This window comes from Meriones unguiculatus, chromosome 17 (assembly GCF_030254825.1).
Source record: "Meriones unguiculatus strain TT.TT164.6M chromosome 17, Bangor_MerUng_6.1, whole genome shotgun sequence".
NCBI lineage: Eukaryota > Metazoa > Chordata > Mammalia > Rodentia > Muridae > Meriones > Meriones unguiculatus.
This window is the reverse complement of record NC_083364.1, coordinates 97,492,058-97,632,516: the sequence shown is the minus strand read 5'-3', so window position 1 is coordinate 97,632,516 and position 140,459 is coordinate 97,492,058. Positions and strand designations below refer to the sequence as shown.

The following is a 140,459-nucleotide window of genomic DNA, read 5'->3' as shown; positions in this document are numbered from 1 at the left end:
TACTTTCTACTGGCAGGAGCAAACTCAAGTCCACACCTGCTCACCAGCTAAGTACAGTAGCAGTAATAGACTTTTAGAAGGGCTCAGGTTGGGCAGATTCCTCAGGCATCCATATGAAGATAACTTAAAATTGATCTTTTTATCAACTCATTGCGTGGTATCAAGCAAGAGGTTATATAGTAGGATAGTCAACATGACCCTATAACAAGGTGCTTTGCTTTGGTATGGTTTGTTTTTTTGAGACAGGGCTTTTCTTGGTGGCTCTGGCTGTCCTGTACTCGCCTTGTAGACCCGGTCGACCTTGAACTCACAGAGATCCTCGTCCTTCAGCCTCCTAGAATGTTGGGGTTAATTAAAAGCATGTGTACCACCCCCAGTTCCCCAACATAGTACATTAAGGTGATCTGTGGGGGAACATGTCTTGTCAGGACAGTGGTTGTTGTGTGGCAGTTAGGTTGCTCATGCTTAAAGCTTTGGGGAACTTGGTGGGATTACATGGCCTCACTCCGTGTAATCTCTCATGTGCTCATGAGTTGCGGAGGTGGAGAAGTGCAGCGCAGGCTTTAGGTTTAATCCCAGCTAATGGCAGGTGTTAACCTCAGCATTCTTACTGGTGTGTATGGCAAGTGGTTTGAGAACAAGGCTGTGAGGCGCTGGGATTATCTCGTGTGTGTCTGAACATCCATTGTTGCCACAGTCTGTTGACTCAACTGAATGCAAAGTTTATTAAAATATTCTCTTACTCTTGTTTTAGGATAAATCATCAGACAAAAAAGTGCAAACAAAAGGGAAGAGGGGAGCAAAGGGCAAACAGGCTGAAGTGACTGACCAGCAAGCTGCAGATCTGCCTGCAGAAAATGGAGAGACGGAGAACCAGGTCAGAAGAGCTCCCATTGCACGGATGCCTGTGCTGAGTCTGAGCAGCAGATGTTAATTGGATCTTTTATGTAGCTAATTAATTTTAGCTTTTCAGCTTTATTTTTACTATTCTATGTTTACCAGTGTTTTGCATCCGTGTGTGTCTGTGCACCGCCTGTGCTTGAGGAAGTGGTATGTCTCCATGTGGGTGCTGGGAATTGAACTCCCGTCCTTTAAATTATCAGCTTCCCTTAATCCCCGGGCCAACCAACTAGTCCCAGATTAAATTTATGATGAGCTGTTTGTACAGTCCTCCATGAGTACATGGCCTTTTTTTTTTTAGTAAATTAGGTTTTATTTGAATGTGTAAGGAAGATTTGAATATGCCAATTTCCCCACAAGGCTGTGTTGGAGCAGACAGGCTGGTTTTCTCTGTCTGGAGTTGTGTTGGCCAGCTTGCTGTAGTCACTGAGCTGCACTTGGCTGGAATCCTTTGTGCATAATCTGGGTGCATAAATTGTTAGACTCATTTCACCTGTGACAAAAGTTTCTGAAAAGTAACTGCTTTTTTAGGATTAAGGAATAACAGTTTAGAAAATGTAAGGGTGGTTTGTTTTGTTCAAGATGGTTTTGCTTTGGCTCTCTTGGAACTGGCTTTGTAGGCCAGACTGGCCTCCAACTCAGATCTGTCTGTCTCTATCTCCCGTGCACCAGGATTAAAGGTGTGCGTCACGGCCGCCCAGCTAATCTCATTCTTTTTTTATGAGCTGTGAGGAAAAGACTCAAGTGCAGTACAAGGTTGAAACAGGGCCCTGAACTGGTCAGCCTGCTCAGCCTCCAGTTGCTGGGATCCCTGGTGTGAGCCACCATGTCTGACAAGTGGCTTCTATTAAGCCTTTTTATTTTTCTAACCCTTTGTTACATTTGCTGTGCTTCAGGAAGCAGCTTAGAATGTTTTGTGTGGTGTGTGTACGCACATACATAAAGTGCTTATCCACAAATACATAGAGGCCAGAGTTTGTTGTACATGGTCTTTGGTTATTGTTCATTTTATGTACACTGGTAGGATCCCTTGCTCAATGAAGGTGGGCTGCCACATTGACCTGACAGTCAGTTCTCTTGTCTTGTGGCAGCTGACTTTACCTGCTGAGCCAGTCCTCCAGCTGAAGTAGTATTACAGTGCTGTTATTTTTCACATGGTCTTACTTTGTAGCCCTGGCTGTCCTGGAACTGGCTTTGTAGACAAAGCTGGCCTTGAACTCTTAGATCTACTTGTTGTGGATTCTTAGTTGTCATTTGCTCCTTGCCTAGAAAGTTTAGCTCTGGTTTTTTGTGTTTTTTGGTGTGTGTGTGTGTGTGTGTGTGTGAGATCGTGTTCCAGGGCTCAAACCCAGGATTGTTGTTTAAAAGAAGGAAAATCCCTCTGTCTATTTTACCAATGAAAGACTTAGGAGCCAGATGCTGGGGTAAAAACCTGCTAGCTCAGAGAGGCAGAGAAAGTACCAGCTGACCTTCCTACTCAGGTCAGGTCAAGATAGACAAAACTCAAAAGGCTCATTGCCTCAGCTGACAGCCCAGGAGCAAAAGGCCAATGAAACCAAGGCTAAAGGCTTGTGAGCTGAAAGCTCAAAAAGCCAGGGAGCTGAGGAACTGAAGCCTAAGCTAAAGCCAGAGTTTGAGCTAAAAGCTCTTTCTTCTCTAGGCTGTCTTAAATGTTCCTCAACTCAAAGTCCCTCCTGCTCTTTCATCCTTGTCAGCTGGTTTCTTGTTCCACCTCTTGACCTAGGGGTTAACTTTAGTAGATCCTGTGTGCTCTTGGATTAAAGGTGTGTGATAGGCTCAGAGTTTACAGTCAAAATTTTGTGGTTCACAGTGGGATCACATATCCTGCAGTGTGAGCTCTTGTGTGAACTAGGCAAGGCTTTTTCTAGTTTTAACTTCATATCCACTGTTGAGTCATAACAGATTGAGCCAGACACAGGGGTGCGCAGCTATAGTACCAGCAGCTGGCAGGTCTCAAGACAGAATCAGCCGTAGAGCTGAGGTCATGGACTTGCTTGGCCTGTTCCGCATAGTGTTGTTTCTCTGTAGTAGCACCTTGCCCTAGTGCATGCAGGAAGGCAATCCGTGTTTGCAGACTATTAACACTAAGCTTGTGAGCCGCTGCTCTGTTCTGTGAGGTCCATGCACCGCAGCATCACAGCTCGAGCCAGTGTGGACAGCCAGGTCACCAGAAAGAGACACAAGTATTCTGAATTGTGTGACAGTTTCTGTTCTAGGCCTGAAGCAAGACAGCTTGGCTTCAGATGGAGGTGGGAGACAACCAGGGGTTCACGCTGTGTGCAAGCGTTTGCCACCCTGATCTGGTTGCAGGTCTTACAAAAATGGGTGATTGGCAAGTGCAGCATCTGTGAGTAAAGCCAGTTGTATTAAATGTCATAGTCAGGAGGCAGAGACAGGACGATCTCTGCATTCAAGCCCAGCCTGCTCTACAGAGCAAATTCTAAGACAGCGAAGGCACAGAGAGACCCAGGCAGAAAAACCAAATAATAGGGTGGCCAGGTATCTTTAATCCCTGCACTCTGGAGACAGAAAGGTGATGCATCTCTGTGAGTTTGAGGCCAGCCTGGTCCTCTTAGTGAGGTCCGAGACAGCCAGGGCTATGTGGAGAGACCCTGTCTCAGAACGAAAGAAAGGGGCTATGTAAGTTCACCATGTTGTGACATATGGTATGCTTGATTTTGCTTTTCCTGTGGTTTGCAGAGTCCAGCCTCTGAAGGAGAAGAGAAAGAAGCCAAGTCCGACTAACCATCTATCGTGTCTGTCAGTGGTCCTTGCCTCCCTTCTTGTATAATCCAGAGGAATATTTTTATCAGCTATTTTGTAAATGCGAGTTTTTTAGTAGCTCTAGAAACATTTTTAAGAGGTGGGGGAGTCCCACCTCATCCCATTTTTTAAGTGTAAATGATTTTTTAAGAGGTTAAATCATTTGCTGGTTGTTTATTTTTTGTACAACCAGAAAATAGCAGGATACTGAATCAGGAGAGGCTGTGACTGTCTCGGGGGTCACCATAACATTCCGTAGAGGGGCTAGTTTTATATCCTACAACACAAAGCATACTAAACGGCAATTTGGAGTTTCCGTCTTGCATTTGTGTCTGGAATATTTTCAGTTATATCCGGTCTCGTTCGTGTTTCCTAAGAAAACCACTCCCTGGCCCTTGCCCTGTCAGAACGTAATGTCTTTGGTCATGGCCGTCCATTTTCCTAACAGTGGTGATAATGTGCTGTGAAAGATGAAAATGCTGTAGGTACTATATGTGGCATAAAATTGTAGGTCGGTGGAATTGAGGATTATGAATATTTGATTGTTATGTGAGGTCTTAAGGAAAACTTGTCAAATTTGAGTCCTGAACCTCACTGTAATAAGTTCAAAGAGACAATACGTGGCTCTTCATTTAGGTACGTGAACACAGTATATGGCTCTTCATTTGAGTACGTGAACACAACGTGTGACTTCAAAGTTTGGGTACTTGTGTTAAGAATTGAAGTGTCTTGTGTACTCTGCTCCTAAGCCAATAAAATCTCAGTTGTGAAAGAGTATTTAAAAGTGCCTGGTTAATTATCTGATTAAAGTCTTGTGTTTTCCCTCTGTGTAGTCCTGGCTGTTTGGAATTTGCTCTGTAGACCAGGCTGGCCTCAACTTGGAGATCCTCTTGGATGCTGGGACTGAAAACATGAGCAGTGAGGAAGAACCAGAATATGGCTGGCCTCTGAACTCCTTGGGCATGTAGGACCTTGAGGTGGTTTTCTTGCCTTATGTGCTGAGGTCACGGCGCACCACCAGGCCTGGTTAATGTCCCGGGTCTTGTGCATGCTAGGGAAAGTTCTCTGCTGGTTGTTAGGTTGTTATCCTGGGGAAGAACATTTAGGGGAATAACTGGGCTGTCTGTAACTTAGTGTTTGCCCGGCTTCTGCCTTGGAGTCTCCCTTGCCACCAAATGAAATGGGAAAAAATCCACAATCTGGTCCAGGCACGAGGCCTGCTTACCTTGTTTGACATGGATGCCTTGAGTTTGTAGCATGCTCTTGATCTAGGCTGGTTGAACAGGGAGTTTTTTGGGGATCCAAACTTACTTCCTTATGCTTCTCAGTTCACAACCTCCTCTGTCCTGGAACTCACTATGACAGATTCTCTGTGTAGCCCAGGCTGTCCTAGACCTACCTCTGTAGACCAAGCTGGCCTCTTAACTCAGATCCACCTTCCTCTCTGCTGAGTGCTTTGTTAAAGGAGAGGGTCACCACAGCCTAGCCTCTTGAAGCAGTTTTTAAAAGGTGCTCCATAGGGCTGGAGAGATGGCCCAGCGATTAAGCGTGCTGGCTGCCCATGGAGAGCAGCACCCTGATGCAGCTTAGGCCGTGGCCTGGGCCCTCTTCTCAGCCACACGGGCACTAAGAACACACATGGTACACATACTTACAAGCAAGGAAAATTTTTGGAGGAGCCTGTATTTGAGACAGGGTTTCTCTGTGTAGCCTTGGCTGTCCTGGACTCACTTTGTAGACCAGGCTGGCCTGCAACTCAGAGATCTGCCTGCCTCTGGCTCCCAAGTGCTGGGAGTAAAGGCATGCACCACTACTGCCCTCCATATACTTGCAAAATTTTAGATTGTTTTTTTATTAGAGAAAATTATGCCTAGGCTCCAAAGCAGGACAGCATAATCAGCTCAGCAGCCGCAAGAAACACCAGACATGTCAGGCATGGTGATGTGTACCTTTATCCCAGCACCTGGGAAGCTGAGGCAGGAGGATTGCAGGTGAGGCCAGCCTGAACCACACAGTCTCGTTATATGAATATGTGTGCATGTGGGTAAATATCTGTGGACACAAAATCAGAACAAAATTTTGAAATCAAACATCTTGTCAGTTAGAATCAACAAGCCCCTTTTTAAAAAAGATTTTGTTTATTATTGCATTTATATCTTCATGTACACCTGCATGTTAGAGGGCATCAGATCCCAGTATAGATGGTTGTGAGCCACAATGTGTGTCTGGAAATTGAACTCAGGACCTCTGGAAGAGCAGACAGTGATCTTAACCATTGAGCCTTCTCTCCAGACCCCAACAAGCTTCTTTTTGTTGTTGGTTTTTTGTTTTGTTTTTAAACTAGTTTGAACTAGCTGTGGTGGCATCAACTTGTGATCTGAACACTTGGAAGGTGGCTTCAGGAGGACAGCCTCAAGGCCAGCCTGCTACATGGTGTCTTGTTGAAAAAGGGACGACAAACACAATCTAGAGTGGAAGGGCTTAGCCTCATACTGCCTGCCAAGCACTACCTTCACTGGCGCCTCTGTTGAGAAAAGTCTTCACAGAAATGGTGGGTCCGTGCCTAAAGGGCAGGTTGTAGCTTGTGTCCCCTGGTCAGGACAAGCTGGGCACTCTGGATCCCTTAGGGTGTTTCCTTTGAAACTGCGCGTTGAGACTCTAAAAGAACAATTGCTGGGGAGATGGCTCAGAAGTCAAGAGCACTGGCTGCTCTTCCAAAGGTCCTGAGCAATTCCCAGCAAGTGGCTCATAACCATCTATGATGAGATCGGGTGCCCTCTTCTGGCGTGCAGGCACACATGCAGGCAGAACACTGTATAAATAATAAATATTAAAAAAAAAAAAAAACAAACAAACTGCTTTGCAATGGAAGTGGAGCTTTGGGGTGCTCCTGTTCCTGCTGCTGTCTTGTTGGAAGGTGTTTTCTGTTAGGCCCTGTGGTGCTTTGACTAAGAATGGCCATGCACTCCTATGTTTGAATGATTCCCCGCTTGAAGGGACTGTTTGAGAAGGATTAGGAGGAGGCCAGTCACTGGGGCAAACTGGAGTTTCAGAGCCTAAGCAGTTGTTCCCAATTCGCTCCTCTTGCAGAAGGCCTGGGTTCAGCTCCCAATACCCACGAGTGGCCACAACCATGTGTATCTCCAGCTCCAGGGGTTCAGAAACTTTGTGGACTCCTCAGATACCAGGCATACACGTGATGAACGTCCACACGCATGCAGGCTAAACACTAAAACAACGTGTTTAAAGTGTTGTCACCCTTGGCACCAGTACAGGATTTCCAAAGAAATGTACTCACATCCTTAACTGCTGTGCGTGACTTTTCCTCTCTGACTTTACCTTATTTGAAACCAATGCAAATGACACATTAAATTCAGGAAGCTTAATTGACTGGATCTATATGATGAAATGTCCTCAATAGCTACTGAGGCCATTAATAGTAAGTAAGCCCTGCTTTGGCCTCCCTCCCATAGCTAGGTCTTCACAGCTAGGTCTTTATTATTTTTTATTATTATGGACACAGTGTTCTGCCTGCATGTGTGCCCGAACACCAGCAGAAGGCACCAGATCTCATAGATGGTTGTGAGCTACCGTTTGAGTGCTGGGAATTGAACTCAGGACCTTTGGAAGAGCAGCTGGTGCTCTTAACCTCTGAGCAATCTCTCCAGCCCCCATAGCTTAGTCACCAGAAAAACAAGCAGTTTACAAAGAAAAGTATGCCATGGCTAGAGTCTTTGATATAAATGGTGTGAGCTTTAAGAAGCATCACTTCTTGGGCATATTTCTATCTAAAAATGTTTTAGTTTTGGCAAGCCTTTGCTGCTGCTCAAATGGCCTGGGCTCAGTTCCCAGCAGCCACCCGAGGTTCAGGTCTCACGCTGGCTGCACACATGGAGCACCGCATGCATGCAGACAGTGCAGGGCTGCGCACTGGTGAGCAAGCAGGCAGCACCATCTGTATGCTACATTTAAAACGGAAAGTGCACACTGGAAGCGTGGCTGCACTGGTGTGAAGGAGAAAACGTGTTGTCATCTCACCGCTGGGACAAAATATCTGGCAGCGGTGACTTTGGCTCACAGCCCTGTGAGGAAGGCCTGGAAGCCGGAGTGGCAGGAACTGGAAGTGCAACTTGTTGGCTCACGTGTTGGGGATCAGGAGGCAAACAGTTGGTACCAAAATTAGGGCAAGGCTACACTCCTCACAAGTCTTCCTCAGGAGACCCATCTCCAGCAGGCACCCAAACCTTCCTGAATGGCCTTAGCAGCTGAGGACCAACAGCTCAAACACAGACGCCTACGGGAGCATTTCGGATTCAAAGTGTAACACTAATAATTTTATTTCGTGTGTGAGTGTTTTGCCTGCATATGTGTGTGTGTGTGTGTGTGTGTGTGTGCACCATGAGCAAGCCTGTTGCCCTTAGAGGTCAGAAGAGGGCGCCAGAGCCCTAGAACTGGAGTGCCTCGAGCTACGTGCTGGGAATCCTGGCACCCACATTAGCTGGCTCACAGATGCCTATTGCTGCAGCTCCGAGTGATCTGACGCCTCTGGCCTGCAGGGGAACCTGGTGTACTCGTGTACCATACACACACACACACACACACACACAGCTGCACATAAACAGTCTTCTAAGGACATCATCTGTGTGTGGTTGTCTGTGCCTGAGCGCATGTGCAGAAGCCAGAAGAGGATAGCAGTTTCCTGAATCATTTCCAACTATGTCTTGGGGATAGCTGTGTTCACTTGGCTGGGATTGAAACCAGCAAGGCCCAGTGATCCTCTCCAGGCTCTGCCCACATCAGAGCTGGGATTGCTGGTGTATGCGTCCTGGATCCAAACGCTAGTCCTGGAGGCTGAGCAGTAGCCTTTGAGCCATCTCTTCAGCCCTTCAAAACTTTTTTGATAAGCATCTTGCTGCATTCCAAAAGATCCTTAAAAGCACAAAGGGGATGAAATGTCCTCAATAGCTACTGAGGCCATTAATAGTAAGCCCTGCTTTGGGAACCCCTCCCATAGCTAGGTCTTCATAGCTAGGTCTTTATTTATTTATATTTATTTTATTATTTAAGATCTCCCTTATTGCAGTTAGAGAAGACAGATTACTGATACAGACTTGGCTGAAACAAACCACATCTACAATTATTGTGACGTGTCACAGAAGATGGTTTGCTGGGTAAAGTGCTTGCTCCAAGCCTGACGGCCAGACTTTGAAGCTCCAAACCCACAGACTCCTGCCCTCTACATGTACTTGGTGGTCAGGGACAGACATGCACCCCAAATAAATAAAAATATAGTAATATCTTTTCTAAAACTCTCTGCTCAAAAGGCCTGGCTTAATGTTTCATGCCTGTAATCCTTGTGCTCTGGAAGCTGAGGCAGGAGAATCAAAAACTCAAGGCCATGGGGCTGCCCTTCCAGAAATCATCGATTAATTCCCAGTACCCACTTGGTGGATCACAACAATCTAGAACTGTAGTTTCATGGGACCTGATGCTTCTAGTGTACGGACATACATGCAGACAAAGAAGATTTGCATAAAAGAAATCTTTTAAAAAATTCAGAGCCGTAATTCCAGCATGCAGGAGGCAAAGGCAAGCAGATCTCTAGGAATTCAACGTCAGCCTGGACTACAGGGTGCTCTCCAGGGCAGCCAGCGTTACAGAATGTCTCAGAACAAACAGACAGCTCAAGACCATCTGGGCTTCCAGGATATGTGTGTGTTCATACCCTCCTGCCCAGGACACCGCACAGTGTGGCCAGTGACGTGAAGCTGTGCACTCGGGCCACAGCAGTGGTGGCCTTGGGAAGCAGCTTGCTCCTAAGGACACGTACCTTTGCAGGTAAGAGGTCCTGTGTCTTCTGTGTGCAGCTTAGGCCCTGTACATGCACCATCCAGGCTGGTCTCCAGCTCCCTAGGCAGGTCAGGACAACCTTACTCTCCTGCTTGCACCTCAGGAATATCGGGGTCACTGATGGCCAGTGTGTGGCCACAACTGGTGTATATGGCGCCAGGGAACATCTAGGAGGCTACCTGCTTTGCTGGGCGGCACCCTACCAATGAACTATATCTTGACAGCTTAACTTCCTGGGTAGCCAAGGCTGGCTCTGAACTCTGGATTCTCCTGACTCAACCTCCCCAGATCTGGGATTCCAGGTGTGTACACCAGTGTGCCTGGCTGGAGCCAGGAGGTGATGTTGCATGGAGGTGAGACCTCGTGCGCTCTGACTTGGGGTCTTTAAAGGTGACTGGCTGCTAAAGCAAATATCACAGCTGTGCTGGGTTCCGGGGTGATTAGTCCCGACTGCCTACTTCAAAGGACTCAGAATCACCAGGATGTTGGAAGAATCTCCTTGTGGAATATATACAATTCACCCTTGTTCATTCACATGCTGATTTCTCTACCCCACACTGCATTGTGATGTTTATTCTAAGCATCACCTGTCTCAAGTTTGTGTAAACATGCCACCGTTTGTTCTGTGTTGTCAATAAACATCAGCCAGTGCCAGCAAGGGAGAGAATAGGTGGGACATCCTGATCAGGAGGGGAGGAGAAAGGAGGAGTGAGAGGAGAGATTCAAAAGGAGAGGACCTGGAAACATGAGGAGAAATGAAACGGACCCAAGATATGACCAAAGGTAAGTATAATGAGTGAAATCTGAATGCTAGGAAGCTATGCGGGCTTGGGGGTTTAGGATGATATAACTATTGCCCAGCATTGTGCTCTAGGTTAATTAAATAAATCCTAATCTCTGTGTGGTGATTTGGGTATACAGCTGGGTTTAGGAATAACCACTGTTTACTAAAAGATAAATCAATGTTACATATTAATAACCATCAACACCTGGAAAACAGGATCTGTCTGGCTTGTAAAGGTGCTTTTCCTTGTTTGTTTTGCTTTGCTTTCCTTTGAGATGGCGTCTTTATCTAGTTCCAGCTGTCCTGGAGCTCACTGTGTTGACCATGCTGGCCCTAAACTCACAGAGATACTCCTGCCTCTGCCTTCTGCTATTAAAGTCATGCTCCCCACACCCAGCCAAGGCTGTTTCTAGAGAGGTGTTTTGTTTGTCTCTGATTTGGCATGATTTTGTTGGTTGTGTCTGAGTATTTTGCATATGTGTACTTGCGTGCCTGCTGTCTGCAAGGCTCAGAGCAGAACGGGGGCCTGGAATGGATCTGGGTCCCTGCAGGAGCAACGGTAAAGTGTGGCTCTTAACTGCTGAGCCCTCGCTCAGCTGCAAGGAAAGGTTACTTAGCTTTGTGGCAGCACCAGTCGGTGGGGGTCCCGGACTGAACTTGAGGAGGTGAGCCAAGCATAGGCATTCAGTTGTTTCCTGACTAGACCACTGACCGCTGCTCTCCTGCCACTGTGCCTTCCTCCTATGAGAGGCTGTACCACCACGACCAAATTAAACCACCACCCTTCTCTGTTTGTGACTCCACAAGCTCAGTAACTAACACAGAAAATGATACCAGAAGCGAGCTGTTGCTGCTATTAAACTCATGTGGTACGTAGGCTTTTGGGACTAGTTTGTGGAAAAGTTTGGAACTGCAGGTCAGAATAACTATGGGACGCTGTAATTCAGGCTTAGTGAGACATTCTGGTTGGAGTTCAGAAGTCCAGGGTGCTGAGAGGGACTGGGGCCCCCAGCCTTCCAAGGTTCTGACAGGCTCAGAAGTTCACGTTACAGTCTGGCAAAGCATGCTACATTCTGCCCCTTTTCCTGATCTTGAGTGAGGCTGAATTCCAAAGTCGTAGACCTGTGTGCTCTATAGGGAAGATGTCAGCATGGCATTCGGGCTGTGCTGTGTGCTTCCTGCTCTCTCCCACTCCACAGCAAGTGACAACCAGCAGAGAGAGAGAGTCAGGAAACTTTGGTTTGATGAGGAAAGGAGTGTGGGCACATTTAAAGCTGTAGCTAAGGCGGGTGCTTCAAATACAGCTGCTGCTGTGAAAGTTATTACCAACATCCTAGAGAAACAGGCAGGAGCACCGTGCCAGCTCAGACGGCCCACAGGACACAGTCTGTCTCTTAATGTACTGTTTATCATAAATTATCATGTGCTTGCTGAGAAGCTGGGCGTGTGTCTGCCTCTCAGATTGGAGTTTGTCTCCAAGTGTTCTCCACAGCCATTGTCCAGGAGTGAGGGAGAACAGTAAAACAGAGTTTAAAATAGCGTTGTGTCCTCAAGAGCCAACGGTGGGAGCAGCTTCCCCACAGGCTGCTGGTCTGCAGGGAGAGGGCAGCGGGAACTCCCGGCGCTCCTCCCGGGCCTCCGCATGCTGGGTGCCGCCTTTAGCTGCCAGTCGGTAGCTGCTGCAGCAGCTCTGTGTGCTGGTGGTGTGGGTGCCTCATGATCAAGTTTAGCTGCCAGTCGGTAGCTGCTGCAGCAGCTCTGTGTGCTGGTGGTGTGGGTGCCTCATGATCAGGTTTTGCTGCTTGCCCATGCTCCTTGCTTTCCTTGCACTTCCTGCCTGCCACTAAATAAGCACTCACACCCACAGCCATGGCTGGGCAGTGGTGGCACACACCTTTAGTCCGGCAGGGTATTAAAGGGAGGCAAAGCCAGGCACACCTTTGAGTTTGAGGCCAGCATGGTCTACAGATGAAGTCATAGGACAGCCAGGGTGTACAGAGCAGCCCTGTCTCAAAAAACCAAAAACCCAAAGCAAACCAAAGCCACAGGCGCGTTCTCCAGGCCTTACAGAACAGGCCTCTCTGGGTCCGTGAACTCAGCAGACTCTGAAGCACTTAGTTTACTGTCCTGAAGCTGCTGGCATTCCTTGGCCTGTGGACTCTTCCCCTCTCAGCCCCCCACAGCCCGCAGGAGTATTCCCCATTCCAAATACTGACTTTAATCATGTCTGCAGTCTTTCTGTGTGCAGTGACATGTTCACGGGCTAAAGGATCAGGACTTTTCACAGAGGGTAAGAACAGAGGTGGAAGAGCCTGCAGGAGGTGGCAGGGGCCAGCCAGGGATCTACCTGATCAGGACTTTTCAGAGGGTAAGAATAGAGGTGGCAGAGCCTAAAGAAGCAGTAGAATAATCATCCTTTTGTTTTGTGGCTATTATGTTCACGTAGCCTTTGCTTCACTGAGGACAGCGCTTTGGGGCTGTGGAGGTGCCCAGTGGGTTGAGCATCTGCCCAGCACTCAGGAAGCTCCGGGCTCAATCCCCACCCCACCCCCCCCACACACACAGGAAGAAAGTGAGTGTGTCTGAAGGTCCAGGACTGTGATCCTAGCACTTGGGAGGCTGGGGGAATCACTCCAGCCTCTGGAGTTTGCTCTCAGCCTCAGCAGCACAAGACTCCAGTTCAAAATCCACTAATTAAAGAAAGAAAACAAGGAGGGAAACACATAGTTTCTTATCATAATAGATAAAAAAACTAGAGCTGGTGAGATGACCAAGCTCAAACTCTGGGACCCACATATCAGAAGAAGAGAACTGACTTCCAAGAGTTGTCCTCTGACCCCCACACGTACACCGAGGCATGTGCACTCTCTCTCTCTCTCACACAGGCACACAAGCAAAATGTTAATAAATTTAAAACACTGGGCGTGGTGCACCCCTGTAATCCCAGCACTCAGGAGGCAGAGGCAGGCAGATTGCTGTGAGTTCAAGGACAGCCTGGTCTACAAAGTGAGTTCAGGACAGCCAGGGCTACACAGAGAAACCCTGTCTCAAAAAAAGTGTAAACAATTCTATTTCCAGTGATTCAATAAAATACTGGTTTTATTCTGCACACATGTGATATATATCTGCAAATGTGTCTAAAAGCCTGCTCTACGACAGGACGTCTGTGGGTTCCTCCAGCTTGTCTGCCACTGGAGAACACTCCCGTCAGAAGCTGGGGCCAAAAGGCAGCAGTGAAAAGTGCAGTGCTGCTTGGGTCACGGAGCATGGCTGCAGCGTCTGGAACCCTGACACAAACATCGCCAAGACTGCGGCTACTTTGGCCGAGGTGTTTAAATTTAGATGACAGTCTGACCACGGAGAAATGTTTGTTCCATGAATCAGACGTGCACAGAGTAGGCTTTCTTTTGGCAGAGTTTTCCTTACCTACTGGCCAGAAGAAAATGTTCCCCTCTGCTAATCACACAGGAATCTCACAGAACAACTGTTCCCAAGTTGGTTTGCCTTCACTTAGGAAGCAGGGCAGAACTGTCACTCTTTTGGAATGAAGGACTGAGATGAGGCCAGAAATATTGGATGAAAACTTTCCTTAAATATTTACTTGTAGACAGGCATAGTGGCACATGACTTTAATCCCAGCATTAAAGGCAGAGGCAGGCAGATCTCTGTGAATTTGAAGCCAGTCAGGGCTATAAAGCACATCCAGGACAGTCAGGGCTTAATACGCAGAGAAACCCTGTCTCAAAAAAACAACAACAGCAGTAGCATGTGAAGGAGCAATAGGTCAGATTCTGAGCACATGGACAGCCTGACAAACTTGTAGGGCTGTGAAGGGGTTAAGTGATAGAATACTTGCCTTCTATGACCTCAGCTCTATTTCTTCACAGGGCTGTCTCTGAGGGCTGAGGAGGGGACTTTAAAACAGTCATCATTATTTGGTTTTTCAAGACAGGGCTTCTCTGCGTCCTGGAACTCACTCTGTAGCCCAGGCTGGTCTGGAACCCACAAAGATTCACCTGCCTCTGCCTCCCAGAGTGCTTGGACTAAAGGCGTGCGCTGCTGCCGCCACGGTCCAGTTTATTTTTTGAGACAAGATCTCAACTGTGTAGCCCTGATTGGCCTGGAACTTGCTCTGTAGAGCAGGCTTAGCCTTGAACTCATGTAGATCCACCTGCCTCTGTCTCCAGAGTCCTGGGATTAAAGGTGTATGCAGAAACACCTAAGTTAGCTAATCCTCCTAATTTCACTTCCTTGTATGTGTGTATATAAATGTGTGTGTGTCCCTGTGAGGGTTTGATTACAGGAGCATGGGCAACTTAAGCAGTGACCACACCACTGAAAAAAGAGTCTCCCCTTTCTTAAGAGGATTGAAAGCATGAACTGGCTTTGCTGTGGGGTGCTTCTTTAAAGAGAAGGAAGTTGCTGGGGATCGTGGCTCGCGCTTGCCACCCCTCAACTCCTGAGGTTAAGGCAAGAGGGAACGGGAGCTTGAGACCACACTGAACGATCCTGTCAAAAACAGAGAAGAAAAGGAAGCTGAGGTTGGGTAAACGTCCCCAAAGCCGCGTGTCAAGCAGTGGGCACCTGTGTGCGCTGTTCCAGCCTGGAAGGGTGTCTGGTCCTTGAGGGTACAGAGGAACCCGAGCTCCTTCCTGTGTGTCCTTGCCTCCAGGCTGCTTTCAGGGGAACAGCTTCCTCTCAGATCCTCTGTAACAGAGCTAAGGACCGTGGTTAGTGTGAAAGAGTGAGCCCACAGGATCCTTTCTCCTCAGGAGCAAAAACTTCACAGACACACCAGGTTCCCCCTCCCTTTCCGTGTGCCCTGCTTACACAGCTGCCAAGTCATTGTTTCCTGCTTTGTTCATAACTGAAGATTTTATTTATTCTATATACAGTGTTCTGTCTGCACATGCACCTGCCATGCCAGAAGAGGGCACCAGATTTCACTATAGATGGTTGTGAGCCACCATGTGGGTGCTGGGACTTGAACTCAGCAACCTGGAAGAACAGCCAGTGCTCTTAACCTTTGAGCCATCTCTCCATCCCCGGCTTTGACATTTTAAACCTATTTATTTGGGGTTCCTTAAGCCTCTACCTCCTTCCAACTCCTCAACCCCAGGCAGGAGAGAACGAAGGTTGGCAGAGCCGGGGGATATAGACCTCTTCTGAAGTAGTTCTTGGGGTGACTCCACTCTTCATCATCTGGATATCCAGCAGACCAGCAGCATCGGCAAATGCAGCAGCAGCACCAGCACGAATCAGCACCCCAGTAACCCAGCAATAGCAAAGCAGCAGCAAGGACCAGCAGCAGCAGCAGCAGGCACAGCAGCAGGCACCCTCCTTGAGGCATTCTCCGAAGCATTCTCTCTAGCAGCATCTCGATGTGAAGTGTTCTTTCTTCCTTTAAAATTTATGTGTTTATTTTATGTATACAAGTGTTCTATGTATACACCTGCATTCCAAAAGAGGGCATCAGATCCCTGTATAGGGTTGTGGCTGGGAATTGAACTCAGGACCTCTGGAAAAGCAGACAGTGCTCTTAACAGCTGAGCCATCTCTCCAAACCAGGTTTTCTTTCCCTCTCTCTCTCTCTCTCCCTGCCTCCTTCCCTCCTTCCCTTGCTTCTCTCTCCTCCCTCTCCCTCTTGGCTCCTATTTATACCTTCTCAGAGTCCACTGGCAAAAACCATGCCCCCTGTACAAGGTAGTTTTCAGCTGACAAAGGCTGTTATCAGCTCTGGATCACGCATCCCACACTTGGGATCACAACAAAAACATATTTACACGACATAACCCAAACTTCCACTAGAGAGATGCCTGTGCCATGGCGCATGTGTAGGTCAAGGACAAGTTTTGGGGGTCGATTGATCCTTCCACCACAAGGGTCTTGGGCTGTCGGGCTCAGTATTGAACACTTTCCCCACTCTGAACCGGAGTTTATGGTGAATTTGCGTGTGGCAGATTCTTTCATCTTTTGAGGTTTTTGAGACACTGTCTTGCCCTATAGCCCAGGCTGCCCTTGAACTAACTCATGGTGATTTTCCTTGGCGAACTTCCCAGCTGGTGGGACTGCGAGTTTGAGCCCCCACTCCTGCCTTCCACAGGACAAATCTGATTACACGGGGCTACATTTTCTCAGCTGCTGCTGCTGCTGACCCTGGTGAGAATGGTTGCTCCTTTAGTGAAAGACTCCCTGGGCCTATGTAACTGCCCACAGTGCTCAGCTCCTGAGCCAGCGCTCCAGAGGGAAACTCACCAAAGACCTGCTTGTGTAAAATGCTTCCTTAAAGACCATCAGGAAGCACTGGCTTCCTGAGTCCCAGCACTCAGGAAGACAAAGGCAGGCAGATCTCTGTGAATTCGAGGCCAGCCTAGTCTGCAAAGCAAGTCCAGGACAGCAACAGCTACACAGAGAAACCCAAACAAAACAAAACAAAAAAACAAACAAACAAAACCACATTTAGGAACAGAAGGCCTGAAATCGGGTGTGTTGCTGGAGTGCCAGCACTGGGAAGCTGAGGCGAAGGGTCGGGAGTCAGGTCAGGCCTGTAATGACTTTGAAGCTGTCTCAAACCCAGGACAAAAAGGCTGAGGAGCCTGTTAACATATGAAAGCAGACTCAGTCCCTAACTGTTACCAGGTCCTCCCGGCTGGCAGATGGCTGGCATACCCCACCCTACCCGGAACTCCTGGGCTGGGCATTCCTTTCCTACGGCTTCTTTGATTCACACACACCCAGCCGTTTTTTGGTTCTGTGGCCCTTTGGGCCCCTCCAGCCCCTTTCCCTCTTGGACATCGCTCTGGGCCCTGCTCTGCCCTCCCTCCTGTGCCCTCCACTCATATGGCCAACCCAGTCTGCCCATCATGTCCACCCAGAGGTCTCTCCTCTGCTCTGCCCCTCCCTACGTCTATAATAACAACCTCATCCTTAGGAGCAGCATGGCCTCCTTTATTTTCTTTCTCCTTTTCATGGAGAAGCCATTGAATGACATGAGACCCTTCCTCCAAAGGCTTGAAAGCAGCTGGTGAGTTGGCACAGCAGTTGGTGCCTGTTGCAGTGGACTTAGCTGAGGTTCCCAGCTCCTGCAGAGCAGCTGCAGCTGTTCCCAACTGCAGCTCCTTCCTGCCCGGCCTCCTCAGCCCTAGGCACACACATGCATACCTTCTTAATACTCATCAACAAAATTAAAAATAGAATATTTTTAAAAGCATGCATGTGTGGGTCTATAGTATTAAGCTTTTTTTTATTAAATTAGATAAAAGATTCTAACTTTATTGCACATTTAAAATTTACAAGTATATATATAGGTGTATATACTTATATGTATATGCATATATATATATATATATATATACATATTGAGACTGAGGCTCTGACTTTTACTCCAGCCTCATTACCCTGCCTCAGCCTTCCAAATGCTAGCATTACTACAGACACGAGCTAAAGAGCCTGACTTATGTGTAATAATTATCAACATTTCAAAGAGATAATTTTTATGAGTTTAAGCTAAAGCATGTTCCTTGAGCCTCTGCTTTAGTAGGAGATCAATGGCTAACTTAACAAGGCAGGGTGGTGCAAGCCTGAATGAATCCTAGGCCCAGTGGGCAGAACATGGTTCATGTAACTCGTGAATAGTGGTGAGTAGCTATCACTTACATTTTTGAGGTGAAATGAGGAGGTGCCACAGCCACGCAGGGCTCACTCAGGTAGTGGCCAGCTGCTGCTGTTTCCTGGAACTCTCTTGTACACGTGCTATCAAGCACTGGTTTAGTTACAGAGGGCCATGACACATGACTCACACAAAACTGGAAAGGCAAAAGCAGAGTGAGGCTACGACCCTTCACCCTCCACAGCCCAGACCGGGGCACCCAGGTGCCTTGGTGCACAGTTCATGACTGTCTGTGTCTGGGTCATGTCCTAATCAGGCCCTGGTTGTCGGGAAATGGCTCTGGGATGGCTGCCCCTCCTGGAATCCCCTGAGGCTTTTGTGACTTTGGGGCCAGGTGAGACACTGACACTCTCAAAGCTGGAGTGGACAAACTGTTTCCTTCTGGCACCTGCGGGTGTCGTGGCCTCGGTGGTCCTCTCCCTTCCCATCTGCCTGCCCTGAGGCCTCTGCCCCAGCATTAGCAGGAAGATGCGGTCTCATAGGGTCTAGTCTCTGTCTCATGCCTGGCAGTCCATTAATGTGCTGAACTGTCAACAAAGCCACAACTTAAAAAAAAAAATAGGGGCCAGTGAGACACCCCAGGGGTGAGGGTGCTTGACACCAGGTCAGATCACTAAAGCGTGATCCCGGAAACCAGACAAAGGTGACTGCACAGTTATCTGCTGACCTCCTCATCTGTTCAATGTGTCCCTCCAATAATCAGTGTTATTAACTAACAGCACAACCCAGCCAAAGGAACACACAAGCGAGCAAATGGCAAGGTCTGTTTTGTTTAAGCCCTGACGTCTCGGGTGACGTGGTAGGTAAAAGCAGCCATGCTGTAGCCCTGTATCCCGGGATGCTGTTCTTGACCAACCTCCAGGCCAAGCAGCTGCCATCAGGGGTGCTCAGCTGTGCCTGCTCACCCTAGCTGAGCTTGGAGAGTGTCAGCTTTCCCCGATGGAGGGGTGGGAGGGTCACGGGACTCCATGCCCTATCGCCTGGAGTACCAGGCTGGGGAAGACGGGGAGGGGTGTCACCTACCTGTGGTTAGGACTCTCCAGTGTGGCCTTCTAGTGGGGAGTACCTATGCCACCCCGCCCATACGTAACCCCTTGCCTGAGCTCTGCACAGAGGCCTGAGAACACATTGCTCCCCAGAGTAAACCTTGGTGGAATCATGCTTTGGTCTGTCCCTGGGACCTGGGAAGCATGGGTAGACATTGCTTATAGCACCCTGGAGGAAGGAATCTTAGCAATAGATGTGTTCAGAAAATGGGACGTTTTGTACTGGATTAAAACTCCAGAGAAGGGTCATGTGAGAAAGGATCTGGAGAGTTACAGATTCCCCATGCTGGGCTGATGGGTGGAGAGAGAGAGAGAGAGAGAGAGAGAGAGAGAGAGAGAGAGAGAAGAGAGAGAAGAGAGAGAGAGAAAGAGAGAATGAGGGGTGGGTAGACAGGTGGAAAGGGAGAGACAGAGACAGAGAGCATGAGGAGATGGGGTGGGTGGACGTGTGGAGATGGAGAGACATACAGAGACAGAGAGAATGAGGAGATGGGGTGGGTGGACATGTGGAGATGGAGAGACAGGAATAAGAATGAGAACAGAGAGAGGAGACTGAGATACAGAATAGAGGTAGGAGAAAGGAGAAGACAGAAAGAGGGGAGTAGCCCCCCATCTCCTGGAGTGTGTACTGCAGCTGCAGCCCTGGAAAAGATCCCAGGGTGGGTAGATTCCCCAGCCTCCCACTTTAGGCAAAGCCATGTGCTCTTTGCAACTGAAGGCATTTTATGGTCTTAGCCCAACCCAGACTCTTCTTCCGGAACGGTCTGTACAAGCAGAGTCCCTGACCAGTTGTAAAATGGGAGGTAATTCGGAGCAGTGTCTTAGCGCCTACTTCTTGGTAGAAAGCTTTCTTTCTTTCTTTCTTTCTTTCTTTCTTTCTTTCTTTCTTTCTTTCTTTCTTTCTTTCTTTCTTTGTTGTTGTTTTGAGACAGGGTTTCTCTGTGTAGCCCTGGATGTCCTGGACTCACATTGTAGACCAGGCTGGCCTCAGACTCACAGAGATCTCCCTGCCTCTGCCTCCTGAGTGCTGGGATTAAAGGTGTGCACTTGGCCTGAAAGCTAAATTTTTTTAATGCAGAAAAAACTTCTTAATAATTCCAAAAAGACTAAGTAAAAAGCATGAGCTGTTATGCTGTTCATGAGACCCCAAAGACCACTAGGAACTAACTCCGCTGCAAATACATGAGGATTTATTGGATTGGATACATGCTTGAGCCCAGGTCACAGCATCCTCCCTGGTGAAGAGGAGGAGTAGGGCCCTGTGGTTTAGGGGAACAGGGTTTTTAAAGGGCAAAACTGCAAGCAGCGTTACATGGCGTTACATGATTAATAAGGGAAATTGACTTTTGAAATAATTGGTTTGCTTTAGGTGCCAAGTCCATAAATGGTCCTGGCCTGGCTATCTGGGTGGGTTGCCAGGAGACGGTATCTCTTTAAGTGGTTCTGGCCATCTGGGCCAGTTTCCTAGCAACTGTATCTCTAGTGGGCAGGAAAAGAATCCAGTAAGGCTAGTTCCTCCCTTCAGGGGGCTGGACATGTATCCTGTCTGGTCTTGTTCAGGCTTGTGCTTTAAACTTTAAACCAATACCCCAAATTTTTCAATTCTTTAGTCTCTCAGAGCCATGGGCACCAAGATCCAGTTCAAAGCAAAGCTATCTTCTCCAGCTTGGAGAGGGCTCTCCAGTTGTTGATTTGTAGGAAGGAGCCAGGTCCTGTTTGAACCTGCTGTCTGCACTTTGCACCCAGCCACCCAGCGGGATATGTGGCCTTCAAAGATGAAACTCTAGGCAGATCTTGCCTTGAGGATGGTATAACAAATTTTATCTCTTATTGTTATGAAAATGAATCCAGATAACGACGACCACACTTCACTTTCAGTCTGACTCTGTGGATCCAGATAATGACGACCACACTCCACTTTCAGTCTGACTCTGTGGCTGGCAAGCTAGTTTCAGGCAGTGATGGCACTTTCGGCCTGATGACCTGAGTGTGATTCCTCAGAGCCACATGGTACAGAGAACCAACTCGGGCAAGTTATTCACACTCTACATGTGTGCTGTGACACACAAACAAGCAGTAAAAAAACTTGTGTGTGCATGTGCACCTGTGAACAGCCCACAAGTGCATGTGCAGGTCAGGGCTCCACCTGATAACGCTGCCTCTCTATTTCCATCCCAGATCCTGGATCCTGAAGCCAGGTCCCCAGGTTTCTACAGCAAGCACTGTGACCCGCAGACCTGCAGACCCACCGTGCTGGCCTGGAGCACACTCTGGTGTGACAATTAGCTGTGATTTCATGAATTTTGCTTGGTGTATCTGCACTGGCTTGTCCATAAGCGACACACTCATCTATCCCAGCTGGGCAGAGCCAGCCTCTTCTAGCCCTGCATTCACACAGCCCTGCACACACAACGCAAGCTGAGCCCCTGGGCCTGAGCTTTGAATGGTAGGAACAGGTGACAAGGACAAGACTGAGACTGGATTCTCACAGGAGTGCACATGTGTACACAGACATTTAGAGGCAAAGGGTCGACTTTAGTGTCTTCTCAGGCAACTGTCCCCTTTGTTTTACTCCCCCTTACCCCAGACTGTCCTGTAGGTCCTTGAGCTGGTGGCTTGGCTGCCCAGCCCCCAAGGAGATCCCCCTAGCACTGGGCTGCCCTACCACACCCTGCTTGTTCAACCCTGGATTCTTCCAATCAAACTCAGGTTCAAAGTCTTGCATGGCCAGGTCTTCACTGACTAAGCTGTCTCCACAGCCAGGGGTTGTATTCTCGAGTCAGAAAAAATGTTAACTTTATATCGTTACCAATTCTTTTTTTCTTTTCTTTTTCTTTCTTTCTTTTTTTGAGGCAGTCTATGTATCCCTGAAACTCTCTATATAGACCAGGCTGGCCTTGAATTAACAGAGATCTGCTTGCCTCTGTCTCCCAATTGAGAGATACTTGCGCCCAGATCTTAAGGTCCCCGAAGACCACCAGGAACTGGACCACATATGCAAGAGCAAAGAGCTTTATTCAGGCTTAAGCTCTGTCTCTCCACGGAAACCAACGCAGTGGATCAGAGAGGAGAGCCCTGAGCAGCTACATGGCAGGGTTTTTATTTGGGACTTGAGCAAGAACACCGAATTCCCAGCTTAGCAGTTACACGACTGAATGATATTCAGCAAGGGCAAGCTTGTTACAGGCTGCCAGTGCTGCCCTGAGGAGGTTTTCCACAGACATGGTCACCCCTGCAGGACAGGCCAGCTTCACGACCCCGGGAAGACACGCAGAGGCTCATGTGTCTATCAGCAGCCAGCAGGTTCTGAAGGGCTGTCTTTGGATCTAACTATTACCTTGGCCTGAAGATTTGAGCGAAGGCTAAGAACATGACTCCTGTGTTCACTGACTATCTGGCCTGTGCTTTGTCAGGCCAAAGGAAGCCCATTCTCCAAACTCTGAAAGGCTGCTCAAATACCCAGAAATGAGCTCACTCTAGACCACAGGAGGATTCCTGGCAGATAAGAGCCAGCATTCCTTGGAAACGTGGAAGTCTGTTCAACTCTGCACAAGTTACATGTGGCTCTCATACACAACCATCAGCATATCAAGGTCCATGCCAACCTCCAGACTCCCTTGACCCCGACTCACAGCATGTGCTGGTTGTGGATTTTGAAGACCCCTTGCCAGTGTCCTGTGCCTTCCCTCCCCTGGCTCTTCCCCCTACACCCTGGCTCTTCCCACTGTTCTCAGCGCCTCCTCCTCTCACTATGCTTTCGCTCTTTTTATCTGCTGTTGGTGTTGCCTCTTTCAAAGACAGCCCTGGCCTTCTGGATGGTCTCTCTCATGTCTATAATAAAACCTTCCTGGTAGAGGCAGGCGTGGTAGAGCATACCTTAAATCCCAGAAGCAGGCAGATCTCTGAGAGTTCAAGGCCAGCCCGGTCTACAAATCAAGCAAGTCCCAGATAGGCAGGACTACACAGAGAAACCCTGTCTCGAAAAAACCAAACCAGCCAACCAACCAACCAACCAACCAACCAACCAAAAACCCCTTCCTGCTAGATGGTGGCAGCCTTTTAATCCCAAGCAGAAGCAGGCATATCTCTGTGAGTTCAAGGCCAGCCTGGTCTATAGGGTGAGTTCCAGGACAGCCAAGGCTACACAGAGAAACCCTGTATGGAAAAACCAAACCAAACCAACCAACCAAAAAACCCTTCTTATACCATAGAATGTGTCCCTACTGTGTGTCTGATGTTGGGATAGCTCTAGAGCCATCTTATGTCTGTGCACCTCCAGAGAATGAAGGAGAGGAACAGTTACAGAGAGGAGCAAGACAAGAGAGAGGGAAGGACACAAGAGCTGCCGAGGAAAAGCATGGTGGTACAAACATGTAAGCTAAGTAATTGTAGAAACAAGCCTCCACAAAAGTAACAAAAAACAAAAACAAAAGTAACAAAAGTAACAAAAAACAAAAACAAAAGCAGACAGGAAAGAGGCAAAAAAAAAAAAAAAAAAAAGTGTAGGTTGAGGTTGAGCCCTGCCTGATCTTAGGGTGTTAGGGAGGACCCACTGTAAATATATTTCACAAGTGGCTTTCCTGGGGAAAAAAGCATTCCTGCAGAAGGAACAGAGGAACAGTCAGTACAGAGGCCCCAGGGCGGCCTTGAGCCTCTATAGCTACCAAAGGGAGGCAGAGAAGGGCAGAGAAGCAGGAGAGGCTGCGTGGAGCCCCGTGGGACGGGGCCTTCAGCCTTGGCGGCTGAAGGGTTCTCAGAGCAGCAGCCAGAGCTTAGTCTACAGGGATGGAGGAGGCTGCTCCTGGACGGTAGACAGGGTTGCATGCAGAGAGCACTCACCGTGGCGCGAAGGGCTTAGCTTCCGGGAATCCTCTGCCCGGAGGTTTCCACTGGCTTACAGTGACCTGCAAATGTGATGTTTGGTGGGGTGCGTGTGGGGGCGATGGGAGCTTAACCAGAAGGAAATGACTCAGGAAGGCCAAGTTATGAAGGGAATTTGGGATCTGGGTGGCTCCTTTCTAGCTGGGGGCTTGGGCATGGGGCAAGTGCAGGAAGCAGAGGAGCGCATCCTCGTGGCTGCGGCAGACAGCGCCATCATTTGAAACTCATACAAACTCATCATTTGTATGCGTTCCTAAGAAGCCGGCAGGCCCAACTGAGCTTGGCTGAGAGAGGCAGGGACAGCCTTCGCTCCGCAATGGCGGCCGGCTAGGTTCCCGCAAAGCCTGCTAGCCGGCCTGGGTGAGAGGACAAAGCCCCTAAGGGCCAGAGGAAGGTGCCAGGGACACCATGTGACGTGCCACCCTCTGGAAAGGAGCAGAGACCAGCCGCAGCTAAGTGGGAAGGTGCGGGAGGCCTCGGCCTCTTTACCCCCAGCCTCATCTCCAGATAGCTGTGCTATTGGATGATCCCGGAAGGAATCAGGGCCAAGAGAGTCACAACACACTGACCGCTCCGAAGCACAGAGTACAGGGAGGCTAAAGAGCCTAAAATAAAGCCAGTGGCTTCGATTTTGAAGCTGTAGGAAATAAGGAAGACCTATACAGACAAGAGCATGGTCAGCTACACTTTAGGAAGTGGACTGTGCCAGGTCAGAGGTCAGAGCCAGGGACCTCTGAAGACTGATGAACTGAAGTGAAGGAGAACAATGTACAGGAATGTTAATTCAGAACATGGCTGCGCTGGCAAGAGCAACAACTGAAGAAACAATTGAAAGAGGCAAATAAAAGTTCCTTTTACAGAAGGAGAGAACAAGTTTGAGGTATTTTCTCTTTGGGGGATGTGTGTGGGGGTGTGTGCAGGGTTTCATGAAGCTCAGGCTGGCCTCTAACTTGTGTAGCCAAAAATGGTTCTGAACTTCTGATCCTTTTGCCCACCTACTGCTGGGGTTACATTTTCCCACCATGCCTGATTTTGTGGGAGGCGAGCACGCATGCATGTGTGCATGTGTGTGTACAGGAGGTCAGAGGCTGACTCTCAGTGTTATGCCCAGTTCGTGAAACCCCCAAGGACCACCAGAAATCGACTCCACTGCAAAACATATGAGGATCTTTTTATTACAAGCTAGAGCCAGGTCGCAGCAACCTCCCTGGTTGAAGAGGAGGAATGTGGCCCCACGGTCTAGGGCAACAAGGTTTTTAAAGGATAAGACTACAAGCAGCGGGTTACATGCCTTGGCGTTACATGATTGGATAAGGGAAATTGACTTTTGAAATGATTTGTCTACCTTAGGTGCCAAGTCCACAAATGGTCCTGGCCTGGCCCTCTGGGCTGGTTTCACAGCAACTGTATCTCTAGTGGGCAGGAAAAGAATGGGGTAAGGCTGGTTCCTCTCTGCAGGTGGCTGGCCATGTCTCCACTGGGCTGGCCTTTGCCCAGGCCTGTGCTCCAAACCCCAAACTAATACCCAAAAGAACAATTTTTCAGTTCTTTGGTCTCTCATCAGCTCTCCCCTCCCACCCTGGGGTCCCACAGGCTGTGCTCAGGCCTTCAGGATTGGTAGCAAGGGCTTTCACTGCTCGTCCTTCTCACTAGCCCTGCTTGTCTGTCTGCCTTGAGACAAGGGCTCTCACTGCTCGCCCTTCTCATTAGCCCGGCTTGTCTGTCTGCCTTGAGACAAGGGCTCTCACTGCTCGTCCTTCTCACTAGCCCTGCTTGTCTGTCTGCCTTGAGACAAGGGCTGGCTGTGCAGCCCTGGCCACTTTCAAACTCTGTCCTGCTCTGGCTTCCCGAGTGAGCTGGGCATTGCAGAATGTCCATACAGGCATTCTCTCTGTACTCACAGTCTAGCTAGCTATGGCATGAGCTAACCTATACCTGTGTGTAGATGGCTCAGCAGTACCCAGGACATAAAGTCTGAAATCATTTTTAGTTGCTAGCCTCATTGGATGAGCATTAAACAGCATGATGGCCTGGCTCAGCTGGTGAGATGTTTGCTGCTGGGCCTGATGACCTGAGCTTGATCCTAGGACTCATGTGATGGAGGGAGAAAACTGACTCTGCAGACTACAGGCAGGGATGCCATACACGAATGTAAAAACATTAAACTAGTCAGGAGCAGGCTCCTCAAGGGAGGAGGTACAGCGTGGGGCAGAATGCTTCCTCAGGACTGATGGTTTGATTGCCAGCACCACAGAACACCACCCATGTCCGCAGAAGTCACTCAGCTCTGCCATCCAAACACAGACCCATTCTGGGACCAGCTGCCCATTCCAAAGGTCTCGTCCCACCATGCCGTGTTCTCATGCTGTGAGGAGTCATTCAAAGACTTGGGGATAATCATGGGCCAATGCCTGCAAAGTGGGAGCAAATGGGGACAGAAACCATGGACTAGGGAGAGGCAAGATTAAATATGGAAATAATTTGCTGAAGGAAGCAGGAACAAGTGTCGCTAAGGGACAACTGGCTGGGTCAGACATGAAGGGGAAGGTGACACCAGGGTGGGTGGACGAGGGGCTGTGGGGGCCTGACAGATCAGGAAGGCTGCACTCGAGCATGCCTTTGCTGAGAGGGCAGAGCTCTGTGAGCTTAAGGTCAGCCTCGTCTACGCTCAGAGTTCCAGACCCATCCAGCTGTGCGACTGCGTCAGGACGCTGTCATCCCTTCAGACTGTACATCTGCTAACTCCCAGGGCTGGAGAGATGTCTTGGAGGGCTAACAGCACAGGCTGTTAGCCCCCACATGGGGGTCTGTAACTCCAGCTCCAGGGGATCTGACTCCCTCACAAAGACATGCATGCAGACAAAAACAACCAAACCAATGCACCTAAAATAAAAATAAACCAATCTTTAAAAAAGAAGACATCAACTCCCATTCCCGGGGGATTTATTTGTACACTAGAGATCTGGAGCCTGCACTGAGCATGGGGTACCTGCTTGGAGAAGCCTTGGAGGCAGGAGCTGTAGGGTGAAGAATGAGCCAGGCTCTGGGTACTGGGCTTCACTTCCAGCTGCCCATTAGCTTCTGTGTAGAGTGTGTCCCACTTCAAGCCCTCAGAACTCCGAGGACCTTGTAGGCTCATCGCCTAATATGAACCTGAATTCAGTTCATATGGCCACACATGACAGTGCATGCCTTTAATCTCAGCACTCCTATAGCAGAGGCAGGTTTTGGTGAGTTCAAGGCCAAGTCTGGTTTACACAGAGATCTTGAAGGCAGGTAGAGCTAAAAAGCAACACCCTGTCTCAAATATCAGAGAACAAATTCAACTTCTTCTCAGCATGGTGGGGCAGAGGCAGGACCACTGCAAAGGTGAGTTCAGCTGGGACTACAGAGAGACCCTGTCACAAACCCAACCCAACCCAATCCAGATTCCCACTAAACTGTTGTTAGACCTTGAATTTCTTTGTATGATCTTTACTGGGTAGAGACTTCCCTGTCCCATTTTTTAGTATTTCAAAAACTGACCTGTCCTTCGTGGTTTGAGATAGTCCTGTGAGGGCAGGCTAGCCAGAAACTTGTTTTAAAGATTGACTGTGTGTATACAGGTGTGAGTGTGCTTGCTTATGCCATTGTGCACACACAGAGGTCAGAAGACAACTTTTAGGAGATTTTTTTTTTTCCAGGACAGGGTTTCACTGTGTAGCGTTGGCTCTCCTGCACTCACTTTGTAGACTAGGCTGGCCTGGAACTCACAAGAGATCCTCCTGCCTCTGCCTTCCAGAGTGCTGGGATTACAGATGTTGCTGTGCCTGGTGAGTTGATTCCCTTCTACTGAATCTGGGGCTTGAACTCAGGTGTCAGGCTTGCATGGTAGACAGTTTTACCTGCCAAGAATGGTGTTGAACTTCTGCTCCTCCTGCCTCCAGGTGTGTGTGGTTTATGCCAGTCCTGGAGGCTGAACTCCAGGCCTTGGGCTTGCGGGCGTGGGACCAGCTGAGCCAAATTCCCTGGTTTGGATTTGCGACTGTTCAAGTCCGTGTCTAGAGTGCTGGGATTACAACATAGGGCAGCATATCCACCCCAACCTGCTCTTTTTTTTCTTTTTTTTTGGTTGGGGTGGAGTCTGAGGGTTGAACTCACACGTGCTCTGCGGCGGAACCTTAATTTCCTGCACATTCTCTCACATGCGGTTGCTGTGGTCACACTGATTTGCCTCTACTGAGGTTTTTTTTTTTTTTTTTTTTTTTTTTTTTTTTTTTTTTAATTGAGACGAGGGCTCATTTATCCCACCCTACGTGGTCAAGGATGCCCTGTAATCTCTGATGTTGTGCATCTACCTCCTGGGTGCTGGGATTCTAGGCATGCACCACCACACACGGTCTCATGAGATGCTGCTGGTCCAGCCCAAGCAGGGGCTTTGCACGTTCCGCACTCTTGATGACTGATGTTGCCCCCAGATTCCCACTGATCTTTTTCTTTCATTTTTGAGATTCTATAGTTGCGCTGTTTTTACCTTCCCTTTCCTCCCTCCAAACACTCCCATGTAACCTACCTTGCTCCTTTTCAAATCCACGGACTCTTTTTTCATTGTTGCATGCATACATGATTATACACGTGTTCCTAAACTTAATCTGCTCCGTCTGCATACTGTTCCTTGAGTGCATGCTTTCATGCTGAGAATCCGGGATTGGACCACCACCTGGGGTGCTCTTCCCTGGGGAGGATTATTTCTCTGACTCTCAGCATCCCTCAGGTGCCTGGAGTCCTCTGCACAGCTGAATGCTTGTGGGCCTTCCCAGTCCACTCTGGCATGCTATGGAGACCGTGAGTGTATATGGCTCTGTGCACACCCATGGAAAGCAGAGAAGGTGTCGGGCGGCTGGCTCCCTTTGAACCCCTTTATGGTGGGGTCTCTATCCAGGGCACGTGGGTGTTTGGGGTGGGCTGGAAGCTTGGAACATGCAGTGATCCACCCTGGATTCTTTGGAGCTGGGAGGTTTGGCTTGTCCTGTGGGTGCTGGCAGGGATGTGGACCTCAGAGGGTCCTCATGATTACACAGCAAGAATTCTGAGCTACAGAGCTCTCTCTCTAGCCCTGGGGAAATGAAGAAGTGTGTGGGTGGAGCACAGTCAGGACAACTTTTAGGAGCTGGTGTTCTCTTCACCTTTCCAAGGTCCCGAGGTGTGCTCAGCGTGTCAGACTTACCCACTTAGCCAGCTCACCGACCTCTTAGGGAAAGTCTTTTTTGAGGCAGGGTGTCTCTGTGTAACCTTGGCTGTCCTGGACTTGCTATGTAGACCAGGCTGGCCTTGAACTCACAGCAATGGAAATTCATAAACTCGCTAGTCCTCAGCTTCTGAGTCCTTACATGTGTATAACTGACATGCTTGTACTTTGTTTTCCAAAGTACATAAGCTGCTCTTCAGACCTGTTTCCCTGTGTGGTAAAGGGAAAAGCCTGACTCAGTCCAGGGTGGTGCTGCTCACCTGTTTGCTACCTGCCTGCCACTGACTGCGCTGCCTGCCCTCGGGGTGTTCTCTGGCCCCTTGCTTTTTTCTGCCTTCTCTGTGGAGTTGGTGTACTGGCACACCTGAAGCAGCTGTTTGGGCCCAGTGTGTCCATGTGGGAATGGGATGGGATCCAAGACACATCTCAGGGTGGAGACATTCTCTCTCCACAGTACCTGCTGCTGAGGTTTATCTTGCTAGCTAAGCATCTTTCGAGAATTCAGTTCATGTGATCTGTTTGGGTAACTCCAGTGTGGTTTGTGGTCACTTGTGTTAAACACACACTTCCAGTCTGGTTTGGAGATTTCTGTCCAGCTACCCCTGCATCACCGGATAACAGCGTGTTCCTTTTTTCTTCTTCCTGGCAGGCGTGATATGAATCATCAGGTCTCCCGTCTGAGCAGGATGGGGATATTCTTTGTTAGAAAATTGTGTGTGTGATATGACTTAGTAGATGAAATTGCTTGCTGCCACTTAGCCTGATGGTGATATGGTGTGAGGAGGAAGGGGAGAGCCAACTGCCAATTGTTTTTATGACACTAAACTGTAACCCAGGGCTGTTTTACCCTTCCTTTCTTGGCTGGAACCAACCCCAGGGCCTTGTGTGTAAGTTAGTGCTCTGTCACTGAGCTACGTCACAGCTTCATCTCTCAAGTCCTCAACTCTGATCTCACCGAAGGGCTAACATGCTTCCAGACAATCAGCAGCATCTAAGAAGCCTCTTGTGAACTACACTCTACTTCATGATACTGTTACACAACGAAAAGGTCAGAGGGTGTCGGACCCCTGGGCCTGGAGTGAACTACTGTGAGGGTGCTGGAAAACAAACTGAGCATCTCCCAGTTTTATCTTTTCCAACTGAACTACGGCAGGGTGCCTCACCATCTCTAGGTTTCCATGGTGCTAACCTAAGCCTGTCACTTCACCCTTCTGGCCACAGGTCCAGTGTGCCCTTTACTGACTCTCACGCTTACGAGATTATATTTCTCTGCACCTTGTTCTCAACTTGCAACGTCTCCTTGACTGGAGCCTTGTAGTAGAGACCTCCTGGTTCTGCTCACCAGTCATCCCGAGTACTTGGAGGGGGGGCTGTCCTTGAACTTCTGAACCTCCCGCCTCTGCTCATTTCCTGTGGTGTCCAGGATGGCACTCAGGCAAGCCACCAATGTGCGACACCTTACCCAAATTTGAGTTCTTTGGCCTTCTCCTTCACATGCACGAAGTCCCCGGAAGGAACGTTCCGGACCTTTCCCTCAGGCGGGCTGCTTTTTATACTAGTGCCCGAAATCTTACCTTCGTAGTTCACACTTCCCTAGAGGACAGCAAACTGTTCTGACAGAAACACTGAGGTTTTTGCATCTATTACTTGATGCTGAGTGAGCGCTACTCTACACAGCTCATCTATGCATTTATATGCACTTTCAAGTACTCCATGTGACTGAGGAAAGTCAACTCTGATGCAAGAAAATGCACCTTAGCTCCTAAAATCCTCACTCCATGGAAGTAGGTGCGCTGTCGGCACAACTTACGGACAAAGCCAACTGACTTAGCTCAGACCTTACACCTGCTAAGAGCTGCGGCCAGGCCAAGGTCCAGGTGTGACTGGGACAGCAGAGGCTGCCTCGTGGGTGGCATGAGAATGGCCGATTCCTCCCAATGACCTTGCTGGGTCAGCAGGTCAGGGCGGGAAGGAAAGAATGCAGACCCACCCCAGTACCAAGCCACAGCCTCCTCACAGATGCAAACAGCACCCTAGGACCAGCCCGTAGAAGTAGAATCTCCGCACACCGGCGACCCCTCCGCTGCGGGAGAGCGTCCTTCCTCTGCTGTGCCGGAAAGAACGTTCCGGCCGGTTGACGGCAGGCTTCGTTTGCTTTCTGCCTCTACGTGACCTGACCCATCCAACGTTGGCCACGTTGAGTTCCGTTCCACACTCTGCGTCAGAGCTGGTCTGCGCACGCTGGCCGTGCTGCAGCGGATCCGGCTAGGCCGGGGGCCCGGCGCGCCCTCCAGCGTCACGATGGACACATGCGGCGCCGCCGACCCGTCACCCGCACAGATCATCTTTAACGCTCCGAGGCCGGCGAGGGGACGGGCCCCGCCGCGAACGGGGCGACGCGGGACCTGCGCTCCGCGGCCCCGACCCTGCCCAGCCTCCGGAGCGCAGGCGACCGCGCTCCCTCCCGGCCCCGCCCTCCCGCCGGCCCCGCCCCTCCCGCCGGCTCCGCCCCCCGCCCCCCGCGCTGCCGCACAAAGCCGGCGCCGCCTCACCGCGCGCAGGGATCCTGGCCCCGCGCGCCAGCCCGCCCGCCCGCCGCCGCCCGGACGCACGCGGCGCTCGCCCCCGCCGCGCACGACGCCGCCGCTCGCCCCGCCTCCCGAGCGACGGCGCCACCCCCGCGCCGCGCCACGCCGCCCGCTCCCCGCCTAGGGACTACTTCGCTCCCTCCCCCCGGCCCGCGCGACTTCCTGCCGCGGACGCGTCGGCGCGCACGGCATGGCGGCGGCGCGCGCCTGAGGAGCTGGGGGGGGGGACGCCGGCCTGGTCAGGCCTCGGCGCGGCCTACACGCTCGCCCGCCCGCCCGCTCGCCCCCGCCCCGCGCCCCGCCATGGCGGAGCCTTCGCCGGCCCGACGTCCGGTGCCGCTCATCGAGTCGGGTAAGACGCGGCCGCGCGTCCCCCCCGCCGGGCGCCGCGCGGCCGCCGCTGACCATCCTCGTCTTCTCCCCGCAGAGCTGTACTTCCTCATCGCCCGCTACCTCTCGGCCGGCCCGTGTCGCCGAGCGGCGCAGGTGAGCGGGCGGCGGCGGGGGCGTTGGGGAGGGCGGGCGGCGGCGGGGGAGGGCGGCGGCGGGCTCTGACCGCGCGTCTCTGCCGCAGGTGCTGGTGCAGGAGCTGGAGCAGTACCAGGTCGGTGCGCCGCCCCCGCGTCCCCGTCCCCGCGTCCCCGTCCCGCCCGGCCTCGGGCCGCGGTGGTCACCCGGACGCCCTTCGTGTCTCTTTCCAGCTGTTGCCGAAGAGGTTGGACTGGGAGGGCAACGAGCACAGCAGGAGCTACGAGGAATTGGTGAGCAGCGCCCCGCGTCCCCGCGCGCCCGCGTCCCCGCCGGTCCGAGCTCCCGGCCGGGCGCCGCGGGGCCCCGACTCCCCGGACGGCGGGCCGGTGCCCCCGATGGCTCGCGGTGGGGATCGGGGCCGGGTTGGGCAGGAAACGGTCCGGGGGGCGGCGCGGGGCGCAGCCGGGGGCGCCCCTGGCTCGCGGCCCGCCGCTCCCCGGGGCCAGCCACTCAGAGGGGCTCTCTCTGTGTCCTCCGAGCCCACTTGTGTCTCAGGCTCTCATTGGTCCCCCCTCTTCTGCCCCGCCCAGACCTCCGCGGACCACTTGTTCCCCAGGAATAGAGTCCCGAGTGTCTGGGGGTGCAGAACCTGCCCCTTGCTGTTCCCCTCCCTGTCCTCAGTAGCTGACACACGGAGCTGTGCTTCTTGAATACCGTGCCTTTGCTCCCCCAGCCCTGCTCTGGTTATTGACTGCCCTAGGAAGTTGGCTCACACTTGATCTTTCTTCGTGCAGCACTTCAGGCTTTAACTTGCCATCCATCCAGTATACGTATCTCTGGCTGGCCTTGAGCTCACAGGCCCTGCTCCTGAGAGCTTTCCCTTCTCCAGTGGAAAACGTGGGCTGTGTTTACTTATCGTCATACTCCACTTGCTTGGACACTGTTCCGTGTAATTCAGTCACCCAGTAAAGGGAAGATCTGGGACTTGCCCACCCTGAGCGTGTTGGTTGCACGGTAGTTAGAAATCCGCCTCTGTGAGGACTTCTGCGTAGGCTTGACTTTGGCTTGCATGCAATCCTGCTTCATTCCGCTTCAGTGCTGGGCTGGCATTACAGGACAGGTACATCATGCTGCCTTCACCTGCGTCCAAGATCTGCAAGTCGTAGTCACTAGAGCAGCGATCAGAAAGTCAGCCAGGGCATGTGTTCTGTATGTGACTAGTTTGCATTTTCAGGGTTAGGGATTTTAATAGAGCGCTGGGTAGTGCTGGGCTAGTGCTCTGCAGCAGTGGTTCTTAACCTGAGGATCGCGATCCACACATCAGGTATTTACAGTTAAGTAGGAATGAAAATAATTTTATGGTTGGGGGTCCAAGCAGCATGAGCTTTGTTAAAGCCTTTCAGCATCCGGCCATTGAGAACTGCTGTAAAGCCTCCACGACTCTTCAGCCAGGTGGTGGCCATGAGAGGTGGAGTTGCCATTTTGTTGCTTAGTTTGCCTTTTTAGGAGGACTTTTTTTTAAAGATTTATTTATTATTTATACAGTGTTTCACCATACACACCAGAACAGGGCACCAGATCTCACTATAGATGGTTGTGAGCCACCGTGTGGTTGCTGGGAATTGAACTGAGCCATCTCTCCAGCCCCCTTAGGATGTTTTTTTTAAAAGCAAATGCTTCAGGCTGTTGAGATGGCCTGTCACCTAAAAGGGTTTCTACCAATGCTAACGACGTGAATTCGGTCCTGGGGACCCATGTGGAGGAGGGTAAGCATGAGTGGGACGCTGCCGTCCACCCTCCAGAGCGCTGGCGTGTGTGCACACATGTACACACTTGGCGTGCAGTCTTTTTCTTTTTGGCTTTTGAAGACAGGGTTTCTCTCTGGAGCCCTGGCTGCTGTGCGCTCACTTTGTAGACCAGGCTGGCCTCAAACTCACAGCCTCTGTCTCCTGAGCATTGGCACTAAGGGCCTGCGCCACCATGTTCTGCCGAGTTTGTTTTCTTGGGTTTGATATTTTAGGGTGTGTGGGCATGTGCATGTTGGAGTGTCTCCTGGTACTGTGCTCACAGGCGGGTTTACCACACACCTTTCCCAGCAGACAAGGGCGCCGACAGCCTAGCCAGGCAGGGATGTATGCTAGCCACACCCCTTTCTACCAACCTCTGAGTGTTCCTTTTGAAAGTCTAGGCAACATTTAAGTAATTTGTCTCCTAGTCTGACTTGTGTTGGTATAATTCAGCCTTTGAAAGAAGAAAAAGCTGTTGACACTGCTGTCCTCCTGCGGAGCAGGGATGTCACACTGCAGGCATGGTGATGGAGCAGCTCATGCCACTTGTCACCACTGGCTGTTGACTCCTCGGGGAGCATTTTTCTTACCCTCTTTCTTTCCTGGAGGTTGAGATCAGGGTGCAGGTTATCAGAGCCGGAGCTGTGGGAGGTGAGACTCAGGCAAGTGCTTTGACCCTTTCAGCCATCTTGCTGGCCCTAGTATGTTACTGTTATGGGATGTCTGCAGCTTCTATTCCAAATACTTTTTTTTTGGTAGATTTGTGCTATTCCTAGCATTCACAAGATGAGACCTGTCCTCTATATATTAAAACAGACTGTAACTTACCAGTTTGCTATGTTTATGTTAGTTTCTGTTTGAGGCATTCCATTTTTATGACTGTCAGCGAAAATTTCCAACAGACAAGTAGATTGCTGACCCAGTCACCCAGTGATTAATCAGAATGCTGTGTCGGTTAATAAAGGACCATTTCTTTTTGAGGGGTTCAGCCCAGCCAAAATGGAACTCGGTGAGTGCCTGCTTCATAGATTCTATGTGGATATTGTCTTCTGGTTCTCCAGCTGCCTTTATAAATATTTCTGCATGTTGGGTGCCTTAAGGCAGGGTCTCATGTAGCCCAGGTTATTTGGCCTTGAAGTACGTAGTTGAGGATGACCACCACCAAGCTTCTGATCTTCTTGCCCTCCAACTCAGAAAGTGTTAAGTTTATAAGTGTGTAATATAGTGCTTGGCTTGAGTATGATTTTTTTTAAAAAGAAGATTTGTTTATTGTGTCTACAATGTTTTGTCTGCATGTACACCTGCATACCAGAAGAGAGCACCAGATCTCAGTATAGATGGTTGTGAGCCACTGTATGGTTGCTGGGAATTGAACTCAGGACCTCTGGAAGAACAGCCAGTACTCTAAACCTCTGAGCCATCTCTCCAGCCTTGGCTGTCCTGGACTCCCTTTGTAGACTAGGCTGGCAAACTCACAGAGACCCTCCTGCCTCTGCCTCCAGAGTGCTGGGATTATAGGCATGTTCCACTGCGCCTGGTGCTTTTTTAGATGTTAAGTATAAGACACATTAGGATTTCTTGTCTTCCGTTGAATTGATCTAATGTTTTAAAATTAGGAAATGACCTGAGAATTTTCATGTGTATGAGTGCTTTGCCTACATGTGTGTGTGTTACATGTGTGCCTGTTAACCCACAAGGTCAGAAGGGGACATGATATTTCCTGGAACTGGAGTAACAGATGGTTGTGAGCCACCATGTAGGTTCCAGGAACTGAACGCAGGTCCTCTGTAAGAGCAGCCAGTGCCCTCAACCTTTGACCCCCACATGATGACACTGTAGTAGTTGAGTCTGTTTCTGTTGGACCCCTGGGCCCTGTGCTTGCTAAGACAGGTGCTCTCCCATGAGCCACAGTGGGGAGCTCCGGCTCACTGTTCTGGGTCCTAACCATGGCTATATGAGTAGGATTGTTTTACCAATTCTTGAGCTGTTGGTGCATATTCTGAAACACAGCTTTTTTTTTTCTAAGGAAATAAGAGTTCATTTGCAGCCAAATAAGTGTGGCCATGGCCTGGGAATAGAGATTTAGGTTACCCTAAATCCCAAATATGGCAGCAGTTGCATGAAATTTGTATAGCAACAGAATAAAGTCATAATCCAGGCAGTTTTCTGACACATGGATAGAAGCATCAGGTAGGTGGTTAAAGCAAAATGGGGGAGTCTGTGCCATAGCTCCAGATGTTAGCTGATGGTACTCTAGAGTGCTGTGTTCTTGCCTAAGTAGTGGTGGATGTCTTAAATCATAGCACTTGGGAAGCAGAGGCAGGCACATCTCTTGAGTTGGAGGCCAGCCTGGTCCAGGACAGCCAAGGCTGTACAGAGACCCTGTCTTGACAAACCAAAAAAGCCCAACCAACCAAAAGACCCCAAGAAACAAACAAAAAATACAAAAAGGTGGGGTCTGTTGATCCAGAAAGGGTTTTACCTAATTGCAGTGAAGACGTTAGCTGAACACAGGTGGAGCCTGGCACTACGTTTTTCTCTAGTTTGAGTTCTTATACCCTTCGAACACCCCAATACCAGGTAGTAGAGACAGGAGGTTAGTGGGGAGAGGGGACACTTGAGATCTTTTTAAAGTTTTCCTGCTGATTATGTTGTCAGGTTCCTTGGGGCAAGTCCAGTCTTTGTAGTCAGGATATCTCCAACTTCTCAACTGCAACAGCAGCAGCTGCCTCCTCTGGATCACCCCTCTCCTCTCTGGGCTCTGAAGAGTTTCCAGAGTTCCAAACGCCCAAATGGAAACTACCTGCAGCTGGCAAAAATTACACCAGAGCTGCCAGAGTTCGAGGACAGTCATAGTTAGCAAAGCTGTGGACAATTCAAAGCAGTCCCATACCTCACGGCTGGGATTAAAACAAAAACGTACTTGCATAACTTTTTGGGTTTCTCTGTGTAGCCTTGGCTGTCTTGTAACTCTGTATACCAGGCTGACCTCGAACTTGAGAGATTTGTCTGCCTCTTCCTCGATGAGTGCTGGAATTACAGGGGTGTGCCACTGCACCCACCATAACTGGGCTTTTAAAGAAACCCACACCCTCACCACAGGTGGGCGCTAATACATGGCTAGTTAGGGCCCAAAGGCGCACCGTAATCTTTCTGGGGTCTGTAGCATTCCAGCTTTTCACAGCCATTCTGTCAGCTTTCTACTATGTTGAGCATAGTGTGGCCATGTCTGGGCACTGCAGTCTGCGCTGACTTTGGTGTTTAAAAGGGACAGGTGGTCCAGTGGTACTTTCACTGCTTCCTCACAGGCTGTGACTTGTGGCTGGGCCTTTGTAGCTTGGCATTGTTGGATTTAGTTCACTGCTGCCTTCGTATGCTTTGAGGATAACATCAAGACTTCCTTCCCAAGAGTTTAGGATTTGGGTATTTGTGAATTTCCTAGTGTAGTTGTAAAATGTTCTGCATACCTCTGTGCCTGATGCATTCATTCATTCATTTATTTGGAGATGATCTCACTGTGAAGCTTTACCTGTCCTGGAACTTACTGTGCAGACCCAGCAGGCCTTGAATCTGTCTTTCTCTGCCTCCCATGTGCTAGGATTAAAGGTTTGTGCCACCACGCCTGGCCCATATGCATTTAAATACTATTTTATTTTTAGTTTTTTGGTTTTTGAGACAGTTTCACTGGGAAGTCCTGGCTGTCCTGAAACTTGCTCTGTAGACCAGGCTGGCCTCTGCCTCCTGAGTTGCTGGGGTTAAAAGTGTGTGCCACCACTGCCTGGCAAACACTGTGTGTGTGTGTGTGTGTGTGTGTGTGTGTGTGTGTGCGTGTGCGTGTGCGTGTGCGTGTGCGTGTGTGTGTGTGTGTGTGCGTGTGTGTGTGCGTGTGCGCGTGCGTGCGTGCGTGCGTGCGTGCGTGCGTGCGTGCATGTATAGTCTGCATGTGCTTACGGTTGAATGTGCAAGTTAGAGGACAACTTGTGAGTGTCGGTAGCCGCACTGAGTGGGATCCAGGGATTGAACTCAGGGTGTGTCAGGGTTGGAAGTCAGGGCTCTTAGCCTGCTGAGGCTCAAGACAGGGTTTCTCTGTGTATAACCCTGGCTGTCCTGGACGCCCTTTGTCGTCTAGCTCAGAGATCAGCCTGTCCCTGCCTCCCCGCTGCTGGGATCACAGGCGCATCACCACCACAGCCGGCCCAGTTTATTTTCTTTAAAGAAAATGTGTGTTAATAACGTGCCCACAGAAGCCAGATGGTACTGGCATCACAAATGGTTGTGAGCCACTGTGTGGGTGCTTGGAACCAAACTGGGGTCCTCTGTAAGAGCTCCAAGTGGCTCTTAACTAGTGAGTCAAAAGTTAAATTTGTTCATTTATTGCGTGCGTGCGTGCGCATTTCCTGGCACATGGCCTTTCACCATGTGAGGCCAGGGGATTGAATTTGAGTTGTCAGGCATGACAGCAGTATCTCTACCTGCTGAGTTATCTTACTGGTTCCAAATTTATATTTTCTTTTTTCCTGCTAGGGTGGGGCTTGAGACAAGGTCTCACTGTGTAGCTCTGACTGAGCCCTTGATGTATATACTGGGCTGCCTTTGAACTCACAGATCTGTCTGCCTTTTCCTCCTGAGTGCCTGCATCACTACACTCAGCATAGTTTATTTTTTCTTAAACTACAGCAAGTTGGAACACATTGATTTCGTATGAAGATAGTCCTTTTTTAAAGATTTATTTCGTGTATACATATGTGTACACATATACATACATGAGAACCCTATCTGCACTGCACACCGGAAGAGGGCATCAGATCCCAGTACAGATGGTTGCGAGCCACCATGTGACTGCTGGGAATGGAACTCAGGACCTCTGAGCCATCTCATTTTCAATCTTCGCAGTGTTTTCTTCTCATTTTCATTTTTGAGAGGGGTCTCAGGTAAACCAAGTTGACCTCAGACTGGCTTTGTAGCTGAAGATGGCCTCCCACTGTGGTCCTGTTGCTGGGGGCAGCTGTAGGCATGTGAGACTGGCTTCAAACCCAGGGTCTCCTGATGACCTAATGGGTTACTGCATAGACACCAAGTAATGTGTGGGTCGTTTCGATTTTGTTCTCTTTATTGCCAACCATCACTGTGAACAAAGAGGAGCTCTAACCTGTACAGCCTTTGATGTATTAGGTTAGTGAAAAAGGAATTGATGAATTGACCGTGACTTAGAAGTTATAAATAGGTTCAGACATCTTTATTAATCAAATCAGGAGCCATTGTGTTCACAACATTAAAAACTTATTATTTTTAGACACATTTTGAGGACAAGGCCTTGCTGGGTAGACCAGGCTGGAACTTTCAGTCTCAGCCTGAGTGCAGGGATTAAAGCTGTGCCACCACAACCAGCCAGGCTCACTGCTGTATTCTGTGTGTGTGCTTGTTGGTCTTCAGACATGCTGCACTGCATGTGTACCTGGTGCCCTCAGAGTTCAGAAGAGGGTATGAGCGGCCACGTGTGTGCTGGAATCTAACCTGGGACCTGGAAGAGCAGCTGCTACTCTGACTGCTGATTTGCCCGGTGCTTGGAAAAGTAGTTGGTTGGCAGAACCTTGGGTGGTTATGGTTGGCAAGGCCAAACTCGGAGCTTAGTGTGTTCAGTGTACAAGATGCTGCTGTAGACATGGCTCATTCCTTAGCGTGGAGAATCAGGTCCTTTCTGTTGGGCAGTGCTGTTGCAGTGTGGAGCATCTCTTGCGTTTCCTGGTCTCATGGTGTGTAGAAGGTGATTGTGGATGAGCTTGGCAGCAGGCCACCAAACTGGCGCAGGTTTGGCTTTGGAGACTCTCACTGTTCCACTTGTTACAGGTCACAGTCATGTGACTGATGACAGGTTCATTTGTACTGTATGTACAACGGTTCATACAGTCTTTTTTTCTTTCTTGGTCACTGCATAGACACTATTTTAGGAACATTTGCACTTCCAACTTGCTTCAATATTGAGTGGACTTTGAAGGTCCCTATGGCATTCTTTGACTGCTGTTTGTTTCAACATGATAGCATTTCTGGTCCAAGTATGCTGATGATGTGGGTTGCCTTCTCTGCTTCACGGCCCACTTTGAACTCAAGATGACATGAACTTGTCTAACCCATTTCCGTGTTAGAGAACAAATATAGGATAGCAAGCAATAATCCTTAGCAAAATAGATAACAGAACAATTCACTGTTCACATAGTCAGCATTTATTAAAAATGTGTTCAAGTTGTCAGGTGTGGTGGTGTATGCCTGTAATCTCAGCATCTTGGGAGGCCGAGGCGGGTGGATTGCTTTGAGTTCGAGGCCAGCTTGGTCTCCAAAGTGAGTTCCAGGACAGCCAAGGCTACACAGAGAAACCCTGTCTTGAAAAAAAAATGTATTCAAGTACATGACATTTCCACATTGAAATGTCTCTGTTGGTATTGTACATCCTAGCATGAAAACCTTCCAGATTTATGTTTAGCTTTTAGAATGTTTGCTGTCTATTGCTGTGGAATCACTCTGAGAGAAGCTGTTTCTAATTTCTTTAGCTTCTTAATCTAGCCAGCTTCTTAGGGATGTGTCAGATTATGTGTTCTTGCAATAAAGCAGGTTCCTGCCATCCCAGCTCAGACAGTGGAGGCTGAGGGTCTCAAGTGGAGGCTACCTTGGGCTTCCATCCATAGCCTAACCTGTCTCAAAAACTGCATCATTGCAGTCATGGTGCTGTGTGTGAAGCTCTGGGTTAAATTCCTGGAGCTGTACACAGCACCCACCCAAACAGGCAAACAAACCTATAACTTCCTACCCAGAGTTAAAGATCCACACTTGTTCTCCTGGAGTCAGCCTAGGTCTGTGTGTGTGAGTGTGAGTGTGAGTGTGTGTGTGTGTTTGTTTTGAGATGGTCTTGTGTAGTCCCAGCTGGCCTCCAACTAGCAGATTTGCTTCCCTTTGCTACCTAAGGGCGGGCTTAAAGCTGTGTTAGATGTTCTTCATTGTTAGAGCTTTGTTTTTGGATAGCCTCACATGGAGCCTAGGATGGCTTTGAGCTCCCAGCAAGTGCTTTCTAAACACTGACTTAACCAATCCTATGTACTAAGGGAATGAGCTATACTAGTAATTTTTAGAGTTGTTTTTATAATTCAAGCATAGAGTGCTAAATAATAATTCCAGCAGGACTCCATGGAGTATGACTGAAATCCCAGCCAAGAGGCAAGAAGGAGTTAGAGGCCAGCCTGGTCTACAAAGTGCTTCCCAGGACAGCTAAGGCTACACAGAGAAACCCTGTCTCGAGCCCTCCAGTCGCCCCAAAAAAATAAAAAAAGAAAATAATAATAATAATAAAAAAAAGCAACACTTGAAGACTACTAGAGTTGATGTATCTTTTTAAGTTTTTTGTTGGAATATCTGCCAGGTGGTGGGGAAGATGAGTTGAGAAGTTGAAAGATATTTTATATAGCTTGTTCTACCACCCTGTGTAAATAAAGCTTTTATGTTGGTTGGATCAGGCTGTTTTATATTAGGAGTATTGAGAGGAATGGTTGTTAACCCATAGTTGAGGTCAACATGGATCTGTGATTACTTGTCGGGGTTTCTCTGGAGGTAGGCGTGTGTCCCAGAGTTTGAAATTGTTGATGTCACAGTGCTGGTGCCTGCTAGCCTGATTTTATTGGTTCATCCTGCCCAGTGGGATCTGTCATTTTGTAAATGCTGGGCACTAGGATTCAGACATGAGAATGAAGTTGAATATGGTGGCTTGCCTCTATGATTCCAGAGCCCTGGAGGCTGAGGCAGAGAAAAGTAAATTCAAGGCCAGCCTGATAGACCTAACAGGTTCCAGGCCAGCCAGGGCCACAAAGAGAACCTGTCTTAAAAATAGAACAAAAAGCTGGGTGTGGTGGTACATGCCTTTAATCCCAGGGGCTTTTGGATCTCTGAGTTCAAGGCCAGCACTCGCTTGTGCTGTCTCTTGTAGGTCTCTCTCCCCCATGTCTGCATACATATCATTCAGTTTTATTTGAGATGCATTTATGTCATGTAATGGTGGCATCCACATGAGTTCATGTTACACTGCTCTTTGTGTTTGCTCTTGTGGCTAATCCTTATTGAAGTGTAGTTAACATTCTGTCTAATGAGTGAGCTGAAAGTGTTGGCTGAATGTAGTCACCACAGTGAAACAGGAAAGAATTCTGCAGCTCTTCATTCACTCTCTCATATGTTCTGACTGCAGCAAGTGGTTCCTGCCTTCTTTTTTCCCCAAAGATTTATTATATATACAGTTTTCTGCCTGCATGTGTGCCTGCAGGCCAGAAGAGAGCACCAGATCTCATGATAGATGGTTGTGAGCCACCATGTGGGCGCTGGGAATTGAACTTAGGACCTCTGGAAGAACAGACAGTGCTCTTGACCTCTGAGCCGTCTCTCCAGCCCGGTTTCTGCCTTCTTAAGCACAGTTGTATCTGGTCAGTATATTATTTAGGAGTTTGTTCTTTGATCATTTAATGCATGTATACAATGTCCCAACTGCCCTGACCCCTGAGTTCAGCAATTTTCAACCTGTGGGTCTTGACCCCTTTGGGGGTCGCATACCAGATACCCTTCATATTAGGTATTTATACTATGATTCATAACAGTAGCAAAATTGTAGTTATACAGTAGGTACGAAATAATTTTATGGTTAGAGGTCACCACAACATGAAGAACTGTACTAAAGGGTCACAGCATTAGGACGGCTGAGGACCACTGTTAACTAGTGCTGCGGAGTTGTGGGGCCATCTTTTCTGGTCTTTAAAACAGTCTGCTGTAACCTTGGCTGGCCTGGAACTTGATATGTAGATCAAGTTGATCTTGAACTTCAGTTCTGCCTTCCAAGTGCTGGGATTATAGCTGTGCTTGGCTAATTTCTTTCTTTTTTTTCTTTGCTAAATGGTATGCTGGCATTGTGTATTTACTTAAATCATTTGTTACTGCAAATTAGTTTTTACTGTAATTGAAAAAGAAGCTGTTACACTCACAGAGGGCCAGGAGAGGTGACTCAGCGGTTTTTTGGGAGGACAGATGTTTGGGAGCTTGCAGTCATCCTTGACTCCAGTTCTAGGGTAGTCTGACTCCCTCTTTGAACCTGAAGGCGTGTACACAGACACAGGTGCAGGCAAAACAGTGGTCTACAGATGTTGTAGAAACATTGGAAACGTTAACTTGCCTCTTTTGAGTATGTGTTTCAAGTTAGATACCCAGGACTGGAGTGGCTGAACCGGTTTCAAAATCGAGTACCTTATATACCCATCATACCTTATACCCATCAGAAATTTCTCCTTTTTTTTTTTTTTTTGTTGTTGTTGTTTGTTTTGCTTTGTTTGGTTGGCCTCTGCTCTTTGAGAATGGGTCTCATAGCTCAAGGTGGTCTTGAACTCACTGTGTAGCTGAGACTGGCATTAAAACTTCTGCCCCTCCTCCAAAGTGCCAGGATTGCAGGTGCCGCGATTGCAGGCTGCAGCTTCTCCAGCCAGTCTTTATCACTGAGTACAGCAACAGCTCCAGTGGTTTTTGTGTTTGCCCATTGCTTTGCTCTTTGGGGTCTTCACACTCATTTGCCACCTGGGTTACCCTTCCTTTGGTAATGTCGCTCAGTTGGATTCTTACTGGGGAGTGCTGGGAGCTGTTTGGTTTGTGTTTTTTGAGTACTCCTATGAACTCTGGTCTCGCTCGACCCTGTTCATCTGCTTTACTGGGCTTCACCAGATGGGGCTTTGCAGTTGTCCCCTTGGCCTGTCACCTTTTGATTCCCTTACCAGTGCAAAAGTCCTTGGCGGTCCAGAAGAACAGACTCTTGAGTTGTTTGTTCTGGTGTGATATTAGAGATCTTTGACGCCCAGATCATAAAGATTTTTTTTTTTACTTTTCTATAAATATAACTTATTCAGTGATAATTTCAGAAATGTATATGGTGATATATCCGCCGTGTACATTTTTTTAAATAAATAGGTCTGTAGTTTTATTCCTCTATGGTCAGGGTTGAGGTGACTCAGCTGACGCATGTGCATTCCTGCATACATAAACACAACAAAAAGTATACTTTGAACGTTGATTGTTTTTTGAAAATGGTGTTGGGCCTTGTTTCAACATCATTTATTGGGAGAGGTTTTCTGCCCTGAATCAACGTTTGCACCTTTGTCAGAAATGGGTGCTTTGGAACCATGCCAGCCAGTCTCTCTGCAGTTAGTTCCTCCCACAGGTCTGTGTTTTCCTGTCTCGGTGGGACACTCCAGAGCAAGTCTTGAACTGGAGGATCATCTGCCCCAAAGTGGATTTGGGTTTTCCGTGTCATTTGCATTTAAATTTTAGTATAAATTCATTGCCTGGGCTCACGCCTTTAATCCTGGCACTTGGGAGGCAGAGGCAGGCAGATTTCTTGAGTTCAAGGCCAGCCTGGTCTACAGAGTGAATTCCAGGACAGCCAGGGCTATACAGAGAAACCTCGTCTCAAAACAAAACGAATAAAATTGTCAATTTCTGTAAAGAAAAATCTTGGAATTTGGATTAGTGTTTGACATTAGCTTACTGTTTAAGTTGCCTTTAATTTTTTTTACTGTGTTTTGTACTTTTCAGTGTGATGTTCACATTTAAACAGATAATAAATGTTAAACAGATAATAAATGAGTACTGCTGTATGCAGTGTTATTAAAAACTTAACTCTCCGCCGACAGGTCTTGTCCAATAAGCATGTGGCCCCCGATCACCTGTTACAAATCTGCCAACGCCTCGGCCCAATGCTGGATAAAGAAATCCCGCCCAGCATTTCACGAGTCACTTCTTTGCTTGGTGCAGGAAGGCAGTCTTTGCTACGTACTGCAAAAGGTACCTTAGTTTGAAGAAGTGTCTGCTTTGTACTAATAGCTTACGTTATGACTGTGAAGCTGTGTAAGATTGTGGAAGGTAATGATGCAACTAATGCCATGGACTATATGCTTTGCAATTAGTGTAGGTCGAATTTTATCATGTCTAATGGGTCCTTCTGCACCTCAAAAATTGATAAAGACATAGATGTTAAGTAAGATGCTTGAATTTAAGATGTGATTGAGGTTTTATCAATGTGAGTTCTTAAGTTTTCCACTTTGTAGCTCACTCGTAACTCCAATGGATGTAATTGTATATGTCTATAATAAACTCTTTAAGTACTAGCATTATTTCTTTTGATATTTAGATTTTGAAAGTCCTTTGTTATGGGGGAGAAGTGATTTTTTTTTTTTTTGAAAAATACGGTAGCAGCTTGAAAAACATGCACCAAAAATGTAAACTTGCATGATTTCCTTTTATTTTTTACTAACAATTTTTTTTTTTGGTAAGTTATGTGCTAGCAGAATGTCTGGAAGTACTTTTCTGTGAGACTCATGACTGACGCAGACTAAGCACCCGGGTGTAATCTGTGTGCGCACATGGCACGCTGCTGGCGGGCCCGTGTGCTGGTCTTGATGGCGCACGCCTCAGTTCCATCGCGGTGGTTTCTGTTGTGGCTGTTGCAGCTGGGGTGCTGCCTCATAGACGCTCCAGGCCTGATTGACCTTTCTCAGTTCTTCAACACCCCTGCTGCTTGGTTTCATGCCTGACAGCTTCCCAGCCTTAGTTGCTTCTTGGTGCCCCATAGCCTTGCCACACTGTGGTTCTGATCAGGAAACTGTCCCTTTCACTTGGTAATTATTCTCTGCTCACTTGTTTTCCAGCAGTGGCCTGGTAGCACGGTTCTTTTCCCCTTGGGGCAAGCTCAAGCTTAGTGTTTTGTGATGAGGCCTGTGAGAACTGTCAGACTCGGAAGAGGCTGCAGCGAGGGGCCCTATTTCTGCTTGTGTTTTGTGCTGGTGCCAGAGGAGGCCTTCCGTACACGTGAAACACAGCCTGACTACTAGTTTGGGGCACGTGAGGCTCAGTGGAGCTGTAGGCTCACCTCACTCTGCAGCTCTGAAGTAGCAGAGCACAGGTCTGTGTGTTGGCCTGTGCTCTTCTGTGTCCTGCATGTGGCCAGGCACGTCCTTGGTCCTTTAGTCTGGGTGCCGGCAGGGTTAGAAGGCTTGTGCACTCTGTGCTGTGTATGGCTCTCCTGAAGAGCTACCTGCCTTCCATCCTGAGGTGGGAAGTTACTTAACTTAAACGAATATCAGTTCTTCCTAATGAGCTCAAGGCAAGACAGTACTGGCCAAACAAATTTCAGACCGAATGAATTTGTCAAGTCAGAGATTTTTAGATACATGAAAATATCTTCTTAAAAAATTCTTCACTTTTGAAAACTGGGTCAGCTGTGCTAGGACTGCTCATTTTTAGTGCTATGTGGTACACTGTGTTGAAAAATAAAGTTAACCTCGTATTCCAGCCTTCCTAGTAATCATCGGCTAATCATCTGCAATGACTCTCTTCTGAGGCCCTGGGACCTGAGTCGCTTCACGTGTACATTAGCAGGGTCACCTACCTCACAGGGTTGTTGTGAGGGCCCCGTGAGCCAATGTATGTGGAAAGCACCCGCTGGACTGTAAAGTGCTGTCTGTCAGTGTCACTGCTGCTGTACCTGAGATGCTTCAAGTTTACTCTCAGAAATAGTATAATAAACCTCTGGGCTTTTCTGTTAAAGTATGTTAGCTGGTAAAACTTTGAATAAACAGTTGATTACAATATACGTAAGTATTGTATAAAATCTTTCTTTGGGTTAACTTTCAAGATTTTATGTGTATCTAAAATTCATTTTAAAGACTGCAGGCACACAGTGTGGAGGGGCTCTGCCTTTGCCGCGCTTCACAGAGGAAGACCTCCTGAAATGCCCGTGAATTACGGCTCCCCACCGAGTCTTGGTGAGTGAGGTTGGCCTGTGAGATGCCCAACTGTTTCTTGAATTTCATGAAGACTGTACATGCTGAGAAAGTGCTGGTGGACTGTTACTGCAGCAGTACCAACCATCAGCTTTCTTCCTGACTTATGTGAAAATAACTGAGCAGAATCGTAGAGTTAGGGTTAGCACAGTAGGATTGAGGACAGAGCACAAGTTCTTTGGGTTTCTCAAACAGACCTGGTTACTTACCTTCTGGAAATTGTTGTGGGGTCTTTGATAGTTTTTATGTATCGGCTCCCCCTTAACCATTTCCGTTGTTTTTATTTCCTAGTGGAGATCCATCGAGGAAAACAGCTCACAGGGTGTTCCACTTTTAGCACAGCGTTCCCAGGAACGATGTACCAGCATATAAAGCTACACAGGAGGATTCTCGGACACCTGTCTGCTGTGTACTGTGTAGCGTTTGATAGGACAGGACATAGAATCTTTACAGTGAGTTAACATCTTACTCAACTTGGTGCCACCTGGAGTGCTGTAGTGCGCGTCACAGTTCTCTCATACAGCCTGGAGAACAGAGATTTTGATCAGGGAGGTCTCCCTCAGGGCCTCGATAAGTGTTTGAAGTGACTGAGCAACATAGTCAGGTCTGTGTTGTTCTGAGACTGGTGGTTCCAGCACCCTGAAGAACCTTGGCGGACCTACTGCGGCGGTGACAGACTGAGGCCTGACAGGACCCTGCCTCAGGAGAGCTGCTGAGCGCTCTCCAGCTCTGTCGGGATATGTGCTGTGCTATCAGATAATACAAAGTATATAACCAGACATGTCCCCTTGAGCCCAGCTGAGACTTAAGGGATGAAGCTACATCAAGATTAATTTTAAGCATATTAATGAAAATATTCCTACTCACTCCCTCAGAATTCCCAGACCATGCTTGCTGCTGATGCTGCTCATGCTTTCGTAGATTAATCCCTGGTTTAGGAAAACAGATTCATTATGAAATAATCTTTCTGTGTCCAAGTGATTATTTGAAAACTATTTATAGAATGTGACCTCCCCTGTGTTTTTAGGAGAAAAAAAAGTGGATTGAAAACGTACTCAGCTATGCTGGGTTATGTGCTTGCCTGGTTTGGGGACTGTAAACTTGAGACTCTTGTTTGCTTATTTGGAACTTGGGTGCTTTCTCCCCTCCAGTGGAGTCCTGGGGATGTAGATCTGTCCCAGTGTAGCTTGCTGACCTGACTTGCTCCTGCAAGGAACTTAGGGTGGGATGTTCTTGGGAGAGAACTTTGTGAAAATAGTACAGAGAAGAACCTGACCAGAAATGATAGGACTTGGAAGACAGTGGAATTGCTCTATTTGGCTAGACAGGGGAGGGTTATCAGTTCATCTGGGTGGTATCATTCTGTTCTTTGAGTTTAATAGATGCTGTGTTAACATTTGTATTGGGGTGTTGTTTTTTCTTAGGGTTCAGATGATTGTTTGGTAAAGATTTGGTCAACACACAATGGCCGCTTGTTGTCTACGTTAAGAGGCCATTCGGCAGAAATCTCAGACATGGCTGTGAACTACGAGAACACACTGATTGCCGCCGGCAGCTGTGACAAGATCATCAGGGTGTGGTGCCTGAGGACTTGCGCCCCAGTCGCTGTGCTGCAAGGACACACAGGCTCGATTACGTCTCTGCAGGTAACGGCCAGCCTAGGACACTAAGCGTGACTTTTAGAACTGAGAAATTGCAAGATGGAAGGTGATTCGTGTGGTTTTGATTTTCAGTTTAGCCCTATGGCCAAAGGACCTCAGAGATACATGGTTTCCACTGGTGCTGATGGGACTGTGTGTTTTTGGCAGTGGGATTTAGAGTCCTTGAAATTCAGGTGAGCGATCCTGTGTTGTAGTTATTGTTCTTTAATATAGTGGTGACATTCTCAGAGGAAATTTTCTTCTTTTGTTCGTTTGTTAGTTACTGCATATGCTTTACATCAATGTCACTGCAACAGAAAAGCTTAAAGGATTTTTTTCCTTTGCTGGTCTCTGTGTAAGCAAATTCAAATAATAGATATGAATTTAAAGTGATAGCAGTGGAGAGGTATTTAATTAGAATGAGGACAATAGCACTGGACCCAGGAGCCTGGGCTGCTGGAGAATTGGCACAGGGTGAGTGCTGTGTACTTAGTGTAGTGATGCACAAGGGGAGCTGAGATTCACTTTATTTAGTTTGTGGAGGACGTAAACAGTAATTAAGGAGAAAAACCATTTTAGCTGGTCTCAGTGTATACCTCTGGCTGTCCTAAAACTTGTTCTCTAACTCACAGGGATGCAGTTGCCTTTTTGAGTGCTGGTATTAAAGCTTTGTGACACTAAGGCAGAAATTGATGAGTGTGTCTTATGTATCTGTTTGCTGTTGTTACCATGTTGGTGAACAGATACTGGAGAGAATACATTCGCAGTGAATGCCGTGTCTGATTTAATAATATACCCCAGCCTCAGTATTTTTCACGAAAACTGCAGATTGATAGAGATGTGTTTTGCCACACATGAACAGGAGTTAGGACTCTAAAAGCCTTTCGTCGACATAGTCACATAGAAGTATGTTGACATAGTACACTTGGGTTTGTCCCTTATGTGGTGGTGTTTGGAGACGGTTTGTGTTGCCATGGCTGTCCTGGACTCACTTTGTAGACCAGGCCGGTCCCGCTTACCCCTGCCTCCCAGAGTGCTGCGATTACAGGTGTGCGCCACCATATCTGGCTTTATGTGGTGTCTGTGACCAAACCCAAACTTTGTCTGTGGCAAGCAAACTCTGTCTGTGGCAAGCAAGCAGTCTCGTAGCTGGACAGTAGCTCCTGGTGCAGGGAACTACTGTCAGTGTTGGTAGGTCTGAAGAACAGTTGAGGGCCAGTGAGATGGCCCTGTGGGTAAAACCTGATGGCTTGAGTCCCCTCCCTCCCATGGTCTCATGAGTGCACCATAGCACGTGTGCCCCCATATATGTACATGTGCACACTCAGTAATCATAGATAAACTGCCAGGGCTTTAATTCAACTGTTAGCATGTATTCTAAAGGCATATATGATCTTCTTTTAAAGTCCACGGCCCCTGAAGTTCACGGAGAAGCCAAGGCCTGGTGTTCAGATGCTGTGCTCTTCATTTAGCGTTGGTAAGATAATACTCGAGGCTTGTTTTTCCTTAGTTATTTTAGCATGTGCTCAGTTAGAAAGGCAACAGGTGACTTCTGTTTTTCATATTATTAGCTCTGACTTACGATTGTTATTTCTGGAGTTGACTGAGTAATTAAATAAATGTGTTTAAATTTGACGCAGGGGAGCTGGAGAGATAGCTCGGGGGTTAAGAGCACTGTCTGCTCTTCCGGAGGTCCCAAGTTCAATTCCCAGTAATCACATAACCATCTATAGTGAGATCTGGTGCCCTCTTCTGGTGTGCAGGCCTACATACGGACAGAACATTGAATAAATAATAAATCTTAAAAAAAAAAATGACGCTGAATCTTGGTGAAATTATTTTCCTTATTTTTTTCTTGCACAGAGGAGTTTTTAAGTTTTGTAGACTAGGCCCAGTGTGGTTTGCTCAGGAAGTGGGTGAAAGGGTTACAGTGAGCTCTGCATCCTGAAGCCTGTTCTCAGGCGGCAGAGCTTGCCCTGTCCTTGTCTTCAGGGACCTGATGCCCAGTGTGCACTGTCTTGTCCGTAAAGCCCGGCAGGAGTGACCTTTTCTCTGAAGCCAAGAGTTGAGCTCTGTACGCTCCTTTAATGAGCTGGGGGTGGGGTTGTGGAGAGAGCCCTAATTTCAGTGTAAGAGAGCTTTCTTTTACACGTATAGACATTTGTTGGTTGGTGTATTCGTTGCAAGCTACACATTTAAATGTTTGCATTTTTGTTTCAGGTGGTATGTTTTTAGCTACAGGTAGTACTGACCATGTAATCAGAATGTATTTTTTGGGCTTTGAAGCACCTGAAAAAATTGCTGAACTTGAGAGCCACACGGTAAGCATTCTTTTTAAAAATTCTCTAAATTTATTAATTCTTTTACTACTAAGGCCAGTTTTACTAATTTTAACTGTTTTCGTCTTCTTTTCATCTTCCTCCTCCTCCTCCTTCTTTAACAGATTACTTTTATTTTAAATATTTACTTTCTCCCTTTAGGCTTTCTGAGCTAGGATCTGCTCTCTTCTGTTTGCAGTTGTCACTCCCAAACTCCCCATCCTCTTGCCTCAGCCTGCCTGTTGAGTGCTAGAGTTACAGGTGTCTGCCACTTGGCTCTACTTCCTTTTCTTTCTTTTTTTAAAATGGTGTATACATGCTGGTCTGTTGGTAAGGTGATATGTCCACATGAGGCTAGAAAGGAGTTGGCTAGATCCCTGGGAGCTGGAGTTGCAGGCAGCAGGAGCCTGCTCCACATGGCTGAATTCTGCGAATTGTACTCTGGTCCTTTCAGAGAATACTATGTGCTCTTAACTGACGAGCTGTCCTTCCAGCCCTACCCTCCTTATTTGTAGAGACATCTGATGAGAGTCAGATTTCATCCATCCAACTATCATCCATCCACCGTCCATCGTGTCTCCATCATCTATCCATTTATCCTATCCTTCCACCATCCATCCATCCATCCTGCCAATCTGTTGTTTATGACAATCTGTATGTGTTTGAATCGTACTCATTCCCTTACACTCTACATACTCAGCTTTTTGGCATCTTCCTCCCAGCCCCAGTCAGGGCCAGTTTGTGCTGCCCAGATGTTCTTGGATGGGTGGCCTTCTGGGAGCATGGTCAGCTTAGCAGTGTATGTGCTTGTAGTCACCTAACAGTTGCTGATCACTTCTCTACTAGGACGTCACTTTGCAGTGGATCCCCCACCATGCTGGGCTTGAACAGCTCTTATACATATTGTCACCTGCTGAGTGTTCCTGTGTGCAGCTGCCCAGCTGTGTCCAAAGAATACCCCTTTCTTGTCATCTGCAGAGTAGTTACACTTTGAAGTATGAAGTCACTTGCATTTCCTTCTTATTTTCTTCAAGACAGGGGCTCTGTTGTGTAGCAATGGCTGCCCTGGAACTTGCTCTGTAAACCAGGCTGTCTTTGAAGTCACAGAGATCCACCTGCTTCTGGGTTTAAAGGCGTGGCCACCATGCCCTGCGTCACTTGCCCGTCTAAGATGTCATTGTTTATTATATATTTCTTCTCAGTGTTGGGCATTGAACTGTGGCCATACATGCTAGCTAATGCTTTGCTGCTGCTGCCCTCTTGCCCTAGTGTGATAGTCTAAGCACATTCACAGCTAAAACAGTTAAAAGTTTAGAGAAGTTGTGTGTTTATAAACCAGAGCTGGGTATGTGGGTCATGTCTCTAATCCTGGCTCTCAGGAAGCTGCCAGTGTAGAAGGAGTACAGGGCCATCCTTAACTGCAGATGGAGTGGCTTGAGTCTACATTGAGCTGCGTGTCTCAGCCTCACCTAACGATGAAGATGTTCAGGTATAGGATGATCTTTACTCTGCTCAGACGATGGACAAAGGGAAAATCATTGCCAGGTCAGGTGAAAGGGAATAATGCATTTTAAAAATTAATTTATTCACTTCCCAATTGTAGCTCTCTCCCTCCTCTCCTCACATCCCACCTTCCCTTCCTCTTATCCTTATCCCCCAACCTTTACCCTTAGAAAAAGAGAGCCTCTCCTCCTCCCCCGCACATCTTCCATGGTGGCCTGGCCAGGGAGCCCTGCTGTGGGTGGGGGTAGGGGGGAGTGATTGTAAAGCATACAACAGACAGCTCCCATTCCCCTAGGGAACCCACGTGGAGACCAAGCTGCCCATCGGGTACATATGTGTAGGGGCCTAGGTCCAGTCTATGTGTGGTCCTTGGTTGGCTTTAGCCCAATTTTGACTATGACAATCTTAATGGCTCATACTCAAAGCTATTCTTCTAACCAAGGTCATGAAGTTAGAATGCTCTTTGAATGTCTAGTAAGCTAGCTGTTCTAGTAAGCTAGCTGTTGTGGGTTATTAATATTTATTGTTGATTTATCTTTTAGTTAACCAGCAGTTATTCCTAAACCACCTGTATACCCAAATCACCACACAGAGACTGGGATTTATTTAATTAACCTAGAGCACAATGCTGGGCAATAGTCACTCTGTCCTAAACCTCCAAGCCTGCATAGTTTCTTACCATTTAGATTTCCTTCATTATACTTGCTTTTAGTCATATCTTAGGTACTGCTCATCCTCCTTGTGGTTCATCCTCCTGCCAACCTCTGTTCTTGTCCCTTCATTCCCCTCCTCTCTGGACCAGGATGTCCCACCCTATTCTCCCTATTGCACAGCACTGGCTGGTTGTTTTATTGACAATACAGAGAACAAATGGTGGCACGTTTACACAAACTTGAGACAGGTGATGCTTAGCATAAACACCATGCAATGTTAGGATTGAAAGCAGATAGTGGGGTAGAGAAATCAGCATGTGAATGAATGGGTAAATTGTAAACGTTCCATAAGAACATTATAGCATCAGCTAGCTGTTGTTATTAGTATTTTAGAGTATTGTCAAGGGCTAGGTTTTCTTTAATGGAAAGTGTGACTGTGCAGGATGCTTACTGGGTAAAGTGCTTTTGTGCAAATACAGAGACGTGAGTGTGCACCCTGCTGGAGGGTGGAGACACTCGGGGTGTCCTTGAAGCTCCATTTTGCTACCATGGTACTAGGTTCCGGGAAAGGCTCAAATGTTTAAGGTAGGGGTGGGTAGGGGAAGACACTCAGTGTGTACTTCAGGCTTTCATGTACATTTGCACACGTATACTCAAAACAGGCTACATACACAGCAAGAAAACATTTTAAAACTTAAATTAAAATCAATTGTATACATTTAAGCCTACGTGTTTATGAACGACTTGTTTGCCTAATACCCTTTGAGGACTGAAGAGGGTCAGACTTCCCTGAAACTGGAACTACCCACGCGGTCGTGAGAACCGTGTGTGCCTTAGGAACACCAGTCCTAAGCAGTCCATATTCAGAGCTTATGTAATGAGGAGATAGGTTTAGGTCGTGCTGAACGACATGTTTTGTTTTGTACATCTTTTTGGCTTCAATAAAGCCTGTTGTGATCACATTGCGCATGTTACCTTTCTTTGCTTTCTAAGTGTGCTGTCATTTTAAATACAGCTATAGTTTGGAATGCCAGTCTTTATCTTTGAGTGTGGTTCTCTTGAAAAGTCTTAGTACTCTCAAGGGACCTCTAGCGGCTTTCCGTAGGTGTGACACAGATAGAGTGATTGGCCAGGTCAGGGATTGGTTTGCTGTTAAACCAAGGTATTCAGTCCTTGGAAGCAAGGACTCTTTATGTACCCAATTGTTTTCCTGTTTGCTTTTGTCTTTTAGGACAGAGTTGATAGTATATCCAGTTTTGTAACAGTGAATTGATGTAACTTAGATAATCGTTTTCCTATTTGCTTTTGTTTCTTAGGACAGAATTGATAGTATCCAGTTTTGTAACAGTGAATTGATAGAATGTAAGTAATAGTTTTCCTGTTTGCTTTTCTCTCTTTAGGATAAAGTTGATAGTATCCAGTTTTGTAACAATGGTGACCGGTAAGTGTTCACTGCATCTCTGTGTTTTCCCGTGTATCAAATAACATCACTTACTGCTCTAGTTAGGAAATACTGCCTTACTTCACATTATTATATGCAGTTTAATTTTTCTTTTGGGATATAATGCACTTGGAATGATGGCTTCAGTCTGATGGATGTATCACTGCACCAGCTTGGTGGTGGTGGTTGGTCCTGATGCAGAGCCTGCCTGGTGCGTGGTGGCCAGCGCTCTGCTGCTGAGGTGTAATGCCATCCTGTACTTTCTTCTGATACTGAAATCTTTGCAGCAGTTTTGGAAACATCCCACTGTCCTGTTGACTATTCTGGTTTGACCTTGTGCATTGCAGTGCTCTTCAGCAGTGAATGAATAGAGCATGCTGTGTGAGAGTTAAGAGCTGGGTGCCTGCTGCTGGGATCAGAGTAGCTCTTACCTGGAGGGTGATTCCCAAAAAGGCTAAGAACAAACTGAAAGTTCTTAAGGGCAAGGATTTGATACTGCACATGGCAGCTGCCTTCTGCATGTAGGATACGGCCGGTTTTAAAGCTTGAATTTCATAGTTTATGTTCAATGTCTGTTAAGTTAAAGAAGGACAAGCTTAAGATGGTGTTTCTGGTGCTGCCAGTCTTCCCACATCTTTTCCCCCCTCTTGAAGCTATATTTCCCCCCTCTTGTATTAAATTGTTTTTCCAAAACTCAATGTGTTTATGAAACAACTGTGTTTATAGCGTATTCTGCTTTGTAAATCTGGGTTGTCCTCCCCATCCAGCCATGCCCGAAGAGTCTGACTAACCCTGTAGATATTGTCAAGACTGCCCTTTAAATCTGTATTTCACTTGCTGTTAGAGCTGGCACTTGGTAGCCAGTGTGTGAGTAGAGTTTTCTAATGTCTCAAGGTTCTTAAGTGGCAGCAGAGATGGAACAGCGCGGATTTGGAGGTTTGAACAGTTGGAATGGAGAAGCATTTTACTGGATATGGCTACCAGAATCTCAGGGTAAGTCCTATGATGAGTAACTTGTCTACGTGACCTGACCATTGTGTGTTTTATAATACTTCAGTCTGATAGCTGAATTAATGAAGGAAAGTACACATGTATATTTATTACTTTGACCAAATTTGCCAGAAAATAGAGTAAGGGAGAAAGGATTTATTTTGATTCATAGTTTGAGGGGCTTCAATCTATCATGGAAGGGGGGATGTGGCAGAGCAGGGTGGTCTACACTGTGTTGGTTCAGGAAGCAGAGAACAGAGGGACAGGGAATAAATAGCCCAGGAGAGGACGTAGGCCCTATGACATGCATGCATGCATGCATGCAGTGAGCTACTGCCTCTCACTTGGCCTCCTACCCTCCCCATCTCCCAGTGCTTCTGTCATATGAACCCGTTGTGTGATTAGCCAGCGTCCTCATGGTCTCCATAGCTATAACTGTCACAGGCACCCAGCCAGGTGTTCTTCAGTCAGGCACATGGAATGGACCTTCACGTTGTCTGCCTACTGTTACATTCTTTTCAGGATTTGTGTTTAAAACCTCCAGTGTAGCGGGGAATCCCAACCAAGTTATTCCCAGTGTTTAAAATTTACATTTTTAAAGATGGGATTTTAAAAAGAATTTCACTGGTTGTGGAGGTGCGCATCGCTGAAGGAGGTGGAGGCAAGCCTGCCTCCATCTTTCAGCCAGGTGTGGTGCATGCATGCCTATAATCCCAGCACTCCGGACCTCTGTGAGTTTTGAGGCCAGCTTGGTCTACAAAGTGAGTCCAGGACACCCAAGGCTACACAGAGAAACCCTGTCTTGAAAAAACCAAAACAACAAAAAGGAATTTGATATGGGTTGCTTGGAACAGACTTTTTCCCCCCCCCCCCCCCTTTGGTAGCAGAGTGTTGGCCCAGGTGCTGAGAGTACAGGACTGTGATGTTTACCTTTGCTGCCTGGCTAGAATTTATTCTTATGTGTTGCTGGTTAAAATACCATGACACAGAGCAGCTTAGGAAAGAAAGGGCTTATTTGACCTATAATTTACATTCCATTGTGGGAAAATGATGACAGGAACTCTAAGGAGCTGTTCACATTCACTGTCGAGCAGGGGAGAAGAAATGCCTGCATGACTGCATGTAGCTCAGTATTTGGGTCCTCTTAGCTAACATAGCTCAGGATTTCTGCCTAGGGAATGGATGCTGCCTGCAGTGGCAGATGTGCCAGCTCCAATTAAGGTAACACCTCATCTAGACAGTCCCTCATTGAGACTCTTCTCCTGAGCCAGTCTAGATTGTGTCAGGTAGACAAATCTCGCCACAGTACCCAAGGTTGGCCTTTGCTGCTACTGGTGCTCTACTGCTGGTTGCTCCCCCGGATATGTATAAGTAAATGAAAAACAATGATGACGACAAAAAAAAAAAAAAAAAATCAGACGCTCTCTTGGAGACTGGAAAACATAATAAGCGAATATAGCTTGTTATTAAATTTTTAAACCCTACCCAGAGTCTTATAAAGTGGCTTTGATGCTGTGTGTGGTGGTACATACTTTAATCCCAGTCCTGAGGAAGCAGGTGGATCTTTGTGAGTTTGGGGCCAGCCTGGTCTACATAGTTCCAGGATAAGCCAGGGCTACATAGAGAGACCCTGTCTACCCTCACCCCCCCAAAAAATAACAAACCTCCCAAATGGTGGGTTTTGAAAGATGTGTATTATTCTCTGCTTTATCTGTCTGGTTATTTTTCTCTTTTATTCTCATGTAGGTACCTGTTCCAAAGCTTTTGTCATGCCTTAGTTTCCTTCGTGTCCCCGTGATAAAATGTCCTGACAGAAGCCGCCGAAGTGGCGGCAGAGATTGAAGTGGCTGGCCACATTGCCTTCATTGTGAGGGCAGAGAGCCGTGGCTCAGCTCACTTCCTGCACTTTTAGCAGTTTAGGGCTTTTTTTTTTGCCAGATCTCTGGAGAAACAGTTGACAGAAAATTAGCAGTCAGTTGTGGGGTGGGGACAGGAGAACTTCGTGTATTTATAAGTGGCAATCGAGTCCTAGGTCCCGCCCTGGCTGTGTTACTTGTAATTACCCTCTCCCCTGGCTTTGCCCTAACCTCTTGAAGGTAGTTTATTAGGGATAAGTGGACACATACCTCCCTACCCTCTCTCCGCTTTCCTGCTGGTCTCATGTAGCATAAGCTGACCTTAAACATACAATTCTCTCCTCCACTTCCCACCTGCTGGAGTCGCAGGCTTTTCACCACCATGTGTGGTTTTACGGCTGGTGATCAAACCCACACTGAATGCGAGATGCGCTTTGCCAGCTGAACTTCATCTGGCTTTTTTTTCTGTTGTATTTGTGCTGAGGGACTGTGTACCTTGTGAGCTGCTTGCTCTCTCTGTGCAGCCCTGGCTGTCAGGAATGCACTGTGTACGCCAGGCTGCCTAGAACTCACACACACTTGGTTGCCTCCTCAGTGCTGGGACTACGGGTGTGCGCCACTACCGCTGGTGTGATCTGCCATCTGAGTGAGCTTACTTTGTGTTTTTGTTTTGTTAGAGACACGTCTTCCGAAGAAGAGAGGTTTATGAAACCCAAAGTCACAATGATAGCTTGGAATCAGGACGACAGCATTGTCGTCACTGCTGTGAACGATCACGTCCTCAAAGTGTGGGACTCTTACACTGGGCAGCTGCTCCATAACCTACTGGTAGGTGCTTTCAACTTGATATGAGAGCTCAGAACGTTTAACCTGTTTTATCAGTTGTTTCGGTTGTATTTTTTATGTGTATAGTGTTCTGTTTTATGTGTATAGTGTTTGCATGTGTGTACCGTGTGTGTGCCTGGTGCCCACAGAGGTCGGAAGAGGGTGTCAGATCACCCTGGCTAAAGTCTGTTGAGAAGCTACCATGTGGGCTCTGGGAACCAAACCTGGGTCAAGAACGGGTGCTCACTACGGAGCCATCTCTTTAACCCCAGAGTTTCTTACTTTATTATGTTTTTGGTTTTTTTGAGACAGGGTTTCTCTGTGTAGCCCTGGCTGTCCTGGGACTCACCCTGTAGACCAGGCTGGCCTCAAACTCAGAGATCCTCCTGTCTTTGCCTGCTGTGCTCTGGGATTTAAAGCTGGTGTTACTACTTCCAGCTCAGAATCTTTACATTTTTCTTTTCTTTTCTTTTCTTTTCTTTTCTTTTCTTTTCTTTTCTTTTCTTTTCTTTTCTTTTCTCTTCTCTTCTCTTCTCTTCTCTTCTCTTCTCTTCTCTTCTCTTCTCTTCTCTTTTCTTTCCTCTTTTTCTTTTCTTTTCTCTCTTCTCTCTTCTTTCTCCTCTCTTCTCTCTCCTCTGTCCTCTGTCCTCTGTCCTCTCTCCTCTCTCCTCTCCCCTCTCCCCTCCCCTCCCCTCTCCCCTACCCCCTCTTCTTCCCTCCCCTCCTCTCTCCCCTCCTCTCCTCTCTCCTCTCCTCTCCTCTCCTCTCCTCTTCTGACAATGCTGGGTTGACTTTCAACCTGGTGTGTATCTCAAAAAGACTTTAAACTTTTTGTTTTGGTTTTGAGCCAGGATCTCTGTGTAGCTTGGTTGTCTTGGAACTCTATCTAGAATAGCCTGGCTTCTAACTCAAAGGGTTGGTGACCCTGAACCTGTTTTTTGTTTTGTTTTGTTTGTTTCTTGAGATAGAGATTTTTTTCAATAACCTTGGCTGGGTGGTCTTGGACTCTGTTTGTAGACCAGGCTGGCTGTGAACTCAGAGATGTGTCTACCTCGAGTCCCGGGGCTAAAGTTGTGCATACCACATCCAGACTTTTTAAAATGTTCATTCCTGATTATTTTTAATTCTAAGTAACTGTGCAGAGGGTCTTTCTGCCCTGGAACCTGAGTCACGGCAGAGGTGAAAATGGGTGTTGGGACTTGCGCTTCGAGGACTGGGCCTTTCTCCAGCACCTCCCTACTTAAACTCTCTCCTTCGAAAGTTTAACATTGCTGTTGCAACTATACTGAATTGTTTAAGTGATTCAGATGACTGGGAATTTTTATATACATGTGTATATAAAAATGTGTAGGTCATTGTCGCTAGAATACTTTAAAAACTTTAAAGCTCTTATGTAGTGTGACTTTAAAAATATTTCCAGCATATAACTTGTGAACTGTCCTTAATACTATGACTTTGTTGAATAAAGGGACATGCTGATGAAGTGTTTGTTTTGGAGACACATCCCTTTGATTCCAGAATTATGTTATCTGCAGGACACGATGGCAGCATATTTATATGGGATATTACAAAAGGCACCAAGGTGAAACATTATTTTAACATGGTAAGTGAACTGAGTTTCTTACTTGCTTTTTGGATTATGAGAGTTAGCAAGAAGTTGACTGCCATGCCGTGGCAGTTTTTGTACACATCAAGGGTGATTGAGTTTTACCGAGAGTCTGAAGGCATGTGTGCACATGTGTGACTTCTTTAAACTGATGGATGTTCACAAGTTACGGAGACAGCTTTTCATTTCTGTGCTGACTTCAGTGTGTTTACTTTTTATGTCTTTTAAATCTATTTTGTGTGTGCAGTGCCCACAGAGGCCAGAAGACAGCAGCAGATATCTGGAACTGGAGAGTCAGATGGTTTAGAGCCATGTGGGTGCTGGGGATTGAACTCTGGGCTCTGTGCAGGAGGGACTGGTGCCCTTGGCTGCGTAGCTCCTGACTGGAGACCGAGCCGACCCTGCCGTCGGATTCATGACTGTAATAGACTCCAGGTCCAGATTAGTTGCCCCAGTGCCTTCCAAAGCAATAGCTTGTTCCTTGGGCCAGAACGCACTTGCAGATGGCCGTGGACAGTCTGTGCTAAATTGCCAGGCTGCCTCTCAGTAGCCTGCTTTTGTTGTTTTCTCCTTGCTGTGCCTGTAACACCAGATGAGCGTGAGCAGACGTTACAGAGTGTCATTCAGTCCCCTCACAGATTTTCACAGAGATGTTCTGGTCCTGGGGATGGGTCTGGGACTGTGTGTGTGAAATCTGAGTTCCATTCCTCAGTGTTCTCAGCTTGGAATATGTAAGATACGGACATATTTAAGCTTTTCAGTATTTTTATATAGTTTATTAAAAGAAATTATTTTGGCGGTTTATGTTAAGTCAGTGCTATTTAGTTTGGAGGCAGCATAATAGACACTGTGACTTGCTTGAGGCCATCCCATCCTGTGTTGGCATGGGAGTTCTTACATTCATTTCATTATGACTTATATGTCGTGTGTGTGGTGAGTGTTGGGGTCTGTGCGGCTAGATGTGTAGGGGTCTACTTGAGCTGAGTTATAGGCAGGTGTGAGTTTGAGAAGTGCATGCTGTCTCACCTTGTTGGAGTCTCTGAACTTAGGTTGGCCTCCAGTTCCTGTGCTGAGGATGACCTTGACCCTCTAACCTTCTCAGGTGGTTGTAGACGTGAACTCCCTCGCCTAGTTAACATGACACATTCTATATTACCTTGAGATTATTCCAGCGTCTTTACTCTGAATACTTTCCTCCTTTTTTTTTTTTTTTTCTTTATTGTTTTGTTTTTTTGAGACAGGGTTTCTCTCTGTTACCCTGGCTCTCCTGGAACTCACTTTGTTGACTGGGCTGGCTTCAAACTTGGAGATCTGCCTGTCTCTATGCCTGGACTTGGATATGAGACCCTGTCTCAAAACACAAACATACAAGAGCTTACATCTGAAGTTACTGTCTCATGAAAAAAGAAAAACTACAGTAATGCAATGTTTAGGAAGACCACAGTGAGTTAGTAAGAATAGAACATTTATTTCCTTTTTTTTTTTTTGAGACAGGGTCTTGCTGTGTAGCCCTGCCTCACATGGAACTAGCGATATGGATCTGGCTGGCCTGAAACTCAAAAGAGAGCCTTCTGCTTCTGCCTCCTGAGGGTCGAGATTAAAGGTGTATGCCACTGTGGTTTGCTCCAGAATATTGTACTTTGAATTTAACTTGTTAAAACAAACTATATTAATTCAAACCTTAACAGAATATATTTGAATAGTCTCTACACAAAGAAGAATCGATCCTGTATGTTGATACGTCATTGTCCATCTGAGAAGCTAGAATTGCTTTTTGTTTAAGAATTTAATCTTTTGTGTCGGTGTGTTGGTCTGCATATGTATGTCTGGATGCCTATGGAGAGAGCAGAGAAGGTGTCAGATTGCCTGGGGCTGGAGTTACAGTCAGTTGTGAGCAGCTGGATGTAGGTGCTGGTACTTGAGCTTGGGCTCTCTGAAGAGCAGGGTGTTGGGGAACTGAGCTTGTACTTTGTGAAAACCTTGAGGGGTGCGGAGGACACCCAGATATTAAGTTCTGGAAGAGTTGAGCTTGTGTCTCTAGGAACCACTGTAGAACACAGATTCCAGAGGGAACTCAGGTTTGCCTTGATTTGCTTAGGTGGTTTTCTCATTTTGGGAAACGGTGCGGAGCGTGACCCTGGGAATACTTTTGGTGTGACTTGGCCAGTGTGTGTGGTAGGATCCTTGCCGTTCTCAGGTGCTCTGCCCTCGGCATTTTCTTCCAGTTTTTGTGATTGGAGTTCTTGGCCAGGGGTAGATTACCAGGAGGCAAGTTGGGCCCTGTGCTGCTGGAATGAGGTTGCAGTAGGTTTTCCCGAGTGTTAGTTGGGTGTTGGAAGGCATGCAGGGTTACATGCATGTGTTTACTTACTGTGCATGTGTGTGAGCATGCCCCTGACAGCGTCCACATGGGGGTCAGAGGACAAGTTGGAGTGTTCTCTGCTGCCGTGTGGGCCAGGCAGAAAACCCAGGGTGCCAGGCTTGGTAAAGGGTGCCTTTACCACTGCGCTATCTTACTGGCTCTTGGATGACTTTATCTCAGGTTTGCTAACCTGTGCTGATGGAGTGTGCACCCTTTCTTGGCTTGCTTGGCCACTGGGTAGGGATTTGTGGTGTAACTAGTGGGGCATACCACAGGTTTTTCCTGTGTAGCCCTCAGTGTCCTGGAACCTACTCTCTAGAACTCAGAGGACCCTCCTGCACTCCTCGTCCCAGAGTGCTGGAACCAGAGGTGTACACCACCACAGCTGGCACCACATCTGGTCATCTTGTGTTTTCAAGCCCCCAGTGCTGAGCACACTTTCCTCAAAGTTAAGTCCTGGAGAATCAAGTCTAGAAAGCTATTGCACTGTGGTATACTGTTCCATTCCCCAACTAAATGTAACTCGGAGATACAGCTGAAGCAGGATAAAGAATTTGAAAGAATCTCATGCTTGACACACAAGAGCATTTTTGGTGAAAACTGGGAGTTTGCAGTGAGGTGAGCGCAAGTGTGAGTGCTGTGACCTTGTGGCTTATCCACGTCAGTAGTCTTGTCTGCGAGTTAGAACCAGGGTTAATTTCCAGAAAAGCCTAATTTTAATTTTTAAATACTAAACGTTACTTTTCTTATTATTTACATGTAGGGTATTAATCTCTTACGTATTAAAACAGCTTAATAAAAGTAAATGCCATTTACTTGTGTGAAATTAAGAAAGCTTTTAATTGTTTTTTTATGTGTTCATTTGATCATTTTGAGAGCTAATGATTAGATCTTTGAGGACTTTCTGGATGCGATGTCTCTTACAGCAAAGTTCAAGGAGAATAATATTGAGGGTATTGTAGACAGATGTCATGTTAAAGAAGTCTAGCAGAGTTTCCTTGCTCGGTATGTAATGGCTCAGTGCTTAGGAACTTGATGCTTTAGCAGAGGACTTGGATTCGATTCCCAGCACCCATTGGAGGCTCACCACCACCATTTCACTTTTAGGGATCTGGTGTTTTTCTTCTGACCTCTGACACCTCAGGTGTGAACGGGGAGCACATAAACATGTAGGCAAAATACCCCCACACAGAATACCGTGAAGCTAAAGCCGGTTATAGTGCTTGTGGTGGCGGGGGACGCCGCGTCTGCTGTTTGGTACTCAGATTGTGCTGACAGCTGCCTGCCCTGCCAGCTCTGGGTGCTCTCTGCCCCTGTGGCCTGTGCTGGTCATGGGGTGGGGTGTGCTCTGAATCAGTCAGTCAGGTACAAAGTGCTGAAACCAGCACCTTGTCACTGCGCCTAACATGCTTTCCCCTGGTTCTCCTAGATCGAAGGACAAGGACACGGAGCTGTGTTTGACTGTAAGTTTTCCCAGGATGGACAGCATTTTGCCTGTACAGACTCTCATGGGCATCTTCTGATATTTGGTTTTGGATGCAGCAAACCATATGAAAAGGTCATTTTTTAATGCTTTCTTGTACCATATAAAATGAGTAGTTGGGAGAGAAAGTTTGAAAACAGTTATTTAATGTCCTGGTCCGTCTAATCTTAAGTAGCTTTAGCATCATGTCTGTAACTGCAGTCTCAGGTGTTTTTAGTTCTTTAATCTCCTGGTCCCTCTAATCTTAAGTAACTTTAGTATCACTGTCTGTGACTATGGTCTCAGGTGCATTAACGATTGTGGCTCTTCTAGATCCCTGAGCAGATGTTCTTCCACACCGACTACCGGCCTCTCATCAGAGACTCCAACAACTATGTGCTGGACGAGCAGACTCAGCAGGCCCCTCACCTCATGCCCCCGCCCTTCCTGGTGGATGTGGACGGGAACCCTCATCCCACTAAGTACCAGAGATTAGTCCCGGGTCGAGAGAATTCAGCGGACGAGCATTTGGTTCCACAGTTAGGCTATGTGGCTACAAGTGAGTACAAATACCTTTTTTCTATATGTGTCTGTGTGTGTCTGCCATTCTAGTTTTGTATGCATTTCTGGCTGTTCTGTAATTCCCTTTGTAGAGTTAGGCTGGCCCTGAAATTGAAGCTCTCCTGCTAAGGAGTGCCGAGATTACAGCATGTACCCCTGTACCTGGTGACTGAGGGTTGGAGAGACGGCGCAGTGGCTAAGAGTCCTTGTTGTCCAGCCTCAGCAACCTGGATTTGACACCCAGGGCTCAGAGAATCAACTTGCACAGTTACCCTGATTTCTGCTTGTGTCCCGTGGCATGTGCTTTAGAGGGTCTGATGCCTCTGGCCCCTGTAGAAACCTGTACTTTTATGTGCTTGTGAACACACAAATAAATGTGAAAATGTTTATTTTAAATTCTGGAAAAAATTCAGAGAATAATCCAAGCAATTCTGATACTTTTAGGTCACCAAATGTTAATGTTTTGCAGGATTAGTTTTTAAGATTTATTTCTTTAACTGGGGGCGGTGGTTGTGACAGCACATGTCTGCATTCCTCCACTCAGGGAGTATATGACTTGACGAATGTGTGGCCATTACATTCCAGCATCACTACTAGTATTGGTTTTTAAGATTTGTTGTTTATTTGTGTGTATGATGTACAACTGTTATGTTCAGTGGTGTTAGTATGACTGAGCTTGGGCTCATCATATTTTTTATACTTGTTAGTCCTCTCTGTTCTTTGTGACTTTTTTTCTGCCTTTTTTTGTTGTTTGTGTTTTATTTTGTAGTCTCAGGGTTGACTTGAGCAAGCACTTTGGGCTGTAGCCTCAGTCTGTTATTTTATTTTTTAAGATTTGTTTATTATGTATACAGTGTTCTGTCTGTGTGGATACCTGCATGCCAGAAGAGGGCACGGGATCTCATTATGGATGGTTGGGAGTCACCGTGTAGGTGCTGGGAATTGAATTGAGGACCTCTGGAAGAGCAGCCAGTGCTCTTGACCCCTGAGCTGTCTCTCTAGCCCCATAAGGTCTTTTATGGTTTTTCATTGTTGTTGTTTTGGTTTGTGGTTTTTTTTTTTTTTTTTTGCTTTTCAAAACAGGGTTTCTCTGTGTAGTCTTGGCTGTCCTGAACTCTCTTTGTAGACAGGTTGGCCTCAAACTCTGAGAGATGTGCCTTTCTCTACCTTCTGAGCGCTGGGATTAAAGGTGTGCGCCACCAGGCACTTTGTAGAGTTCAGTGATGTTTGCTTGGTGTAATTGCTGGTACAGCTCATTGTCCCGATATCTAAGGCTGTGTACCTTAGTGGTACACAGGGCACTTGCCCTGGCCTTCAGAAGACCCTGGGTTTGATTACAGCACTGTAAAGAAAAGAAGCACTGACTTGCACTGCCACCTCAGGCTTCTTTCAGTGCAGGCTGGTTGTTTTTTTGTTGGAGGACAAAAGGCGATGCCAGTTTTTCTTGAGACTGAAGAAATGCCATTGCTTCTATGCCATGGGCCAGCACCCCATGATCTACAAGGTGTGGATTTCAGCTTTCCATGCAGCAGGGTGTGCAGATGAAGGGCTGTAGTGTACAGCGGAGAGATACAGAAACTCCACAGTGACATGAAGGTTTTTTTTGTGACTTAGTGTCCCGGTCTTTGCTTTGAATCTTTGTGTTTGAAACTTTGTGTAGGTTCTCGTCCTAATAGGTTAGGCTTTGAAAACTGTTTTACTATAATGCTTTCTTTGTGCTTTCCTTTGCTCAGGGTACCTGGAGGCCAGGGTCTTGTTCATCCTGGCAGGTACCCCACCGCTGAGCTTCATGCCTAGCCTATTGGTGTGTGTTAGTTTTTCCACTTCTTTGTGTACCATGATGACAGATGAATGGGTGACTTTGTAGGTGATGGAGAGGTGATTGAACAGATCATAAGCCTGCAGACCAACGACAGTGCTGAAGCCAGCCCAGAGCCCAGCGTTCTGGATGGGATGATCCGGCAGTTACAGCAGCAACAAGACCAGAGACTGGGAGTGGGTCAGGATGTGGCTGCGAATGGATTTTCCAACGGGGAGGAGACACCCCGAAGAGGGAGTGAGTACCGTGAAACATTGTACTTTAATGTAAGAGCATTGCAATCAAGAGAAGTGACATTATTGTCAGGTACATGCACTGCAAAAGCCCAAGAGCAGCAACATAGTTTCGCCCTAGATAGTGTTTTGAAAATTGTTTGTTATTCATAATATGGAGTGGTAAGTGGACTTGAGAATTTCCAAGCCCTCTGGTAGGCTGTCACCTGTGTTAGCTGTAAGAGTATGTTTATGGATTGTATTAAAGGAGAGCAAACAGCACTGTTTTTAAAGGAAAGCTTTCAGCTTTTTCTTGCTTTGACATTCGTATATTTTGTGAAATCTAGTGGAGACTTACTTTCTTCCCAGGTCAGCCTTTATTTATTTACTTGTTTATTTATTTTTTGAGACAGGGTTTCTCTGTGTAGTCTTGGCTGTCCTGGACTCCTCTGTAGACCAGGCTGGCTGCGAACTCACAGAGATCTGCCTGCCCATGCCTCCTGAACACTGGGATAACAGGCGTGTGCCAAGGTGCCTGGCTGAGGTCAGCTTTTAAGGATGAGCTAGGATGTACTCCTTCATCTTGTGTGCTCAGAGACCCAGGGTGCTCAGTGTAGTGCAGAGGAGCAACCGTGGTGGGGCTGTCTAAGGTCTTCACTGCTGTGGAGATGCCATGACCACGCAGCTTTCACAAAGGAAGCATTTAACTGTGGCCAGCTTACGGTTCAGAGGTTTAGTCCAGTACCATCATGGCGGGAAGCATGGAGGCATGGAGGCAGGTGTGGTGCTGGAGGAGCTGAGAGGTTGACATCTTGATCTGCAGAAGGAAAACTGGTGTTTGTTCATACTGGCTGTTCCACATTTTACCAGTTGTCTGCTTTGATAGCTTTTATATAAAAGGTGCCATTTTTAGGATCTGTACATTATGTTTTATCTGGGTTTGTCTAATCATTTTTTTTCCTTGATTGAATTTTAAGTCAGGCATCTATAGGGTTGGGCATCTTTCCTTAACAAAGGATTCCCCACAAGACAAAGTATCTTGAAATAAAAATGCAATGGAATACATGTGTGTACTTTGCAACTTGAGAAAGTCTAGTAAGAGTTGAGATTGAAACCTCGTGGTTTCGGGTGTAAATTCTCTTCTTGCATGTTCCCTTTGGTGCGCCCTCTCTCTGACGTGGAGTATGTGGCCTAGTGGGAGGAATGCACATTGTACTGTGTGCTAAGTGAACATAATAATCTGAGGTGTTTTGAAAATGCCTCCTGATAACCTTTTCTAGGTTTTAGAAGACTGAGTTTAGATATTCAGTCTCCTCCAAACATCGGTCTTCGCCGAAGTGGGCAGGTTGAAGGTGTTCGCCAGATGCATCAGAACGCTCCCCGGAGTCAGATTGCTACGGAGCGTGACCTGCAGGCGTGGAAGCGGAGGGTGGTGGTCCCAGAGGCACCCCCGGCTGTGTTCAGGTCCATTGAAGGGTCCATTCTTAACTCGTAGGGGGACTTTTTTTTCTTTTTTAAGAATTATTTATTACGTATACAGCATTCTGTCTGCATGTATGCCTGAGCACCAGAAGAGGGCTCCAGATCTCATTATAGATGGTTGTGAGCCATCATGTGGTTGCTGGGAATTGAACTCAGGACCTTTGGAAGAGCAGCCAGTGTTCTTAACCTCTGAGCCATCTCTCCAGCCCCTTAGGGGGATGTTTTAATGTGGTTATCACCTTTTATCTCAGTTGTTGTAGGAATAACTATTTAGGTATTTTTGTTTAATGTGAGCTATAAAGCATGGAGGTGAACTGTTTCCATAGAGAACATGTTGCTTTGAATTTTATTTACAGAGGGGAAAGTACGGTCTTAGAAAGTCACAGGAGATGCTGGGGACCACTGAAATACGGGAAATACTGTTGTATGTTCCTGGTAGGACCACTCTTGTAAAATTCCAGTCAGACAGTTTGGGGAGTGAATTGGACTTCAGTTGTACTTGGGGTGAGGCTTTAACTTGAGTGATTCTCTTGCCTCAGCCTCCAAGTGATGGAGCTGGAACAGCACTAATATATATATTTTTTAAAGTAAATGGTTATGTGTGTTCCTTAATGTGCTGTGAACTGAGTGATGTTTAACGCTGTAGTAATTTAACATGTGGATCAGTCTGAAAGCCTGTTACTGCACACTTAATTTTGTAGGCGGTTGGAGGACTTCCGAATAGAGAGAGGCGAAGAGGAGAGAAACCTGTATGTGATAGGGAGGAGCAAGAAGGCTTCCCAGATGTCACAGAAGGTAATGAACGACTCCCTCTCCTCACAGACTGCCTCTCCTCACAGCTCAGTGTTCTTTGTGACTTAACACCAATAGCTCTCTAGTGTGGCATTTATTGCCTGCAATCTCTTACCTGTATAAAGGCAATACAGAACTGTTCAGTTTTTTTGTTTTTGTTTTTGTTTTTTTGCTTTTGAGACAGGTTTCTCTCTCTCTCTCTCTCTCTCTCTCTCTCTCTTTTATTATTATCATTTATTATAGTTTATTCACTTTGTATCCCAGCTGTGGCCACCCCCCTCGTCCCCTCCCAACCTTCTTCCCTCTTCTGTCCCTATTCCCCTCCCCTAGTCCATTGAAGGTCCTTCTCCCCTCTTGTCTGACCCTAGCCTATCAGGTCTCATCAGACCTGGTTGCATTGTCTTCCTCTGTGGCCTGGCAAAGCTGCAACCCCCAGGGGGAGGTGATCAGAGAGCCAGCCACTGAGTTCATGCCAGAGAAAGCCCCTGTTCCTCTTAATAACGACCCCACTTGGAGACTGAGTCTATGGGCTACAGCTAAGCCGGGGTTTTAGGTCCTTTCCATGCAGGGCCCCAGGACCCTGGCTCTGTTGTTCTTAGGGAGCGCCTCTCCCCTTCAGGTCTTTCTGTCTTCCCCTTCTCTTGTAAAATTCCATGCCCTCTGCCCAAAGTTTGGCCATGAGTCTTAGCCTCTGCTTCGATACCTCAATCAGCAGTTCTTTCAGAGGCCCTTTGTGGTAGATTGAGACAGGTATCTTTGTGAGAGATCTGCCTGCCTTTGCCTCCCGGGTGTGCTGGCGTTAAAGGTGTGCACCACCAGCGTCCAGCCTCTGTGTGTGTTTTTTGTAAAGATTTCCTACGTGTGTGTTAGCCTGTGCAGGCTAGAAGGTGTTGGATCACCTGTACTAATTACAGTTCCACGTGGTTGTAAGATGCCTGCCTGGCCTGTATGCTGGGAATTGAACTCTAGTCCTTTGGAAGAGCAGTACATGTTCCACTAGGCTGTCTCTTCAGTCTGCCATTTCTGATGCTCTTGCCCTTTACTTTTTACTTCATAGCACTGCATATTTGTGATATAAACACTGAAAATACTTGTCACTGTTTGGAGATTGTTTCAGTAACTAATACTGAGATTGATAACATTTAAGGTTAATTACTCATATATCATACATGTGTGTGCATATATATATATATACACACATACACACGCATACACAGGCACACACATCCCAGCCCAAGACAGGGTTTCTCTGTGTAGCTTTGGCTCTCTTCTCTGTAAACCAGGCTGCCCTCAAACTCAGAGAGCTGCCTGCCTCTGCCTTTTGAGTCCTGGGATTAAAGGTGTGTGCCACCGTTGCCCAGCCTATATAAGCCTCTGAGTTTTATGTTTTTTGATCACTGCACAGCCAAATATACTGTGCTCCTCCTCCGTTCTCCGTGTTTTGACCGTTGGGATTGCACAGGTATACACCAGAACCCCCAGCCTATGGAATCATGGGAAGGGAACCTTACTCTAAGGGTTGTGCTTGCCAGTGAGCATTTGCCAACTGAGTCACACCCCAGCCCCTGGCGCCCTGTTTACTGTGGGTTGTGTCATTCGTGGAAACATGGTAACTTGCACGGCGGTGCGAACGTGGTGAGCCGCTGGGCTCTCAGCTCTCCAAGAGCTAAAGGTCAAAGTGCCACCTTGGAATAGACTGTGGCAAAATTACGCAGAATTTTTGTCTCCTCTAAAACCATTTAAAGTTAACTTAATATATTGCTCATTTTCACAGTGCTTATGCTTCTTTATGTTTTAGTCAGAGTCGATGGTTTTGGTGTCCCAGTCCAGACAACGGATGTGCAGGCGTAAATACACAAATTACAGTAGAAGAAATGCCGACCACTGTGATGTGTCTTCTGGGAATGAGTCTTCAGGCTCTAATAGACATGTGAGTAGGAAGACTGAGATTATTGTATTTGCATTTCTCTGACTCGTATACACACGTGTGTGCGTGTGTGTGTGTGTGTGTGTGTGTGTGTGTGTGTGTGTGTGTGTGGTGTTAGGGATCAAACCTAAGGTCCAGGCATGGGCCACAGTCTTGAGGAAGGGTTTTCCTAAGTCTCAGAGGCAGACCTTTGGACTTGGAGTTCTATCTCACGTGTTGTAGCTTGTGCCAACACATTGTGCTCAGTTCATCCTAACTCTGTCTGTTATTTATTCTGTGGGTGGATGTAGGTAAGCTGTGGGACATCGGGCTGTCACTTGCAGTTCAAGTGTCAGGCCTGACAGCGAGCACTCATTCCCTGAGCATTTTCAATGGCTCTCAATTAACTCTCTCCTTTGAGTCTACTTCACATTTATGTGAAAATGACACCCAGCTAAAGGTGACATTCTCAAGTTTGTCTTGACCCTTGATTGGCTGTGAGACAAGGGGACATGGTTTTGCTGTGCCTGATAGGCTGCTGGGGTCCCCTCTGCCGGGTGTGTGGCCTGTGCCTGTCCTGTAAGTTTGAGACAGGCCGGCTCACTGTCCTTTGCTTTATCCTTGTGTGTGCTGAGATGGCCAGCACCTGAAGCTGTCTCCGGCTGAACTGTGCTCTTCTTTCGGGTAGGGGTGGGGTGGGCTGGGTTGCTGTAGTAAATAAAATCTATATAATGTTTATTATGATTTGCCCTATGATTATCTAACCCTCTATCACAATAGGTAGGGCACAGACACCTGTTAGATTTTGTAATTGCCTTATTTATCTTGACACATTCCTACCTATGCTGTGCCAAAACCTCACCATCCATCTCACAGCCCCATCCAATGCCACCCTCTTGAACCATCCTATCTTCCCTCCGTAATCTTCAAATTACTTGCTTTTATTCTTCATTTGGGCCTTTTCATGCCATTATTGGAGTCCTTCCTCCCAGCCCCATATAGTTTTTTTTTCTCCAGGTTAACCCACTGTGACCTACTCCTCCTCCCTCCTGTGTTTCCCATGATCCTCTGTCCTCCAAAACCCTGGAATCTTCTCCAGGCCTACTCTAGTCTGTCCTGCCCAGGTATAGGCTGTTCAGTCAGCCAATCAGATATATCCTTGGCAGGTTTATGAAACAAAGTTTGGCGTAACCATATCTTAAGGGCCAGTAACATGAATAAGACCTACCTTTAACAGTAGGGGGTGCTGGGTTAGAGACAGGGTTTCTCTGTGTATCCCTGGCTATCCTGGAACTCCCCGATCAGCCTACCTCTGTCTCCCAAATGTTGGAATTAAAGACTTGCTCCACCACCAGCTGGCCCTGCCTGAGGTTTTTAATAGAAGTTTTTATAATTAGTTTTATCAAAATCTTCACATACCATGTGCACATGTAATATACTATCTAAACATTTTTATCAGTAGTTAACGTACATGCATCCTTTTTCCCAATCTGCCCTACACTACCTCTTTTTCCTGTCCTTGCTTTTTAACAAGTAACACTACTTGCATATATACAGCATATGGGAACACACTAGTGTATGTGTCCACGCCATATTTTGTTCATCGTTCGTCAGCTGGTGGATGTTTGAGTTGTCTGCTCTCCAGCTGTTAGTGTGTTCATTACTGGTATGCGTCTGTAGCTCTCTGAGGACTTGTTCCCAAAGTCCTTGATGTTCTGTGCTTGGTCAATGAGCTGTAGCAGACACTGTATGCTTTTATATACTCCTTTGTCGTCGGAGGCTACTGTGCTCTGCCTTCTCTGTCTAACTACTAGAAAGTTAAGCGTACTTTCATCTGCTTATGTGCTTACGTAGCATTTTTAATTTTTTGGAAAGTCTAATTTGAACCCCGTTTTTAAAATTCATTTTTCTGCTGTCTGGGTGTTACGCATTCTAGGAATGTGCTTTATTACCAGATGTGTTACTTGAGATTAATTTTTTTCTGGATTCTATGGGTAGAATAGTCTGCACATCTCTGATTGATGTTGGGAACATGAAGGTTTCCAATTTGATGAAGTGTGGTAGCACATGCCTTTAATCCCAGCACTTGGGATGCACAGGCAGGCGGAGCTCTGAGTTTGAGCAGAGCTACACAGCCAGAGCTACACAGAGACTCTGTTGAACCCCCTTTACCCCTAAAAATTTTTGATGAAGTGTTATTGATTATTGTTATTTTATCACTTTTTATCAGTGTTGCGTGTAAGAAGTCTGTCTAATCCTGTTGCTCAACAGCTAATGGTTATATATAAATTGTTCTTGAAGTTTTCAGAAACCAGTTTGTATTTTTCTTTTCCTTTCCTCTTTTCTTTCTCTTCTTTTCTCCTCTCCTCGCCTTCTCTTTTCTTTCCTGCGCCTGAATTTGCTGCAGAGGAACCTTGCCCTCCCAATTGTTGTCTTGCCTCCATCTCCCAAATGCTGGGATTACAAGTGTGTGCCCACATGCTCAGTTTGTTTGGTTCTGGGGTTCCAGCTTCATGCTTCATGCGTGCTAGGCAAGCATAGTTCTTTGGGAAGACTCTTTAAGAGTTAATTTATGTGCATCTGTATTTGCCTGCATATACATGTGCTTGTGTGTATCAGGTGCCTGCCTTGTGGAGGTGGAGGTGCTTGGGAGGGCCAGAAGGCCACTGGCTCTCTTACACTGTAGTTAGAGATGGTGTGAGCCATAGTGTGGAGCTGGGAGCTGAATATGGGTCATCTGTAAGACTTAACAAGTATACAGGTCCTGGAGAGATGGTTGCTCCTCTGGAGGACCAGGGTTTATTTTCCAGCACCCACGTAGTGCCTTATAGCTATTTGTAAGTCCACTTCCAGGCAATCTGACACTATGACCTCCACAGGCCCACACACTTGCACATGATTAAAATGAACAAAAGAACAGCAAGTGCTTTTCATTGTTTGACCGTCTGTCCAGCCCTGGGAAGAATGTCTACATCTTCTGGCTAAGTAGTATTCTGAGGAATGCAATGCTCTGTGTGACAGGGCGCCTCCCTGGCATACCTGTAGTGCAGGCAGAGGGAGGTATAGCGTAGAGCTGCATCAACAGATTGCTTTGTTTCTGTGCTCTGTCCTGGCTTCCTGCGCTGCGCTGAGCGTGCGTGTGGTCCAGTGACTAGAGTAGAATTGCTGTATGCTGATGTCAGCCGCGTTACCAGAACCTCTGTGTGACTTCTACGTTTTCACTTCTGTTGCTAGGGTTTTGTTCCTATTTTTAACCCCGTAGTGATTGGGGTCATTTCCTTCTCTGCCCCTCTGAACAGTGTAAAGTGTCTGTCACTCACTGCTCTTCAATTCTGTGTCAGTTCAGCAAGCTGGGATTTGCTCATAATGCTGTCTTTACCTCATTTAGAGTGCCTCCTTGTTGGTTTCGTTTGTTTGTTTGCTTGGTTGGTTTTCAAGACAGGGTTTCTCTGTAACAGAACCTGGTTGTCCTGGAACTCTTTGTAACTAAGACCAGCCTAGAACTCACAGAGATCAACCTGCCTCTGCCTCCATTAAGAATTCTGTCCATTTACATTGTGTCATGTTGAAAGCCTTATCTTAGACCAAGTGATTGATCTGCTTTTTACTTGCTTCAGTTTTTACAGTTTAAACTGTTGATCATATAATTTTTTTGTAGAGGGTCATTGAATTTGTGTTATTTGTTACGTGTGGTGTTATGTCTCAATGATTGTATCCTGTGTAGTGGCTCATCCTTTAATCTCAGCACTTGGAGGCAGTACCAAATGGATCTTTGTAAGTTCCAGGCCAGCTTCTACACAGTGAGTTCCAGACCCTGTCTCACATTTTCAAAAGTTTATTATTTATTATTAATTACTTTTTTAGAAATGCATTTTATGGGTGTGAGAGGTTTGCCGGCATGTATGTACATGCATCCTGGGTGTGCTACGACCTGAGGAGGCTTGAAGAGGGTTTTGGATTGCCTGGAACAGGAGTCCATGGTTATGAGTTGCTGTGTGAGTGTTGCGAGCCAAATTCAGGTCCTTTGGAATAGCTAGCTGCAGTTCTCTCAATGGCTGAGCGTCTCTCTGGTTCCACCCTTACTTACTGTGTGGGTGGATGCATTTGGGCATCAGGGCAAACTGGAGAAGCCAGTTCTCTCTTGCTGAGCTTCAGGACTGAGCTCAGGTCGTCAGGCTTTGTGGGAAGCCTTTTTCTCTGAGCCCCATCTTGCCTTAAATGAGTTTTTTGTTTTTCTTAAAGATATGGTTTCTCTGTGTAGCTCTGGCTGTCCTCCTGAAACGCATTCTGTAGACCAGACTGGCCCCAAACTTTGAGATACGCTCTCCACTGCCCCACCCACCCCCAGTGCTGCATTACAGGAGTGTGCCACTACCACCTGGCACTTGCCTTGATTTTTTAAAAAAATTATATTTATATATTTACTTTCATGTGCGAAAGTGTGTGTGCCACAGCTTGAGGGTGGATGTCAGAGTACAACCTGGGAAGGGGGTTCTGTTTTTCCAGTGTGTGTCTCTTGGAGTTTGAACTCGGGTTTACCTATTGAGCCATTTTGCTAGCCCTGTTAATTTGATTTTGTTTTCAACTAAAGACAGCATCTCCTGTATTCAGGCTTGACTGACACTCAGATGACATTTCACTCCTGGCCCCTTCTGTTGCCAGCTCCTATCTTTGGTTCCATGAAGCAGAGGGTGGTACCCAGGTCTCCCGTTGCTAGGCAAGCACTCCTCCTGCTAAGTTATATCCTTAGCCCTTTAAAAACAGCAGCAGCAAAAGCAGCGTTGCCCAGTTGCCCTCAACTGGGTACTCCTCCTGCCTCAGCTTCCTGAATACCCAGGAACTAGAGCATGTGCTCCCTCCTCCTCTGTGCCCTGCGTCCTCTGCTCCCACAAATACTTTTCTTCTCCCTAGTGTGCCTTTCTAGTATATTACTTAGAAAGACTCATGGACTGTATTGCCTTTCAGTTTACCTCTTGCCTTTTGTAACACATTGACACATTTCCGTTGTCTTCTGGCTCCATAGCTCACTTATGTTTACCATTGTTCCGTACTCCATTGTGTGAGCATAACACCTTGGTGTTTGAGTTCTGACAGTTAGGCATGAAGACAGTTATGCATGAAGCATCTGTGTGCAGGTTGTTGTGAACTTAAGCTCAGGAGCGTCTCTGAAAACTAGAGCTTTTGTGATGAGCCTGTCAAAGTGCCCACACCAGTTTATGTTCTCATCGGCAAAGGAGCATCCCTGTGGTATTACATCTTGGTCAAGTTGTCTTTCTGCCAACGTCTGTATAGTCGGTATTTATGGTTTCCAGTCATCCTAGCAAGTTCCTTTTTTTGTGTCTAACAATCTCAGTTGTTTGATTTTACCAATAAAGACTCGGGAGCCAGATGCTGGGGTGAAAGCCTGCTAGCTCAGGGAGGCATAGAAAGCACCCAGCTGACCTGCCTATGCAGCTGACTTCACACAAAGGGGAATCTTCTTTTTATATCCTTCCTCCTGACTATCTCTTACTCTCTCTTTTTATGCTATGTTCACTCCCTGACACTGGTTGCTTGCTCCACCTCCTGACCTATGGTTGACTTCATTTAATCCTGTTTACAATATTCAAGCAGAAAGCTCTTGGATTAAAGGTGTGTGCTAGGGCTGAGCCAAGCCACAACTAGAAATAGGTTTTTCAGTAACCAACACAATCTCAGATTCACAGTGTGATCAAATGCTCTGCAACAGATATTGGCAAACTTCTTAAATTATATGGAGAGGAGAAAAATCCAGGAAAGCTAACATAAAATTGCAGAAGAACATAATTAAAGGACCGACAGAGGCTGTTACTGCGCCTTACTGTAGTTTTCAGTACAGTGGTGTTGGTGGAAAGACAGATAGTGGTCAGCTGACGTTCAGCAAAGACAACTTAGTGTTTGAGTGATTCCTGATGGAATAGCTGGGCACATTTACTCCACAAATCTCCCTGCCGTCCTCATTCACTGAGCTCATCCAGTCTGGCTCCGTAGGATCATGCCTGGACCACGGTCCTCAAGGCCGAGACCCTATCTGGGGAGAGGAGAAATAACAGCTCAAATGGAATGAAATATTCAAGAGAGTTGAAAATTTGTAGAAGCTGAAGACAGATGTGATGTAGGTGTCCTCAGAGATGTGAATGTTATTTTAAGTGCTAACTTTGACAAAACTGATAATTCAAAATTGCTCCAGAAAAGGTAACTGTTAATGTTATGAGATAGACAAAACTACAAAGTGTCAAATATACTTGAGAAAAACTTTCATGTATATTATAAAGAGCTGTTGAAATGGAATAACAAATCAACCCTGCTGGGCGCAGTGATTGCACTTCTGTAATCCCAGCACTCAGGTAGGCAGAGGCAGGTGATCTCTGTGAGTCTGAGGCTAGTCTGGTCTACAAAGCAAGTCCAGGACAGCCAAGGCTATACAGAAGAAATTCGGTTTGGAAAAAATCGGTGGGGGTTGGGGGAGAAAGAAAGAAAGAAAGAAAGACAGAAAGAAAGAAAGAAAGAAAGAAAGAAAGAAAGAAAGAAAGAAAGAAAGAAAGAGAAAAGAAAGAAATCTTTTTTCTAAGTGGGTAAGCATCTACCCTTCACTTCCTTAGTATGGGTACATAGAAGGGTAGTCACAGTTTGGAAAGATAACTGGCTGTCTCATCCTTGAAAGCAAAACACAGCAGTCAGCCTCCTGAGTCCTCTTTGGAAGTACCTTGATAAAATAAGGAGTTAGAAGCTAGGCCTGGTGTTAAACCTGTCATCCCAGGAAGGTCAGAGTTCAAAACCATTCTCTGACACACAGTGAGTTGTAGGCCCCCCCTGAAGTCCATGCAGCCTTCTGTCAAGAAGCCTTTCATGCCCTTATTGAAGGTAGCTTGCTTTCTAGGTTTTATCTGATTGCATTTGTACTTCAGTATTTGAATTTCTTAGGCATACTGGTTGTTGGGATCGCAAGCAGCCTATGGGATCAAGATTTTTCTTTTCCCTTCACAATCTAGGAGACGTCCTGTGATCAGAGTGAAGCGTCTTGCTCTTCGGAAGACGACGAGTGGAAAAGTGACAGAAGAACTGAGAGTGACAGTTCAAGGTATCTGCTTTGTTCTGGTGTCGGAAGCAGTTTGGTCATGGCCTTGGGTCAGAACCATGTTTATACTTCAGAAGACTCATACAGACTAGCTCTGGAGTGCGCTACCACCTGCTTAGTAATGCATACTAACAATATTAATTTATCGTAGGCCACATTTAAAATGAGTATTCAAGTGTGTGTGCAACCTTCTCATGTGTTTATTACTAAATATTTTTAACTGTCTTTAGTTAGGTTCCAGGTTTCAGTGTGATGAGAATATAAGCCTCCATCTTTTTCATGTTGTTTCCCTGTACACAAGCTCTAGGTAGCCATGCCCGGGAGCTTCCCCAGGATCCATAGGACACAGATGATACAGCCTTTGTCGTCTTTTTTGATGCTGCTCTCTGCCTCGTTTTTGTCTCCTTTGCTCCACTGCTGCCTTGAGTCGTGTCCTAGAGCACAAGGACATGCACTACTCTCTTAAGAAATTTCCTCAAATTGTGCAGTTCCAGTGGCATAAAAAATAGTAATTATAGCCGGTTGGTGCCCGAACACATCTTTAATCCCGGAGGCAGAGGCAGGTGGATCTGCAAGTTTGAGGCCAGCCTTGTGTACATAACAATTTCCAGGACAGCCAAGGCAACCCAGAAAAAAACCTGCCTTAAAAAAATCAAAACCAAACCAAACTAATTACACTGCGAGGAGCTTGAGAGATGAATGCTCAAACCACAGCAGTGGCTCAGCAGAGACCTCATCCCTGGCTGTGGGCAAGAGCTTTTCTTAAGTCCTACTCTGCTCTCGTGGTGTAGCTGTTGGGAACACTTTCCTGCACTTGTGGCATATCAGAGGCTCAGCCACCTGGGAAAACAAGTTACTTTCAGGCATTAGATCCCCAGGAACTGAAGTTCCTGATATCTGTGAACCACTTTGTAGGTACTGGGAATTTTGAACCCCAGTCCTGGAAGAGCAGCCAGCGCTGTCATCTCCAGCCCTCTCTCCAGGTCTGGTGAAGCTTTCCTTCTCCATCTTTGCTGTGATCTTTGCTGGTGTGAGCAGGATGCTCACATAAACCTAGGCTGTCATTTTCCTCTCTCCATACTCACCCCCTTATCCCTCCCAGCCTCCATTTTGAGCTTGCTCTTAGCTTAAACCCTGGTCCCATGCGATTTGAAGCATTGTGCTCTTGCAGCGACTCCTCGTCTCGGTACTCTGATTGGACAGCTGACCCGGGAGTCAACCTGCAGCCCCCTTTAAGGACGTCGTGTCGTCGGCGAGTGACCCGCTTTTGCAGCAGCTCAGAGGATGAGCTTTCTCCAGAGAACATGTCTCCTCCAAAAAGAAGGCGGAGAAGAAAGAAAGAAAGCAAGCCTAAAAGGGAGGTAAGGAAAGCAGCAAACGTTTCAGCGTAATGTCTTCGCTTCTACATCTGCATTTGTTTCCTTTGTTTGAATTTCTTGCTTTTCTGCTCTAGTGTTTTTTTTCTGGGTGTTGAAATTGAACCCAGGGCCTCAAACCTCACACCTTGCACACTAGGGTTAGATTCTCTGATGCGCACAGTTTCAGGACTTTGTGAATCCTCAGAGCCCTGCTCCTCTTTCTGGCAGTTAAACTTTGTATACATTAAACACCTCTTTGTTGCTGCCCTGCTCCAGCCCGGCTCATTGTTTCTTAGCTTAACTTTTCTTGAGTTTTGTTTATGTTCTCAACGTTTTTCCTTTCTATGAATGTTGATGTCTTTCAGAAGTGGGTTTCTCTGTTGTAAAAGAGTTGGGAGAAGTGTTGGAAGAAGTGAGGACCCACTGTTCTGAGTAGTGTTGACTTAGCTTTCGAGCTGGAATTGGCTTTGCTAGCAGTAGAGGGGTTTCAGCATCTCCCCTCCTGCCTCTGTTGCCCACCTCCCCTGTATAAAAAGGCTTTCTCTGTGCAACTTTGAGTGCTGGAGTTATGGTTGGGCACCATCACCACCAACTCCCTTTCTTGTTGCCAGTTTTACTTTTTCCCTTTTTCTGGTTCATATTTTCCTTTGACTGCAGAAATGCTTTATTTCTTTATTATACGCTCAATAGGTCCTGTCTCATGCGGCTTTCATTAGTTAACTGTTAAGGCTTTTTGTTTGTGTGTTTTATATTCCTGTGTAACAGAGTCCCTGACACATAGGTAGCTGTTGTAAGTTTAAAAAAAAAAAGGACAGTCTATACAATGTTTATAATATTTATTATTATATTATTATTTATTATCATGGCACTATTATCTAACCTGATATCACAAGTAATAGGACACAGGTACCTGTTAGATTTTTATAGTTGCCTTGTTTACCCTCGGCCAGGCAGATATTCCTCCCTGCGCTGTCTGAATCACCCACCATCCATCTCCCAGCCCCCATCCAATGCCATCCTCCTTAACCATACAATCTTACCTCCATAATGTTATAAATACTTGCTTTTATTCTTCATCTGGGCCTTTTCACGCCGCCATTGGAGTCCTTCCTCTCAGCCCACATGGTTTCTTCTCGAGACTAACCCATTGTGGTGTCTGTACTCTTTCCTCCTCTCTTCCTGTTTGTCTATCTCCCATGATTCTCCTGTCTTCTCCAAGTCCAGGAACCTTCGCCATGCCTACCTTCTGCCCTGCCCAGGGATAGGCCGTTTAATTAGCTAATCAGTTAGGTTTATACAACACAATAGGTGTACCAGATCTTGAGGGCTAGTAACATGCATCAGAGCAACCTTGAACAAGTAGGTGTGACATTACACATTCCTCAGTTCTTGTTCCTGCTTTGGTTGGTGGGTCAGAAATGTAGGTGCTTCAGGTCGGCTATGGGGCATATCCAGGGACTTCTGAGGGCTCCATCTTCTTCCTAAGCTTAGGTATGTGGCCTGAGCCAAAAGGAGATTCCTAATGATTATTGTTAGGCTGTGTTCACATCTCATAGAGTAGCTTGTGCCTAGAAGACATTCAGAAGAGAGCTCCTTCTGGTGGGGCATGCTAGGCTGAGCCAAGGTGGCTCCACAGGAAAGCAAAGGAGTGGGTCCAGACACATTTAATCATTTTTTTAAAAGAGAAATAGATTCTTGTGCATTGATCTGAACAAAACCACTGTGACTAGTGAATTAAAGAGTGTATGTTGCTGCTTTTCTACCAAGCTTTATTGTCTTCTCTTGGCAGAGTTTGCGAAGGATGACACCAGCAGAGCTTGAGAATGAGGAGCATTTGTATGAGTTTCACCCTCCTGTTTGGATAACTGACACCACACTTCGGAAGTCTCCTTTTGTTCCTCAGATGGGTGATGAGGTGAGGACAGAAGCCTTCAAGAGTGTGCATGTGAAATCAAAGCCTCTGCCCAGATGCTTCCTAGTGAACACATGTCCCTTTGCAGGTGATCTACTTCCGTCAGGGTCATGAAGCTTACGTTGAAGCTGTCAGAAGAAATAACATCTATGAACTGAACCCTAATAAGGAGCCATGGAGAAAGATGGATCTGCGGGTAGGTCCATGCTGAAGTCAAGTGTATAGGCACAGGGGAATGATAACACAGGACAGATGGAAGTGAAGCTGGAGGGGAGGGGCCCATGTCATGAAGGAGATGATAGGACTTCCCCAGTCTGTCTGTAGTGTCTTCTTTTCTGAAAGAAATCCTGCCTTTTAGCAGATAGCAGAGATTTTGATTTGTTGTTTAAGCAGCTGATAAGGTGGTTGTGTGGTCCATGCTTCCTAGGTGGTGTAATTGGCAATGGAGTTGAGGGTATACGATTTTCAGGCCTTACAGCCAGTTTTTTTTTTTTTTTTTTTTTTTTTTTTTTTCTGGTAACTTCAGCAAGAAGTAGTAAGCTCATAATCACATGAAGAGGCCAAAGTGGCATGGGAGCCACATACTGTATCATGTGGGTAAACTAAGCCAGGCTGCATTCCTACATGCCCTGCTGTGTTGAGTGTATATATACATGAGGCTGAGAACTTGAATGATGGGATGGAAGAATGCAGGATGCAGTTTGTATTCTTTTTTTTTTTTTAACAGTGGTAAAATATACTTTTATTTACTTTTGTAAGTCAGAAGGTTGTAAAAATATTGCTAAAGTAGATACCAAGCAAAACAGAAAGGTGCTTTAGAAGTCCAGTTACCTTGGAGTTTATTTAAACTAAGGGAAGGTCATGTTTTCATGCAATACATACTTGGTTCTTTAAATAACAATTGTGACAAACAGCAGAAGGAATTAGAGAATGCTGCACTTGTGATCCATACAAAACATCAACATCTTGGGTTGTACATAATTAAAGAAACATCTCACTTTTTGAATTACGGTAATAGCCAATATATAGAGGCATGCCTTTATGTGGGCATAAGAATGCAATTTAGAAAATCACACGGGAATTACTCAATTTCTTCAAAATCACTGAGCAAGAAAAGCAACATTGAACTTCCATACTGATTTTATGCAGCTTCTATACAGTACCTTGACTTAAATCCAAGAGCAAAATTAAGACTCTCCTCCTCTATTTTTGGTAAACAACTGCATGGTAAACTTAGATGACTTCCCTCTGGATTTTACCTGGGAGTGGCCTTTTTAATATTTTATTTAAAAGAGGGCAGGTTTGCACTTTTATACTGATGTCACCAGTGTTAATATTTCTTGGGATCTCAGGAAGATTCATATTCTTTACAGCTGATACAGCACGGGCTGGAGCTCCCGCTAAGCCAGCCTCAGATTTCTCCAGTTTATTTTGTGCATCAATTTGTGTGACAATCTCATTCATGTTGGTCTCTAATACCATTCCCCCCATCACCATTTCTGCAAGAAATGAACCTTGTCTACATGGAATATTAAATCCAGTTCACAGACATTTTCAAAACATTTGTCTAATGTTTCCACAAATACTTGAATTAGATCTAAAATGCCAAGTTCACTTTCTGAGGAATCCACACAGAAGACAAAATATAGTGTTGCATAATGTCTATAAATCAGTTTGTTGTCAGATCCTCCAATTAATAATCCTCCTTCTAGGAAATTACAAACATTCTCATCTCGCTTAGATACCAAATGGAAAGTCTCCCTGATGATTTGCTGTTGCGTATCTTCACTGTAGGGCTGGTAGAACTTGGAGAGCCGCGGCTTCCCGTGGTTGTTGAAGATGAGATGGCCTTGATCATGGCTGGGCCGGGCAGACCGGGTGGGCGCTGCGGCCAGGGCGGGGGCGGGCGCGCGAGCCTCGCCTCCGGGAGCTTGCCTGCCGCTGCTTCCCCCGCAGTTTGTATTCTTGAAAGAAAAATTCCAGAATGTTAGTCGTGTTTGTATTTTGATGCTTTTTATATAATAAGCTAGAAAATGAAAAAAAAATTTTTTTAATTTTTTTTTTTTTTTTTTGGTGCATTGGCATTTGGTGCATGGACATCTGTATGAGTGTGTTAGATCCTGGAGTTACAGACAGTTGTGATCCACCATGTGGATGATGCGACTTGAACTCAGATCTTCAAGAGCAGTCAGAGCCTTTAACCGCTGAGCCATCTCTCTAGCCCTGAAAAAACATTTTAACTCTTAAATTTTATGGCCTTCTTTTGGCTTTATATCTTCTTTACTATGCAACACACTAAAGTCCTCTTTTTACGTGGGTTAGTATTTGTGTGTTGTCATAAAGTTAACACTTTCATCCCAGATAGGTGCAGGGCTGTAAATGGTTTTAAGTTCCCTGCTGAGCACGTTTCTGGTTGAGGTGGAAAAAGCGACCCATAGTGTCATTCATGGGCTTGAGCATGTTTGTCACACGTGTGGTTTTGTTACAGATGCTGTTTATAAGGCCTCTGAGCACAGATTTAAATTGTGGACTCAAGTTCCTTAGTACATCCTGTGATGTGCATGTTTTAGGGGGGAAATGTAGGGGAGACGCTTTATTTAGAGAATAACTGTTAGCTTCGAGCTAAATGTGAACTGAGATCTGTTTATACATTTTCCTACATTGCTTTCACTCTGCCTACTCTTTTCTTTCCTTGTCTGCCGAGACTGTCCTTATAGTTTAGGTTGGCCTTGAACTTCCATCTGTCCTTCCTCTGCTGGTCCTAAACTGCTGGGGTGACATATATGCTCATTCCATTCTGGTTGTAGACTATTTTGAAATCTGACGCCTTCTGTCCTCTTCTGTCGCCAGGCATTCATGTGACACACAGATATACATACATATATAATGTATGCACATAAGATAAAAATGAAAAAAAATTTCTAAGCAAAATCTTACATATTTTGATTGCAGAACACAAAATTACATGAGGATGTTTAAACAGAGAACCAAGAAAAACTAAGTAAGGGCTTGACCTACAGTTCCGTGGTTGACAGAGCTTGAGGCTCTTGAGTTCAGCCCACGTCTCACATGACGGAACCCATTTACTGCTCTGACCTTTACGTGGATGGTTTGCCACGTGTATTGACACAAACACAAATAAATTAAAAAACGAAAACAAGAACAGGTCAAATTGGTTAACTGCTTCTGTACTGGTCCTGTGCCTCTCTGAAATGTGCACTCTTCTGTGGCGTTTTTAGTGAACATGCTGCTGTGTCAGATACTACCCGGGATTTGAGGAAGGACAAACAGTGGTGCTTGATGGCAGATTACATGGAGTGTGTGTTTGTTTTGGTTTTTCGAGACAGGGTTTCTCTGTGTAGCCCTGGCTGTCCTGGACTCACTCTGTAGACTTAGGCTGGCCTCGACCTCACAACTATCTGTCTGCCTCTGCCTCCCAGAGTGCTGGGACTAAAGGTGTGCCCAACCGCGCCTGGCTACACTTAGTCTTCGGAACCCAAGGTAGGAGTTGGCTTAGTCTAACAATAGTACATAGAGAATTACAGTATTGATAAATTGTCTTTTAAAACAGTTTATCAATAAATGTTTCTTACAGGATCAAGAATTGGTCAAAATTGTTGGAATAAGATATGAGGTTGGACCACCTACACTCTGTTGCCTCAAACTAGCATTTATAGATCCAGCAACTGGCAGACTTACAGATAAATCTTTCTCTATTAGGTATGTATTGTTTTTCTGAGCAATTACTTAGATGGAGAGTGTTACGTCTTGCTGATTTATGTATGGAGATCACTGTGGGCGGGTCTGCCAGGCAGCAGTTAGGCAGGAAGGCTGTTGATTGCATGGTTCTCCATGGGGCTCTACACGGGTAGAGGAGTAGAGCCCGCCAGGACATTTGCTGCATTGACTGTACCTATGCTGACTTGGAGACTGAAAATGAAGACAGGGTCTCACTGTTGTGGACCTCCCCGTTTAGTTAGGCTGTCCAACCAGGGGTCTCTAGGAACCTGCCTGTCTCAGCCTTTATCATATTCACACCTGCCTTCTGTGTAGACACTGCCAATTAGAGCTCAGCTCCGTGCACTGCCCTGAAAGCACTTTTACTTACTGAGCCCTCTCCAGCATCCTTTACAGGTATAGACGTGGTTAGATATGTCTAGGAAGATGGCTCAGCTAAGAAAAGTCTGAGCTCAACCATTCTGGGCAGAAAGAAATAGGTGGACACTCTGGTGCTCCCTGGCTGGCCAGCCTAGCCCGCTTGGCTGCTCTAGACAGTGGCCCAGCCTGTCTGAAAAGAAGGAGGTGTATGGCATTTGGAGGTGTACAGCCAAGATTGCGCTCTGGCTTCGACCCCTTGTGTGCAGTCGTGTACAGAAATTTGCGATGGCAGGTGCTGCCTGTGTGCTATGAACATCGCTGCTTTCTACTGTGGTAACTTTGTATTTTCTTTTAGATACCATGATATGCCAGATGTTATCGATTTTCTTGTGTTGCGTCAGTTTTATGATGAAGCAAGACAGAGAAACTGGCAGCCTTGTAAGTCTGTCCTTACTCCGTTGTATATAGTCTTAAAAACCATTCAGCTGCCACTCGCATGTAGCACTTGTAATTATGGTTGATGTAAACATGATTCCTGGAAGCGTAAGGGACCTGTAAGTCTGTTGGCTTAGTGCTACCTATTCCACATGGACTCCAGCTGAGCAGCGTTGCTCCTGGTTATGGCGTGCGTGTTAGTAGTAGTAGTGCTGTTTTAGAGCCAGCCTCGCTCTTGGTAGTTTGGCTGGCCTGGCACTCACAGGGCTCCCGCCTTTGCTTCTCCCTCCTGAGAGCTGAGATAAAGTCATGTGCCACCACACTTAGCTGTGCATAATAATCTTTAACACATAGATTTTGTGCTTTTATAGGATTTAAAACACAACCTAAGGTTGTGACCCTTCTGGGGATTAAATAGCTCTTTCACAGATTCGCATTCCCAACACTTACATTATGATTCATAACAGAAGCAAAATTATAGTTATCATGTAGCAACAGAAATAATTTTATGGTTACGGTCACCATGACAGGAACTGTGTTAAAGGGCTGTAGCGTTAGGAAGGTTGAGGACCACTGATCTCACATGATCTGATGGTTCAAAAATAATTTCAGAATTGATACTGAAAACTGTAATCTGGGTGGTGGTGGAGCACACCTGTAACCCTAGCACCTGGAGAGATTGGTGGGGGCATATCTATGAGTTCGAGCCCACCTGGTCTACAGAGGCCAGGGCTACACAGAGAAACCGTGTCTTGAAAAACCAAAAGAAAAAGAAAATATGTCGTGCCACAGTATTTTACGTTTGATAAAACAAATTACAGATAAGTGATATGACTTGAGGAAACTGGCCCTTTAAGAAGTAGACAGGTGGGAAAGATGGCTCAGCCATTAAGGACACTTGTTCCTCTTCTAAAGGAACAGAGTTGAATTCCGAGCACCCATGCCAGGTAGCTCTTAACTGCCCTCCCTCCCACTGAGCACCTGAATGCATGTTTTTGTTTGTGGGTACACCACACTCCCGACTTCCACTGTTTTTTTCCCCCTCTTCTATTTTATTTATTTTTATTTTTATTAATTTCAATTTATTCACTTTGTATCTTCCCTGTAGTTCCTCCCGCCTCCCCTCCCAATCCCACCCTCTCTTCCCTTCTCCACCCATGCCTCTCCCCTAGTCCACTAATAGGGGAGGTCCCCCTCCCCTTCCTTCTGAGCCTAGTCTATCTTGTCTCATCAGGATTGGCTGCATTGTCTTCCTCTGTGTCCTGGTAAGGCTGCTCCCGCCTCAGGGGAAGTGATTAAAGAGCAGGCCAATGATTTCATGTCAGACAGTCTACTCTTTTGTTGTTGTTGTTGTTTTGTTTTGTTTTAAATCTGAGAAACAGAAAGAAATAGAAACAAACCTTGGGATCCTCAGGTGGTCTTGCTGTGTGCCAGCCTGACAGCTGGGTTGGCCCCTGGGGTCCACATGGTATGGAGGGACTCCTGGAAGGTGTCCCAGCTTGGGAGCCCCACCACATGTATACAGCAGGAATGGAAATTAAAACTCTTTAAAACTTTAAGGTTTGGTTTTTTTTTTTGTAATCTGGTGATTTTGTTTTTTTCTAGAGGAAGGTTTTTGCTCTGCTCTCAGCTTTACAGTGTGGTGTTAGTCTATTACTATTACTGACTTTAAAAGTTGTCTTTTGAGATAGGGTCTCACTGTGGCCTTGGCTGGCTTTAGACTCACAAGAGGGCTCCGAGAGCTGGCTGGATGACCTTCCTTGCTGTTTGTGAAGTACTATATCAGGGAGCACAGAGGAAACGGTGGTGCTTCTTCACTGCAGTCCAGTCAGAGTTCACTGTAGTTGTTGGCTACGTTAAAGCCTCATATTCTAGAGCCACTCCTACAGGTGTGTGTGTGTGGGGGGGGGCTCATGGGAGCTACACCCTAGACCATTCTACCCTTTCATTTGTAGAAAGACCGGCTTTCTTCCAGGTGCTTTCTCTACCACAGCAGGATTGGTTAGTGGCTCTGTGGTTCTGTTGAATAATAATGCATTTTTAATGCTTGTGAGTACTTTCAGACCTAATTTAACTTTTTCTTTTAGAGGGTTCTTCCTTGGTGCATTTAAGGGGTTGTGTATCGGTAGGAGGGTAGCTGGGTCATGTGAGAGTCAGAGACTGTTGGAAGGCCGCACACTCCTATCATGTGGGTCCCTTGAGGTTGACCTCAGGCCATCAGGCATGGTGGCTTTTTATCCATTGACCCATCTCACTGGCCACAGACCCCAACTGCTCATGTGTTTTTGAAGGATTGAGAACATATTTTGTTTGCTTGCTTGCTTTTGTTTTTCAAGACAGGGTTTCTTTGTGTAGTCCTGGCTGTCCTGGACTCACTTTGTAGACCAGGCTGGCCTCAAACTCACAAAGATCCACCTGCCTCTGCCTCTGCCTCCCTGAGTGCCACTGCACATGGCCTAGAACACTTTTATCTTGTATTTTGTAGTGACGACTACAGTCCTATAACTCTAATCAGAGATCTTATAAGTTTTCTGCAGGTTTCATGAATAGTTCTTAGATTTCTCGAGAATAAAAGATTTTTAATACTATGCACAATTGTATGGGAGCCGGGAGTGTTAGTCTCTTTGCTCTCCTTACGTGCTGGTTGAACACAGGACCTCGGTACACTGTGACACACCTGCAACCCCGAGGATTTTGAGTTTTCTTAAGCTTTGTGCTTGATCTCTGTTCCTTGTGTATTACGGGATTTCACACAGGTGAAAGGTGTGACTCAGACTTGAACATTTCTCTTCCAGGTGACAGATTTCGATCTATAATTGATGATGCTTGGTGGTTTGGAACTGTGTTGAGTCAAGAGCCGTATCAACCACAGTACCCTGACAGTCATTTCCAGTGTTACATTGTTAGGTTTGTATTAAAAAATTGTTTACTGTTTCAGATCACACTGACCAATACACATTAGGTTCAGCATAATTTTATGTCATTGGTTCAGTTTGACCTCTAGAACGTCTAAAATTCCTGAGTCAATCACAGCTCGGCCTTGATCCTGTATCATTAATAATATCCAGAAAGCCTCTCCCCTTTCCACTGGTCAGCGATAGACAGTCTGATGTCAAGTTTCACATTGCTGTGGGCCCCTTACTCTGAGGAAAGATTGCATAGCAGTTCTGATGGTTTTGTAAACCTCACAAAATTTTTTTTTTTAATAATTTATTTTATGTCTGTGGGTATTTTGCCTGCATGCACTATATGCTTGTACTATCTTGCCTGGTGCCCCTGGAGGCCAGAAGAGGCCATCATATCCTTTGAATTGGAGTTCCAGATAGTTGTGAGCTGCCATAGGGGAGCTGGGAATCAAACCCTTGTCCTGGAAAAGCAGGCAGTGTCCATAACCATTGAGCCACTTCTTTAGCTCCTTGCATAAGCTTTTGCACTTTTTTCTTTCTTTCTTTTATTTTTTGAGACAGGGCTCTCTGTAGTCTTGGCTGTCCTTGAAGAGGCGTGCCCGCTTCTGCCTCCCGAGTGCTGCAGCTCAAGACGGGTGTCGCCGCTCCTGGCTGCATTTTGTCTTTTCATTATATCCTGACCTTTTTAAACATTACTATTGGAAATGTAGTTGCTGCGGTGCTGGCTAATTTTCATGTTTCATTTGTAATGGATGCTTGCAGCTCCTTTTTGGGAAAGGCTAACCCTGGCTCTTTGCTCTTTGTCACACAGGTGGGACAACACTGAAATTGAAAAGCTTAGCCCATGGGACATGGAGCCAATTCCTGACAATGGTACATATTGCCACAGTTATGAAAACATGTAACTTCCCGGGCTTCTCTCTTGCTTATGCACATAATAAGGCATGTTTGTGTCTGTTTATAAATGTCTTGAAGTTGTCCCAATCTTGGAACTTTGCCAGAGGAAAGGAGTTTGATACTTTGTGTCTTGGTTTCTTTTAGTCCTGGAGTCTTGTATTGTAGATGTCTTAGCAGCTCAGCTGTCACATTTATGGTGTCCCTTCTTTACTCACCCACCCTGAAAGGACAGTTGGGACTTGCTGTCTGCCTGTCCGTCTGTGCCCTTTGGACTCTCTTGGGTTTTGAAGTGCTGTCCCTTTGGCCTTGGCCCTCTGGCTCCTACTTCTGAAAGGACCTGCTGTGTACCTGGAGCCCCTTTTTTTTTTTTTTTTTTTTTGCTGGTCTTTGTTGCCCCTTTTGAAGGTTGTATTGAATTGTTCCTTCTCGCTCTGCTTTATGAATGGTGCAGAATAGCTACTTTTGGGATTTTTCACTGCTTTAGTGATCATTAGTAGTTACATCATTTACAGATACTGGTCATTCCAACACATCACAATTTTAATAACATTAAATCACCAGTGTCTTCCTTGTGATAATTCTTTGGAGTTTAGGAACTGACGCTAGTGTGTACTGGTTGGAAAAGGCATTTTACTGTTTGTAAAGTTGGTAAGATTGCTAAGTGTGTCTCCCACCGTACTGTGTCCTATATCAGCTCGCTTTCTTTTACATGGATGGTGATTGCTTTAGTGTCACTTTTGCAAAGGAGAATTTTTTTTTTAAATAATTTTAAGAACATACTATTTTTTTTTGTACAAAAATTTATTATTATTTTTTTCTAGTAAAGGAGAAATGTAAGGCCGAATAATGTATATAAGTTGTTTAGAATAGTTGGATTCTCAACTTGTGGCCAGTCCTAAGTGTTATTTGCACCTATGGTTTAGTAAGGTATATTGAGGGCTCATGAAAGCTCTGTGTAAACTCTAGTCCCTGTTGCTAAGAGGCCGATAGTTAACTTTGACAGTTGCCCTCAGACACAAACAGGCATAGTATTAGAGTCCTGGAAGTGCTCCTTCAGGGAGCAGGTACCATCTTCTAGCCAGTGATGCTTTTCTCCCTTGTCATCCAAGAATATTCCTGAAGGTTTGCATTGTATCTTAATTCTTCTGTGTACACTTCTGTTATCACCTCATTCATTCATTCATTCATTCATTCATTTTTGGTTTTTCAAGGAAGGATTTCTCTGTAGCCTTGGACTCTTACTGTAGACTAGGATGACCTGAAACTCACAGAGATCCACATGCCTTTATTTTCCTGAGTGCTGGGATCACCAGGCCTGTTTGTTTTATTATGCTTATAGCATCTTTGTTTGTAAATAATTTCAGACTTACAAATATTACAAAGAATTGCTCGGTGTCATTTTATCTGTCTTGTCAGGGCAGTTGTTAAAGTCAGAAACTTAGCACTGACTGACACAGCATGGATGTGTGGCCTGTTTGGATTTTGTCTTGTGTTCCTATGATTCCTGGACGTGCTAGCTGTCATTGCTGCCATAGCCTCCTTCAACCTCAGCTCTAGTCTTCCTCTGGTTTTCATGACCCTGACACTTCTAATTACGGCAGTTATTTCCTGGCACATGCTTTGGTTTTGCTTTGAGCTTTTCTCTTGATGAAACTTTTCTTTTCTTTTCTTTTTTTTTTTTTTTGTTAAATGTAACATACATTTCCTGTGTGTTAGTGTGGGTGAGTGTATTGACACTGTTGTGCTAGTGTCCTTGGAGGCCAGAAGAACATGCCAGATTCCTGCACTAGACGTAAAGTGTGTAGGAGCTGCTGAGGCAGGTTCTGCTTTAGATAAGTCCAGGCTGTGTAGAGGGTCAGGGAGTGGTCTGCTGCTGAGTGCATCCCAGCATCCCAGCTGCTAAGCCTGCGTTTCTACTCTGTTACCATTACTGGGAGGTAGTTTATACACTGCTGGATACTTTTTTCCTTTTGTTGTTTTCTGTGGCTTGAACATGGCAAAGTAGAAATAAAATCCTGTAGGATCATTTACCATTTATACCTTAATGTTTTTCATCCCCAGACTGGAGTAGAGCAAGAAAGATTTCCTTTTGTTGCTACATCGTAACTGCTAAGCTATGTTCAGATCTCCCACAGAGAAACTAAGCAGCTGATGCTGTATAGAACACATCGGTGGGATTCTAAATATTTTTGGAGGTTGCCATAAGCATTATTGTATTCAGCCTTTACAGCAGAATCTGTTGGGATGTTTTCCATGATCTACTCCCATCTGATTAGTGCTCTAAAAACACTGCCTACAGAGAAGGTCGCCCAGGCTGTCCTGGGAGTCACCGAGGATTCCAGAGGTCTCTTGTCCTGCCTCTTTCTCCTGAGTGCTGGGACTAAAGGTGTGCACTACAGCGCCTGGCGAGATGATACTAGTTCTCTGTGCTTTAAAACTCATTTAATGAGAATAAGTATTTTGAATTATTTTTGGATTTTCTCCCTAATAAGTCCTGTCCCCACCCTTTCTTCAGTTTCTTTCATTTAGTGCTTCCTTCCATTAACAGAATTAGCCTCTCATCCCTCTGCAATTATTTTAACCACTTTTTATCGAGAGAGAGAGAGAGAGAGAGAGAGAGAGAGAGTTTGTGTGTTTCCCATTTTTGTCTTGAGGGTATGTGTGTGTTTATGAGTGGTTAATGGTCTTATGTAGCCCAGGCTGGCATAGAAGTTGCTATGTAGTTGTGGGTGGCTGTTGCCTTCCCCTGATTGCTATCATTGTAGGTGTGCTCCATCACACTTGGTATTGTGAGGGTTAGGGGTGAAACCTGGAGCTGTATGGGTGTTAGGCAGTCTCTTACCAATTTCGCTGCATCTCCACATCATGTCTTGAGCTTTTAGAAGTTACGTTTTGAACTGTAAATTGTCTGCTGTGATTTGCTATCAGAATCCTCTGGTTTTAGTTTGCCTTGTTGGCTTTGTTTTGTTTTGTTTTGTTTTGTTAAGTAATGACTGCAGGCCAGGCATGGTAGTACACGCCTGCAATCTCAGAGGCAGAGACAGATGGATCTCTGTGTTCGAGGCCAGCCTGGCCTACAGTTGTAGCCCATAGCCCAGTACAGCCAGGGCTACATAGAGGAGCCTCCTGTCTCGAAAAAGAAAACAAACATACAAAAAAATGGTGCCTAGGACCTTGTATTTTGAAGGACTAGAATGAAACTGTGAAGATGGTCTCTGTTCCGATTTTACCAGGGTGAGGATTTGTGCTTTCACTTCAATTCAAGCAGTTTTGTAATCTCAGTGAATAACTCCAGAGAGTTGAAGATTTAAGGTCTGCTTATTGAGAAGTGTTTTCTTTGTAGCCCAGGCTGTCCTGGAACTTAACAAGCTTTTCCAGTTGAAACTGAGCATTGGAAGTTGAGTCCCACCTCTCAGCTTTTTCCTCTTTTGTTTTCTTTAAAATGGAATTCACAGTTGATCCGCCAGAAGAGTTGGGAGCAAGCATCTCTGTCACTTCGGATGAGCTGGAAAAGTTGCTTTACAAGCCTCAGGATGGTGAATGGGGCCAGAGCTCAAGAGACGAGGAGTGTGAGCGGATCATCAGGGGCATAGACCAACTCTTAAACCTGGGTGAGCTGCGTAGGTGATGAGGTTACAGTTCACGGTTTCTGTAAAAGAATTTCAACTGGATAGTTTGTTACGTTCTTAATGCCTCTTTGTTTTCCATATTAATGGAGCTCTCTCAGGAACAATCTTTTTCATTGTATTTATCTGTTTACTTAATTACTTGTTTATTTAGTGTCTAAATATCACCCACCTATGGGTAATGAGCTTACCTATAGGTAAAGCTTAAAATTCAGTCTTCTCTTGCAGATATAGCAGCAGCTTTTGCAGGCCCTGTGGATCTGTGTACATATCCAAAGTACTGCACAGTAGTGGCTTATCCAACTGATCTTTATACAATTCGAATGAGACTTGTTAATCGATTTTACAGGTTAGTAGATAACTCATTCAGAATACCATAAAGAGCTCTAGGCTACAAGTCACCAACATAGAGAGATGTGCAGGTTGCTGGTGGTCACGGTGAGCTTTGGATGCTTGGGAACACAATTTCCTGTTCGGTGGTGCTGGTTAATATGTCTTTGGATAGGTGTGTGTAGTCAGGTTCTAAGTTGACATATCAGGCTTTGTTCTCTTTCTCTCTCTCTGTGTGTGTGTGTGTGTGTGTGTGTGTGTGTGTGTGTGTGTGTGTGTATGTGTTAGGTACTGGGACAAGCTGACTGCCCAGCAAGTTCTTGGGATCTCTTTATTGTTAGCTCCTAGTGCTGGAATTAAAGACACCTGTAGCCACATTCACTTTATTTTTCTGTGGTTGCTGTAGAATAATCAGGTCTCTTGCACAGCAAGCAAGTGCTACATAGAAGCTGTGCCTACTGAGCTGCTTCCCTAGCCACGTTTGTTGAGTTTAACACCCTCAAAAGGTACTGGTGGGCATGGTAGAAAGGAAAGGTGGTTGTGTTGAGAGAAAACATGATTCTGAGCATGTGTGTGTATGATTGATGTAGTTTACTGAGATTAGTTTTTGCAGTTCGTTATGCAATATAATCTTAGAACCTTAGAAGATTATCTATTACAACTTTGCACTAATAAGGTCCTAAAGAAGGCACGGTCTCACGCAGTTAATATGCTAACTTTGCTAGGTTTTGGTTATTTTCATTTTAAGTAATGCTACTTTTCTCTTTAAGGCGGTTATCTGCATTAATTTGGGAAGTCCGATATATAGAGCATAATGCAAGAACATTCAATGAACCCGAAAGTGTGATTGCAAGATCAGCCAAAAAAATAACTGAGCAGCTCCTGAGATTTATTAAGTAAGTGACCTCAGGTATTGTACATTAAATGCCACTCAGCTTATCATGTTTACTGCCTGAATTCTTCCCATCTGATGTGTGATTTGAGGCAACACTGTGTTGCATACTTGTGGTTAAGATCTTATTAAAGGAATGTGACTGATTCAACTTCATTTTTTAATGCTTTATTACATGGATAGGTATTTTGCCTGCTTATATGTAGGTACACTGGCTGTGTGCTTATGGAGGCTGGAAAAGGGTGTTGGGTCCCCCTGAGACTAGAGTTACAAATAATTGTTATCCATTATGTGTGTGCTGGGATTCAAACTCAGGTCTTCGGGAAGAGCAGCAAGTGCTTTTAACAAATGAGCAACCCCCCCCCCCAACTTTTTATTGATTCTTTGTTTCACATCAAGCACTGCAGTCCCACTCATCTCCCCATTCTCTCAGATCTGCCCTCCGCCTCTGCAACCTCCCCACCCAAAGAAAACACACAAGCAATCAAACAACAACAAACAAGACAAAGTGTAGAAAAGTCTCATCTTGGAAGCTGTAGTGTGTCAGTGCGTCCCACTGTATACTCCTCTGTTCACCACCTTCGCTTGGGGATGTTCATTTCAATGAGTCATTGGTCTGATTCGAGGTCTCTGGCTTCTGTGACACCATCCATGCTGGATCCTCACCAGGACTCCTCCCAGTTATACTGTAGTTGCCCTGGGTCATGGAGATCCTGCAGCTTTGTAACCGCAGGACTGGCCCTTCCACATACTACACACTTCACAGATGATTTACATTTTTGGGTGGGCCCACTCAAAGCTCTAGATCTAGGTCTGGGTGCTAGCTGAACTGGTCATCCTGTGTCTAGACCATCTCTTTATCCCCAACTTTTATGTTTTTAAAAATCCGAAGCAATTGGTGCCAATTAATTTCATGTATATTAGTGTTTTTTCTGCATGTGTGTCATTTATCATGTGTGTGCTTGGTGCCTGATAAGGTCAGCAGATGGGGAGGTACCGGAGATCTTGGAATTGGCAGTTAGAGATGGTTTTGAGTCCACTGTGTGGGTGCTGGGAATTATGTCCACAGTTCCTCAAGAGCAGTTAGTAGTTCTAACTGAGGAGCCATCTCTTCAGCAAAGTATGCCTATTTTTGTCATTTCTTTCTTGGGGATCCCTTTAGAATTCTTTTTTCTTTGTATATGACTGACATTTAGATAACTCGGTTTGTTTTGTTTTCTTTTTTCTTCTATCTTCAATCTCTTATTTGTCCTGGTATTATCTATATCGATATTGCTGCAATTAATAACCTAGGAATAGCTTTGTTTGTGTTCAGCCCAGAGAGGTCACTTGGGAGTATCAGTTGTGTCTGTATTATACACTTGATTTTGAACATATTTAAAAACTGCCATTATTTTAAGTTTGAATATTAAAGTAGTCTTATTTTTACAGAGGACTGGGGAAAATCTTGTGCCACTCTTTGTGAAGTTGGGTCACCTAGGCTGGGGGCTGTTTGCATTTTGCTGTGAAGTGGGTGCTTGACAGGAGTAACTTTCTCATTTGATTTTAACTTTTAGGAATCAGGATTGTACAAATATATCAGAGCTGTCTAACACATCGGACAATGATGATCAGAATGCTGATGATTTGGTATGAAGTTTAACTTTACAATGGCACATTAACTAAATGTTAATTTAAGAATGAGTAGGAAATGCAGGCCGTGTTTGTGGCATGTTCCAGTTAGCCATGGAAGTAGGCACTTGATAAGAGCATGCATGGGTGAATGGTGTCCTGGCAGCTCTTGCTCAGGTGCCAAGAACTCCATAGTAAGGTGCTCTGGTTTCTCCTAGGATGGCAGCGATCTTCCTCAGACACCTTCTGTAAGGAGGAGGGTAAGTGGCTCTGCATGGCTCACCTTGGTGTGTGTGTTCTGGATTGCAGCTGCTGTCCTTGAACGGCTCCCTGATGACACCGGGTGTTTCAGTTCTAAATTCTGGTTACTTCAGTTGCTCATGGAACTGAGTCCTCACAGTTAGATGGAGTGAGATAAGGACCCCACAGAGAAAGCATGTGGGGCACCTTATCTGTGGGCTCTTCAGGGCTTTGGTCTGACCTGTGGAGTGGAGCAGGAGGTGAAAACTTTTATGTGCTTGTAAGGTGGAGCAGCAGTTGTGTATACTGGGTGGTCTGGTTTCCAGGACCCGCTGACCTCATGGCTTCCCTTTCCTGTGAGGTGACTGCCTGACCAGAGCATTTATTCCTCAGATGTATGACACCCAGGCGCAGATGGTGTTTTCTTGGCATAGAGAAAAAACAAAATGGACACATATTTTAAGGGGGAGGTCAACTAGTAACTGAATGATAACTGAATTCTGTAAAAGTGGAGATTTTTACTGAAAAGGCGAGGCTTTAAGGGGAATGGAAAGTCCATGGAGCCACGTTTAAGAAACTGACAACTCTCATGGCTTGTCACCGGCAGCTTCAGGGTTAATGTAAATTCATGAGCAGGCTGTTCATTACAGAATGGGGAAAGTACTGTAACATGTCATTTCAAATTTCACTTAGATATGAAGGGTTAAAAAAAAAAAGTATCTGCCTGTGCTAGCATGTACCTCTGAACCATAGCACTCACAAGGCAGAGGCAGGCAGATCTCTTGAGTTTGAGGCCAGCCTGGCTTATATAGGGAGTTCCAGGCCAGCCAGGATTACATAGTAAGACCCTGTCTGTCTCACAAAACAAATCAACTAGCCAAACAAATGAGTTTCCCAGTTTGTCTTATAATGATTGTCCTAATAAACATTGAGGAGTTAGACATGCGTTTCTCTTGACTCTTGGCCACTTCCACGTTGCTTCATTTCCACTGAACTGGCGGATGCTTCCTTCTATCCATTTCATGGCTGTACTTGCTGCTGCAGACGGCATACTTGATTCTGCTGCTCAGATGCTGACATTTGTGTGGAGTAGAGCTTTGCTAGGACTCACAGAACTGTGGTATATCATGATGGAAACTCCAGGGGAGTTCTTTGCCTTTTCCTGGTTGTAGGGGCCCCTCCCCCCACACAATTTCTTGTCCTTTGAGGGTACGTTGGTCCTTGTACCTAATCCTGATGGTTCTTTCTTCGGTGCCCTTATCTTCAGTTGCTGTCTGCAGTGGTCTTTGCATTTGAGGAAGCTGTGGTCCTAGGCTCTTTCCACCTCATTTTCAAGTGAGAATGACACCTCATGTTCTGTGAACAAGGTGTATAGGCTGGAGAGTCGGCGGACTTGTTAAATGATGGGTGCTGTGGCCACTGGAGCACACGTTTCCTTTTACAAAAGTGTGTAGCCCATCGTAGACATGACTGGATTTTCTAGAAAGTGGCTTTTCCAGCTGGATAACAAGTTGGAAAACATCCACGACTCCTATGCACTATAGAAAGCAGAAGGGTTCAGTTACCTTTCCCCTCTTTAAGCACAGTCATATACTTGACTGTGCATGCCCTCGCTCCTCATTTTCTACCCACGCTGAAACAACTACACACGTCCTTAGGTCCACAACTGGAGAAAACGGAGCAGCAGAGCCAGCAGTGATCTTGACAGCGACTGGCAGAGGCAGTGTAAGGCTCTCCTCATCTTGATCTTCCAGTGCGAGGACTCAGAGCCCTTCAGGCAGCCTGTGGACTTGGTAGAGTACCCAGTAAGTGGCCTGGCACTCAGTGTTGGGACTTTTTTATGTGGATTTCCGATTTAGATTTAGCCGTATAGAGCTCACGGCTTTATGTTGATGCATTTTCTCTCCTCCCCACATGGTTAGTTGTAGTATAGACAGAGTCGCTAGTTTAGGTGCAGTTGCACAGTGTAGTGTGATATGCGAGGTTTGTACACGGGCATTAAGAACACTGTAACTTCAGCCTGTAGGCCCAGTACTTAGTTTTCTCCTGGGAGGCAGAGGCAGGCAGATTTCTGAGTTCGAGGGCAGCCTGGTCTGCAAAGTGAGTCCAGGATAGCCAAGGCTACACAGAGAAGCCCCATCTCGAGAAACCAAAAAGAGAGAAAGAAAACTATAACTTAACTGGATCTGGAGAGATGGTTCATAGGTTAAAAGAATTGGCTGCTTTTACAGAAGTTTCTGGTAATCAGCATTGCAGTTTACAGCCATCCATAACTCCAGCCCCAGGGAATGCAGTGTTTTCACAGTGCCCACATAGCAGTTCATAACTGTCTAACTCCAGGGCCAGAAGATCTGACCCCCCAGCACAGGCATGCGGGCAGAGCACCAGTGCAAGTGAAAATAAATGGATCAGCATTTGCTGTTGTGTGTGGGCAGCCGAGCTGCCCCAGCAGGTAGCGTGCGTGCAGAGGCTGGAGTTGGTTCCCGTCCATGTCGGGCAGTTCCTAACTAGTCTGTAACTCCAAAGGGGCCTGAAGCCTTTGTGGGCACTGCACTCTCATCCTAACACATAAATTAGGAAAAAGTGAGATCCCTCTTTGTGGCGCTTCCTGTTCTGTCTTTATTTTCTGCCTTATAGATATGAATTCTTAAATCTTTCCATTTTTTTCCCCGCTTCTGTCATTTAAAATATTTTAGAGATCTTATGTGTTTACTTAAAAAAAAAAAAAGTTCGCGTGTGGGTATTTTCCTTGCATATGTATCTGTGCACCATATTTGTACTGCTCAGGAAAGCCTGAAGAGTTGTCGAATGCCCTGGGACTGGAATTACAGATGCTGTGAGCCACATGTGGGTGCTGGGAATTGAACTGTCCTCTGAAAGAGCAGCCAGTGCACTTAACTGTCCATCTCTTCAGCGTTTTGTGTATTTACATTTTGAGAGCATGAAATTCATATGTGAATTAATTGTCGTTTTAAAAACAGGATTACAGAGATATTATAGATACTCCAATGGACTTTGGAACAGTAAGGGAAACTCTAGAAGCTGGGAATTACGATAGCCCTTTGGAGTTTTGCAAAGACATCCGATTGATATTTAGCAATGCGAAGGCATATACACCGAACAAAAGATCAAAGGTAATGTGTTTTTCTGTGTTTTATCTTAAAGTTTTGATGAGTTATGTATTTTTCTACTTGGTAGTAGCAGAACATGGAGGATCACTGGGTAAACATAAAACTTCTGACTTGAACAAAGCTTGCTGCCAGTGCTTACATAAGTACAGTTTTTTTATCTTAAAAGTATTTGTATGTATGTGATGTTAAATGCGAATAGAGAAAGCTGGTGAAGATACCAAAGTTTAAATTATATATTAGACATGCTAAGAGATCTCTTGTATCTCCCAGTAAGTCAGTCCAAGTTATAGAATCTATATAAAAGGTACATAAACAGTCTTCATTGCTGTGAGGTGGATTATGTATATAGCATGGATGTTGTGAGCATAACAGTGATTCATGTCCCAAATGGATTGTTGGAAAACAGGAGATTATTTCATGCTTTTCAGAATGGTATGGATTTCAGACTTAGAAGTGTAGCGCATTTGTGGAAGTGCCCAGTGTTGTTACTGGCTCGTGTGTGAGAGGCTGGGTGCTTCTCTGCGCTGCTGCTGAGTAGCACAGAAAGTGAGCGCCCTGTCTCATTTCCGTTGCTAGTCTTTCTCCACTGTGTATCGTGTTACTGTGGGGTGTTCAGACATAATGCCCCTTTCTATTTTTAGCTTGTTGTCACTTTCACTATTTTGTTATTCTCAGTTAAAATAGGTTGCTGATTTTCCAGTGAGAACTAGTGAGGCAGCATGCAAAATGATGCTTAAAACGATCACATTTTAGACTTACAGTGGCTCAGATAGCCTTGTTACCTTGATGACTGACTTTATTACTTGGTTTTGAAAGAAACGAACATGTTTGTAAAGTAGTAGAAATAGCTGTCATGTTTTTCAAAGACAGGTGATAAGAAGGGCTCGCCGGAGACAACAGGTGTCCCAGTCTTTTATGCTCGTACATTTTCCTCCTAGTGTCATAGATGACCGGGACTCTGATGTTGTATGCATGTGTGCAGGGGCCAGCGGAGTGTGCTGTTCTCAGTGTTAGCTGCCCATTCTGGCCACCCGAGTTTGATTCCTAGATCCCACATAGTGGCAAGAGAGAACCAGCTGCTACAGTCTGTGTAGACTTGCTAGCCAGCTGGCTTCAGAGATTTGTACCTGTCTCCCAGGGATTACAAAATCCACCATGTTAAACTGAGTGCTGTGGCAGAGGCAGGCGGATTGCTGCGAGTTTGAGGTCAGCCTAGTCTACATAGAGAAACCCTGCCTCAGGAAAAAAAAAACAAAAAACCCAACCCTCCGCTCCAAAAATCCACCATGTCTGGCTGCCCTCCCATCTCCCAGTGTGGATAGTGGGGCTTGAACTCTGGTCCTGGTGTTCTCAGAGAATGTGCTTTGTTGGTAGAGTGCTTACCTGGCTTGTATGCCAATGTGGGTTCAGTCCCCACGGTGCATAAACCGGTCAGCGGCACACATTGCACGCCCACGCACTTGGAAAGGGACAGCAGGAGGGTCAGAGTTGAAGATCTCTTTGCCTCCATAGTGAGGGACTGGGCTACATGAAATACATGAACTTTGAGGATGTATTTTCTTGAGTGGAATACACGGCATTCTTTTGTTTAGTAGTCATATTTGGATGAGGTGGCATCCCAGTCAAACTGCAGATAGATTGGTGTGGAAGTAATTTTGTTGCAAACACAAACTGCCGCTTTGCTTCCTAAATACCAGTGTTAGAAATAATGCCCAAAGTAGCTTAAGGAGAAGCACGTACGTAGAGACTGGCTGGACCAGTGCTAAAATGGAGAAAAACCCTGTTTGGACTCCTGAGAGCACAACAGAAATGTGGCTTGTAGAGTGTAGAGTTGCTGTGTTCGTTACTAGCTGTCTGAGAGACCTGTGTGTGCATGGCTCCCACATCCTACAGATGCCTCTGATGGTGGCAGGCTGGAACCATCAGTCAGGAGTGACTCACTGCAGGTGACCTCTGACAATCAGTGAAAACCTGTGACACGAGCACTGTGTAACTTTCGTTTGTCTTTGTCTCCTTACAGATTTACAGTATGACCTTGAGATTATCTGCTTTGTTTGAAGAAAAAATGAAGAAAATCTCTTTTGATTTTAAAATTGGTCAAAAATTCAAGGAGAAACTTCGACGGAGCCAAAGATTCAAGCAGCGGCAGAGCTGTGCCAGTGCCGCTCCTGACAGGAGTGTAAGGTGAATGGATTTGCAATTCATTGCATGGAATTGATTTAAATTGTCCATATTTTTGGAGTATTGAGCTATACACTCCCAGCTTTTATGTAGCTTTAAGTTCAACATCAAGAAACCCTTTAATATTGTGTTGTATATTTTCGCTATATATTTTGGTGTCGGGTTATAAAAGTGTAGGTTTAAGTTATCCTGTTGTCTTTTTTATCTTACTCCAGTCTGAACAATTCTTTAAAATGCCTTGTAAGCAGCAGTGTACTCTGGGCATAGTTGGTGGTGGTTTGCTCTTACCTTCATTGTTGAAGGGTTTTTGTTTGCTTGTTTTTGGTTTGTTTGTTTTTTTTTTGAGACAGGGTTTCTCAGAGGTCAGCCTGCCACTGCCTCCCAAGTGCGTGTGCCCCCACCATCACCTGGCTGAAGCTAATTTCTTAAAATAGGTTTTTGAGATTTATTTTTTAAGTGTATGGGTGTTTTGCCTGCATGTATGTGTGTGTATCACGTGTGTGTCTGGTGCCTTTGGAAGCCATTAGAGTGTCAGGTACCCTGGACCTCAGGCTGTAGAAGGTTGTGAGCTGCCCGGTGGGTACTGAGAGTTGACCTTGGGTATTTTGGAACACAGTGCTCTGACCACTGAGCTCTCCCTATAGCCCTGAAGAATAATTATGATGTGTAGTGAGCTCTTGTCACTTCTGAACTTCTTCCCTTATGTTTTTTCCTTTTGCTGTTTGCAAGGTTTGTTTTTATTGTTTTGTTTTGTTTTCAACCTACCAGATGAGTAAGGTTGGAGTGCTTGTGTGTATATTACTTGGGAGTTTATTCAGTTCTGTGAGTATTAAGTTAATTTGCCAAACTTGAAAAGGATTTCTCTTTTCTCTCTCTCTCTCTTTCTCTGTCTCTCTGTCTTTGTTTTTTTGAGGTAGGGTTATTCTGTGTAATAGCTCTGGCTGTTTTGGACCTGCTCTGAAAAGGAGTTATCCATGCATTCATTCATTCATTCATTCATTCATTCTTGCATTCATTCATTCATTCATGGTTTTTCAAGACAGGGTTTCTCTGTGTAGCCCTGGCAGTCCTGGACTTGCTTTGTAGACCAGGCTGGCCTTGCACATACAGAGATCTACTTACCTCTGTGTCCCAAGTGCTGGGATTAAGTTTTGAAAAGTTTTTAATGTACTGTTTCTTTAAATGTTTTTTCCATGTCTTCTTTTTCTTTCCTCTTTTTGGGACTTAACAGAATTTCTGTGTGAATAATATCCAGGTTTGTAGGGTTACAGAATGCATGCTTAGGTGTAAAATTGTCTGTTTAATTGGGTCATTTGATCATTTCTCCAATAAATAAAACTGTCAAATTTAGAGTAAGGAGATCTTTATCATAATAATCCATGCCAGAAGATTGTTAATAGTGTGTATTTTATTGTTTTGTTTACGTGATTCCCTCTCCATCTCAGGTTAAGAAACAGTACATTTTATGTGACTACTCTCTGGCCATTTACTTGTATTAATACTTGTTTCTCTTGTTTATACCTTTCTGCAGAAATATCAAGCAGAAGCAGTTGAAATTTCCGACGAAAGTAATTCCCCAGCTGGTGTGCTCTCCTTCCCAGTCTACCTCAAGTCGGGCACCCTTGTCTGCAACCCGCAGGGCAAGTGCTGGCTACTCCTCAGGCTTTACCTCTGCGGACTCTTCAGACTCAGCAGCATTAGAAGGGCTGAGAAGAAATAGACCCAAGACACTGGGGAATGGCGCTGTGTTGTCTGGTGAGGAGCCTCCGGTTGCTTATCTTTCAGCTTGTTACAGTTGGGTTAGAGAGAGCATGTCACAGGCCTGGCACTGAGCAGGAGACAGCGTTAATACAGTTGGAACACTGACATGCTTTTGCTGAGATCTGGGTTTCACAAAGTACATTTTATATTTTATTTTTTATTTGTGAAGACAGACTTTCTCTATAGCCTTGGCTGTGTCCCTGGACCAGGCTGGCATTGAACTCACAGAGATCCTGCTGTCTCTGCCTCCCAAGTGCTGGGATTAAAGGTGTGCGCCACCACTCCCTGCCTACAAAGTATATTTTAAATGAGAAAAAGTTTAGAAGTACAGAGAGTCACTTTAGAGCTGGTAGCCCGGTACTTTGCTGCCATCCAGTTGTGCTGTTGCTGTGTTGGTGCTGTGACTTGAGCAGATGCGCAGCCCCTTTATAGCGCTGTGCAGTGAGGCTGCTTACTTACCTGCTTGTACTGTGCTGTCTTGTGTTGACACTGTGTGACTTACTGTCGCAATTTACAGTTGTCCACATTAGCAGTGTCAACTATTGCTGTTAGTACTGTTAATACTGTTGAGAAGGACATCCACAGATTGGGGAGGAAGCAGGAAAAGGACCTTCCTTGGGGAAGGTGAGGCTGGCGCACTTCACAGCATGTTGTGGACGCAATCAGAGAATAAAGTCCCCGAGTATGTAGGGATAGGAGACTGGGAGACCCGGCAGTATTAGGGTTGCTTTTGCTGTGCTTTTCTGACATGACTCTTAACTGGTGTCTAGGGAGCACAATTGACTCCCTGTCCACATGTCACACGGACACATCACTGTTCAAGTAGACCCTTTTTTCCTCACTTGTCCCTAAGATGGCATGCTAATATTAATCTCACAGTATAAAACTACCCAACTTTTTAAAGGTCCCAGCACTCTTTAAAAATTCAAACTCTTTGAAAGCTCAATCTCTTAAAACATCTAAAGTCTCATTCAAAGTTCAAAGTTTCTCTAAAATTTTCTTAAAAGTCTCTTAAATGTGGGCTCCTGTCACATCAAAAATCAGTTTATGTCTTCACGATCAGCCTGAAGCAAAACCCAAATTCCCAGTGTAACAAGTTTAGTGCTTCGTGTCTGGGTCCATTCATGACTCTGAAGGCCACAGAAGCCTCTGCCTTCCTAGGCTAAGGACACCCCACCCCGCAGCTACTGCTGTTCTTGTTTTCTCCTCGAATTGTCATCTTACTACAGCTGGGCCATGCCTTTGTGGCTGTCTTTTAAAGATTTATTTTTTATACAGCATTCAGTCTGCATATGTACACCAGAACTCACTTTAGATGGTTGTGAACCACCATGTGAGTGCTGGGAAATTGAACTCAGCACCTTTGGAAGAACAGCTAGTGTTCTTAACCTCTGAGCCATCTCTCCAGCCCCTTCTGAGCTCTCTTATCCACCAGTCTCTGCCTCTGCTGTGGGTAAGGCTTGTGCCACCACACCCAGCTGCTTGGGAGGGAAAGGATTTGTTTGGCATGGAACTCTCAGGTCCTCTCTGTTAGGACAAATAGGTACTCACACCTGGAGGGCATGGTTATGTTGCTCCTTAAAAGGACCAACCTGCCACTTTGTCTCTTTCTCTCTCAGCTCTTGCCCTCTCCTCTCTTGCCTTCTCCCCTTTCTCTGTCGGGGCACCCTCCCTTCCCCCATCATGTCTCACTCTCTCCTTCCTTCTTTCTCTCTCTCTCTCTTCATCTCCATCTAATAAACCTCTTGCATATAAAAATCTGCTGTGCGCATTATCATTTATTTGGTCCTAACACTATCACTGATAGAAGTCAGTTTAGGAACTTGAGGCAGGAACTGATGGAGGAGGGCCACTTACTGGCTTGTTCCTCATGCCTTTGTTAGCCTGCTTTTCTAGGAGCCCAGAGCGTGTACCACCTATGAGGAACTAGTTCCTCCCAATTAATCTTCAATGAAGGAGATTCTCCTGTATACCACCTCATGCTCATGCCAGGCAGAAATGCAAGGAAAAAACTGATTAAAAGTCCTTCTCTCTGTGAGCTAGATTTATGTGTCACAGCTGTGTTTATTGTCAGAAAACTGTTGGAGATCTGGAACTGCCTTCTTACAGAAACCTCTCTTGATGGCACAGAAGGCACAATAGTCAGTGGGGCTGATTTCACTTGAAATGGAGGTTTGCTTATAAATTGTTTTCAGAATGTAGCTCGGTGTGGTGGCCATCTTTTAAAAATAAAAGTGTGACTTAATTTGGAATACCTATTAGGTCCTTTTTTGGTTTTTGGAAACGGTTTCTCTGTGTAGCCCTGGCTGTTCTGGAACTCCCTCTATAGTCCAGGCTGTTCTTGAACTCAAAGAGATCTGCCTGCCTCTGCCTCCCGAGTGCTGGGATTAAGGGTGTGCACCACTACCACCTGGTGATTGTGTAATTTTTAATATTAAGGTTTTTAAAGTATATTTTAAAAACTTATTTTATATACAATGATCTGCCTGCACATACACCTGCTTGCCAGAAGAGGGCACCAGATCTCATTACAGTTGGTTGTCTGCCACCATGTGGGTGCTGGGAATTGAACTCAGGACCTCTCAAAGAGCAGCCAGTGCTCTTAGCTTCTGAGCCGTCTCTTCAGCCTCCCAAGGTGTTTTTTTTTTTTTTTTAGTCACTTTTTCTCCAAAGCATTATTTGCAAGCATTTAAAGTATTTTAAAGGTCTGGTTTTAATTTAACAGTTCTTTGTGTGTGTTTGTTTTCTCTGTATGTATTCTCTGTATGTATACATGGAGGTCTGGTTGCTCCTGGCATGTGGGTGCTGGGCACTGAACTTGAGTTTTCTGCAAGAGCAATAATTGTTCTTGTGTGTTGAACCATCTCTCCAGCCCAAGTACAAACTTTGGGTATAGACAGCAGACTATATATCTTTTTATTTATTTTTTAGGCAGTGAAATGGAAGATTTCATAGCTACCTCTTCATCTTCTTCAGCTTCAAATAGTTCAGAGGAAAGCAAAGAGAGTCCCAGAGCTCGAGAGTGCTCCTTGCGCAGCGGCTTGCTGAGAAGCAGCAGTCTGAGGGTGACCAGAACAAGAGCTGCTCAGAGAAAAGCTGGTCAGTGAGAGGGGTCTGGATTTAACTAACCATTGTCAGCTGACTTAATTGAATTCACCTGGATGCGTAAAATGTCAACACTCGACAGTACTTTTATAGAAACATTTGAAAACTTAGTAGATGTGGTGTCCACGTGGGAAACCGAGGCAGGAAATGAGGAAAGAGGCCAGCATGGCCTACACATGTAGCATGGCTGTCTGTACTAAGAAAAGCCTTACCTAATCCTGTCATTTTATTTCCAGGTTCTGTTTCTTTAGAAAATGGATGTGGCAGGAAAGCCACTCGGAAGAGAGTCTACTCAAGTGATTCTGACAACAATTCAGGGGAAACAGACGAGAATCTGAAGGGCAAGGCTGGAAGCAGCCGGAAAGTCCTCCGGAAATGTGCTGCTGTCGCCGCCAGCAAGATAAAGCTGATGAGCGATGCGGAGGAAGGCTCGAGCTCAGAAAGCCTCTGCTCTGCTCGGAAACTGCCGCATCGCAACGCGTCGGCTGTGGCCAGGAAGAAGTTGCTGCACAATGCTGATGATCAGAGCCTTAAGTCAGACACTGAAGACCTGAAGCAGCAGAACCCAGCACTGTTGGTGTCCAGTTCTCACACTGCCCAGGACAGTGTCAGTGACTCAGAGTCAGAAAGTGACTTGCGAGTGGCCCGGAAGAACTGGCATGCTAATGGCTGCACATCCCATACTGCAGCAACATGCAAAGCAAAACTTCTTCCAATAGAGTCTTCTGAGGAAGACTCCAGGGGCCACGAGTCAGATAACGGACCCAGCAGCACTGCTGACCCTTCTGCCTCTGGGCAGAAGCTTGGGCCAGAGTGCATCTCTGAGGAAGCTGACTCTGAGCCAGGAAGTAGTACATTATGCAAGAATGTACATTTTTTCAAGAAAGCAAAGATCTTGAGTGATTCAGAAGATTGTGAAGAACAAGGCAGAGAGAATAGGAGAGGTCGCCAAGTAGAAGGAAGCCCAGTTTCTGAAACTTTGAAGACTGAAGCTGTTCTTTCACCCCAGTGTGTCTTGGGTGGTGGCTCTGAGACTGACATGGACTCCGATGTTGGTACAGTGAAAGAGAAATCACACAGCAATATGAACGGTAATTCTAGACATTCCCCTGCTCACTGATTTCCCCTTCCTCCCTTTCCCATCAGTAATAGACTGGTTCCCCCCTGTAGGTCTCCTTTACCAGCTGCTTTCCCGGCCGTGTACTAGCCTGTTGTTCAGCCTTTCTGTTCTCACAGTTAGTGTGTAATCACCTTAGTCAATAACAGTCAGTCTTATCCCTAACTATTCCATAGAAGGGTTTATTTTGAGTGTTGGTCATAGGCATCATATTAGAGAAAGTACTTGGGCCCACCATGGTACTGACTGCTGGAGAAGGAGAGAAAGTGGGACTAGTTTATTGGTAGTAATGATGGCAGCTGATGGAACAGTTTTGTTGGGCCTGCCTGTTAACACTGTCCTTGGTGGGTTCGGGAGAGGTGCCAGGTCTGGGGGAGTGCTGGTGGGGAGTGACCACTGGAAAGGGCCAGCCCATTGCTTGTCATGTACCATACCTCACTGGGCTGGTAAGAAGTATGGACTTAAAACATTTTATTATTTCTTTAGAAATACTCACAGATTAAAAGAATACTCTTAATTTTTAGATTCTGTGTCACGAGAGAACGGACAAAGGAAAAAAGTTTCCCGGAAAAGGGTCTGTTCCAGTGACTCAGAAAGCAGTCTACAAGTGATTAAGAAGTCACCCAAAGACAAAAACAGTCTCTTGAGGCTCACTCGCAGTGCTAGTATGGCTACTGACAAACCCAAGCTCACAGGTGATGCAGAAGTCTCAGAAAGTGTACGCACTCGTAGCAGGACGAGAAGGAAGAAGCCCATCCGACTTGCTTGTGCCACAGCAAAGAAGAGACTGAGTGGCGATGAGAAACATGCACACTGTGAAGTGGCAGAAGAACTGCCTGCCTGCGGTAGAACGCTCCCTGAGCCAGAACCCCTGGGTAGTACACAAAATGCCAGGCAGACTGCACGTGCAGCCTTGGATTCTGAAGCGGGTTCTAGTCTTGAGCACACAAAAACCATACAGGATAGGCAAACAGACAGTGTCTGCGTAAGGCAGCCTCCTATAACCCGAAGCTGCTCTGCTGGCCCTTCTGAGGAGGATGCCAAGAACCGTACCCTAGAGAGTGAGGTTAGCCTGTCTTCTGAGTCAGTGTTGGCCCAAAAAGCTACTGTAGAGAATAACTTTGAAGAAGAACTGAGTTACGGGTTACGAAGGTGGAACGGCAGAAGACTCAGGACCTATGGGAAAGCCTCTTTCAGTAGGACAGCACAAGTTACTCCCAGTGTTCAGGCACCAGCAGAGGGGGTCATGAAGAGGAGAGCGCGTCCTGAGCTAGACAGTGGGGAACTGCCGGGACAGGCGAGTTCAGGATGTGTGCCTGACTCTAGCCCCAAGTCATCAGATTTGGGGTCAGTGACTGAATCAGATACTGACTGTCCTGAGAACACAAAGACCCAAAGGAAGAAGAGAAGGAAAGGGAAAGGAAAAGTGGTCAGAAAAGGTAAAAGCTTTACGTCTGACCTGTCTAAGACTGCGAGACATCAAAGACAGAGTAAATGTCCTAGGTTAAGTGTGCGTGACAAGGACTGGGAGGATCTAGACTGTGCCAAAGCCACAAGGTTTGTTCGGCGCTCAAAAATAAAAACGCGGAACCAGGGTAGGAGGACGGTGCGATACCACGATGGGGAAGATGACAGAAGCATAGAGAACGCATTAGAGCTCAGTGACGGCACCTTATGACCTTGGGAGCCAGTGTTTTCAGACAGACTGACTGGAATGTACCGGGAAAGCTGGCTTACAATTCAGGGAATATATTTATATTTTTCTATGAAAAGTTGTGAATGTGACTAAATCATGACTGTTATTTTTATTTGCACTTGCTGGTTTTTGAAGCAGCATTCAGCACAGGTGCCAAAATATACTTCATTTTGGGGGTAGTTCTACTTTGGCAGTATTGACTACAGACAGCAAGAGTTGGAGACAGGTTAGACACTAGGCGACTTGGTTCTCCAGAGCAGCGAGCATTATTGTAGCAGCAGTGTCAGGCGGTTATTTTCTCAGTTTGTCCAGAGTGGTGGTTCCTAAACCCCTGCCATGTAGCAGGAGAAAAATCCATGTGACCTTTGTTTACAGAATCTTGGTAAAGATTATGTGCGTTACTGACATTATGATCATGGCAAGTGTAACCATGATTAGTAGGCAAGGCACCTACCACTTTTTTTTGTTGTTGTTTTGTTTTTAAATTCTTTTTCCCTGGAGACTTGAGCAGAAAACATTATACCCATATGTGGTCATTTTATTGACATGGCTTCCACTTTTCTGTCCAAATGCTTGTCTTTTTTTTTTTTTTTTTTTAGGCAAACCTGATGACTTTCATGTTTATAAACTTGAATTATAAAGTCCTGGTAGATTACTTTATATATGCTTAAAGGCCTAAGTTAAGAGCATAGTCCTAGTGTTTCCTTTTAGATTGTTTACTGACAAATTATTACTTGGTTTTTGTCCAAGATCTACTTTCCACTAAGATTCACCAAATTCTTGCTCTTCCATAATCGATCTTACTCTGAAACAGAGAAGTTTGTGTGCCTTAGAGTTAGGGAAAGTGTTCTTTAATAAAAGTAAGTGCACAGGGCTAATGGTATTTCGGTTCTATGTAGATTTCCCTCATTTAAGACTGCAGTTGTAAATTTATCTGTGTAGGAAAATAGTTGAGTGTCATTCTCCATCCTTGAGCTTACTGCTGCCACGTGCATCCTAAGCATCCCTTGCTTGGGAGAACTAAGTGTATCTTTATTAGTGACCTCTCGTGTAAGAAACTTGTGTTTGGGGCACAGTGAGCTTTTGAAATTCATTTGAAGTGAAACGTCACAGCATCCCAGCTGCCATAGCACACTTATTTTTGAGCAAGGTTCTTTGCTGGGTTATTTTTGGTCTACTGTAGGTAGCTCTTCTCTGTGGGTTTTCTTTGAAAAACTTCCCATGAGTGAAGGGAATGTTAGCTTCCACACTTTGGAGTGCTGTTTGACCTTAGTTGTTTGGTTTCATGCACAGGTCACTCTTTCCTCCTGTTTTCCTGAGGTGGCAACAAACAAACAAAAACATCTAATGTTCTCCATGCCCCTGCTCTGTTTTCATGTGGGTTTGACATGGTAGGCACCTCTCTTCTGTGTTCTCATTCAAGAGCTAGGTGGTTTTGGACATCTCCAGCTGTGATTGGCAGGTGCCTCTGTTTCTCCAGGATAAGAGCCCTCTCCCATCAAAGGGGGAGCTAAGATACTTTCTGTGGCTCTTCAGAGACAGATGTGAGGGACAGACTGTGGCAGTTGGCTTTGACTGTTGACCCAAAATAAGTTTGCTTCCTGTTGTATCCCTCGGGGTTATACCTCCATGTTTACCATTCTCTGCATAAAGGCACCAGAACCCATGACTGCACGGGAAGTACACAGAGCGGTTCCCACTGGGGACTAAATTTTAACTCGGTATTGATTGTCTAGTCAAACCATACTCTCTACTCCAACCCCTTTGGTCCAGTTGTATAGAGGCAGTATTTTGGTTTTATCAGAGCAGGTGCCATCAGAGAGTAGAAGTGGACCTGGTGACCTTGGGCGTGATCCACAGTGGCTCTCAACCTCTGAAGTCAAGACGTGGGCTCCTGAGGAAACATTTTTCCCCCTTCCTTCCTTTTTGGTTATGGTGCTGTTTCTGACATTAACTTTGAATATGTGACACACTCCTAAGTACTTAAGGATGATTAATCAATAATAGTTAAAATGTTTACATTGAGCACTAGGTGTTTGAAATGCGCAGGGATTTAATGCACAAATGTACTTTAATGTTTAGGATCAGTCTGTGTTTTTGAGAGTTATAAGGTGAATGTGAACTGGTCCAGAACTAAGTGCTCTAGCTTCTGTTGCACTTGAAGTATTTAGTAGTATATATGTAAAAATAGCCTTTTCCCACTCTAGTTTTATATGTCCAAAGTCCTGTGATTTTTATTCATTTATAATTTTTTAAAGAAGTTTGAAGTATTCAGGTTTGGTTTTTTTTTTTTCCTTCTCTCTTTTTTTTTCTTTTACTTTTGAAAGTGTAATATACCAAGCATATTAAGAAAAGAAATTTAAAACAATTTCCCCCTTATATCTTATTTTAAAAAGGTGTACTGACAATGTGTAGTAATTTATGAATAAAAAAAATGTATCCCATTTCCAGGTAATTCCTAGGGTGGTCATTGCTGTTTTGTTTTTTAAAGTGGGAAACTTCTGATAAAATAATGTTTGAAGTTAGTGCGATCTTGGAAATTGTGGTGCAGAAGTCATGGTGAGCTGCTTAAGTTACACCAGCAAGGTCTCTTCTGTAATGGAGTTGCACCTGGAGGGGAAGGTGGTTTTGAGAAGTAAAATGTTCTAAAAGCACTTCAAGACCTGGAAGAAGAATACAGCAGGTTTATTAACAGGGCTCTGTAGTCCCTGCAGACTACAGTGCAGACGGGTCTGTACAGTGCCAGCAGACGGCTACACTACAGACGGGTCCCTGCAGTACCAGCAGAGGGCTTTCCTGTCCACAGTAAGATGCATTGATAAGCCTTTGCCCTCACTGATCGCTTTTAGGGTGATGGTGGGTTCACACTACACTTCCAACCTTCTGTGGTAGTCTTTGTCCTCAATCCCTGTACTGTATGATAAAAAAATTGAATTGGATCTTAGTTTCTTCTGCCAGTACAAGTTGAATTTGATTGTGTCAACTGAAAAAAAGACTTCTGAGGTTTGTAAATCAGTAGAATGCAAAACATTAAAGATGCATGTGATTGTTTCTGTTTTCCTTTCCACTCTATTGTATTGATTCTCCCAGGAACATCCATAGGCTCCAAACAGTCTTTGCTGCCTCTTTTAATGGTTGAAGTAGCCAGCTCCATTCTTTCATCAACATGAAGTCAGTGTGTTTCTGATATCTTACACTTACTACCAAGTCCTTGAGTTTTTCTCACTGTGTAGAAATCAGTTATTCCTCTAGTGTGCAGGAGTTGAAGGAGCCTTGTGGAGCGTTGCTCCTGCTGGTGACTTCAGAAGTTAGAGCCTCAGTTTGGGTTGTGGAGAGCAGGGAGTACTAAGCAGAGACCCTAATGAGCACCATAATGGTTGAAGTCCTGTGTCTACCCAGTGTTTAATATGTGGACCAACCCAAATCTGTCAAAGCCAGGGAAGAATGAGGCTATGTGCGCTCTTAACTAGCTTAGTGACTATAAATCCTAATGTTGTCACCAACAGAAGGACGGAAGAGTAGAGAATATATAATGCTGAGGCTCTGCTGTCTTTTCTCACATCTTAACATTTTGAAATTCTTAAAAGTGTCCCTAAGGACACCTGGGAATTCTCAAACTTGAAGAGATTGGGGGAAAGAAAAAACTGCCTTGTATAATATGCAAAGCTTTGTGTCTAGTATAACATTGATAGGAAAACTGCCTCCTTACCTGGTGTCTTCTCCTGAAGGCTTACCTTCGTGAATTTGTTGGTCAGTCCCAAAGCCTGTATTCTACAAACTCACTGCTGCTGTTGACATAGTGTGAATAAGTGTGGCAAGACCCCACAGTCATAACTATAAGTGGCCTTATTATACTTGGGCTTGCTTCATCCTGAGTATATATTAAAGACTAGTTTTTTTTTTTAATTAAGGCTTTTCATTATTTTAAAATTTCATTTTGTGTGTGTCTGCACCATGTGTGTGCACTGCCTGCAGAGGCCAGAAGAGGGTGGGTGATCCGATTCCCTGGGACTGGAGGTGCTGCAGATGATCGTGAACAGCAGTGTGTGCTGGGAATGAATCTAGCCAGTGGTGTTACCTGCTGAGCCATCTCTCCAGGCCTTTATTTTTTTGAGACCCAGTTGTCTCAGCAGAGTATGTAGCCCTGGCTGGCCTGGAAGCCACAGGAATCCATTTGCCTTTGCCTCCCAAGTGCTGGGATTAAAGGCCGAGCTAGCACAGCAATCTCTCAAAGCCTTTGAGCAGACAAAGAAGAGGGTAACTAACTGTCGTATTTTAAAAGGCTCAGCTGTAGACTGAGTGCTCTCTGGAACCTCCTTCCCTTATTCACACAAGGTAGTTTAGACATTTGTCTTTTCATCAAAAGTGTTAAAGGATCTTTAATTTCTAAGTATAAGTATATCCTTGGATTTTGTGCTATGGTTCATCTGCAGTGCTCTGAGAAGTTGTTACAGGGACCTGTTACATGCCTAAGGTTCCAGTGGGCGAAGTTTTAAAGTTTTCCCCCCACATATTAAACAAAACCCCTCGGGGAAGCAGAGGTGGTGGATCTCTTGAGTTTGAGGCCACCCTGGTTGACAAAGTCCAGATCAGACAAGGCCTCACAGAGAAACCCTGTCTTGAAAAAAACCAAACCCCTATAATACATGAGCTAAGGGCCTTCCTTGCTCATGGAAGGCCAAAATTTTTAACAAATTAAAATCACGTGAGAAATGTGGCTGCCAAACTTCCAGCGAGCTAAAGGGTCTTTAAATACTCAGGTGCTTCCCTTGCAGCTCACCCAGATTTCTTGTCAGTGGTTCTCACCCTGCAGACAGCTCTGGCCAGCAGCATTACTAGTGTGAACCTGGGAATTGAAGTGACTGGGAAACCTTGTGCTTGAAACAGCCTCTGGTTTTACTCATGCTGACAGTTTGAAATGCTGGGACACTTCTGGGAAAATAACTCTTTCATCTTACTGGTGATGTTACCAGTTAGCTGTTCTCAAGGAACGAGGCACAGCTGGATAGTGAGCTAGCTAGGATGGGACTGCCCAGCTGTGTTGGTCGTTGCAGCCACGGAACTGTTGAGTGATTCATGCAATAGTTACAGGCTTGTCCATCATCGCTTGTCCTGCAGAAGATGCCACTGCACTGAGGAAGCCTTCCTACAGACCAGGAGGTGGGAACCTAGTCACAGGTCACTCTGCCAGGATGTAGAGAATTGGCAGCTCACGGAATGTTTCTGGAAGCTCCTGTTTTGGAAGGATGAAAAGAATACTTCTGGGGCTGGAGAGATAGCTCAGGTTATGAGCATCTGTGTCTGCTCTTCAGAGGTCTTGAGTTCAATTCCCAGCAACCACAGGGTGGGTCCCAACCCTATGAGATCTGGTCCTCTCTTCTGTTGTGCAGGCACACATGCAGGCAGAACACTGTACACAACACAAATCCTAAAAATACTTCTGAGAGTTGGGGCTTCACCCCTCAGTTTCAGCGAAGTGCAGACGAGAGTAGTCTTTAGCTGCAGGTTCTGATGAGGGATGCTGGGGAGGCGGAAGTTTATGGCTGTAGGCTGCTCACTCCACCAGCCCCACAGCTATCGACAGTACCATAACATGTACATATGAATGCAGGAAACAGCCATTTTGGGTTGGACATTGACCAGATTAACATTTTCAAATGCTTCCACAGTAATGACTGGATTTAGGAAATCAGTACATTTGGAATATGAATAAGCCTTGAAACATGGAGAAGAGGGAGTAATATTTTAAGCCAGAACAGTCCTGTCCAAATCCAGTTTCTCTTTACTACAGACCATTTTATAATAGACTTTGAGCTACTACTCTAAATGTGAACTTGAAACTGGCTCAGGTACTCTGCGGTGCACATTGGCAGCTTATCACATTTGATTTGTAACTCCACAGCACTTTTCTTTAAACGTTTATTATGTGTGTGTGTCAACAATGTGTGCGTGCACAGGGCATGATGTGGAGCTCATAGGATGGAGCATGGTCACTGTCCACCTTTGCATGGCTTGCACAGATGGCCGTGTCCCTCCAGCCTTCTGTAGCAAGCCTTTACCCACAAGGCCGTCTCGCCAGCCTGTTTCTCTAGTCATGGTGCTCTCAGCAGTGTGGTCAGCACCAACACCTGAATCCACCCTTCCCCATGTTGTTTCTATGGGTTTCACATTTGTTCACCTCTGTTGACCGAGGGACTTTCATCTGGGGTTCTTGTAGATGGAATTCTGAACTTTCCCTTATGTATGGTATAAGTATTTGAAGTTCAAATCTACTTTAAAGGTCATTATTTAAAAAGTTTCCTCCTGAAGATTATTAGCTTTTCCTCTTTCTTGATTGGAAATAAACACTAACAAAGAGTTTGTATTTTCCAGGTTCTTCCATCATACTTTAAATAACTACTGAAACAAAGTAATTTTCTTGTGAAGAGAGTTTTAGTTGTGATAGGTTTTTATCTAATACACAGTACTGGGAATGAACCAGCTGACTTAATTTTCTTAGTATGCAAATGGATGTATGTATTTGGCAGATACTAGTAAAATTCTTAATAGAGTGTGTTCCCCTTAATTTTGGTCTATTTTAAAAGTGCACTTTATAGCACGTTTATATCGTAGCATTTGCTCAACACAGATGTAATGTTCATTTTGCATTCGGTATTAGTTGTTAGAGACACCAGCTTCTAACTTTCAATATCTAAGAAAAGTCCTCTGAAGGTAAATATATCGAGGCACTCCCTTCTCACAAAGTCCAGTTAAAGAGCATGCTCCTGGGGTTGTGTCAGCAGCCTGCTGAAAACACTTGTATGTGAGGAAGTTTGGAGTTGCTGTGGCAAGTCTCCTGTTCTGGAAGAGCTTGTAGATGTCTGCATTACCTCATTCTCGCCTGACCACAGCAGTTTGTGTGTATGTGTGTGTGTTCTGTAGCTAGGTATTCTGTCTGCATGTTCTGTGTACCATGCACACAAGGTGCCTGTGGAGGCCAGAAAGCCACAGACTGAGCTGCCAGGTGGGTGTTGAGGACAGACAGGCTGCTGGAAGAAAAGCTGTTGCTCCTAGCTGTGCGCCATCTTTCCAGCCCCAGAATGTAAAATTACCTCACCACCCTCCAGTTTGTGTGTAGCCCTGGATGTCATGGAACTCTGTAGACCACAGTGGCCTAGAGCTCAGAGATCTGCCTGCCTCTACCTCCTAAGTGCTGGGATTAAAGGTGTGCACCACCAGGCCTGGCACAAAACTTATTTATAGATGACACGGGAAAGCAGCAAAACCCAGTTTGCTTGATAGTAGCTGACCAAAAGGCTGAATTCTCCTGGGACTCAATAACAAAGACAATCATTGCTAAGACCACCAGATGCCTGTGTGTTACTTTAGGGTTTACAGCCTGTGTATCAACGCTGCCATCACATTCAAATTTGACTTTTCATGACTGTAAGACTAGTTATAAGAAATGCCCAAACTCCAGCTGATAGCAGTTACTTCAGAGAAGTGCCATAGTACTTGAAATCTGAAGTGTCTTTGACTTTGAGACTTCTGCAAAAATAAAAGATTTAAGCTCTCCTGTCAGAGAACCTCTGCTCTCCAGCCATCCTTAAACTGCCCAGGTCTGTGAAAGGGAGTCTGCCATTTCAGTGGACTTTCTGCCTAACTCAGGTTCAGAGAACTCTTCACACAAAACCATGCACTTCTGTAAAGGAATCCTTCCTTAAGCCCACAGAGTAGGTCCTACTGCATGTGATTTGCTAAGGGCCATACACACATGGGCAGAAGGGTGCTTCTGTGTCTGCCATAAACTAGTTCACAGGTTTGAGGTTCAGTTTTCCTAGTTGTGTCACGTGTTTTCTAAGATTGGACAGAAACTAAGGCCCTAGAAAACTTTGTAGAGTCAGTGCAGTTGGCTTTTGTTACCAACTAAGCACTCTCAGTACTTGAATAAAGAAAACACGGGGCTTGGAAGTATAACCTGAGGCTTCTTTCTGGGGGTCCAGGGAAGTTACTTCAGAGGTGCTATTAAATATCTCAAAAAACAGTTTAGAGGATTAGAAATAACTCACACGGCGCACAGTTCTCTCTCCTCCTTTCCTCCCCCACCTTTCCTTTCCTCTCTGGAGAAGATGGGGTTTCACTGTGTATAGCACTGGTTATCCTGGAAGTCTGTAGACCAGGCTGGCCTCAAACTCACAGAGATCCACCTGCGTCTGTCTCTCCAGTGCTGGGATTAAAGGTGTGTGCTGCAGTCACCCAGCTGTCTCTCCAAATCGAGACATCTGAAAGTCCTTCTTAGCTTTACGAGGCTAAGGGCATTAGCCTCATTCTTGTAAGCCATTACTACAGTGGTCCTGACAGGGATGCAAATGGAAGTCATACACTTGTCAGGCCAGCTTTTTAGATGTTCTCATGGTTAAGATTTGCTCAGGACTGTTGTTGAGGAATGTATATCGTACAGTCTTGTGACAAGGTTTTTGTATTTACATGAATTTCCACTCACTTTTCAGAATCTGTTCGTAAAGACAGAGAACCCAATACAAAAATGAGGCCATGCATGCATGAGGATGCAGTGCAGATGCATAGTGACACTCTCAAAGTCCCCCGCAGATGTGCTACTGTTGCTGCAAATAAAATAAAGATAATGAGTAATCTAAAAGAAATGGCCTCAGTACCTGACAATGTCCGGATTAGGAGGAACAGCAGAAAACTGCCCTATCGACATGCTTCTGCCGCAGCTAAGAAAAAGTTACTGAGCGGTGATCTAGAGGATGGTGCACGCACACACTCAAGAGAATGAAAAGGAGCTAGAAGAGAGTAGCAAAGTGCTTTCTCTTAGGCGGTTCAGATCCTGGAAAGAAAAACCCAGCCATGACTGAGGCAGAAAGGGTACCTGGAATGTCAGCACTTCAGTGTCTGCAGCTGCAGTCCACTCCCAGCCCTAAGCCATCCCGGACCTTCTGAATAATTTTCTAAAGTCAATACTGTGGGTCAAAGCGGGCATCCTCCACTGCTCCAGTCAGTCCTCCACAGCACAGCACAGGGAGCTCCACGGAGGTGGTAGAAGTGGATCATGTAGTCAGGGGAGAAGGCAGAAGGGCCCGCTTTCTGTAAAGCAAAGGCTTGACAGCGTGGCTCTTTAGAGAAGACAGGAAGTGTACGGGATCCGTGGGGAAACTCGTAAGCTGTCCACATTTGACCTGGATGCCAATTTTAATGGTTTACCCTCACTTCCAAAGGACATGCCAGTAAGCCAACTGAATTTTAACTGGGTCTAATTTCTGTAATGCACAAAAAGAACTGGGGCCATCAATGCTGGGATGTTACTGGCTTTTTAAGAGGACTGTTGGAAAGACAATGTCTTCCTTATAGCACTGGAACTCATACTGAGTGCTAATCACTTGGTATGATCAATTCAGGGAATATAGTTTTCTAAGAAAGTTCTGAATGTGATGCTTGTACATTTTCCCCCCAATGTAGCAGCAAAAATGAAGAGGCCTGACTTGTAACAAGTCAGAAAACAGAATAAGATCTAGTTATCTCTTTAGGGAATGCAGTTAAACCCTATTTCTTACGTTTCTCTACTGCACCTTAAAAGTTAGAAATTTGAGCACTGCAAGCTCATTCCAGTCTGACCAACAAGGCAGTGTCAGGAGTCTGGCCTCCACTGTGGCCTCTGCCAGTGTTACCCCTCCGGTCACTGTGGTACAAATGCTCTGCCTTCAGAGAGTGAGTTTGTTGTTCATGGCTATTTGTTGACATTAAGGTCACCAGAAGTGAGCTGTGAACATGCTGTCAAGTCTGTAACATGTCATTGAAGAAATGTGCCAATGGTTTGTTTTTCCAATAAAAACACTGTAACTATTAGACATAATTTGCATGTGTGTAAATAAAAAAAAAAAAAAGGGACCCGTGTACTTTTTCATTAGCAGTAATTCACATTTCCTGCTTACATGTATGGCCAAAGTGGCTAGATTACTTGAGAAACCTGTTTGTGGTTAAATGCCTGCTTAAAAACAAAGACACGAGTCAGAATGTTCTAACCTATAATGTGTGTCCTCTCTTCTTTTTTGTACCTTAATTTGAAATAATTTTCAGTATCTTGCTACTAGCGCAGCCAAGAAAGAGAAGAATTCCTATTGAACTATTAGGTGCATGGGTTTTTTTGCTTTTTGAGCTTTAATGAAATGCTTAAATGATCATTCCCAAATGTCATAGACATTACTTACTGGACAATTATATCCTCAAGAAATGCCATGAAATGAAAATATCTCGCTCATGAAGACTCATGTAAATTTTGACAGTGTGGATAGGAGGCCTGAATGACAACCTGCTGTGGTAGAACTAGTTTCTCATCTTGTCCAGCCTTTCCTAATGGAACCCCTTTCAGGGCTGGCGTTTAACTGGAACAAATTTTTATTTATCCTTTAAAGTGTTCTGTCTCTTTATTGTGACTGCATCAATTTAGCATTTAAAACCTAACACTCTCATGAAATTGCTCTTGGAAGTGTGTAGAATTTAAAGCTTGGCCAATAAGCCACCACTTCTGTATGATTTAAATCATGCTTTAGATTTCTGTTAACGGTTTCTTCATGTGATTGAGAAATCAAATTCCGTATCTTATTGAAGAAAAAAAATACCAGTTTAACAAAAATGCAAAGAGAAAGCCAATTCTCCAGATATGTCAATTAATCCTTTGTCTTCCGGTCTTAAGGTACCCTAGTGGCAATCTTGTATGTGTTGTAGCCATACATAGTGTCCTATTTGCTATTAATCTGCTTTTTATTACAGTGTTTGTTTGTTTTTTAAAGTAGGTATGTTAAAATGAATATGCTTTTTATTCCCAGTAGACTGTGAGCATTGTTTTTCTACACCTTGAGAGATTTTAAGCAACTTTCTGAGAGTTGATTTTAAAAGATCCCTCTGATCCCCAAGCATTTACTTGCTTTAGTAACATTTTACTAAAGGATGGGCAGTGAGGGTAATACCCCCTATCTCCTCACAAGTCAATCCAGAGTGTGTTGTCGCTAAGGAACCAGTTCCTTGTCCCCTCTTGGTTATCTGCTTCTCTTGTGGGAGCAGCATGAGGTGGAGCTGTCTTCCAGCACCCAAACTAAACCAGAAAATACTGTATACGAGTGACCAACGGCAAGCTTTAAAAACGCCTTGCCTTGCCTTCTGTCTGGATCCGCTTGGCAGTCATCAGAAGCCATCTGTGCTCCACCCGCAGCCCCCTGTGTTTCCTCCAGCGGGTGGGTCCCGCCACGCGTGCCGGGGTGAGCAGGGTGGAGCGGAGCGCCCCGGAGGGCGGCCAGGCCCGCCGGGCGGGAAGCCTGACTCGCCAGCCGGCCCCCTACCTCAGCCCGCGATCCTCCTCAGCCCCAGGCTGTCTCGGGCCGGACGTCCGGCGGCGGACCGGAAGCTTGCGGGCCTCCGCCGCGGAGGACCTAGGGCGTGGCCTCGCTCGGAACCGAGATGGGGGCGTGGTCAGAAGGGCGAGGAGGTTTCGGGGCGTGGCCGGGGGCGGGTGCGCAGGCGCGGTCTGGCGGCGCGGCGCGGCGCCGAGGGGCCATGGCGGCCACGTTCTTCGGCGAGGTGGTGAAAGCTCCGTGCAGGGCTGGGACGGAGGAGGAGGAAGAGGAGGAAGAGCAGAGCAGGCGAGACACGCCGGAGGACCGGGAGGTCCGGCGGCAGCTGGCGCGGAAGAGGTCAGGCTCCGGGAAGGCCTCCCCGCCGGGAGCGTGAGGCGCGGCGTCGGCCTTGCGAGCGCTCTGCGTTCACGCCGCGACCCCGACTCCCTCGCGAAGTCCCGGGGACGCTTGCCCTCCTCCCTCCACTCCGTGTCGTGTGTCAGCGGGAAGCTGTGTCCTTCCAGACTGTTCCCTCACGCAGAGAGGCCCCGCCGGCCCCTCGGCCCAGGTTTCACCGCTCTCCTCTCCCCCCGGGAGTCCCAGTCACGCCCCACCTTTCCCGAGCACGCCGTCTTGACGCGTACTCGTCTGGTTTGTGTTTATGGTGTTGGGTCAGGTGGAGGTTGGGTGCCCCCTGGCTTTTCCGCCTCCTTTTGGAGGAGTCGGTCCTCGAACCCAGCTCTCACGTTTCCGTCCCCCTGGCTGGCCCCCGACCGTCGGGATTCTCTGGTTTCCCAGTCGCCGGGTCTGGGCTCAGGACCTGTGTCGTCATGCTTGTGGTAGCAGCTTAGCACCTTCTCTGCCCTGAGTGTCCTAGTAAGTGTTCAGCATTCTGGTCCACAGTCAAAGGCACCTAGATTTTTTTCAGATACGGTATTTTTCGGTGGTTTGTGTCAACTACCAACACTTTTGGCAGCTCATTTTGTTTATGGCAGCCCCCTCTCGTTTTCTCACTCTTCCTGAGAGCCCTGATTTGACTGATGGTGTCCTGCAGTCATTAATGTGTATGCTCCTCGACTACTTTGCCACAACTAAATGTTTGACCATTGTTTGGAGTCTTGGTCACATTCAGCATTTTGCTGGCAGGAGTGTTTGAAGTGCTTTTAGTCTATTTTTGCACTCTCTCCGGATCGCAGGGGTGCTGGAATGTGTTCGTCGGGTCAGTATGAAATTTGTTAGCAGTTGTCCCACTCATTGGTTGACTCTGACATGGAGTAGTTATTGCTTGAGTCTGCTGTATTTTAAGAAGAGAAAGCGTGTATTTTACCCATGCATAAGAGCACTAAGGACACTGACTCCTCCCTAATACCACCTGTTCAACAATTATCTATATCTTGTATCACCCCCCTATTTATTCATCCATTCATGTATGTATGTATATGTAGCATCTGTTTGTTATCTGTCCATAGCGATAACATGTCCACCATCCATCTCGTCTGGCTGGCCTCCATCTCTTTATACATCCATCTCTGTATAGCATCAACCTGTCACCCTTCTCTTACAGTGTGATGGTAGTTGTAGTGACGTTTGTTTACTTTTGTCTCTTGCTGTTAGGGAGGTTCGGCTTCTCCAAAGACAGACAAAAGCATCTCTTGAGGTTGCACTGCTAGAAAAGCATCCTTGCTCCAAGTTTATAATTGCAGTAGGAAATAATGCAGCAGGTAAGTGCCGCGCCAAGACTGCACACCCCGTTGCAAGAGAGGACCTGGAGAGCATTTGTTTCCACAGATTTCAGATGCTGCCATTTTCAGAAGGTCACAGCAGGCCGTGGGCTTGTGGCTCAGGTTATGCACAAGACCTTGGGTTTGATTCCCGGTACCACGTGACCCTGGGCATGGTGTGATCCCAGCACTCAGGAGGCAGAGGCAGTAGACAGGAACATGAAGAAGTTCAAGGCCAAGCTGGTTTACATGAAGCTCTGTCTTAAAAAGTCACAGTAGATTTATTTCAAGTAAGGTAGATGCCTGCTCTTTCCATCTTTGTAATAAACATTAAAAAAAAATGAGATTTAAAGGAAATGTTCTCAGCTTCAGAGTTACAGTGCAAGGCCCTATTTTCCAGTCTGTTGTGGTGTCCATGGATCTAGCAATAATTGCAAGTATTTTTAAATGCTTCAGTTCTAAGGTCTTTGCGTGTGTTTGTTGATCTGGGAAGTTTAAGGCAGAAAATGTGAGTTTAGTTGGAACAGTGTGTGTGCCTACATGTGGAGACCTTTGTGATTTCAGTGGGTTTATGGACTCTGGTTAAAAGGCCTTGCCCTGTAAGTTTGCTCTGCTTAGAGAGTGTGTAAGCAGTAGGTAGCTTTTCACCTGTTATGTGAAGGTCTGCTGGGTAATTGCTTTAGAAGAGTGTTACATTGTGACCCTGTGCAAGATCTGTGGGCAAGTCTGTCTTTCCAGTTCTGCTTATGATACTGTGTAGAATTGCACTCCTCAGTCTCAAATTTTCTATGCTTCAAAGTAGTCCAATTATATGGTCTTTAAATTTTTTTTTAATATATTTTTAAAAAGAAATTTAAGCCAGGTATGGTAGCACATGCCTGTAATGCCAGCACTTGGGAGGCAGAGGCAGATGAATCTCTGTGAGTTCAAGGCCAGCCTGGTCTACAGAGTGAGTTCCAGGATAGTCAGGCTACACAGAGAAACCCTGTCTTGAAAAACAAAAACAACAAAATTTGATTATGTGTATATGTATATGTGTGGGTTTGCTCAGGAATACAGATGTCTGAGACCTGGAACTCCGGACAGTTAGGAGAGTCACCAGGGCTGGGTGCTGGGACCCACACTCTGAGACACAAGAGCAGGCCTCAGCCTGAAATGCTGGACCGTCTCTGTAGCCCCCGAGGGGATGTCTGCAGTGACTGCCTTAGCTCTAAGGTCAGGGTAACTGACTTTACTTTTGAGTATGAAGTACAGTTTGCGTAGCCAGACACTGATTTATGTTAACCTTTATTTTTTCCTCCCTGCAGCGTTTTTGTCATCATTTGTTATGAATTCAGGCGTCTGGGAAGAAGTTGGTTGTGCTAAGCTCTGGAATGAATGGTGTAGAACTACAGACACTGTCCATCTGTCCCCTGCAGATGCTTTCTGTGTGTTTTATCAGCTGAAATCAGATCCCTCGGTATGTGGGACTTGACTTTATATTCTTGAGACACAGTAATTTAGGCATGAGCCCTAGATGGTAAACATTGCAGGCTCTCATAGGTAGGGTTCTCCTTTGCTCCTCAGTGTATTCTTTGTCTTGATATTTATTTCTGCTGGTCTAAGTTTTAGGCCTAACTTAAATGTTAGAATCAGCAAAATGAGGAAGCTGCTGTGTTACCGTGTATTGCTGTAGCAGATGCCTGAGACAGTCGGCTTACAGAGAGAGAAGGTTGATTTTTCAGCCTGCAAATTCTCAAGTTCCAGTGCATGTCCTGGGCAGACCCTTTGCTTGTAGGGCTGCTGGGCTCAGGAGAGGGGAGCTGTGGGCGGGACTGCTGGGGCAGCACGGCTGAATACAGGGCCAGGGCACAAAGAGAGGACAAGGAGATTATGTGTATATGTATATGTGTAGGTTTGCTCTTTCAAGAACACAGTGCCAGTGACCTGGAGGCTCTTGGCGCCTGGAGTGAGCACATGGGCCTTTGGGGGTTGTGGCTGCCTAGAGCAATGCCAGTCACTGGTATTTACATGCGTTTATGTGATGTCAGGCCAGTGTCCCTGCACTTGGCTTGAGAACTCCTGAAATTCCTCTTGCAGGTCTTTCTCTGTCAGTGTAGTTGCTACATTGCTGAGGACCAGCAGTTCCAGTGGCTGGAGAAGGTAAGATGGAGAAAGCCTGACTCGCGGTGTGGCTGTGTGTGCTGTGTTTAGGGGACTGGGGTCTTGTCACTAATTTACAGTCAGATGTTAGACAGGGATAGTTTGCTTCCTTAAGAAAACATTGTAGGAGCATGTTACAGAGTATTAAAAAAGAATGTCTGTGGCCAGGTGATGGTGGTGCACGCCTTTAAGCCCAGCTCTCAGAAGGCAGAGGCAGGTGGATCTCTGTGAGTTGGAGGCCAGCCTGGTGTATAGAGTGAGTTCCAGGAGAGCCAGGGCTGCACAGAGAAACCCCATCTTCAAAAACAAAACCAGCCAACCAAACAAACCAGAGTTGTTTAAAATGAGCAGCAGGATGCTGGCCGTCATGCCCAGGCTCCACAGTGGTGAGGGCGCAGGCATGTGGCACAAATGGAGAGCAGCAGGCGGCTTCTGAGGGAGGGGCCATTCACTGCCAGATTCCAGGGACCACACGCGTCCTCAGCTGTCGGTGTGCTTACAAGTCCGTATTTTGAAAAGTGAACTCCGGGACCTTAGAAAAACGACGATTTGGTCAGTTGCCATTACGTATTGAATATGCTTTCTCCAGAATGTTCCAGACTAGAAATGTTATAGTTCGTATTTTTAAAAAGTTTTGGAATATTTGCGTATACAGACTGACATGTCTCAGGGGTAAGACTCAAGTTTAAATACAAGTTCATGTTTTATATATAGCTTTAACAAATTTCATAACATTTTGAATTTGTGAAGTAAAGTTTCTGAAATTCCCGCCTGGCCGCAGAAGGCTTTGGAGTTGGGGTTGTGCATGCTCACTGTGTGTGAACGTTAGCAGCGCATGCACCGCTGCGCTGTGCACTTAGTGCAGACAGCGTGCAGCAGTAGGCCGGCCGCTGGCGCACCGCAGCCTTCAGTCTCCTACCTGTGAGGAGGGTGTTTCTGAAGACCTGTCTGCACCTCCGAACAGACGCTAAAATGAAACCGACTGGAAATGAGAGTTTTGCTGTGTACCTGTTTTAAAGCAGTTAGCCTTAAAAACGGAGTGATCAGCGTGCCACACAGAAGTGATGAGTGGTGGGCGTGTAGGTGATGCCTGTCTTTGCTTATGTGCACTGAGGCCCCGTGGCGTATGTTTGGGGGGAGGGAAAAATGTCTCATTTCAATTTTAATTTTGTTGTTTTGTTTTCATGAGACAGGGTTTCTCTGTGTAGCTCTGGCAGTCCTGGAATCGGTATATACCAGGCTGGCCTTGAATTCAGAGATCCACCTGCCTCTGCCTCCTGAGTGCTGGGACCATAGGCGTGATAGCTGCGCCATCAGGCCTGGCTTAACTTTACTTTTAAATTACTTTTAAATTATGCAGGGTGGGGCTGGAGGGATGACCCAGAGGTCAAGAGCACTGACTGCTCTTCCCGAGGTCCTGAGTTCAATTCCCAGCAACCACATGGCGGCTCACAGCCATCCATAATGAGATATGGTGTCCTCTTCTGTCATGTAGGTGTACACACATAAATAAATCTTAAAGAAAATTCTGTAAAAAATTATATACAATGATAGTTATATTAAAATATTACCCTTGTACTATAGAAAAAAAGAGTACATTTGAGACTTGAAGAGATAGAAAAAGGCATTTTTAAATAAAAATAATTTATGTGCATGAGTGTTTTACCTGCATATGTTATATACACATACATATATATATTAATATATATACACCTTGTAAATGCCTGGTGCCCGTTATGGTCAGAAGAGGGCATCAGATCCCCTGGAACTGTAGTCACTGGTAGTTGTGAGCTGCCATCTATGTCCTGGGGACCAAACCCAGGTCTTCTGCAAGAGCAACAAGTGTTCTGAGCTTCTTAGCTATATCCAGTACTCAGATTATACATTCTTAAAGCAAAATAGTTCTTTTTATGTTTTAATTTATTTTTATATTATTTGAGCTTTTTTGAGATTCTTGCTCAGCAGCTCAGGTTGGCCTTGAACCTAAAATTCTTGTGCTTCACCCTCTTCAGTGCTGAGATTATAGGCATTTGCTACCATGTAAGGGTTAAAGCAGAGGGTTGTTTTGTTTTGTTTTGTTTTCCTGAGACAGGGCTTCTCTGTATAGCCCTGGCTGTCCTGGAACTTGTTTTGTGGACCAGGCTGGCCTTGAACTCATGCTGTCACTGCCTGGCTAAAGCAGAGCTTTTTAATTGACACTGTTCTCCTTAGGCATATTTTTGAGAACCCCTGCAGTGTTAGTGACAGCCAAATCCTCACAGTGACACACAGCTTGACAGTCATCAGGTACTATGGGTTCAGACTGGACTACTACAGGAGGAAGTGAAATTGCACTGTGAGTTTTTTTTCTTAAATGGATGTACCCAGTGACTAGCTTGCAAGCACTAACCTTTTTTTTAGTATTTATTTACAGGCTGTGCCGCAGTGAAATTAATCGTGTAAATCATTTATGGTTCCTGTTACAAAGCTTTTGGTTTTCCTATTGTTGGCACAAGCCATTTTCTTTCCTTTTCTTTTTGAGGAAGGGTTTCTCTGTGTACCCTTGACTGCCCTGGACTCACTTTGTAGATCAGGCTGGCCTTGAACTCAGAGTTCTGCCTGCCTCTGCCTCTCTGAGAGCTGGGATTGCAGGTGTGCACCACCATGCCCAGCCTAGCCATATTCTTATTTCATAAAATATTTCAAACAAGTTAGACACGGTGGCACACACTCGTATTAATCACTTTTGTTGTTATGAAAAAATACATCAACAAAAAGAAGAGGAAGAAGTTGTTTAATTTTGGTTTCTACTTCCAGAGGGACAGAGTCTGTTCTGATGGAGAATTCCTGGCAGCAGACAGGGAAGGCTTGGTGGCAGCAGCAGGAGGGACGGCTCAGAGGTTAAGAGCACTCACTGGCTGCTCTTTTAGGGGTTCTGAGTTCAATTCCCAGCACCCCACATGGTGGCTCACAACGTCTGTAATGAGATCTGGCACCCTCTTCTGACATGCAGGTGTACAGACAGACAGCACACTCATGCATGAAGTACATAAATAGATAAATCTCAAAAAAAAAAAAAAAAAGCCAGGCAACTGCTTTTATTCCTACTTAAGCACTTGGCAGCCTTGATCAGCACTTGGCAGGCTGATCTCTCTGACTTCAAGGCTAGCCTGGTCTACAAAGCCAGTTCCAGGAAAGCCAGGGCTGTTAAGAGAAATTCTGTCTTGAAAAAACAAAAAAGAAGGTTTTTTTTTTAAATTGTTGTTTTCACTGCTTTTTGGTTTGCTTTTTTTTTGGCCATGAATTTAAGTAAAAGATATAAGGACCCTTGCTGACCTGTCAGATTTACACTTTACAGTTTACTTTGAGATTCAGAGTGATTAAAACTTAGCTCCTGTTGTGGTAACGCTGACATTAAGCTCTGTAGGCTGATTCTCGGGTAGCAGGTGGGAGGAGGTGTTGAGTGTGCGCTGTGACATAAGGTGGCAGGCACGGCCACTGTTGTTCTTTGGACCCCTGGTCTATGCTGTTGTAATCACGTGGATGCTGGGCACTGCCATCCTCCGTTCAGAGACAAGACAATGACTTGGAAGATTGAGTAGCTGGCCCTCAGAGCCATGGTCGCAGGCTGGTCAAGCCCGCCTGCAGCGTGAAGTGTCGCTGCCCGTTGGGCTGAGTCACCAGAGCAGCGTTCCTGGTGAGGGAAAGGAAGTTTAACATAGAATCCGTGTTCTCTTAGGTTTTTGGCTCCCGACCCAGGAAGAAGATGCAAGTAACGGTTCTCACGTGCCGCCATGTCACAGAGTATAAGACCTCTGCGTCTACCAGCAGCCTTCCTTCTCCGTTCCTCAGAGCCCTAAAAACCCAGAAGTTCAGAGATCCTGTGTGCTGCCCGCTGCTGGAGCAGCCGAACATCGTGCGTGACCTGCCTGCAGCAGGTGGGCCGTGCGCTGGGGCTGCCCCAGGCTGTAGATGACTGTTGCTAGGGCTGGCCCCTGAAGTGGGCGCTCGTCTGTGTGCGTGTGAGGGAGCTCAGGCTCACTTCCGAGTCCCGGACTGCAGCTTCGACAGCAGCTGAGGGTCTCCGTTCCGAGTCCACACTGTCAGTGGAGCCCAGTGTTCTATGTGGGTTGCTGGGATGTGACCCTTGGCAATGTTAATTATCAAAGTAGAAAGTTTGGAATATCGAAGCTTGGTTGTTCCTCTTGACATTTTTATCATACCTCTTCTGTTTTTTTTTTAAAGATTTATTTATTTTATTATATATACAATGTTCTGCCTGCATGTACACCTGAGCACCAGAAGAGGGCACCAGATCTCACTATAGGTGGTTGTGAGCCACCATGCAGTTGCTGGGAATTAAACTCAGGACCTCTAGAAAAGCAAGCAGTGCTCTTAACCTCTGAGCCATCTTTCCAGCCCTACCTCTTACTTCTGTTGTGACACTGTTATTACCCAGCAGAAGTGGCTTATGGGATGAAGGGTTCTTCTGCTTACAGCTGAAGGGGATGCATTCCATCATGGTGGGGAAAGCTGGCAGCAGGAGCTGAGCTGCTGGCCGCATTGCTTCGCTGTCAGGAAGTGGAGTAAGGTGAAGGCTCGTGCTCTGCGCCCTCTCCTTTCTAAAGTGGGCCTGCACACCTCAGTCAGCCTCATCTTGATAGTGCTCAGACGTGTCAGGGTCTTGTTTCCTGCGCAGTTCTAGGCCCTTGTCAGGTTGACACGGAAGATCATCACACTGCCTTTGACACCTGTTATGCCAGGAGAGATTGTTTGTTTTCAGTGGTTAGTGTTTCACGGTGTCTACTTGTTTTTTGTTAAATGCATTTTAAGCATAATGCTTTGCTTTTTGAGTTACAGTTACTCATGGAAGGAAAGTAGTGTTAGTTCACAGTTTTCATTATAGAGTACTCTTTGCATGTGCCTCCTTAAAAAGGACAATGTTGTAATACTTCAATTCTTAAAATTATGACAGGATGGCCAGAAAATGCAAAAGATAATATTTATAAAACCTTATTAGGTAGAGTTGATTTTGAAAAATTAGGGCAGCATGGCAGTAGGGGCCTTGATGAAAAGAGGCCAAAAGCCGACTTAAAACAGCTTTTATTTAAAAGTGTTTAATTTAAAAGTCATGTCACACTGCTGGGTGTGCTGGCACACACCTTTAATCCCAACACCTGGGAGGCAGAGGCAGGCAGGTCTCTGGGAATTTGAGGCCAGCCTGGTTTACAGAGCAGGTTCCAGGACAGCCAGGGCTACACAGAGAAACCCTGTCTCAAAAAACCAAAGAAACAACCCCAATTATGTCCTAGAAAACAAGCATTGTTTTTCCTTTGTGTGTTGCAGTTCTGAGCTACTGTCAAGTGTGGAAAATCCCGGCGGTCCTGTATCTGTGCTACACTGATGTGATGAAGTTGGACCTGGTCACGGTTGAAGCCTTTAAGCCTGTGCTTTCTTCCTGTATGTTGGAATGCTTGGTGAAGGTAAGCAGTGAGGTCGCTGCAGTGACCCGAAAGATGGCCGTGCTGCAGGCCAGCATCTGCGTAGGTGGCATACAATGGGCTCTTGACACCGCTGCCCCATGGTTTGTGCTGCGGCGGCTGCGTGCTCCTGAGTGTGGGTTCGTGGACTGCTCTGACACTCACGTGTCCCTGTGGGTAGATGTCATTGCTTAAGAGCTTCCTGCAGCCCGTTAACTCGGAAGTTTGTAGTTTATCTTTTAAAGATTGATTTGTTATTTTGTTTGTGTGTGTGCCTGTGAGCGCTTATGTGCACCACAGGCGTGCAGTGCCTGTTGGCTCCTCGGGAACTGCAGTCACAGATGCTGTGAGCCCAGGTGTGACTGGGAATGAAGCAGGTCCTCTCCAGGGAGTGAGGGCTCAGCTGCTGGCCCTCTCTCCCCCTGAGGCACTTCAGGTTTAGCTTCTCTGTCGGGGGCTTGTGTGGCTACCCCGCCGTGTCCCTCAGGCAGGAGGTGCTGTGTCTCACGATGGAGGTGTTCTCAGGAACACCAGGACTTGGCGGATCAGGCTGGAATAAACTTAGCCGAAGTCACCTCTCAGCGGTCCCGCTTTGCCCTCAGGGTAGTGGCTTGTGGCAGGTGAGATGGCGCTCTGGAGAGTGTTTTCATACGGCTGAGGTAGCGTTCCTCCCCGCTGCCCAGGCCAGCCTCTCCCAAATGTTGGCATTAGAGTGCCTGCCACCATGACCTGCTGAGTACTGTTCTCTTTTAACAAAAAATGGGCTTAGTGTATGGAGGGGCACAGGGTGTGGGGATGAGGTGTAGGTCAGTGGTGTGTATGTGTGGGTTTGAGGTGTAGCTCATCAGTGTGTATGGGGGGAGATGGGTGTGTGTGGATGTGAGGTACAGATCAGTGGTCGGTGTCTTCCTCCTCTTCACCTTGTTCCCTGAAACACGGAGCTTGTGGGTTTGGCCAGGCTGTGAGGCCCAGCGTCCTCAGCACTGGGGTTTCTGGTGCTTGAGAGTATGCTGGCTTGTACACAGGCTCTGAGACCTCACCTCAGCCTCGTGTCCTCAGGACACTTGGACTGAGCAGTCCATTGCCTCGGTGCCACACCTTCAGGACTGAGCGCAGTGGACCTGAGCTGGTACTCGGTTTGTGGTTGTGGGTAGGGGACATCTTGGGACCCTGCTGTGGCATCCCCTGGCAGCTCCACAGACAGGAGGGGCATGGCTTGAGGGCAGCTCACTTGGAGGGAGCAAGCAGTCAACCCAGGAAAGACGCCTGAGAAAGTGTGTTAGTGGGTGTGTTAGTGGGGTGTTAGTGGGGAGGAGTGGGCAGCAGGTAAGGAGAACATAAGCCACTGTGTTAGGGTGGTAGCGTGGTGTGAGAGACGTGTGCTGACGGTGTGTGTGTGTGTGTGTGTGTGTGTGTGTGTTACGGGCCTGTGTTATAGTTCGGTTCTGGCTGCTCTGGCCAAGAGCAGCTTTGGGAAGAAAGGATTTACTTAGCCTCTGCTTCTGGGCCACCCCTCCCTGAGGGGGTTAGGGCAGGCCCAGAGGCCAGGGCTGGAGGGTGGGCACCTCTCACAGGATGCTTTATGCAGCCCGGGTGCATGAACCCGGAAGGGTGCTACCCACAGTGGGCTGCGCCCTGCTGCATCAGTTCTCAGTCAGGACAGCCCCTCAGACAGGCCCACAGGCCAGTCCTGGGCAGGCCTGCGGCTGAAACTACCTTCTCAGCTGACTGAGGTGTGCCAAGCTGGCCAGGCCAGTGACCGTCCCCTTTTCACTACTAGAGGTAGATGAGGTGAAGGGCAGGGTGAGCCTGCAGCCAGGCTCCTGTGCGTCAGTGTTGGGACGGGAGCGTGTTCAGTGACTCCTTCTTTCTTCCTAGAACATTCCTGAAAGCCGAGAAATACTGAAGAAATTGATGACCACAAATGAGATTCAAAGCAACATTTACACGTGACCCCAACGGTGGGGAGCCATGGCCACGACCTCCTGTTTCAAGGGGCAGTCACTGTTTGTACTTTATTCTGGGTTGTGGATATTGTGAGGGTGATAAACACAATAAAAATGTAAAAATTAATTGTAACTTTGTTTTTGTTAATGATGGCATGTCTACAGCTGAAATACTAATGAGCCAGTCATTTTTTTGTCACCTGTGAGATGGGCTACTTTTTGGTCATTTCCTTTTAAAAATATTTTTAAACATATGAGTATCTCAACTGTGTGTATGTCTGTGGACTGTGTGCAGTGCCCACAGAGGCCAGAATAGAGTGTCAGATCCCCTGGAGTTACGGATAGTTGTGAGCCACTGTCTGGGTGCTGGGAACTGAACTCCTGTCTTCTGCAATAGCAGCCAGTGCTTTGGCACTGAGTCTTCTCCAGCCTCTTCCTTTCTTCCTTTCAGAAGCGATGCAGATGTTTGAAAGGCTGCAGACGTCAGCAGGTGTATCAGTGTTGAACAGTGCAGGTAGGTCCAACAGATCAGCAGGTGTGGAAGCTGGTTTCTGGGTAGGGACATCTGGGAGATCCTGTAGGTGCTGAGCTAACAAGGCAAGACTTACTGTGCTTGAAGTGAAACATGGAGAAAAGCTGTAGATGACTTAAAAGTCGGGTCTAACAATGCTTACTGTTAGCTCCATAATTATGGTGGTCTTCTCTAACCGGCTGTCACAGCAAAGACAGACCCCTGAGAGGTTTTACAACAGCTTGTTTCACCCCAAGCCCCATCCCATAACATCTGCTCCAGTAATTTCCATCCGGGCTGCCTCCCATCCAGAATTCCATAAACACCTGCTAATGTTCTTCATCCGGGCTGCTCCCCTCCATCCACGCCGATCTGGCCATGCTCCTCTCCACGGTAACCCGTGGCGGCTCTCTGCTTCCTTCCTCTTCCTGGACCTGTCTTTCCTTCCCAAGATCCTCCTGTCCTCAGAGCACTCACAGCTTAGCCTGGTCGACCTCGTTTCTGCCCATCCCAGGTGTAAGCCCTTAATCAGCCAATCAGATAACTGGCGAGCATTCCTTATCATCACGTGCGTTACAGCGATAGTTAAACGTTCATAACAAAGCCCATGGCACCGGGTAACCAGACCTCAAGGCACTGAATCAGCATCTGGAAACAGACCTTCCTCCATCAGAGAAATATGTGTCCCCTCCTCAGCCAGTGCAGTTGACAGGTTTGTCCTCCTCAGCCAGTGCAGCTGACAGGTTTGTCCTCCTCAGCCAGTGCAGCTGACAGGTTTGTCCTCCTCAGCCAGTGCAGCTGACAGGTGTGTCCCTTCTTCAGCCAGTGCAGCTGACAGGTGTCCTCCTCAGCCAGTGCAGCTGACAGGTGTGTCCTCCTCAGTCTGTGCAGCTGACAGATGTGTCCCCTCCTCAGCCAGTGCAGCTGACAGGTGTCCTCCTCAGCCAGTGCAGCTGACAGGTGTGTCCTCCTCAGCCAGTGCAGCTGACAGATGTGTCCCTTCAGCCAGTGCAGCTGACAGGTGTGTCCCCTCCTCAGCCAGTGCAGCTGACAGGTGTGTCCCTTCTTCAGCCAGTGCAGCTGACAGGTGTGTCCTCCTCAGCCAGTGCAGCTGACAGATGTGTCCTCCTCAGCCAGTGCAGCTGACAGATGTGTCCCTTCTTTAGCCAGTGCAGCTGACAGGTGTGTCCTCAGCCAGTGCAGCTGACAGATGTGTCCCTTCTTCAGCCAGTGCAGCTGACAGGTGTGTCACTGTATAGCCTTGGCTATCCTGGAACTCACTCTGTAATCAGAGGTGATCTCAGCAGAGACCTTGAATACTCAATGTGGGTTCGGAGGTTCATTCTGGGATAGCAGCTGGTCTTGTTGGAAATTGGTTTGATGTATGGTCTGGCCTCAAGATCTGGTCACACCTGTTCTTGTTGTGTAAACCTGCCTGAGATATATCTGATTGGTTGATTCAACAGCTTATACCTGGGCAGGGCAGAATGGGGTAGCCGTGGCTAAAGTTTCCAGGTTTGGAGAGGACAGGAGAATCACAGGAGACAGACCAACAGGAATCGAGGAGGGAGGACCCAGTGTGGAGAAGGAATGACGTGGGCCAGGAAGAAGGACTCCAATAATGGCGTGAGAAGTCCCAGATGAAGCAAGTGTCATGGGATTATGGATGGAAGGTGGACCAGATGAAGGTTAAGGCGGATGGCATTGGATGGGGGCTAGGAGATGGATGGTGAGGATACTGAGACAGCATAGGTGAAATACTGCCCAGCCCAAGGAAATAAGGCAATTATGAATCTAACAGGTGTCTGTGTCTTATTATTTGTGATAGTGGGTTAGATAATACTGTCACAATAATTATAAGGCTGATAACAAGCATTATGTAGCCCAACGCTCGTTTTTATATTTACTAAAGTACAGGCTCTTAGTTCAGCCACCCCAGTTCCTAACAAAGGGGCCACAGTAGCAGGGACATGGGCTTCGCCTGGTGCAGCACCCAGGGCCTGGCTGTAGCTGCTGCATGCAGATCCACCAGAAGCAGGGACCAGCACAGGGACCCTAGTATGGCGCCAGTTCCCACGGTGGCAGGCAGTGCCCTGACAGCGTGAGCACGTCTTCCCTGCAGTCCTCAGTCCCGTGTCTTCTTCCTTCGCTCACTCACCATCTGCCGACTGGGTCTACTAACGTTCTAAATGTAGAAATGAGTCCCAGGTGACGAGCAGCTACAGGGATGTTGGGTCAGCCGAGGTGGAACAAGCTGCAGGCTTTGCCGACTAAGATGTCATGTCAGTTTTAGTGGTGCGCACGGAGCTCAGGCAGGAGGATGCCTCACCCGGAGCTGATGGCACAGGATGTTTGTGGGAAGGCCGTTTTGTGCACGGCTGTAGCTTGTCTTTGCATCTCTGTGGGTTCTTTCCTCCACCCCTTTTCTTCCATTTTTTTCAACCTCCTAACACTAGACAAGAGAGAAAAAAGGACAGAGAAAAGGAAAGCGTGACTGACAGCTTTGATTTTGGCTAAAAGAATAGAGAAAAGAGATGTGTAAAACATGAAGGGAGAAGGTGAAGGAGAATCCGGATGACTCCCTGGTGTCCAGGCTTTGTGGAGAGGAGATGTAGATTTTCAGTTGGGACTCCCTTGATGAAGCAGGCTTTGATCACATGAACTGAGTGGGAGCCTTCCATGACAGAAGGGACATAACTGTCATGCCTGGTTCTGGGTGGCTTCTCCGTTTCAGTCTAACTTGGGAATGCTTTGGTGCTAGCTCTTCATGTCGGGGCCTGTTCCTGTCATACTAATATAGTCGGCACAGATGTCTTGAATGTGAGACATGGCAGCACCCTCTCTGGTGAACAAGAGCTCTCTGTCTTTGTGTAAATAAACAACCACAGCTGCAAGTCAAACCTTGGCTACTGTTCTCTGCAAGTTGAAGTGGCTCTCTTGACACTCCGGAAGACGTGAGGGAACATTTTGACTGCAGTCATGCCTTTCATGAAAGCAGCCTGGAGCCACCTGCCTGCCGACCTGTGTGCTGCTCCTGGTTCTACTCTAACAGGTTGTGGGAGTGCAGAAGACCAGGTTAGAGGAAGCAGTGACTTGTGGGAAACCCTGACCGTCAGTGCCCAGGGTGTCAGCTTTGGTTACTTGAAAAAGGACAAACCATGCCAGTAAACCTCCTGGGACATCGCCATCACTTTTGGAAGCCTCATCGCTCAGAGAGAGCCGCTGTGAGGACCAGGGAGAAGAGAGCGGGCACTTGCAGGTGCCTGTGCTGGAGTGGACATGTGTCTGCGTCCTTCGGTCTGTCACGTTAAGCCAAACTGCCTCTCCTTGTGGCTCCAGGACTCCTAGCTGGACCTGGGTTTTGTTTTGTTTTTTTCTTTTTAAAGGTATTTTCCCTGATGTGTATGGCTGTGTTCACATGTGTGTCAGTGCAGGTGTTTGTTTAAATGTCACGGCATGCATGTGGAATCGGAGGATGGCCTCAGGTGTGGGCTCTTCCATCGTGTTGGAGGCAGGGTGTTTGTTCATTGCTTGTGTACCCCAGGCTGGCTGGCCTCTGAGCTGGGGGTTCTCCTGTGTCTGCCTCTCATCTCACAGTAGAGTGCTGTAGGTACTGGCTGCTTCATCTGGCTCTGGGAATTTGAACTCAGGTCTTTAGGCTTGTATGAGAAATACTTTACCCACTGAGTTAGCTCCCTGTTGTTATAAAGAAAGAAACTCTCAAATTGTTTAATTTTACTAATGAAGACTCAGGAGCCAGATGCTGGGGTGAAAATCTGCTAGCTCAGAGAGGCAGAGAAAGCACCAGCTGACGCTCCTACTTAGCTCACGTCCCAAAGGAAAAAGCCCAAAACAAAGAGCTAAAAACCAAAAGTTCAAAGCTAAAAGCCCAAAAAGCCAAAGAGCTTGCTAGCTCACTTGACAGGAAGAAAGGAAGAAAAAGCCAGAAACCAAAGAGCTAAAAGCTTTCTTCTCCATGCTGTCTTAAATATGTGTCTCTCAAAGCCCTCCTACTCTTTAATCCCTGTCAGCTGGTTTCTTGCTCTTCCTCTTGATTGACCTAGGATTTACTTTTATAGATCCTGTATACAGAAAGCTCTTGCATTAAAGTTGTGTGCTAGAGCTGGGTCACACCATAATTATTTATTTACAGTAAACAGAAAGTTCTTGGATTAAAGGGCTGAGCCACACCAAACAAGAAACAGGTTTTTATAGTTCACAATCTCCCGGTTCACTATGGGGTCCAATATCCTGCAACAGCTCCCTAGCCTGTGGTCGTGGACATTCACTTGGCATAACAAGGGTCAGTGGGACGAAAACACGGGTTTTTACACACAGGATAAGAGAATGGAAGCCCAAAGGAGTGGGGCCCATACTTCATCTGTTGCGGGTAGAGCGTACAGGAAGAGTTCTGAACTGTAGAGGTTCTAGGTGCCAGGAATGTTCCCTAACAGCCCACATGCTGAAGGGTGGTCTCACCTACCATCGGGAGGTGGTAGGGCCTAGTGTGGGGAACTTAGGTCACTTGGGAGGAGATCTGAGACCCCAGGTCCTTCTTGCTGGTCTGACACAAGGTGGGAGGCTTCTTCTCCCATGCATTCCTGTCATGATTGTTCTACTTGCCTCAGGCCCGGAGTAACAAACGAGTGACAGGGACCAAGTCTGTGACTCGGTGGGCTGAATCACAGGCGTTGGTTACAGTGACAGAAAGGTGACTAGCAGGCCAGCAAAGGAAAGAGGGAGGGATTTTAAAAACATGTACCTCATCTTGTGTGTCTGGGTGCCCTGCCTGCATGTGTGTGTATTGCCTGTGTGCTTGTGACCCAAAGAGGCCAGAGGAGGAAGCTGGCTCCAGGAGCTTCAGTTACAGATGAGGACCCAAAGAGGCCAGAGGAGGAAGCTGGCTCCAGTGAGCTGCCATGTGGGTGCTGGGAACTGGTGTGGATCCTCTGCCAAGCAGCCAGCGTTCTTACGGCTAAGTTACCTCTCCAGCGCTGTAATTTCAAGGAATAATCTTTTAGCTTTGACTTCCTGTCTCTCATGTTGAGAAGGTTTCTTCTTCCTTGGTATTGGGGTTGCAACAGCTTTGTGTTTGTTTGTTTGTTTGTTTGTTTGTTTTGTTTTGTTTTTGAGACAGGGTTTCTCTTTGTGTAGCCCTGGCTGTCCTGGACTCGCTTTGTAGACCAAGCTGCCCTTGAATTCACAGAGATCTTGCCTTTGTTTCCCTGAATGCTGGGATCACAGGCATGTGCCACTGCACCTGGCTCATTGCTGTTTTTAGGAAGAAAGATTGGTGAGTGGCTGGGCTGGGCTGGGCAGGGCAGGGACGCCTCTCAGAGCATCATTCTTGTGCTTACTGGGCTCAGTGTGCTCTTGGCTCAAAGTAACCCAACATAACAGTCTCCTGTCCTTCAGGGTTGTTTTTTTTTTTTTTTTTTTTTTTTTTTTTGTGGTGGGGGGCAGGGTCTCATTGTGTCCCTGACTGGTCTAGAACTCACTGTGTAGACTCTGCTGACCTTGAGCTCACAGAGTTCCGCCTCCCTCTGGAATTAAAGGCATATGTGACCACTATCAACCCACCTTTTAAAAGTATCTTCATCACATTGATGAATTTGTGTGCTTCAGTGGCTTTCCGGTCTGCACAGCATCAGACCTGAGGTCCTCGGTACAGAGTCCAGAGCCCTGAGAAGTCAGGGATTTCCCTCAGCAGAAAACAAGCATGGGCTCGCCGTGCTTTATAAAGATCGTCTTCTCAGCATTGGGAAATGACCCAGGATGAGGTAGAGATTCTGAAGAGTGGAGCTGCTGTGGGGCCTGTAAGCGTCCTGGTGGGAGGATCAGGGGATACTCAGGAAGAAAACACATTTACTTTTCAACCTGGTTCTTTGTTAAAGATTTATTTTAATGTATTTTCTGTATATGAGTACTCTGTCTGCATGTGTGTCTGCACGCCAGAAGAGGACATCAGGTTCTATCATGGATGGTTGTGGGCTGCCATGTGGTTATTGGGAATTGGACTCAGGACCTCTGGAAGAGCAACCACCTCTCCAGCCTTTCACCCTGTTTCTTGACACAGAAACTCTTTAAGTCCCTTGAAAACACCTGAAGGTGTATGTGTGTGTTTCCTTCTGAAGGGCCTCTTGGTAGGCTCTTAGGAAGCTTCAGGATGTGGGTCCAAGAATGGGGTATCAAGAAGACCAAGGCAGGATTAGATGTTTGTGATTCCAGCGTCAGCTCTATCTGTAGAAGGAATCTCTACAGCATCTGTCAATTAAAAACCTTTGGCCAAGGCAGGAAATAGGTGGGGCATCTGCCAGGCAGAAGGGATTCTGGGATAGAGCCAAATGCATGAGATTTATCCTGCAAGAGCTGAGGAGGATGTTGATGAGCACCGGTAACTAGCCGTGTGGCAGAATGTGGATTAGTCTAATGAGCTAGTTTAAGGTATCAGCTAGTCAGAGGGCAGCCTGGCTACATGGCCGAGGTATTTGTAGAGTATTTAATGAGTCTTATGAGTCGTTGTTCCAGGAGCTAAGGATGGGAAGAAAAACCATAATGGCGTCCTACTCCATTCACACTTCAGGAGGAGAAAGAGGCAGACACTGAGGCAGTAATCTGTTGTGCCCTACTGAGTGCTCTATGGGAGCACTCAGATTGTGGTCCTGGAGAACTCATGAGCTGGGAAGTGCTGGGAGGCAGCTCTCCCCATTCCGTGCCCTGAGCATTTCCTCCAGGTGTCACCTCTGTTATCAAGTGGGAGAGGAACATCTGTTTCCCGAAATTCTGTAAGCTGCTGCAGTGACTTACCTGGCAGGAACCACCTGATTTGCAGCGAGGAGTTCTGGACTTATGGTCGGATAGGGTCTGTACCCCTACCCTGGGGGTCTGCACTGGTGCTGCCAGTCACAGGACTGAACAAATTGTGGGTGCACAACTGGTGTCCACCAAGAGGGGGTATTCGAGGTGGGGAACACACCTCATGCTGGGTATGAGCAAGGCTTGGGGTTGGAGAAGGCAGGTGTGTTGTCCCTTCAAACACTCCCACCTTACACACCGTGTGAGGACCTGTGGCCTTACCGGCTGAGCACGGCAGACTGACTTAACAAGATTTCTGTTTCCATGTGCCTGTGTGTGCAGGTGTCCTCAGCAGAATAAGGTCCGGAGCCCCTGGAGCTAGTCAGAGGCTGTTGTGTCATGGGAACCGAAGTTGGGTCCTCTGGGGAGCAGCAAGTGTTCTCAGCCGAGGGCCCAGCATCCCTCAGCCCCCGCGCAGTGAGCTGAAGGAGCAGCCTGGGAGAGCCACAGAGCACCAGGGCAAGGCTGGCAGTGGTGTCGAGTATGCCATGTAAATGGCAGGCAGTGTGACTTCACAAGTGGAATCTCCATCTTTTAAAAATAAGGGCTTATCTGATTTACTTACCTGTGTGTCTGTCTGTGGGTGGATGTGTGCTCGTAAATGAAGGTGCTCGTGGCAGCCAGAAGAGGGTGCTGTTCTTTGCTTGCCACTCCACACAGGTGCCATGAGCTGAGGTCGGGAAGAGCACTCTATTCTCTTCTTATCACTTTACGTTATTTTTCTGAATTTATCTCAGCTGGCCTGAAGCTCACAGAGATCTCCCTGCCTCTGCTTCTCAAGGACCGGGAATAAAGGTGTGCTCCAAGTTCCTTCTCGTACATGCTCATAAGCGCTGAGCCGTCTCTCCAGCCTGGGCCTTTAGCTTTTAAGAACTGCTGTCCATTCATCTTCCTTCTCTCAGGTGACGCCACATCGTGGAAGGCACTAGGCCAACTGCAGGCTGTCCTGCCTTTTGCTGAACATGTTCCCAGCCTGCCACCCAAAGGGACAAGGACCACAGCTTGCTAACATTTGACGCCCAAAGGCTGGGGCAGTGGTTCTCAACAGTTCCTAGGCAGTGGCCATGACTCTTTCATTGGCCTTCGCAAGATAAACTCCCGGCGTGTGGCTGCAAGCTTGAGGGGTCTCCTTGCCAGCCTGCGAGCTGCCCCAGTGCGCCCAGCCAGCCTAGGCTCCTGCTGACGGGTGCCCTGGTCAGTATGACTTCTCAGAGATCTCGGAGAACCCTACTGCCCCTCCCCACTGGGCACACATCACACTGTTTTTCAGTAGTGTCTTATATTGTTTAATGCAGCGTCTCAGCTCAAGGCTTCCACAGAGCTGCCCTAGGAGCAGTAGTCACAGCTGAGTGACACTCAGAAGAGGTTCGCTAACCTCTTCTCGTTCCTCAGAGACAGTGGGCCTGAAACTTTTCTGGGTATGAAACCATCTGGGGAACTTTCGAATGCTCCATGCCCAACCCAAACACCATGTAAGTTCAGTTCACATGGTTTACTGTGAGTTCGGTAAAGCCACCATGTGGCCAGGTTTGGGAACCAGCCTTCCATGTCCTCAGGCCTGACACAGCAGCCTCAGCCCACAAACTGTGCCTTCGCACGCCTTCCATGTGTGTGAGGACTCTTTAGTGTGCATCGTGCAGCGAGTCAGAGGCGGGGCTGAGAAAGCCTCTGGTGTGACAAGGATTCTGCCATGCAGTGACCTGCAAACAACGCGTGCGTGGACAGGAGACACACAGCTGTGGGGCTGGGTGGAGCACGGCGAGTATGAGAGTTCAGGCCAGGAGCGGCCGTCCTAAACTGAGCACGTGTCCTCTCTCTGCGCGTCAGGTTGTAGAGTCCC

General features: G+C 46.4%; 3 protein-coding genes and 1 pseudogene across 12 annotated transcripts in view; 3 read left to right on the top strand and 1 right to left on the bottom strand.

The window, feature by feature from the left end:
* Hmgn1 (high mobility group nucleosome binding domain 1) overlaps positions 1–4,468 on the top strand; it is a 6,507-nt gene extending 2,039 nt beyond the window's left edge. For 3 of the 5 annotated variants that reach the window (XM_060370816.1, XM_060370817.1, XM_060370815.1), the window contains one exon: positions 3,622–4,468. In XM_060370816.1, coding sequence (XP_060226799.1) covers positions 3,622–3,635 — 14 coding nt within the window. In that variant the 3' untranslated portion in view covers positions 3,636–4,468. Of the gene's footprint in view, positions 1–754; positions 878–3,621 lie in introns of those variants that run through there. The other 2 variants (XM_021662194.2, XM_060370818.1) reach the window with 2 other exon arrangements.
* A 27,294-nt stretch (positions 4,469–31,762) lies between these two features.
* Positions 31,763–119,495, top strand: Brwd1 (bromodomain and WD repeat domain containing 1). 3 transcript variants are annotated; one of them, XM_060370813.1, is made up of 41 exons: positions 31,763–32,081; positions 32,157–32,215; positions 32,304–32,333; positions 32,431–32,490; positions 44,688–44,838; positions 46,719–46,817; positions 47,127–47,287; positions 48,260–48,481; positions 48,569–48,669; positions 49,882–49,952; positions 50,696–50,796; positions 54,350–54,390; positions 55,285–55,383; positions 57,914–58,064; positions 59,530–59,664; positions 63,459–63,587; positions 63,825–64,050; positions 65,920–66,108; positions 67,364–67,547; positions 68,267–68,360; positions 70,156–70,287; positions 77,274–77,362; positions 78,531–78,720; positions 80,507–80,632; positions 80,718–80,825; positions 84,225–84,349; positions 85,083–85,165; positions 87,958–88,069; positions 88,880–88,941; positions 92,421–92,576; positions 92,820–92,940; positions 93,692–93,817; positions 95,370–95,442; positions 95,643–95,684; positions 97,323–97,469; positions 98,646–98,798; positions 100,816–100,979; positions 102,508–102,731; positions 106,079–106,933; positions 107,484–108,398; positions 117,145–119,489. In XM_060370813.1, exons 1-41 carry the CDS (start codon positions 32,033–32,035, stop codon positions 117,432–117,434), a joined length of 6,645 nt encoding a protein of 2,214 aa, XP_060226796.1. In that variant the 5' UTR covers positions 31,763–32,032; the 3' UTR covers positions 117,435–119,489. The 3 variants fall into 3 exon arrangements, with proteins under 3 accessions (XP_060226796.1, XP_021517864.1, XP_060226797.1); XM_021662189.2 differs by lacking the exon at positions 117,145–119,489 and adding an exon at positions 105,669–105,836 and having other exon boundaries at positions 31,772–32,081; positions 107,484–111,711; XM_060370814.1 differs by lacking the exons at positions 31,763–32,081; positions 32,157–32,215; positions 32,304–32,333; ... (1 more) ...; positions 44,688–44,838; positions 46,719–46,817 and adding an exon at positions 105,669–105,836 and having other exon boundaries at positions 46,825–47,287; positions 117,145–119,495.
* LOC110564682 (AP-3 complex subunit sigma-1-like) lies at positions 81,452–83,875 on the bottom strand (annotated as a pseudogene).
* Positions 119,496–120,128: 633 nt separating the features above from the next.
* On the top strand, positions 120,129–131,380 carry Psmg1 (proteasome assembly chaperone 1). 4 transcript variants are annotated; one of them, XM_021662190.2, is made up of 7 exons: positions 120,129–120,342; positions 121,600–121,706; positions 123,014–123,165; positions 123,786–123,848; positions 127,567–127,765; positions 129,174–129,310; positions 131,186–131,380. In XM_021662190.2, exons 1-7 carry the CDS (start codon positions 120,206–120,208, stop codon positions 131,258–131,260), a joined length of 870 nt encoding a protein of 289 aa, XP_021517865.1. In that variant the 5' UTR covers positions 120,129–120,205; the 3' UTR covers positions 131,261–131,380. The 4 variants fall into 4 exon arrangements, with proteins under 4 accessions (XP_021517865.1, XP_021517868.1, XP_021517866.1 ...); XM_021662191.2 differs by lacking the exon at positions 120,129–120,342 and adding an exon at positions 120,358–120,553; XM_021662192.2 differs by lacking the exon at positions 120,129–120,342 and adding an exon at positions 120,587–120,861.
* The last annotated feature ends 9,079 nt before the right edge of the window (positions 131,381–140,459 follow it).

Excerpts from the sequence above, each read along its gene's own strand:
- Psmg1 (XM_021662190.2), top strand. The coding sequence starts at position 120,206 with ATGGCGGCCACGTTCTTCGGCGAGGTGGTGAAAGCTCCGTGCAGGGCT. Across the intron at positions 120,343-121,599 it reads CGGCAGCTGGCGCGGAAGAG|GGAGGTTCGGCTTCTCCAAA; the intron begins GTCAGGCTCCGG and ends TCTTGCTGTTAG. Across the intron at positions 127,766-129,173 it reads GCGTGACCTGCCTGCAGCAG|TTCTGAGCTACTGTCAAGTG; the intron begins GTGGGCCGTGCG and ends TGTGTGTTGCAG.
- Brwd1 (XM_021662189.2), top strand. The coding sequence starts at position 32,033 with ATGGCGGAGCCTTCGCCGGCCCGACGTCCGGTGCCGCTCATCGAGTCG. Across the intron at positions 49,953-50,695 it reads GTGCTCTTCATTTAGCGTTG|GTGGTATGTTTTTAGCTACA; the intron begins GTAAGATAATAC and ends TTTTTGTTTCAG. Across the intron at positions 93,818-95,369 it reads CAGCTCCTGAGATTTATTAA|GAATCAGGATTGTACAAATA; the intron begins GTAAGTGACCTC and ends TTTAACTTTTAG.